Source organism: Tamandua tetradactyla, chromosome 4 (genome assembly GCF_023851605.1).
Source record: "Tamandua tetradactyla isolate mTamTet1 chromosome 4, mTamTet1.pri, whole genome shotgun sequence".
In the NCBI taxonomy this organism is placed as follows: domain Eukaryota; kingdom Metazoa; phylum Chordata; class Mammalia; order Pilosa; family Myrmecophagidae; genus Tamandua; species Tamandua tetradactyla.
In genome coordinates this window covers 20,013,564-20,135,459 of record NC_135330.1, presented here as the reverse complement: position 1 = coordinate 20,135,459, position 121,896 = coordinate 20,013,564, and the positions used below count along the sequence as shown (strand labels likewise).

Here is a 121,896-nt window from a genome sequence, read left to right as displayed (position 1 = left end):
AGTATGTCTTTACATGGGAAGATATGCATGATAGATAAAATGGAACAAGCAGATTGTAGAACAATATATAATCCCATTTTTGCAACAACCAAAAACTAGTTGTGCATATTCAAATATCTATATTTGCATCTTTCTTATAGTCATATAAGAGTGAATGATAAACGGTATCTCTCGGCATTGCAGTTGGGGAAAATAGAAAAGAGGGAGATTTCCAAATAAATATTTAATTAATTGGGAATTTAAAAATACAAAACACAAAGCTGTGTAAAGAAGAAGCAAATGAAAACAAAAAGACCCCTAGTGTCCCCGGCAAGAAACCCCGTAACATATTTTTAAATGTCACATATGAATCATGTATGAGGTGAAATATATAACGAGTAAAAGATACAGATGACATGAAAGTCCTTTTTCTCCATATCAGCTCCCATCCCACTGATAGCTGTTTCCTGTAATTCATTCCAAAAAATGGTTGATGCATTTATCTACACCATATATGCATCTACTTACCTGTTCTTGTAAGAAATGTTACACATTGTACTGCAACTTGCTTTTTGACTCTTGAGGATACAGAGTTGTCTTATTCTTTTTTGTCAGGGACATCTTAACTCCATCCTATGGATTTATTTTAAGTTTGTTAACTTCTCCCCTCCTTTTTAATACTAGAGGTTTCCAGATTTTTGCTGTTGCAAAACAATGCAGTAATAAACACTGTTGTACATACATTTTGTTAAACATTTCCAACTATATCCACTGGGTAAATTCCTTGCAAAGGTACTGCTGGGCGAAAGTGACTTTGCGATTCTGACATATTGTCAAGTTATCCTCCAGAAAGAATGCACCCATCTCCATTTCCACCAGCCTTGTATGAGAGAGCTCATTTTCCCCTCAGGCTGGCAGCACTAGATGTCGTTAGACATCTATATTCCCAGAGAGGTGAAAATCTGCGTTTATCTGTCTATTCGTTGTTGTTTTGATTATTTGTATTTATTTAATAATGAGTGTGGTTCTACATCTCACCTTCTGTCTTTTGGCCAGTTGTACCAGTTGTATTTCTTTCTTTCTTTTTTTTTTTTAAACATTAATATTCTCCTGGGTGGTTTTCTTTTCATACGGTCTTGTAGTAATACTTTCTAAATTGAGGAAATTAGCTTTTTGACATTTGCTTTGCAAACACGTTTTCCCAATTTGTTAGTAGTGTACCTTCTTTATGGCATTTTTCTTTATTGTCTTTTGCCCATGCAGCCTTCTAAAATGTTTGCATGGTCAAATATGCTAATTTTGTTTCTTTATGGCTTCTGAATCTTCTTCTCATTTAAGCCTTTCTCATCCCAGATTATAAATTCTTCCACAACTTTTTTTAATGTTTATATCATTGATCCAGCTAGAATTTATTTTGATGGAGAGAGGAATGTTTACTTTTAACTTTGTAGCTATCTATACCGTTTGTGCTTTCTAAAATGAGTGTGTTGTTACTCCTGCACTTTAAAAAATCCAGTAAAGGAAAAAAAGGAAAAAGAGAGCATAATAACTCACAGAACGAAGGCTGGAGGCAGAAAGACCAGGTAAGAGCTATTTTAATAGTCTTGGTCAGACACATCCATGTGACACATTGACCACCTATCATTTGTCAGACTCTGTGCTGGGTTCCGAAGACAAAATAAGGGTCTGGACTTAAGAAGTGACAATGGTGATGGGAAAGAGCGGAAGGGTTGATGGGAGTCTTTTAGCACCTGGAACGATCACCATGGCAACGGAAGCCCGAACCATCACTATGGAGACACAGTGCTTATAATTATGACTAGAGGGATGAGGTGACTCCGTTGGAGAGAATTTTGAAAACGGTAAACAAGCATGCTACAGATGTTTGAAACTGACACTGTTTCTTTTTAAGTTGACGTTATGTCTTACCTTCTCCCAGTGTTCTGTTTCAAGGAGGGTGAAGACAATGTAGTCCAAAGACGATATGGATTAAGACAAGTATAAGGTTTACTGGGTCACTGCTCTACCTGAATGCACTGGCTAGGGAACGGTCTTCTATTCAAAGAAATTACTATTCTAAACTGTAGCGGGTACAGGATATATATACACGGTACATAGTAAGTGTCCTGGACCTCTGACCCCCAGGCTGTCTGGTTGCTGGAGAGATCTGCTCATATACTGTCTTCCCTGCAGCAATCATAAAGCATTCTCTCCAACACTTAAGGCCCAAGAGAAACTTATAATTTGGGCTTCCATCAAGCCCTCTTCTCTAGACTAATGAAAACATGTGGATGGGAAGGGGGCTTAGTTTTAATTTTTATTAGAGGAGTTGTAGGTTTACAGAAAACTCATGCATAAAATACAGAATTCCCATATACCACCCTATTATTAACACCTTGCTTTAATGTGCCACATTTATTACAATTCATGAAAGATTTTTATTATTTTACTATTAAATATAGACCATCATTTACAATAGTGTCCTCTATGTTGTATAATCCTATGTTTTGTTTTCTAATTTTTATTCTAGTAACGTACATATAACTTAAAATTTTCCCCTTTTAACCACATTCAAATATATAATTCAGTGCTGTTAATTTAATTTACAATGTTGTGCTACCATCACCACCATCCATTACCAAAATCCCTCACCCAGGGCTTAGTTTTAATGGAAAATTCTATCCGGGCTTGAGATGTTCTCTCAAGCTATTTTATTGTAAACAATATGCAATAGGCTTCACCTGCTCCTGAGTACACTTGAGGTCACATTTATCAATATGTGCAAATAATGTGGCTCCTCCCTCCCCCCTGCATGTTTCACTCTGAGCCAGAAGGCTCACTTACAGGGGTGCCAGGTCCTCGGACAGTCTTGAGGCCAGAAGGGGCTCACACAGGCTCTAAGTCAGTCTGTGACGCTACTGTATTTCTGCTCCCTCCTGGCTCTGGATGCTGCTCTTGGCTCTGCCTGTGGTCACTGCTTACGCCACTGCTAACCCTTCCTGTGGTTCCTGGCCACCGTGTTAGCCTAAATGAGGCTACTGCTCCTCCTCTCCCCCTCCAACCCGAGATCCTCCTCTGATTCTCCGCAGCACAGCTCAAGCCAGGTTGTTTCCAAAGGGAAACTTCTAGCTGGTGACCAGGTGAAACGGCTTTTGAGGCTCAAAGCCTAGGCTCAGCCTCTTTCCAGGTGAAAGAGGTCAGCTCAACTCCATCCTGGGAATGCTGCCAACAACGCTACACTCCTCTTGTTTTGCTTTTGCATGGGCAGGTGCTGGGAATCGAACCCGGGTGTCCAGCATGGGAGGCGAGAACGTTGCCTGCTGAGCCACCCTGGCCTGCCCTGTGCTCCTCTTTATAAAGTGATCCTATATAGTCAATTTCTGGTTTGCAATTTGAGCTATATATCAGACAGCTTGGAACTTGCCTCCCTCCATTCAGTGTCGTCAACCTTAAGGGACTCCAGGATTGTGTGGGGTTCACAGGTCTGTAGTGGTCCTTCTCTCCTGGAGGAGGGTGTGCAAGCCCCGCTCTGTCCATCGCCCATTCTGGGTTAGAAGAACAAACACGAGGAATGCCAGAAAATAGCAAATTTCAGAATGGTTCTCATAAATAATTCTAACCAGTGAATCGCAATCTTGGCTGCACACTGGAATCACCTGTGTGGGGTAGGGGAGGCGGTGGTGGTGGGCAGGGAGGGGGACCTTTGAATTATTCCATTCCTTAGACATTCTGATTTAAGTGATCTGGGATGTGACCTGGACGGCAGGATTTTTAAAACGCTCTCAGTGATTCTAATGTCAAGATTGAGAACCACTGCTCTTATCAAAGCTATGATGGGGCAAATTAAACAATTAAAATTCTTCTTAGAGTAGTAAAGTCCATTCATCTCTTTTGATCCCATCAGGTTCCTGAAATGGCTGGATTTCAGGACAGTAGCTCCGCAGGCCCCTTTGGGATCCCTACAGCCACCAGCTGGGATTGATTGTGCTCCCCCGGCCTAATCTGTTCCTGGGTCTTCCCTACATGACTTGGAAACTGTTGCAACAGAGTACACAGAGTAATCTGTGTGGATATATTAAGTGTTGGTCAATGCTTACTGTCATTATTATCCAATCAGAACTGGTTCTGGGAGACATTAGGGCACTCTCAGATGGTGCTCTCTTTTTCTTGACAAACAGCTGAAAAAACTGAGCCCTCTGTTATAGACATTCTCTGCCATCCAAGCCTTCTGGTACTACCCAGAACTACTGGGAGAGACGAGCCACCCAGCAGTCTATCCTATGCAGTAAAGAAGTGGCCTCAGTTACTGTCTATTTTGTACTGGGCTAGCATCCCTAAGCTACAATCATTGCCATGGAAGGAGCCACATTTTGTGAGCCAGATTTACCCTACAGATAACCCCTGTCACAGACAAAAGGAAAGCCATAGGCTCCCACGGATCATAATAACAGAGTAGTAGCAAAGGGCATGCGTCTAGTATTTTTATTTGTTTTTGGAAGTCCCAAGCCCCCAGGGCCCTACTAGATAACAGTAAGATAAAGCCAACTGGATCAGGCTCTACCAGACACACACAAGCTCACAAAGTCCACGTCAAACAAAACACTGAACTACCAGTAGGCCTTCTGGAAGAAGCCTGGGGGAGACCTGCCTCATCTCTCTGAACTCGGAGCAACCATTCAAGTACTGTTTTCTAGGTTTAGCCTCCTCAGGATGCTTAATTAGGGGAAGGCAATAAACTCAGGCACCAGACATTTGTGCCAAAAGTAAAGAAAGAAAGAAGGAAGGAAGGAAGGAAGGAAAGAGAGAGAAAGACAGAGGGAGAGAAAGAGACAGAGAGAGAGAGGAAGAGAGAAAGAAAGAAAGAAGGAAAGAAAAATTATACTGCCTAAATCTCCTAACCTGGCTGATGTGAACCTGATGGGGCCAGTGCAGTCCACAGAGGAATCTCGCAAGGAGTGAGCACAACACCTGCATGAGCTCTGTGCCCAGAGTGCACAAGAATCATGGGTTTGTGTAGAGTTGTGGCATAATGAGGATGACTGAAAGGATAGCATCACCTTCACTGCTTGGAGGGCGTCAGTGAGCTTTGAATCTTCCCAGATTGTCTTTGATGAAATCCTTAGGAAGAAGTGGACAGAGGCGCCTATAATGGGGTGAACAACAGAGCTCAGTAGCTAGTGCAAGAGCTCTAGAATGGGACTGCCTGAGCTCACACCCAGCTTTACTGGTTACTAGCTGTGTGACCTTGAACAAGTTTCTTAACCCTCTGTGACTTAGCTTACCTCCCTGCAAAACAGGAATGATGATAATAGTACCTACCTCTTAGGGTTGCTGTGTGGATTAAAGTATTAGAAAAAACATATTTGGCATAGTGCCTGGCAGATATTAAGTGTTCAATGCAGTTAACTTTTCTTATTATTGTAATGATGGCAAAGTGGACAAAGCCCATTTGTTATTTTGGGCTCTGGTGTTGATCAGACTGGTTGAGCTTGGCCTCTTTCACATATTGTGTAACCCAGGGTAACGTCTTTCCCGAGCCTTGGTTTCCTCCACTGTGACATCTGGGGATAGCAGCTGTTCACGCCTCATTGGGTTATGGTTTGGATTAAATGAGCTGACTAGTAGCACAGTGCTGGCTGCCAGGCAGTCACTGTGAGCTGTCATCACTGACCATTGCTCACTCCTGCAGGCCCAAGCCCTGGGGGTCGGGTAAGCTCTGCAGCCACCCGTGCTGCCTCTGCTTCACCACCCCACTGTTCTAAGACCCCTTTGGCCCTTGGATCCCGAAGTTGTTCCCTAAAGTGGCAATCCATCCACTTCGTCCTGTGGGTGACATCCCTGTCTGGAACTGGACAATGACATGGAGCCCATCACTCCCAGACACCTTATGATGTCCTAATGCCACAGTCACTGGCAACCAGTTAGACCTGAACGCCCCAGGGAACAACTGCCCTCCAACATTCTTGGAGGGTCTGAGAACGTTTGGATGGCCGGGGTGTGGGCGCCGGCATATTTCCGAAGGCCAGGACTTCCCCGGGACACCTCCTAGCCGGCAGGAGGACTGCGCAAGGACCAGGTGGCCACCCTGAGACCCGCCAGGGGCCATTGGCTCGGCCGCTTGGCTCCGCGCTGGGTTGGTCCGCGTCCGCAGCCGCTGCATCCTGGAGGAAGGCTGAGGGCGCATCGCCCCCTGGCGGCCGCCGGACGCACACCAGCCGGGACTGGCGCTCCTGCGCGCCCGGGACCATCTGGAAATGGTCCCGGAAAGAGCGGCTGCGCGCGGCGGGGACGTCGCGCCCTGGCGGGGACATCGCGACCTGGCGGGGATCCGCTGTACGTCTTCGCTGCGCTTCTCGGAAAACATGCGCTCGGACGCTGAGCCCAGTACCGTGCGGTCCCCAGCACCACTGCACTGTACCCGGAAAGACACACACACACACACACACACACACACACACACACACACACACACACACACACACACACGAAAGCAAAAGCACCTAACCACGCTACCCTCACCTACACGCACCGCTTTCCTATAGGAGGCGAGATTTTGAGTCTGAGGAGGCACATGCACCACCGACCCCTTCGCGAGCCACCCGGGGAACTGGCGATGGGACGGAAGGTCCTTCCTGCTGGAGGGGACCGACCGCGCCTCCGGAGCCAGTGGCTTCTGACCTTTTGAGATCCCAGAACACACCGGCGAGGTGCCTGCATCACAGCCTGGGAGATTTTGATTCAATCTAGGGTCTAGGGGCCAGATTGGAAATGGAAATCAAATACAGCAGTGTGTTTAAAAACACATCACAACCAAGAAGGATTTGTCCCAGAAATACAAGAGTAGTTTAACATCAGAATAAAAATCTATCAAAAAAGTGAAGGAGGGAAACCATACACTCCTCTGAATAGATGCAAACTCGCATTTATACATTTGCACATTCAGTGATATTTTATGATAGTACTTTCAGTGAACTGGGAGTAAAGGATATCTTTCCAAATGTACAGCAGATAGCCTTCTTACTGGTGAAATGTGAGCTGAGATTTGAAAAACAGGTACAAGGCACCGGTACACCCATGTTTCTGTGTTATAGTGGAGGGTCCAGCCCTGTGCTGTTCAGGGTTGCCAATAGCCACATGTGGCTATTCAGATTTAAATTAAAGTAAATTAAATTAAAAATCAAAAAGTTCCTTAGTTGCATTAGCCACATTTCTAGGGTTAACTAGACACGTGTGGTTTTTGGCTACCATACTGGACAATCCAGCAATAGAACATTTCTATCATCATAGAAAGTTCTGTTCGATAGTGCTGTTCTAGCAATGTAAACACACACAGCCACACAAGAAAATGAAATGAGTCCTAATGTTTGGAAAGAAAAAACACGACATTTTCCTTATCTGCAGACGTAATTGTGTACATAGAACATCTAAAAAACTCTGCTGATAAGCTATTTGAATTAATGAAAGTGTTTAGCAATATTGCTATATACCAGATCAGCATAATAATAATAGCTACCATATATTGACTTTTACTGTAAGTCTTGCATTCTGCCAAGGGTTTCATGCATTAATTAATTTAATCCACATAACAACCTGGAGGTAAGTACTATTATTACCCCTACTTTGCAAATGTCAAAACTGAGCCAGAATGAGTAAGTAACTTGCCCAGAGTCACACAGCCAGAACAGGGCCCCACAGGTAGAACAGGAAGGGCCAGGATTCAAGGCTCATGCACACTAGCTCTAGTGCTTCACTTTAACACAACGCTCTTTTGCCTCTGTTGCATTTCGATGCACAAACAAAACACACTAGATAATACAATGGGGTGGTGGTAGAGTAACAGACTAGAAACATGTTTTTACAAGAGCAACCAATTTTTTTTTAAATAAATTAAAAATGAAGTTAACAAAAGATATAGAAAACGGAGCTCCTTACTTTGAGGGAAGTTCTGGTTCTCAGCAGGCTTGTTGTCTCTGACAAAAAAAAAAAACAAAAAAAAAACAGAATGTGGGCTCAGGACACCAGGAGGTGAATGGGGATGCTCTGTTTGGCATAATTACAGCTGTACCTCCAGGCAGCAAATCACCTCCTGGATTTCAACCAATGAGTTCTGACCAGATCTTCTAAAATTCACACATCAAGTTTCCCAGTTCAGACTTTTCAAGGGCAATGCAGCAATCTGTCTTTCTGGGTCAGTCCTTTTGGCCTTCTGTGGTGGTTTGGAGCTATATTTACCCCAGAAAAGCAAATCAGTCCATTCCTGTGTGTGTGAACCTGTTGTTAGTAGGATGTTTTGATGCGGCTACTCCACTTAAGGTGTGACCCACATCATTCAGATGGGTCTTAATCTACTGGAGTCCTTTATAAGCAGGATGAAAATCAAACAGAAATCACAGAGGGAGCAGAAAGACACTGAACAGAACCTGGAAGAGAAGGGAGAGACCAGGACACACCTCCATGTGCTTTGCCACGTGACAAGCTAAAGACCAAGGATCGAGAGCAGCCAGCCCAGAGCACCAGTCTTTGGGAAGAAAGCATTGCCTTGAAGACACTTTGACTTAGACTTCCTTTTAGCCTCAAGACCGTGAGCTAATAAGTTCCAATTGTTTAACCCAGCCCTTTCGCGGTATTTCCTTGAGCAGCCTGGTACTAAAACACCTTCTCTCCCTCCAGAAGGTGAAGTTACCACATAAATGTTGGCTCTCCACTTGCCCAGATTCCCAAAGATCTCTCCAATGATGGGCCTCCATCAATATATGAAAATATTTTTAGCACCTCAGAGAAGCTTTTGTTCACATTCTATGTAGCAGCCAACGGCTTCAGCCAAGTTTTCCAAATTTCAGTTTGATTAACTGCTTACAGAGGTTTGAAGTGGTTCTTTGTCCAAGTTCTGCGTTTTTGTAACTCATGTTTTGAAAAGTTTTAAGAATGGCCCCAACTCTCCATAAATATCTGATATTATGCCCAAGACTAGCTTCATCTTTAACAGAAATTCTTTAAGTCATTTGCTCCATCTCATTGCAGAGATTGTGTGTTGTATTCTTACTACCACGAGAGAAAAGCGGTCTCCACTGCCAGGCTCCCAGGTGAAAAGAAGCAAAGGAATGAAAAACTTCTTCCATCCCTTTAGGGGATAGAAATATCCTGGCTAGAGATGAGAGGCTGTGTCCATGGTTGGCTACCTCTTTATGTCACCAGAAACGAATGAGTGGTCTGGCTTTGCCCCATATTCTGTCCCATCAGCTGAATAGCAATCTCTAGTGCACCTCCATTCCTAATTCTAAATCTTCTTTAAGTTATAGCAATACTTGTACTTTTACTTGTACTCCTCTAACTGGGGAAGGTAAAATTGCTATAGGATAATTCTAAAATATAGATTTTAAAACTGAACTAAACCAAGTGTTCTAGTTTGCTAGCTGCTGGAATGCAATATAACCAGAAACAGAATGGCTTTTAAAAGGGGGAATTTAATGAGTTGCTAGTTTACAGTTCTAAGGCTGAGATAATGTCCCAATTACAAGTCTATAGAAATGTCCAATCAAAGGTATCCAGGGAAAGACACCTTGTTTCAAGAAGGCTGATGAAGTTCAGGGTCTCTCTTGCATCTGAGAAGGCACATGGTAAACACAGTCATGGTTTCTCTCTCAGCTGGAAGGGCACATGGCCAGCAAAGCATCATCTGCTATCTTTCTCTCCTGGCTTCCTGTTTCATGAAGCTCCCCAGGAGGCATTTTCCTTCTTCATCTCCAAAATTAGCTGCCTTGTGGGCTCTTTGCTTCTCAGGACTATGTCATTTTGCTCTGCTCTTTCTGAATCTCTTATTCTCCAAAACGTTTCCTCTTTTATAGGACTCCAGAAACTTATCAAGACCCACCCCAATGGTTGGAGACATGTCATCACCTAATCAAGCTTAACAACCACTCTTGACTAAATCACATCTCCAGGGAGATGATCTGATTACAGTTTCAAACATACGATATTGAATAAGGATTATTCTGCCTTTATGAAATGGGATTTTGATTAAAACATGGCTTTCCCAGGGGACATAGAAAGGGGAAAGGATTCATCCTTTCCAACCAGCACACCAAGTAAGAACATCTTTACCTCCTTCTGGCAGGCATAAATGAATATATGTGGAGTCAGTGCAAAATGATCCTCAACTGGTTTTCACCTAAAAATTTTAATAAGGCCTAATATATTCCAGTCCATAACCTTTAACTACATTAAAATCTAGAGATCAATATAAATATAGAAACTATATAGATGGGGAAAACATTACATAGAATTTTCTAAAACATTTAATTCTAGCACACATTCTGTTGAGTGTGAGCCATTATGTTCCACCGTACAACCATATGTATAGATGCCAGATGTATATAAGGCAGCATATGCATGTATACAGAATATAACCATATGTATGTGTGCCATATGTATAGGGAATACATGTGCGTACCATATGTACCGTGGTCTACCATACAATTATTTCAAATTACAGCAAATATTGTAACAATAAGTTCAACAGTAAGTTAAAAACAGATTATTAATATTTTAAAGCTGAACTTTAAGAGTCCTTCCAGTGAAGCAGAGCTACAGATGTCCTCAGATTGAAACAACTTACACATTTGCTTTTAGTGCTTAGAGAAGTCTAACAAGTCAATGCTAACAGATCAGTGGAGTGACAAAGACAGTCAACAAAGATTTACACTGTGTTCGGCACGGCCAGTGTAAAGAAGAAATCAGTGGTTTATAAATAGGTCTAATGAACCTAAATACTCTATCTGGGAGAAAAACAATGTAAGTACAGAATCTTTGGAGATGGGGCATCTCAAAACTCCATCCACACTAAATTTTAATCCCAAAAGAACTGTGGTTGGTAAAATGCATTATTGGGAAGAATTAAGGAAGCAGAAGATAAGCTTTCATATGTAAGTATGATGATTGGGTTCAGGTGTCAACTTGGCTAAGTGATGGTGCCCAGTTGTGTGGTCAGGCAAGCATTCGCCTAACCATTACCAGAAGGATATTTCATGGTTGGTTGGTAAACCAGAGGCTGCTTTATGAAATCAGCAGTCAGTTGATTGTATCTGTGACTGATTATATCTACGATCAACTAAGGGTGTATCTTCCACAAACAAGAGAATCAAATCAGTTGGATATGATCCAATCAGTTGAAGACTTTTAAGGGAAAAGAGGGGATTTTCATTGCTTCTTTAGTCAGCCAGCCTCTCCTGTGGAGTTCACTGAGACCCTTCATTGGCGTTGCAAACCTCGCAGCCTGCTCTATGGATTTTGGACACTTGTGTTCCTACTTGTGTGAAACACTTTTATAAATCTCAGATTTGTAGGTATCTTCTATTGGTTCTGTTTCTCTAGAGACCCCTAACTACTACAGTAAGTAAAATAGCTATGAAAATAAACTTTGGGGAGATTTCCTTTGTATTGCATTTATATACAATTATATTAATGAGGGAAAGATATTGCATAAAAATGGGCAATATATAAATAATACTATCACTCTTCAATTATTCATCCTAATACAATGGAAGAGAGAAATGAAGAAGTATTTATAGACACTGAGATTATAGTCAAGATTGGGTTCTTGGATAGTGTTTATTCTCAACAGCATATTGAATTGACTAATGGTTATCCTCCAAAAAATATCTGCTAACTGGGTGTGGTAGTTTGAATCTGTTATATACCCCCAGAAAAGGCCGTGTTCTTTTAATCCATTCCTGTGAGTGCAAACCTATTGTGGCTGGGACATTTTGATTAGGTTATTTCAGCTGAGATGTGAGGCAGTCTATTTAAGGTGGGTCTTACCTGCTTTCTGGAGTCCTTTTTAAGAGGATAAAACAGAAGTTAAGAGATGAAGTCAAGGGAAGCTCATAGAGCGAAGCCCTGGAGAAGCTAAGAGAGGACCCACAGAAGCTCAGAGGGGAAGCCACCGGAACCAGAAGCTAAAAGCTGTTGAAATTCTCTTAGAGAGCTTACACTGATGCAGTCCCAAGACCAAAGAACACACTAAGCAGAGAGCTAGATTTGGATTTGATTGGAACTTGCAAACAGGAGAGGGCCTTTTCCAATGTTAGCCGTCTGGAAAATGGAAATCAGTGTTCCACAAAAAGAGTAGGGAGTGTAAGGGACCGCTTATAAGTGTTTAAGACAAGGGTGTGAGAACGGAGTTTTAGTTGGGTCTCACGACACAAGGGTCTGGAGGTTTGTTCTTGACAGTGATCAAGGGAGGGGTGTTTTAATGTTTTGTTTATGACACCATCGTACAGTCTTCCCTCCCTCCCCTGAGGAGGTCTGATGACTTTTAACTTCTGTCCTGGTCATTCTAGGTGGCTACATGCAGTAACTTTTTCTCAATATGGAGGGCAATGCTGGGTTCTGGGTCTCCACAATCCATCCCACACAGCAGACTATACTGACCATAGGACAGACCATAGCACTGTTATTACACAACTGTATAAGAGACAACAGAACACTAGGAATCTCCCACACAGAGATAACAACACCAAAGGAGGTGCTGCCATGACCAAGAAAGGGAATTAGACCATTTAGACAAGGGCTCTACTGATAATTCAGCAATATTTTGTTATGTGCTCTTGCATATTCAAAACTTGTGAAACATTGTGCAAATGATCAGGAATATATCCACTGCTCTGCATATTAATTAAGGCGCAGGTGCTGCCTTGTATTGCAGTGAGGATATCTAAGTCCATTCTATTTTGTAAAATACTTTTCTAAGCTGTGTGGTGTCTTCATCCAGCAAGGATATAGCTATTTTTGGAATCATTAAGTCCTTGGGCAGTGTTGTTGGCTAAAGCTACCACATGTTTCTCAGTAACAATTGTAGCTCCACCTGGTGCAAGAATGGCTAATGGATACTACCACTAGGGAGTGTGTTTTATTCGTTATCTACATTTAACCATTTCCCAAATGCTCTGAGTATGGGGTATAGAGTCATAATAAGATGGGGACATAGTGCTGCTCCACGTACAATGTCCTGTTCAGTTATAGGGTAAATAGGGCCATCCGTATAGCCTACAAGTCCATAGACATCCCTTAGGGGAAGGATATGCCCCATGTTGGTTGGTGATATCTTGAAAGCAGAAAAGACTATTGTTTTGTCGCTTAACAGTAAAATTACACAATTCAGGGAGTAGCTACCCATCATGAATTCCATCAAGTTGTTCCATACAGAGAGGGGCAGCATGGTCTGCTGTTGCAGCTTCAGTCATCAACCACCCCAACCCGTCATATACAGCCTACCCCAATTCAGAGCAGGGCTAGTTCACCTGTTCCCATACAAGGGAGAAGATGTAAGCCCTAGTCTCATTTATTGAATGGTAGTTAAATTTCAGTCGTAAATGAGAAGGTTCTTCTCCAGATTTTCCAGTGTGCTAAATCCTCCCAGGCCAGTAGGATATTCCCCACAGTCCAACTCACAAGGTTCACAGTCCACGGAGGGCTGGTAGCACCTGAAGATGTCAAGCCCATGCAAATCCATCATGGGGCTTGACTATGGGCATGAGTTATGCTGAGACCCACTGGAGGAAGGTGTTTGCTAGGGCGCTATGGGTAATAAGAAAGGTGTTTATGGGCAACAATGAAGGGTAATTCCTGTTCTAACATTATACATGCTAGAGTTCCATTGGTTGACGAGATACCGGGCAGAGGAGCATTAAGTGGAGGTTTGAAATACCAGATATTCTCCACCTACAACTCTTGAGAGTCCTTCATCATTACAATTGTTAATCTGGGCATAAGAAGGGTCCACATATTCATGCATAAAGTTCCTCTGGGAAGGAATAGGAGGCCCTGGATTGGTGATAAAAATTTTAATAGGAATTTTTTTGATAAATGATGGTCAGATTACAATGCTTGGGGATTCCTATTCCCCATGGGCTTAATATTCCCAACCAGTGTGGCTGTATATGAGTGTGGCTGTATATGAGTGTGGCTGTATATGTGGCCAAAGGACCTCATTTTCCCAGTTTTGTATGGTCTGAGGCATAGGCAACAACAAATTATTACCATCTCCCTTTCTCAACTGCAAAATGGCTGGTCCTTTCATTTGTATTCTCAGGGCCTGCAGGGGTCCTGCTGTTAGAATTTCAATGCGGGTCGGTACAGCAGCCCAGAGAGTTGCATTCAAGTGAGTTAAGGCCTGGTAAAGCCTATTACTCCACAGCTGCAAGGGTCTTTTTTCATCTTCAGCTGTTCTTTTAAGAGGCCATTCATTCTTTCAATAAGACCTGCACCCATGGGATTATAAGGGAGATGAAATATCTACATGATGTCCCGATCCATGGCTCAGAATTGGGCTATTTGTCCAGTGAAAGGGGTCCACCAACCACTGTCTATTTGTATAGGCACTGTATATAGAGTGCTCACTTTCTCCAAACATTGGACGGTGACCTTCCCCACCAGGAAAGCTAACAACAGTCCTATAGCTGTGTCCATGGCAGTAAAAGCATACCTGGCCCCCTCCAAGAGAGGAAGGGGGCCAATGTAATCCACTTGCCACCAGTTCACTTCGATTTGTGACCAGCTGATGTGTACCATGTGGTGTGGTCATCCACCTGGTCGGAGCATGAAGGTCCCTCTCTGACGATGTCCACTAGCTGCTGATGCAGGATTAGCAGCTTGAACTGCTAGGCCAGATGCCACAGGGTTTGATACCTTCAGTGTCCATTTTTCTGATGAAGCCATTATGTTGCTTCCCTGGTTTTCCAAACTTGTGTGAGTGTATCTGCTTCCACATTTCCAGGAAACATGCTAGGAATGTGGGCAGGAACATGATAGACAGTTATCTTTTGTCATTGGCAGACATTCCAGATGACTTTTCACAACACTTGTCCCTAGAGGGGGCGACATATGACTGTCCTTTGTTCCTGCTTCCAGGTTGCCATTTAGGTTGTAAGGCCTTTGTAAACAGCCCAGCTGTCAATTCAGATAGTGTGTCTACTGGCTCTTGTACTATTACCGTCCATCCTCTCTGAACTCAGACCATTGACCACTTTGCATAGCACTAGTCTCCCACTGTATAGTTGTACTGCTACAGCTTTCTATGTGGTAAGCTGCCTGCTAGCGGATCCATTGGTGTACCAAGCAGACTCGGAAATGGTACCAATGTCTTCTATACTGGGCATTTTAACAGCTATTTCAGGTGCAGCAACTTCAGCTGTGACTAGAACGCAGATTCCAAGTGTATGGCTGATAGGGGCAGGGTGCCTGAGTCCAGGTCATGAGTGAATTTGCAGGCTGGGAAATCTAGAGTTTATTCAGTAGTCATTGGGGAACTATGGAAAGCTTAATCCATGACTACTAAAATTAAAAAAAAAAGTCAACACTCCTCTTGAATTTTGTGACAGAGAGGGAAAGATGTTACCTGTCTTGTTTACCTTTGTAGCCCCAGCATGTAAAACAGCACCAGCCAGGCACATAACAGGAGCTGGGCTGTGTATCTGTCGAATTAATGAATAAGCTCGAGAAGGACTCTGTGGAGAAATCTTAAATTTCTGTGGAGATTTAAAAACAATTTAGGATTACATTAAATTTTGAGAGGCAATTTGGCAATATGCATCAAGGCTCTTAAAATATTTCTATCATTTGACACGGTAATCCTATTTGTCGGACTCTACCCCAAAGTAGTAATCCTGAATGTGGAAAGCTATGTGTTTAAAGAAATTTAATCGTGTATTACTATTAATGAACAAAAAAGTGGAAACAATCTCTAGTCTACCAATTACGGAAGAAATTATTGTGTACACTCTCTCTGGGCGGTATTTAAGTTATGATTATAAAGATAATGTAAGACCGCAGGAAAATCTTATAATAAGTAAAAAAAAGATGTAAAATTAAACCCAGAGCATGAGTACAATTTATGGGGACGAATGGGGAAGGAAAAAACCACCCCCAGTTAACGGTGTTTGTCCTAGAGCGGTAAGACACCTTCTCTTTCGTCATTGTCCTGTGTGTTTTCCAAGTTTTTCATAATTCATTCATTCTCACTGCAAGTATGTGCTGAGCGCCATTATATGTCAGGTACTGCTCTAGGAACTGGGGATTCAGCAGTAAACACAACACAAATCCCTGTCCTGGTGGAACTTATATTTTTATTGGGGGAGGCAGAAAATTTACAAGATAAATCGATTTTACCGAGGCATATCAGACGATTACTGCCACGGCGAAAAATAATGCGAGGAAAGGGAATAAAGTGAATACCGCATCTACTCCATGATCTGAAGGGGGTAGGATTCATTCGGGTAGAAAGACACAGGCAGCACCCGGAGCTCGCCGGGCGCTAAGCCTGGGAGTCTGGGCAGCGCCAGGCCTGCAGGCGACGCTGCAGGCGGGTTTAGGCGGCGCGCGCGCCGACCCGGGGAAGCCGCGTCACGTGACTCAAGGCGGCGGGAGGAGGGGGCGGAAGGAGAAAACGCTGAATTTGGCTGGCACCTTCCCTCCAGAAAGACGGGCGGGGCCGAAAACCAAACAAACGTCTTTCGAGCTACTAGGGGCGGGGCAGACGGGAGAAGGCTCGGCCTCCAGAACCCAGACCTTCTGCGGGGTGGGTTTTTCGGTTGTAGATCGCGGGGCTAGGCGGTCTGCGGTCGGGCTGAGCCGCGCGGAGCAATGGCGACCTTTGTGAGCGAGCTGGAGGCGGCCAAGAAGAACTTGAGCGAGGCCCTCGGGGACAACGTGAAACAGTAAGAGCTGCCCCGAAGCGCCTGCTGCAGCTCTGCGCAGGCCCTTTCCTGGCCTCCGGCCGCCGACCTGCAGCGGGAACGGCCCCCCGGAGCCCGAGGCCTGTGCAGTCCCGCGTCCCGGCCGGCGAGGCCTCCGAGTTCCTGGGGCTGAAGCCGCGAGGGCGACCTAGACTCACCCCGCCAAAGGGGGCCTCCCGGGAAGCCCTTGGGTTCCCCGGCGGGCGCCTTCGCCCGGAACTCTGCCCTGGGTGGAGCGGGAGGAGCTCGCTTCATGCTGAAGGGCTTATCGAGTGGGTGCAGGTCCTGGCGCTGGGGGGTACGGGACGCGCGAGGCCAGTCCGGGCCTGAGTGATGCGGCTCACAACGCGCCCGGCTGAAACGGGTACCGCACAGGGCAGCCAGCCCCGGGAGGGCTTCCTGGAGGCGGAGGTGTTGAGGCTTTGAAGGGCGGGACAAGAATTTCCACTGATGGAAGAATATCCAAGGTGTGTAGTGCTAGGCAATTTGGCAATGACAATGTCTGGAAAGATAGACCGTCCGTAAAATAATAGTCACCAAATACAGCAATGATGGTGGTGATAGCAGTAGCTGGCATTTCCTGAACGCTTTTTAAGCTCTCTAGGTGTATTATCTAGTCCTCACAGCAGAGATGGGAGGTAGGTACAATGATTATTCTCATTTGACAGATGAGATTACTGAGATCTAGAGTTTTAAGTGACTTTTGACTCTTCAGAAGTCACAGCCGGTATTGGGACCTACTTATTCTAACTCCTGGCTCTGATGCCTCGCAGGGATTTACATAGGATCCCAGAGGCGCCCACTCAGTTTTTTAATTTTTTATTGATGAATCTTCACACACACCCATTCCATACATGGTGTACAATCAGTGGCTCACAATATCATCACATAGTTGTGTATTCATCACCATGATAATTTATTAGAACATTTGCATCACCCCAGAAAAAGAAATAAAAAGAAAAAACTCATACATACCATACCCCATACCCCACCGTCTCATTGACCACTAGTATTTCCATCTACCCAGTTTATTTTACCCTTTGTCCCCACTATTATTAATTTATTCTTTATCTATATTTTTCTCATCTGTCCACGCCCTGGATAAAAGGAACAACAGAAGGTTTTCACAATCACACAGTTACATTGTAAAAGTTTTATCTTTATACAATCACCTTCAAGAATCAAGGCTACTGGATTTCAGATACTTCCCTCCAGCTACTCCAGTAAACCATAAAGTAAAAAGGGATATTTATATAATGCATAAGAATAACTTCCAGGATAACTTCTGGACTCTGAAATCTCTCAGCCACTGAAACTTTATTTTTTCTCTTCCCCTTTTTGGTCAAGAAGGCTTTCTCAATCCCTTGATGCTAGGTCCTGGCTCATCCTGTGATTTCTGTCTCACGTTGCCAGGGAGATTTACACCCCTGGGAGTCATGTCCCACATAGTGGGGAGGTAGTGAGTTCCTCTACCAAGTTAGCTTAGAGAAAGGTCACATCTGAGCAACAAAAGAGGTTCTTTGGAGGTGACTCTTCTGCCTAAATTTAAGTAGGCTTAGCCTGTGCTTTGCAGGCATTAATTTTCATAGGGGCAAACCCCAAGATCAAGGGCTTGGCCAGTTGATTTGGTTGTCCCCACTGCTTAGGAGAACATCAGGAATTCTCCAAATGGGGAAGTTGAGTATTTCCTCCTTTCTCCCTAGTCCTCCAAGGGGACCTTGCATATACTTCTTTATTCTCTGCCCAAATTACTCACCCACCCAATTTTACACCCAGAGCAGGAGGTAGGTGAGTGCAGGGAGAAGATTGAGTACACGGTCTGGTCAGATGCTGAATAACCGACTGTAAAACAACATTCAGCCAATGCTGAAGTAAAATGATACCTTAGAAGGAATCTCAGAGATAAAAGGACAGGTTTGAAAAATGTCAAAACATAAATTAATGTTGTATTTTTATTTTTCAAAATTTTAAGAATCAAATTTTAAACGTTTAAAACCATAATGCCTATGCTCTTGCTGCTTAATGCCATCTGTGATTAACCTTCCCATTTGCAATACTAAGCAGATGCTTACTTTCAGATAATGGTGGAGGAGCAAGATATTTAGGAAGATGCTTTATTTTTCCCCAGCATACTCTTTTTTTTCATGCTTCTCTGTATTCTTTATTATGATTGGATGGAAATTACTCAACTTGGATGCCATGCGATTTTGGGGGAGTTTTTCCTTTTTGTGAAATTTTGGTGTGGCGGAGTTGACATTCTACTTTTCATCCTGACGAGATGCGTAGGATTCCTCTAAAGGACTTGTTGAAACACTTATGGCCTAAATGGATACACTTTTTAAAGGTTAATATTATGAATCCCAAAAAATCAAACTTCTACGAAGACTGGCATTAAAAATTTAATCTATCAGATTTAATTTTTGTGAACATTTATTGACTCACAAAGAATATAATGTTCTATCCAAAGTTATCTTTTAATATTCATTCTCTGGTCTATTTTTTTTCCTATTTAGTTCATTAAAAGTTCTTAATTATTTTAATATATAAAATTTAGCAGTTTCCGCCTTTACGTACTAGCTTTTTACTTTTGTAATATTTTAAACATAATAGGACTTTTCACTCTGTTGTATCTAAATGCTTACCAAATATTTGAAAGTGAGTTATTTAGATACTATAAATCTGAAAAACATGGCTTGTGTGTATGGTTGACTTTCACCCTGATTGGAAACGATAGTGGCCTCTGATCCCACACTCATCAGGGCTGCCAGAAATGTTGAAGTGGGCATGCTGCTATTCAGTCTTCCAGTCTGCTATTCAACAAGGCCAAGCCCCTGTTGGTCAGATACTGATGCTAAAGGTAGCTTTGGTACATCTGTAGTGAATCCTCACTAACGAGGCCAACAAAATAGATTTGGAGTTCTTAATATTGTTTCTTCCTCTGCAGATATTGGGCTAACCTAAAGTTGTGGTTTAAGCAGAAGATCAGCAAAGAAGAGTTTGACCTTGAAGCTCATAGACTTCTCACACAGGATAATGGTAAAATAATTATCTGGGGAGTTATTTTACTGTCCTGATGTTTTTCTGTATTTGCAATAAGTTAAAGCTTTTTCATTTTTTAAAAAAGAAAAGTTTTTTTTTTTTTTGGTGTGTAAAGCCATCTAATTATATATTCACATACAATATAATCATCCAAATTGTTCAATTAGTGGCTCGCAGTATCATCATATAGTGGTGCATTTGTCATCACAGTCGATTTTTGAACATTTACATTACTCTAAAAAAAAAAAAGAATAAAAGTGGAAAAGAACACCCAAAGTATACTTTAACCCCCTACCCCCCTATTATTTATTTATTGTCTTTTTTTTTTTCCTTACTCATCTGTCCATACACTGGGTAAAGGGAGTGTCAGTCATAAGGTTTTCACAATCACACGGTCACAGCTTTAAAGCTCTGTATTCAGTCGTCGTCAAGAATCAGGGCTGTTGGATTGCAGTTCAAGTTTCAAGTATTTCTCTCTAGTTACTCCAATACATCAAAAACTGAAAGGGGCTATCTATATACTGTACAAGAATATCATAACCTCCAGAATGACCTCTCGGCTCTTCAGCCACTGAAACTTGATTTGGTTCATTTCTCTTTCCCCTTTTGGGCAAGAAGGGTTTCTCACTCACATGATACCAGGACCAGGCTCATCCCCTAGAGTCATATCCTGTGTGGCCAGGGAGATTTACACTCCTGGGAGCCATGTCCCTAGTGGGCGAGGGCAGTGAGTTCACCTGCAGAGTCAGATTAGAAAGAGGCCACATTTGAACAACAAAAGAGGTTCTTTGGGAGTGACTCTTAGGCATAATAATAAGTAGGCTTAGCTTGTCCTTTGCAGAAATAAATTTCCTAAACCCCAAGATTAAGAGCCTGGCCCATTAAATTAGCAATTCTCAGTTACTGTAAGAATATCAGGTTTTCCCCAAGTGGGGAAGTTTATTATTTCCACCTTTTTCTCCAGTACTTCAAGGGGACTTTGCAAATACTGTTTAATCTACACAGATTACTCTGGGATGTCAGGCATCCCACCAACCTGTATAAACCATCATCTTCTGGCTCCCTGTTCAAGATTCCATATAATTATAGTGTCTGAATAAACTGACCATGCAAGTTAAATTAAATAGTGTGCTACCAAAAACTTAATTTTGCACCGAACAGACATCTCTTCCTTTGTTCTTGCACAGAAGTTGAAATTTTAAAATACAGTTAATATTGTCCTTTATTCTTTATTCTGCTTTACCTTAGTCTTATCTGAATCAGTTTCATTCATATCTCTAATTGAACTCTGAACACTTTTTCAGTGTTTTAACAGTGGTAATGCTGGTATGTGGTAATGCTGACTTTCATAGCTGCAGGACTCTAGCTCTGAGTCTCAAGTGTCACTCAGATACCCAATGTTCTAGGGAACAACCAGGTTATACACAGAGAGCTCAGTATCTCAGAATTTAGAAATAATAGTTACAACACTGGAATAGATGTGAAAAGGCTGTAAGAGCTTACAATCTAGGAACCTTTACAATAGGCCGTTTAAGGTCACCTTAATAGTGTGGTTGTTTAAAAATAAAAGTAAAGACTGGGCAGAGTATGGGACATCCAGAGTCCTTACAAACTAGACTAAAGTAGTGGTTTTCTCATGTTGTAAATATTTTTTCTTTGACTTGTGACAATCTTCCCTTTTTTCAGTCCATTCCCACAACGATTTCCTCCTGGCTATTCTCACACGTTGTCAGATCTTGGTTTCAACACCAGGTAAGACAGAGAAAGTACTTCCAGTGCATGTCAGTCAACAAAACCACAGAGTACTAGTCTCTAGCTTCCTTGAACAGACACATCTGTTGCTTGCAAATGAAATATTCATTGAACTTCTCAGAAGAAAAATGTTATGTAGTTACAAATTCTTTTACAGAATGTTTTTTAAAGCAGTTGATTTCCCTTTATCCGCATTGGTTTTTGGTCTTTGCTTCTCACTCAGCTGGATTGTAGATTACTTAGGTAATGTGAAGTGAGGAAGAGGGTGGGAACACAGGACAAAGAACCTGAGAGAAATGAAGAGAGGGCAGCTGATGTTAGGAGAAAGGTATCTGATAGAAGGGAAATGAATCACATGGTATGGGAACCACAATTTGTGGCAGAAGCCTGGGCTTTCACTTGTATTCTTAGGTGAGGAGTTAGCACCTAGACAGTGAATGCTTCATGCTGTTGACAGCCAAGTGTACAGCACAGCATGTGTTTGGCAGAGTATTGTGAGGAAAAGGTAGGGGAAGGCAGCATGTTGGGGGAGGTGTGTGACAGTTAAATCTGCCATTTGGACCTAAAGAGATAGAGATAGAAATTCTGACCCTTTCCCCCTCAATTTTTGTAGTTTAATTGGTAAATTAAGTTACCGGTCACCACTTTCAGCCATTTTATTTTAATCAGTCAACAAACACATAATTAAATACATTAAAAACTTGCCTCATGATAAAATTCACCCTTGGTTCCTGTTTTAACATTTATCAAAAGTCCATATTTTATATAGAAATTGCTGGTGTTTTGCATCATCCCTCTCTGCTAACCTCTATTCCGTGAAAAGAATTCACAAAAGATCTCCTAAAGCCTAGTTCTTCTACCTGCAAAGAAGTTGCCATTGGTATAAAGTGTAGTAAACAGAGAGCAAAGGTTGGTTCCCTTAATCCTCACCATATCCCTCACTGTACCTTCTCACATTATGTCATATTTTTGATGTTCTATTTAATTTATTAAAATGTACTTTAGGCAAACTTCTTTCATGTCCGAAGTTAGATCACAGAGAATCCACTTTGTAGTATAAAATTTAATTTGATCAGAAAAGCTAACATTTTGAGGATTAGATCTTTTTATGGTAGGTATATTGTGAAGTATACAAACTCAAAAGATAAGTGGGGTGATTGGAAATAACCCTGTTGGTAGGAGTCAAGAGACCTAGGTTCAAGTTTAGATTTTGCCACCAGCGTAGATAATGTAATTAACCGCTTGGTGGGGGTGAAAGGGAGTCTTAGCTTTCACATTTATAAAATAGGGACAATAGCGTTTACCTTATAAGGTTATGAAAGGGCAAATCAGAGAACATGTAAAATAGTGCTTTTAAAAGTAAAAAATGCCAAACAAATATGAAGTGGTATTAGTATGTATGGGTAGCTGATTTTAATTAAATAAAAACCTTTGATGCTCTTTCTGGTTATTTTAAAAGTAAACATGGAAATGTCTCGTTGGGAATTTGAGAGAGTATTTCTCCATCAAACACCCAAAATATGTCGTTTCAGAATGGGATTAATGTTTGCTAGTGACAGATTATTTTTATTAAAATTAAAATATTATTCTTTATGCTTTTAATAATTGTGACTGTTTTTTAAAGTTTTCTAGTTTTCTAAACTAGGCAGGAAAGATAATTTTAATAACATTATATACTGAGTGACTGCAGTGAGCTAGACACTTTATGTGCATTATCATTAATCCTCACGAGGACCCTGCAGGGTAGGTGTTAGCTGCTTTTTATAGATAAGGAAACAAACTTCAGAAGTGGGAAGAAACCAAAACAATGAAGCCAGTACTTGCCTGAGGCCCATCCAGTTAGTGAAAGTGTTGGGATCAAAACAAATCTGACTTCTGTAAAGCCCTCCCTTTTGTCAAGGTCAGTCCTTACCACACTGCTTCCACGCCCAGGTGTGTGGCCACACAGGAGCACCTTGCAGGCTCTGATCCTGAAGGCTTGTTTCTTTCCCTTATCAGCTACCTTTCACCATACTTTCCTGTCATCACCTAACATTCAATTCCACTTATCAGGAATGGATTTCTCTGGGAAATCATCTGAGATTGGCTGACCTCATTAAGTGAGAATCTGTGAAGAGGAATTCAACTTCCCTAAAGGCTATTTGAACTGAGGAACTTGGAATAATTTTTCAAAGCTTTAAAACTTGTCCTTTCAAAAACATCAAAATGGTAATAATGTTTTGCTAGGACTATAGGTGATTTTTTTTCCTTTGTTTAAAAAATTTTTGGTATCTTTTTTCAAGTATACTTGTATCACATCGAATAATATGGTATATGCTCATGGTTAAAAAAAAGTTACTAGAGCAGAAGGTCTTACAATGAAAAGCCACAGTATCTTCCCACTCCTAGACCTGTTCCCAAGGGCACCTACTTTTTTGCTTTTTGTTCTTCTGGTGGGACCCTGATAGCTCCTCATGGTATGTTTAAGCCTATTTCTGGATTTACTGACTTGAGACAATATCTATTTCTTTACCTTATTGTTCTGTGTCCTGTATATCCTAAACTCTTACATTCTTTAATTCAGCAATTTTTATGACCTCTTCTTTTAGAGGTACACGTCTTCTCAAATTGCTCTTGAGAATACCAGTTAGAAGTTTTTCTGTCTTCAGTTCCCTAAATTCTTTCTTTTCTCCAGGACCTCTATTTTCTGTTTGCTTAGCTTGGGCTTTCTTACTATGTTGCAGAATATACACAAATGTTGGTGATTCATTGTTGTTCTTTTAATATTTAAGAATGAAACATAAAAAAATTGCCTGGAGGCTTTGCTTTAGTGTGAGCTAACGGGAAGCTAACCATTAAAATGAGGGGTTCTCCCACATGCCAGCATGCAGAGAGCTTTGTTCTAGGGTACCAACATCCATACCAGTTACCTTGAGAATTTGTTCAGTTTAACTAGAGAAGAGTCCTCCATCCCCTCTTGAAACCTTCCCCTGACCTGGGAAATGGGAAATACTGGGGTGTTTCCCATTCTGTGTATGATAGGGAGCAGGGTGGTTTTGTGAATATGCACAGGACCCTCACTCAGAAATGCACTGTGCTTGGTTTAGTGCTCTATTGTCATTGTCTTGTAATTCTTAATTTTTCAGCAAGGGGGATCCTTCATTTTTGTTTGAACTGAGCCTAGCAAATTATGTAGCCAGTCCTGGAGATGAGGGAAGGTGTTTGGGTGGATAATTTTTTAACACAGACCTTCTATTAATCTTGTTTTTAGCCTTACTGATTCTTCTTGGTTTCCACTGTACTCGCCTTCTCCAAATCCAGGTTTCTTTTTGGGTTTTTACTAGGTAGGCTGACTTGCTCTCACCTTATTTGCTAACCCTCCTTGCTTATCCTAGGTTACAAAACATGCACCTGCTTTGTAAATCCTAGTCCATCCTAGAAATTTGATGAGATCTCATCTTGTCTGCCACTTATTTTCCCCTTTATCTCTTTAGGATATATATGTGATATTATCTTCCTCTGTTGTCATTTTTAATAGGGTCTAGGAAGGAAGAAGAGAAAAATACATGTGCTCACTTTATCATCTTAAATTACAAAATTCTGTCCTACCTTTATAATAATAATATACTAAACACTCAAGAAAAATTAATTAATAATATAAAAAACAGAAACCAAATTTGGTTCCCTAAAAAAAATAGTTTTGGTTATAGCTGGGGAAATGTGATTTGAAAGAATTTATAATTTTGGTTAGAGAAAGTAGGAAGAGAGGCTTTGAATTTAAGCCTTTATTATTATTTTCATTTCATGAGCATTCCCTGCTTTTTTTAGCCTGAAACAAACAAGCTTAGCAGTTATTAGTTGTCATTATTTTCATTTGTGGTGATTATTTTTCTGTCTCATAGAGGGTGCTGGATCTTTACCCTGGACAGGGGGTTCTGCAGCCAAACCTGGGAAACCCAAGGGAAAGAAAAAGCTTTCTTCAGTTCGTCAGAAATTTGATGTAGGTTGTTCTTTGATAGATGCTAGTAATGACTGATTTGAGTCCTTGTGTGATATAACTAGCTTTAGTTTTTAAATGAGTATTAAAGTACTAGTAGTAGAATTGAAAAAAAGGGAGTGTGATGTTGAGAGAAAAGGTATTATCGTATTTGAATTCGGAAAAGGTTTCAAGGATTATGAACCCTGAGTGTCTTAATTTTTACAATTCCAGTTTGTTACTGCTTAAATACTAATGTATTATCATTAGTACCCAATGATTTTAATGATTCAAAGCTATACCTGTGTTATTTCTCCTGTTATTTTTCCTGAATGAATATAGTTTTTCAGATGGAATGACTTTTCTGATGGTCCTGGCCTCTGCCAGAACCTGATCATGCCTCGCTAGGCTCTGAGTATTCTAGAGACCAGCAGAGATGTCATGAAAGTGTTTGGCTATAAAATTTGTAAGCATTTTAGAGTTATTTGTTTTCTCAATTCATAGCTAGGAAAAAGTTTCCCCAAAGATCCCTTTTATAATAAAGATTTCACTAACTAGCTTTACTGGTTAACATCAACAAACATTAGTTTATTTCACCTTTTCTCCATCTTCTATGTCAGTAATAATATTCAATCTGGAGGGCATTAGTATGTCCAGAGAAGCACACTTGGTTTAAAAAGCCATGTGAAATACAAAATACAATTTTGTATACTTGGAAAATGAAAAAACAACAAATGCTGTTTTTGTAATACAAACTTCAAACAGGGACAAACCATATTCACTACAGAATCTTTTATGCTGAATCTAAGCATAAACTTCCAGGGGCATATCTCCCACTGATAATGGAGATTACGAATGGGATATCAGACTTTGCCAGAGAAAGCCTAAGATATTAGATATGAAAAAGTTCGAGAAAAATTATTGGTATGCCTGTATTTTAGATAGGGTCTGTGCTGAGAATTGGAAGTAGAAAGTAATAGTAACTGAACAATTATCCTACACAGCATTATCTTTAAATGTTTCTTATTAGATTTTTGTATTGGTTAGCCAGGCTTTCTAGCACTTAAATGAAGCATTATATGTTCTTGTTAGTTACAGGTATATAGTTACAGCATATCTTCTTCTCTATTATTTTTAGCACAAGGCCTTGGATTCTATAATCACCAAGATATTAATTGAATAGAATTATTACTGTGCATAAGACCATTATTCCCCTTGATTCGTGTCTTCATTATTACTATGTATTGGGTGTGATGATTTGTTCATGAGCTATTTTTTTTTTTTTTACTCCTTTAGTATAGTTTTGGGGGCATTAATTTATGGAATCTCAAGTGCAATACCTGGATTACTTTTGTTTGTGCCTTATTAAGTTGCACAATTTGAAAAAGAATTTGAAAATTCTTTTTTACTTGTAGCATAGATTTCAGCCTCAAAATCCCCTGTCAGGAGCCCAGCAGTTTGTGGCAAAGGATCCCCAAGATGATGATGACTTGAAGCTTTGTTCCCATACAATGATGCTTCCCACTCGAGGTCAGCTTGAAGGGAGGATGATTGTGACTGCTTATGAGCATGGGCTGGACAACGTCACCGAGGAGGCTGTCTCAGCTGTGGTCTATGCGGTAGAGGTTGGTTTCCTTTTGGCAGAAATAATTTTACAAATTGAAACTGATGGGGTTGTGTTTGTTGTTTAAAGTTGGTAGTACAAGAAAATAATCAAATGTTACTCACACCTCATGGAAATGTCATCACTGAAGTTGTTATCTTCGAGGAGAGAAACACATAACAACCCAAAGCACTGCCTTCAGTGAACAGACTGGCATTTCAGAAAGATCACTTACAACACTTCTGCTTGATTTGATGTTTAATTTGTCAATGAGGGAACAGTTTTTAAGGAAAGAAAAAATGAGATTAAGAGTTTTAAAGATTAAAGTCTTCATTATGATCATTGGAAGAGCATTAGACTTGGCATCCAAACAGTGGGATTCCTATCTTAGCACTTTACTCATTCATTTATCATTTTATTTATTTAACTTATTTGATAAATATGCATTGGGATCTAATAGTCTGCAGGTATTGTCAGGTGGCCTTGGGTAAGTTCTTTCTGTCCCCCAGGCCTCAGATTCTTCATCTGTATCTCAAAGATGATATTAGCTGTCTCATGGAATTACAAACATTAAATGAATTTTATGTAAAGCCCCATTACAAATTGTACAATGCTGTCCTGAAAGAAGATGATCTTTTCTGTATAACTAAAATGCCATGCCTGGTCCTGGCTCCTCTGTTATTACTAGTAGGCTGGGACTGGTCTGTTCTCTCCATCTCCATGCACTTTTCCAACCCTCTCTTAGGTACTTGGCTTTATAAAGTTGAAGAGAGATTAAGTACCTAAATCTGTTTATTTTCTGTATATCTAGGGTTTATTTGGCCAAGGTGTTTCTAGGGAATATCTGCACTCTGTTCTTTTCATGCAAGGATTTTGGTAGATTGGACATTATAATCAATACATAACAGATCTTGAAACTTGTCCCATTTTAAACCAAGTTTCAAGGTAGGTTGCCTCCTTATAAAGATTATTTATTTGTACTTTTATCCTACTTAAAACTACCTGAAAAGCATTCATGACAGAGATGAGCAAATTTAGACATAAAAACTTCTAAATAAATTTCACATAGAGCAAGCCAATCTTAAATGGAACTAAGTACAAATAAACATGTCTCCTTTCCTATAGCCTCCTACTACTCTGGTGAGACTCTGTAACTCTTTAATGAACATCCATTTGTTTCTAACATATACTAGCCTGTCCCACACTTCCATCTCCTTCAATTAAATGCTGATAAACATTTTTTGGTCAATGGAAGTTTTATGATTTGCTTTTGAAGAGAAGTTCATGCTATTTTCCTTTTCTTTCTTGTTTTTACAGAATCACCTTAAAGATATTCTGACATCAGTTGTATCAAGAAGGAAAGCATATCGATTACGAGATGGTCATTTTAAATATGCTTTTGGTAGTAATGTGACCCCTCAGCCATACCTGAAGAATAGTGTAGTAGCCTACAACAATTTAATAGAAAGGTAAATGAAGTTTCTTGTGATTTTCTTTTCATCCTTTCATAGTTGGTTACACTACTCTTATGTAATGGACCACTGTTAAATAACTTGGTTATTGGGTTCTGTAAGTCTCAGGTCCCTTTGACAATAGTCCAATTTTATTTTCTCACGTTTCATCCTTGCATGATACCTAGTAAATTATTTTGGTATTCTTTATATCAGGAGTGAAATTCCAGGGTTTGGCTGTGGGTTTATTGAGGGTGCCCCACACTTACTGAGGTGGATTGGGGTGGCTCCCTTGGGCAGTGCTCCTGCCTGGTGATGGAAGTGGGACTGCTTTTAACCAGAAGCTGTCAGAGTGATAGGTGTTCCTTCAGGCCTCGTCTGACTCCTGTAGCCACAGCTCACATGTGGCCTGTGCTTTGTGCCATCAGGTTGGTTGCTCAGGGCAGCCGATTGCAGGTGTCATCTCTCAGAGCTCTCTGGTCTCTGCTGGGTCTCTTCCTCGTTGCGCTGATGGCTCCCAGGTTATGCCTCTGAGTCTTCTTTATGGGATCACCCAGATCACCTTATCCGTGTGTTCTCTAGTCTTGCCCTGCCATACCCCACATCTCCCACCCACCTACCCCCACCCCCCAAAATGATTTAGTCTGAATTTTAAACCTTTGGGAAAGAAAAATGAATAACTTTCCTCACACTTATTGAAGTGACTGAATTTCTGGGTGTTGAACTTTGTGTATCTGATAAGTTAGAAATAAAAAGATGTCAGGGAGGCAAAAGTTCAGAGAAAAAAAAGTATGATTGGGAGGGCAGGCAGGAGGCGTGATAGTAAAGGGTGGAGGGTGGGAAAGCCAAGAAGAGTTGGGCAGAGTGGATATTATTGACACCGAGTGGAACTGGTTGGAAAGGCTCTGCAGGTCTTTATTGGGGTGAGAAGACTAATTTGAAGAGCACAGTCTTAAATTGGGTTAACTTTAGATTTTTATATGTGAAGGCCTTTTTTGTCTAAATTTCATTCAGGCATTGATTATCTGTGTGGGTTGTTTTCATTTGTAAGTCATTTTTCTCTAGAAAAAATCACCCCCCCCACACCCCTCCCTCCACCCCCCGGAAAAAAAAAGATGGCTCCTCCCATTGCGTGAATGTCCGGAGCAGTATCGCTGGCCCCGCGGGGGCTCTGAGCCCTTCTCCGCCCTGCTGGCCAGTGGGTAGAGCTTTTGTCTCACTGTGGGCTGCTTGTTGTTATAGGGCTGCTCCGTCTGTTCCCTCAAACCCACACTAATGTTCTACTTCTGCTTTCCTCTGAATTACCTCCTCACTCTCTTTTGTTTTGCCTCCTTATATGTTCCTCAGAATTGCATAGGCTGTCCTCCTACTGTATTAATCGCGCAAGTTAGGCCTAATATCCCAGTTTGTATCTGGGTTCAAGTTTGGGAAAATTAAAATTGGCAGTATCTGCATTAATTCTCCCTACTTTTCATTTTTTACTGTTGCTTCTTTTGAACCTTATTTTATTTTCTTGCTTTTTACTTCTGATTCTCTTGTCATCAGTATCATTCATCCTCCTCTCCATTCAGTTGTTTTCGATTTCATATTCCTTTAATTAAGGTAACTTTTTTTTTGACTAGATGCTCTACAAGGGCAGGAAACAATTTTGGTTCGTTCTCCTGAGTTCAGTAAATATTTTACATTGTGAAGAGAGGAAGGTAAATTTTAACTGAAGAAAATTATGTGACAGTGGTGTAAAACAGTTATAGTGTATTTTGTTTCCAGCCTGACAGATGGGCTACCTTTAAAAATTTAGACTATTCAAGTATATATTAGTTTTAAAATAATTGGATTTATAATTCATTTTAAAATATTTTAAATAACATGTATTCTAATAGCTGACTCCTATTCGCTGTTCAATTTTCTCCATCTTAGTTGCTAGAATTATTTCTGATTTTTTTTTCCAGCCCTCCAGCCTTTTCTGCTCCCTGTGCTGGTCAGAATCCAGCTTCTCACCCACCCCCTGATGATGCCGAGCAGCAGGCTGCATTCTTGCTGGCATGCTCTGGGGACACTCTGCCTGCATCTTTACCTCCGGTGAACATGTATGACCTTTTTGAAGCTTTGCAGGTAACTCTTGGGTCCTTAAAGTTTACCTAGATTTAAGGATAGGTTAAAAGATTCTTCAAGTCTCCACATTTGTTCACTAGCTTTTTCTGCTTGTTGGCTTTTTTGTTTTTCACCGTTAATTGTTATTAAAGTCATTGATATACTAGCCTTTTTTTCAAATCCTGGGCCCAGCTGTCTTTCTTAATTTGCTTTTCCCCTCTACTTTCTATCCCCACCGCCAATAAAAGAAGGGGAAAAACAGTCCCATTATTCCTTTATTCCATTTCAGAATCTTGTTACTTCCTTGTTTGCTTGTTATCTGATTTGGGTTCATTAGGTTCTGACTTAAAGTTTATAGGTTTGTGTCTGTTGTATGAGTGCTCTGTTGATTTAAACCTAATTTTCATTTTTCATGTTGGAAAAATAGGTACACTAAAGTATAACTGGAGAATGCTAATTTTTAAATCACAGGTTCACAGGGAAGTTATCCCTACGCATACTGTGTATGCCCTCAACATTGAAAGGATTATCACGAAACTCTGGCATCCAAATCATGAAGAGCTGCAGCAAGACAAAGTTCACCGCCAACGCTTGACATCTAAAGAGGGATTTTTACTCTGCTGAATTAGGATTTGAGGGAGTAAATTGATATTGAGAATAGAATGCTTTTGGGTCCACATTTCAAAGCTGAAGTGAATAGTGTATATATAACCTTTCCTATGGAAATGTGACATGAGCATATTTTGTGTTGCTACTGTGAAACCATTAATATAAACCTGACTTTGATAATTACTCCTGTGTGTGTGTATCTCTGAAATTATGGGAGCAGGAACTGATGGAGTTCTGTGCCCAGGGTGGAGATATTGAAGCATCTGAGGTTTAGTGTCCTTGGTGCATGTGAGGTTAGATGACACCCTAGTAAAAGGAAACTTATCATTTAGTGCTTGTGTTTAGTGGGGCATCCATGTGTTCAGTGATATCATATATTCTGTATCTGACAAGTCTAAAATTTCTGCCTTTCTCTTAAAGAACTCTTCTCTTGCATTTTGGCTGAAATAACCTACACACAGTATTAAAAATCAGATATCTCCTTTAGTGATCAGTTTCATTTTTACCAGTTATAGGTAGCCCCCTAAAAATTCATCATAACTATAGGAAATATGACCTGACAGTGTTATGCTAATAGATGAAATAAAGTCCTTTCTTTACATTAAAAACCAAATCATAACTTTTGGAATGCAATTAATAACCTTATAAAATATCCTCCCTTAACTCGTTTATTTTTATAGAGTTAATATACTCAAACTTTGACTGACAGGTTCATCTCTTAATTATCCCTATAGAATATGTTTGAAGAAGTCCACACAAAAAAACTGGATTTGTGCTTGGTAACTCCCCTATTCCTATGAAATATCTATTTTCTACTCTTCTAAGTCATAAAGTGAAAGTACTTTACATTTGGCAATGTTACTTTTGCCAACTTTAATTTAAAAATACGTTGCTCTTAAGAAGCAGTGTTGGTGGGTAAATTAGAATGTACAGGTGGGTTTGTGTGGGTCTAACTAATGTTATTGATATGTATATATGGCTCATATTACCTGGATCTGTATATTTGATTTTATACATTAAATGTGACAAATAAAGCTTTTGGGAGAAAACTGTTTTTGTTTTGTTTTTAAAAAGTAAATATATAAAGAATACTACTGCCTTCTATAGAAACGTGAAAATCCCTTTTTAAGAGATCTTGGCATCCCTACCCCTCTCTACGTGGGACATGACTCCTAGGGGTGTGGACCTTCCTGGCAACGTGGGACAGAAATCCTAGAATGAGTTGAGACTCAGCATCAAGGGATTGAGAAAACCTTCTAGACTGAAAGGGGGAAGAGTGAAATGAGACCAAGTGGCAATGGCTGAGAGATTCCAGAGTCCAGAGGTTGTCCTGGAGGTTATTCTTACGCACTAAGTAGATATCACCTTGTTATTCAAGATGTAATGGAGAGGCTGGAGGGAACTGCCTGAAAATGTAGAGCTGTGTTCCAGTAGCCATGTTTCTTGAGGATGACTGAATAATGATATAGCTTTCACGATGTGACTGTGTGATAGTGAAAGCCTTGTTTCTGATGCTCCTTTTATCTACCTTGTCAACAAACGAGTAGAACATATGGAACAAAAATAAATAATAGGGAGAACAAATGCTAAAATAAATTTAGTTTGAAATGCTAGTGATCAACGAAAGCGAGGGGTAAGGGGTATGGTAGGTATAATTTTTTTTTTCTTCTGTTTTCATTTTTTTTCTTTTTCTATTGTCTTTATTTTTTTCTGAATTAATGCAAATATTCTAACAAATGATGAATATGCAACTAAGTGATGATATTGTGAATTACTGATTATAATGTTTTATTTGGTTTGTTAATTTTTTTAACTAATAAATTTAAAACAAAAAAATATATATACTAAACAGTGGAAGTGAAAAAAAAAGATCTCGGCAGGGACTTTTCAAAAGAATGTAATAGATGAGAAAGATTAAAAATCAGGTTCCAATTAAGGTATGGCATTACTGCTTGTAATGTGTAGATTAAGACTAAAAATAAGAAATAACTTATTTTCAGTATGTGGTGTAAGTAGAATTTTAGGTGAGATAATATTGAAAAGTTTTAGGGTTTGGAAAAATTTGAACCAATATTCAGTTGAATATAGTTCAATTTGAACTACCTGAACACCTAGACCCAGGAGGCTATCTGTTAGATTTCCTGAGTTGTGCAGACGGAGAAGCATCCAGAAGCATCCAGGAGCCTCAATCTTGTCCTGCTGCCCAGTGCAATGGCAGGTTTCCTAGGGGTTTGTACAGCACAGAGGAAACTCCAAAGGAAAATCCTTATAACTGTAGGACCTGGCCTGAATCCCTCCAGTCGCCCACCCTGGGAGGCTTAGTTGGAACACAGGACCAGAGGACTTCTTTTGCCTCGTGTAAACTTGCCATGCCAGTTTTCCTCAGGGAATCATTTTCTAAAGTGGGAAGATGGGGTTGAAGGCAGGGCAGATGGGTAGAAAGGGCGTAAGACTGAAGGACTTTCAAGAGAGCCCCTGAAAGAGACAAACTTCCCTGTTTCTCCCACCAAATGCTGGCTCTAACTCCACACCATTACCAACTGCTGAACTCTGAATGCAACCTCGTCTATAATTAGGCCCTTAAGAAATCTTGAGTGAATGAAGTATCACTCAAGAAACATCATTTAGAAAAATTGATTGATTGAGAAAAAAAGCAGTTGGAAATCAGTTAATTTCAGATTTAGAATAAAGCTTATTTTTCTTACAGGAACTTCAGTAATGGCATCTTTTAACTACAGGCCTATCACTACAAAACCAGGTTTCATCAAGGGCTTACTTGACCAGGCAATGAAGGCTGCCTTAGTACACATTCTAACACCTAACAACAAATCTTTCTTTTCCTTCCCTTTGCCTGAAGTAATTCGGATGTTCCTGATAGATTTCAAAAATTGTCTCCTAGATGATCGTTTCTACCTTGACCATAAATGCCTGTGTCTTAGCATGTCTTTGATTCATACCAAAATGCCTCCAGGATATACAGTAAGGTTTCAGATGCTTGATTTAAGGTGTTAGACTTAGTGTGGCTGATGAATTGGTTCAACATTTAATTCTGATGGATTAAAAGGGAGAAATAAACGTCTAGATTATTCTTTAGACTACTACTCATTTGATTTAGTCTGTGGGCATGGTGAACTGTCCAACAAACTAATTTTACTAAAAATGTACACAATAAAAGGGTATACAGATTTATCCTGCTTTCATTTTAAAATTTATGAGCATGTTTTCCCTCATTTTAAGTTAAGGTTACTTTATGGATTTCTTTCATGTGACTTTGTAACAGACCACCTGAGAGCACCCAAAACATAAGAGTCTGACATTAGTACCAAACTGGATGAGAATAAAATGTAGACAACAGCTTGAAAAGGGACACTTGTCAATGCCAACAGGTAAATAATAAATAAAACCAACATAGCCTATTTCTTTATTATCAAAGTTTATTGTTGGGATCAGTTTCTATCTACTGGGGGTACAACTACATCTCAGTGTGTGCTATAGTAACTCTAGGGTAATAGCCAGTCTGCAAAACAGTTGTACTGGGGCTCTGTTAGGCATAGATCGTAGATCAGTGGAAGAATGAGCCCAGAGAAAAATTGCCAGGGGAGCCATTACTCTAGGAAAGTTCCAGTGCTATGCAACCTGTAAGGCATCATCAGCTGATGAGACTGAAGGAGTTGTTGGTGCAATGAAACAGGAGTTAAACCCATTTTCTACTCTTCTCAGCAAAATAACTATGGACCCAATGCAGGAATATTAAATTCAAAGTCTTGAAAAAAACTTGATGCTCCCAAAACAAATAATACAGGACATAAAGAGGAAAGGGCCAGGAACTAGGTCAGTGGAGGATAAATTAAGGAGAATTGGAGTGAACGGGAACTTCTGCAATGGAGAGTAGCTGGTTTAGATGCTATCTGAGATAACAGAATATAGCACAAATAGAGGCAAATAAGAATTCAAATACTGAAAGTTATTCAGACACTAGAAGTTAAGTGAACAGGAATTCAGAGACCAGATGTTAAGTGAAATTTCCTCCCTTGGGGAAAAACTGGTTTAAAAATTTAGAAAGGTAAATTACTAACAGGGAAATGAGTACCTGAGTAGAAATTAGGTGTTTTAAGATGCCAAGAATAGTTTATGATACACAGGTGATCTGAGTCTACGAAGGAGCAGTGGTTATGGCAGCTTGTTATCCAGACTTGATATTGGAATGACATTTCTAGCAATGGCTTTGTCTATCAGGTTCTGGCATGTTTTGTAGCACAGAGAGCTTTGAAGGAATGTTTTCGTAACATTTGACTTATGTGGGAATGCAAATTACTGTAGTGTAAAAATTCAAAAGACCCCCTCAATCTATTCCTGCAGAGTAGGAGATGTTAAGACATCCTGGAATAACTGTGGCTAAAGGTCTAAGCCCTCCCACCACCCTTGTGATAAAAATATTAGAGAAAGTTACAAAACAAGTATCAGATGAGTCAATGGGTCTTGTACCACGTAGACAGCAGATAATTTATGGTGACTTCTGCAGGCAGCCTGAGACACAGAAGAGCTTGTATACTCAATACTGCCCTATCATTAAATATAATAATAACGAAAAAAAAAATAGGGCCATTAAATAAGACCCTAGAAGTCTAGCTGCCAACCAGATTGGGAAGATAAATAAAACAGCATAGTTTAACCTGTATCTTCCACACTAACCCAGTTTGTCTATAAAAAGCTATCTGCTGGCACCAGGCCAGTATGTCTTAATTTTGCTGTTATCATTAGTATCTCATTTTTCCTAGAGAGGAAACATGTAAGTACAAGGTGTACGTAAGTGGCACGGCATTTCTACAAAGCCTTCTCTGCATTCTGACCTGTGTTGGGACAGTCCTATTTGGGCATATGTTTTCAAAGGCAGAATAAAACATTTACTTTAGATTTTCTCCGTAGAAAGGACAATGTTAGGGCTGTGCCCCTAAGAGTATTGTTGATGCTGAGCAAACGCTCTCATTTTCAGGAAATACTTTTGTTCATTCATATTTACAGGGTTCTTTTGATGGACACATGGTATAATCTCCACAACAAGAAATGGGGCAGAAGCAGTTTCTTTTCTAATCATGTCTCTGATGACTGTCCAAAACTTTTATGACACCTCATGGACCGTAGAAGGGGGTGGGCTGTCCCAGGAAAGGACGTACAGACTGCTGTCCAAAGCACCACGGCCTTCTCCTGCTGTTCTCTGTGGAATCTTCTTGAGGATTTTCATCCCCAAACTGTTTCCATCACAGTTTCATTTGCTGGAAAACCAAGAGAATCTAAGTGTGAATTAATCCTTAGATTTTGGATGCCTTATAACTTTTAGAAAAAACAATTCCATCACCATCTAATGTCAGGCTACCAAACAGATGAGAAGGGGAGGTTTTATGTCCATCTCTCCATCTGAATCTCTGGGCCACCACAAACTCCTATCTACGTCTATCACTTCCTCAGCTCCAACAAGGGCACTTGCAAAGAACTGACAGTCAAGAAGAGAAAAGGCTCATGACTGATAGCAGATGAAAGTGCCATCCATGCCTGTCTAGGAGTCCACATCTTTCCCTTTCTTCTCTGGTCAGTTTTTTATCAGGCACCCAGGCGGGAAATAACTTAGAAAATTATAAATACACGAAAGCATCATCTAGCAAGGACAGGGTAAAAGCAAAAGGTAAAATGAGGAGAAGCTCAACTGTAATTTAAAGTTTGATATCCAATGGAAGCAATATAATAGCCAACAGAAAAGGGAGGCTAAATTCAAGGGGTGAAAGAATGGGGGACATAAGAAAAGAAATTTCTACATTCAAAATGTGATTTTGAATATAGTAGCAAGAACTTCTTGCTCTGCTGTAATTCTAGAGATCTCAGAATTACAACGGGGTTCAGTGATGAGAATCTGATTGGATAGAGAAAGGGACACACAAATCACTCCTCACACAGATGTACTTAATACCTTTAAGGAAGGAGGGGAGGAGGAAAAGAAATAGCAAGGAATGCCTTCTTCCTTCACATCAAACACTGTTTGATGGAACAAATTAACCAGTTAAAGAAGTGAAAATAAGAGGGTAAAGTGAGTTGTTTGGTCTTTCAGCAAGTTTTCCCTATAGTGTGTGGTCGTTTTCCTTTCAAGGTGGGGTAAGGGTGAGGTGTCAAGCAAACGGTCTCTTCTCCAGGAAATACTTTCGTTCATTTGTTCTACCAATTATTTCAATTGTGTCGGCTTTGGTGGCACCTCAATCCTCATTTCTTTTTGAAGCTGCTCCCCTTCTATACTCAACCCTTGAAATCCCAGGCCTGCTGTCCTTGGCCCTCAAACTTCACTTACTGTAGTCCTAGATATGCACCCAATTTTACTTTCTCTTTTTGGTGCAAAGATGTCTGTCTCTCTTCAGACATCTGCTGACTATAAGAAATTATTGTAATTGTCCACTCTATGTGGAAATCACTGTGAGAATAAAATGTGTTATATCATTTTTGAATGTCCTAGGGACTGTTTTTATTTTCCTGATAAGGATTCTGTACAGTACCCCAGGACTGAGATCCTGAGGCCTAGAAGATACCTCACTGAAGGCACATTTAGTGCTCTCCCCATGCTGCTGTCCTACTAGGGCCAGTGAAAGCAAGTACTGCTGTTCCCAAGGTATCAGGTACACTTAGTGGTCCTATACTTTCGACACAATTCATAAGGGTCAGAAAAAACTTGGCTTTTTAGACAAAACTTTCTGTTAAAAGAGCAATGTCAGATTATGCTCCTTTAGGCCCAAATATTTCATTATGAGCATAACAAGCTCTCAGGTTAAATATTCAGGCGGCTCCCTCTGTGTTCATTTTAGTTATTATATACATACTTCTGGGTCTATGCTGCAGAGCAAAACACTTCCAAAGTAAATCAAGCAATGCAAGTTCCCCTTAAAGGAGAAAATGTTGAGGGTCTGTTATTTACACTGCTGCACTGCAGGTTTTAGGAGAACGAGAAAAGAATGAAGGCGAGAAACCCTTTGTAGGACACAATGTATCAATGAGTAGAGGTACTGAGCAGGTATTTCCATGGATTACCTGAACTTCTCCTTCAGTGGCTCTCAGTCACGCTTTCAGTGTCACATTCTTTCGGGGGCTCCCCTCCTCCTGGCAGTTCACTCTCGATTTCCCACAGGACGTCGTCTTCATCTTCCAAGTTGCTGGAGATGTGGCACTTCTTGAACCCCTGGACGATGGACTCACTTGAGATGCTATTCCAGGCGACCATGACCCATTCCAGAAAGAGGCCAAGGGGGGGCTTCTTGGCATTCCCAGTTGGGCTCAGTGCCAGGTTCCCGGCCAAAAGCCAGTCGGAGTACTGGGCCCGCACGCTGTCATTCAGCGGCTTATAGACCACCACATCCAACACCTGAAGCTGCGAGGTCAGGCCCCCGGGGATGATAACCATGTCCGTGTTCATGCTCTCCATGGAGCTCTTCACAGAGTCAGTGGCGTGGCCCCGGAAGCCGTTGAGGATCAGCATCCCTCGCTGCCTGGGCACCGCACCAGTCCTCCGGCGCCACACCACCTCCAACCAGTCCTGCATCAGGTCCTCGGTCATCCACCCGTACCGGTGGCAGCGGATTTCCATCCCGCTGGGGAACTTCCCAGGGGGGATGTACGTGCCCCGCAAAATGATGTACGGAGGTAATTTCCTCCCATCGGCCAAGACGCCAAGCATGGCTGTGATTTTCAGTTTCTCCCTGCCTGGTGTCTTGACCAAGACGGGCTTCTCCCCTTGGTTGTCAACAGTCACCCGAGAGGGCACCTCTAAACAAATGGGAGTCTCGTCTGCATTCCCCATCTGAGCCACCTCATAGTCATGCGCCCTCCGCAGAGCCAGCACGCTCTGCTGGTAAGTGACGAGCTTCTCGGTCAGGTCTTCAGGCAGGTGCTGGGGCACAGGTACTTTATGCCTCAAAGACAGGTCATACCTTCTCATCATTCTTCGACACCAACCCAAGCTTGCTTTGAACCCTTTCTCTGGAATGTTCATTTCCTGGGCAATTTCAAGAGCTTTCAGTTGCATCGCCTCCCTGGTAATTGGGTCCCCTTTGGCCTGCATGTACCTGACATATTCGGCCACGCGCTGGTCCACCAGAGCAAACCTCCCATTCTTTGGGCCTCGGAATGCCCGCCGCATGGCATGGGCATTCTGGAGCTGCGGCTTCACTTTGCGCCAGTCTCGGACATTTTTCTCCAATACTCCAAACTGCTTGGCAGCCTGGCAGTTGTTGGTGCTCTCGGCGTATTCTACCACCATTAACTTAAACCCTGCGTCATAGCTGCGGCGCATCCCCCGGCTGAACTGAAACTTCCCAGCTATATCATCGGCCGAGAGGTCATACCCGGGGAAGCCCATGGCCATGTAGAAGGGGTACCCCTCGCTCCACTCAGGCAGCTCTGTGATGTCCCGAGGCAGGCGGAGGCCAAAGCTGTCAAGATGCTGAGGCTGCGGAAACTGGGAGGTGACAGTCATTGGGCCTACCCAATCTGGAGGTTTCACATCAGATTCTTCAATTTCTAGGAGACAGAAGAGCAAACATAACGGCAGTAAGCAAAATGACTTGCAGTTATTTCCTGATCTGGGGGCCCAAATCCATTGAAGTCCTTAATCTGAGATTCATCAAAAGTAGTAATTTTAATAACAGGTAACATCTCCTAACAACTTATACAATTTATACACATTACCACATTTAATTCTCACACTAACTGTGAGTATCATTATTCCTTCTTTGAAAGGGAAGATGAAAGTGGTAGAGCTGGGAACTGAACACAGGGACCAGGCTTGGCCCAACTAATAATTTGGGGACCGTGTTTAGATCAAAAGAATTTTTATGTGGATGAGAAACCAAATATTACCCACACTACCATATACTATCCTGAGATTTGGAGGCATCAAGAGCTATGGAATCATATCCCCTAAACCTAGAAAGTCTACAGAAAAACCATAATTAGCAAAGTTAGGCAGTTTTAAGGCAGAAAACTGGTCTTGTACACCCATGTTAGAACCAGATTTCTGTGTGCGTTTGTATTTGGAAGGTGGTGACAGAAACTGAATATGATTTGGGGAAACTACCATCAAAACTAAGATGCTATCAAGCGTAAGAAATACTGTATGTGCCAAAGAAAATGTCCATAATTAAAACTGTGACATGTCAACAATTTTAAGAGGTATTTTCAATTTCAGAAATGGGGAAACATGCCTTAGAATCAATAAAGTATGGCATTTACAACTTTCCTACAGGGTGCACAGGTGGGGTTCAGTGGTAGAATGCTCACCTTTCGTGCAGGAGACCCAGGTTCGAATCCTGGACCATGCACCCCTTTCCCCCAAAAAAACCTTTCCTACAGAGGGACGGCAAATGAAATCATTCTGCCTAGAAGCTATGCTATGTTTCTATAAATACTCCCCACTAACCATTTTTTTTACAGAGGACTACGTGCTTCTCATGCATATTTGTTCAAACGTATATGGAGCTATTACTACTTTTTTCTATACAGTATGGAATGAAGAGGAAGTCAGGTTACTAACTTAAGCTATTCCTTAGTTTGCAGAGACGTACGGCACACTCTCGGAAGGTGAGCTAGACCCAGGGCTTTCCTTCCTCTGCAATGGCTGCACATCAAGTCTTAATACCCAGCTTACAGATGAAGAAATGGGAGGCTCGTGGGGAAAGGTAGCTAAGGTGAGATGGTCAGCACTAGAAGAAGGGAGACCTTCAAACTCCAAAGCCCATAATCTCTCTGCCTGTTCACTGTGCCTCCCTCTTCAGTAGCCCACAAAATGTGCATGAAAACCTAACATCCCGCTGCCTAAAGCTCCCATCTGGGTGGACGCTGAGTCGGTTCCACTGTGTTACCTGCGATGGCTCCTCCCTGGAGCTGCCACTCATCACAGTTCTGAGACTCCTCCTCCCCTTCCAGCCGAGTGATCATGTCTGGCTTAGGGAATGGGAATTCTGTTTTTAGGAAATAAAACAGACACAGGCTATGTGTTACTGTCCTGGAGCACCGCCAAAGCAAGCCCTTTATGAACTCCTCCCTCCCCGTGACAACCACATCCTCTCAATATGGGGATTTGTGAAAAATAAGGGGAAAGGGCCAGGGATACTGAAAAGAAAAAGCAGGTTATGTCCAAGGGTGTTTATGGCTCTCTGCTAAGGAGCGCTGGCACTAACAACAGAAAGAATTGCACTTGGCAGGGAAGTGGATGTGGTGGCAGATCTAATGAACATTTTGGTACCTGTAGGAACAAACTGGGGAATCCCTCTAAACGCAGACATTCTGGCAGCATGGATGAAACCAACTTGAGGGGAGTGAGGATTCTTTGTGGCCATGTCCCCAAGCTGCTGAGGCTGACATAACAGTGAGGCCTGCCGTCCCTCCTAAGGAGCGTGTGAACCACGGGCCCGGATCTATGGTGACAGTTCCTAGGATATGGTTTTTGTGTTTTGTTTTGTTTTTTTAACGTGAATGTGGTTCTGAGCAGTGGCAAACGTTGCTGAGTAGAAAAGATACAATATTGTACCCTGCTCAAATAAAAAAAAAAAGAGAGAGATGAAATGTGAACAAGGCATTGAGGGAACAGAGCCCAAGTTCAGGAGAGAAGAATGTTTGGGAATACCAGAGAACAGAGACATGAAAACAATTCTCGGGATGCAGAGCTTCCAGGAGACAAAGGAAAACAGAGTTTTACCCAGGGACAGGACAGTCTCGTAATTCATCCTCATGACTTCCCGGTAGAGGGCCTTTTGGTGCTCCGTCAAAACTTCCCACTCCTCATCGGAGAAATAGATGGCCACCTCATCAAACAGAGCCGGGACCTGGAACAGCGAACAGGCCTTTGTCACCGACGAACAGGCACACGCAAACAGACTCACAGACGCGGCGGGACCCTAGCGACAACCTGGCGCCCTCTTCATCCTACAGGTAAGGAAGGGGCCTCGGCCAGGTGGTCCGCCCATGTTCTCGCACAAAGCACAGACACAACAAGGACAAGGACACAGGTCTCCCGTCACCTGGCTGAGGTCTAACTCGACCACAGCGGGCTGCCACCCTCTCAGTTCACAGTAAGGAGAGCCCTTGGGAAGAAACTTCCTTACCTCAGACCCGCAGGGCGGAGGGGCCCTGGCATCACCTCCTCCTCACACTGAAAGAGCCCCCGGCCTCCCTCCAGAAACTGATCAAACTGCAGTCAATGCAACACACAATGAAAGTTTCCCCACCAACACGCTCATCCCGACCTGGTCCACCCCCCAGTTCAAAGGCCCTCTGGGGGACTGGCTTGGTTTGTAAATTCAAACAGGATTACTGGTCTCCATGGGATCTTGGTGGTTTTCCTAGGCACTATTCTCCATTTCCAGGGGCACTACCCTCAGTGTTCAAATTGGGATCTAGAGTTGCCCGGGGGGAGATAGTGAGAGAAGGCCCTACGTGGCCTTTCTAATCCACAAGGGCACAAGAAGGAGAGAAGGGCTAAGTAGAGCTTACATTTGTGTCATATTTGCTTTGATGTCTAAACGTGACCAGCAGGAAGCCCCAAGGCTGTCCCATTCCATGCAGGGAATACTGCTCTTTCCCCTCCCCTCACTTTCTGCAGACCTCCCCAGTGGAAGGGGGCTCCTCAGTAGCTACAGGCAGCCAACCCACTCCCACCAACTTCCTCCTGTTTATTCAACTCTTCTTTTTAAGGCACTTTATTTTTTTAAAGCAGTTTTAAGTTTACAGAAAAATTGTGCAGAAAGTACTGAGTTCCCATATACTCCCTCCCTCTCCCCATCTCAGTTTCTATTATTACCATCTTCCATTAGACATTACTTTCAGCTGAAGCCCACGGCTTGCAATTGAGTTCACACCTAGTTTCGGATAGTTCTATGGCTTTTGACAAATGTGTAATATCACGTATCCACCATTACAGTATCATACAGAATAGTTTTGCTGCCCTAAAAATACCCTATGCTCCAACTACTCATGCCTCATGCACACTCGCCCCCATCTCTGGCAGCCACTCATCTTTCTACTATCTCTATAGTTTTGCATTTTCTAGAATGTCATATAGTTGGAACAGACTGCCTTCTTTGACCTAAGCAACATGCATTCAAGGCTCCTCCATTTCTTTGGTAGCCTGATAGTTAATCTTTTTTTTTACAATGGCTTATCCATCGTATCGATGTGCAATGGTTTATTTTTCCATTCATTTACTGAAGGACATCTTGGTTGCTTCCAACTTTTTGGCCATTTTGAATAAAGCTGCTAAAAACCTTTATGTTTGTTTTTTCCTCTGTTGGTCAGCAGAAACCTTACTCCGAAGCTCATCACATTTAGTGGTAAGAAATCACTGAGCAACTCGTTCCAGGCTGGTTATTTTCTATTTCCACTTTCAAAGCTAGCCCCCAAACTGAATCCAGGGTGTGGGTGATGACAGTTATGTTATTCCTGAGCTTAGAAAATGAGCCTGTGTCTACACAGCCTGCAGTGCCTCTTCAGGTGTCGGGCTATCACTTATTTAGATAAAGGGGCCTTTTCCCCTTCACTGAATTCCTCACACTCCCCTCTTACATTTAGGGGACACTCATTTGGGCAGGCCTTGTAACTGCTTTATTTATTTCTCCAAACAACCCTGAGGAGGAATAAGGATATGCCCATTTGATCAAGAAGGAAGCGGGCGCAGAGAGGTTGTTTCTAGTCCCATGTCACACAGCCAATAAATAGCAGGACTGAGACTGGACCTAACACTGTCTGAATCGAAGGCTCCAGCCCTTACATGGAGTGCAAACTGGCTTCCCTGGGTGACCAATCCTCAACTGCCCCCAGCTCCATGCTCCAGCTACACTCAACTGCTTGCAATTTCCTGAATGAACCATGCTCTGACATTTCTGCATACTTCTCCCTGTCTCAGAGGTTCTTCCCACCCTTTGCCTGGCTAACACTGGCCCGTCCACCAAAACTCAGCTCCTTTTCCCCCAGGAAGCAGGCCTTGTCCTGGACCATGTCTACCTCCACACCCCATGACGACCTGGGTCAAACACTCCAGTGGCACTTATCACATCTCTTTATTCTTTTTCTGCTCATTTGTTCTGCTTCCTCCACTAGAAAATAACCTTGTAGAGGGCAGAACTAACACTTACTTAGTTTTGTTTACTTGCATCTGGGATACTTCCTGTAGAAAGCTGTCACTTAATAAAATTAAGTTTCTGAATAAACCACCTAAGCACATAATCTCTAGAATTCCCTTTTCTTGTTCCATTTGGAACAGTTTCAACTAACCATGAAATTTTATCAGTCACAAAACCAGGCCTACTCTTTGGAGTAAGAATGGATAAGAAATCTTAAGTGTAAATGTTAGGTGGTAAAACTGAATTTGTCTCTATCTTTCCTCAAACTTCATCAACCTGGAAAGCCAGTCAGCCCTGGAATTTTCCACCCCACCTCCTTTCCCAATTCACAGGCTTTTAAACAACTCTCCCTTTGGCCTTGTCTCTCCCTAGAAAGTTCCAGAACTAGGCCATACCTATTTATAGCCCCTCTCCCTTTGCTGATAAAACTAGATATAACCATCATTTCTATCAATACGTTGCAGGGTAACTCAACCTGGCTCCAGTAAAAATATCAGGAGCCCTGAAGTTGTGAGAAGGCAGGAGGCTGGTGCAGGATTCAGCCCCTCACATTTATGACTGAGCTACAGCAGGACTTCAGACAAGCCCACATTATGCTCCAGAACACACAGCGCTCTAAGTGCAGTGCCTTAGAAATTGTCCTCACAGCAACCCTCTGTGTGAACTGACCAAGCCCTCAGCCAGGCCCTGCTGCCCAGGCCTCTTCCCGCTCCACAGAGGCCTTTTATCTAGCTGAGCAGAGCAGAAGGTAAACAGGGCCAGCCCTGGGAAAACTGAGGAGTTGGCCAGCCCGTGTTCAAACCTACTCTTTCTTGGCCTCGCAGGTAGGCACCTCAGTCCCTGCTCTTCTCCCCTTTCCTCAGCAGATCAAAGAAATCTGACAGGTGTTTGTCCTTTAGTGTTGCACTGCCTCACTCTGCCCAGGAAGTTGGCATTCCAGCACTTATCTCAAAGGGCAACTATCACAGATTGCTTACATGTGACATGGCTTCACCAACGCTTCAGAATCACCCAGCGAGGAAGGCAGGGACCTCGGAGAAAGCCTGCAGCGCTGGAGTGCCTCCTATGTGCAGGCACCGTGGAATGCCCTCTCCCTTGCACATGTCAATTTATTATCTCACTGAATCCTTCAAATCCAGTCATGTGCAAAGTCGCTTGGGAGATGGGAGAAAAGACATGGAACTATTAAGCTTTCCCACCTGGGAAACCCGTGTCACTGTCTCAAACACTAGGGACCCTCAAGTCAATAGGCCAAGCCCCTGATCGTGAGTTGTGCTCTTACGAAACTTATTTCTGTAGCAGAGAAGCTAAGCCTACCTACAGTTATGCCTAAGATCCAGAAAACCTCTCACTGCTCAGATGTGGCCTCTCTCTAAGTCCAACTCAGCAAGGAAAATCAGTACCTTCCCCACTATGTAGCACCTGACATCCAGGGGTGAAAGTCTCCCTGGCAGCGTGGGACATGACTCCCAGGAATAAGCCTGGCCCTGGCACGGTGGGATCAGCAATGCCTGCCTGACCAAATGAGGGAAGAGAATTGTAACAAAATAAGGTATTAGAGGCTGACAGAGTTCAAATAGAGTCAAGAGGCTATTTTGGAGGCTACTGTTATTCAAGCTTTGGCTAGATATTGCTGTTTACCATGATTTGTCAAACCCCAACCAAAACCACTCCTGCCAATCCCAAAGAACACCTAGGGCTCTATCTGAGATTCTACAGAAGTTCCATGTATTATGATTACTTTCCAGAAACCTACAACCTTCAGAAGGGTTCCTAGGCCTGGTAAGTCCTGAAACCCACAGGGGCCAGTCTCTCTAAGAATATCAACTCATTCTATCCCCTTATCCCATATTATCAACACCTCTTTACAACAGCAAAAAGTTAGAATGCACATAGTTCAAACACCCCTGAAGAATGGGAGAAGGATCAAAGGAGAAGGAGGAGTTATAACAGAGGAGTTAAAATTTAACAAATGAGTATGACTACTGAATCATTATACTGATATTTCTTTCAGTCACCAGGGTCTTGGAGCAGCTAGAAGGAAAAGTCTAAAATTTGGAACTGTAACCCATACAAAACTCTGAAATCTGTTCTGTAACTTCTTGTTACAATGTATTTTGAAATGCATTGCTTTTTTTGCATATATGTTATATTTCAAAATAAAAAAATGGAAGGAGAAACAAGTAAGGAAAATAACACATAAAAAAAAATCTAGGCATATGGTGATTATTGCCCCACTTTTATGGATAAGAAAACAGAGTGGCTAAGTAACTTGCCCAAAGTCACAGAGCTAGGTCTGGCTCCAAAGCCTGTGCTCTCTCACCAGGCCACTTAGACCTTAGTGTGATGGCTATGGAGAACCTCAGGCTTCCTGTAGAGAGATGAGCTGTTGGGGTTATCCTTCAGAACTACTAAGAACTATCCCACCCCTCAGCACAGCCTATTACGAACTACTCTGGCCCTGGCTCACAGTCTGGCCTACTCCCACCTATTTCCTTCTACCCGTGTGCATTGTAGGTTCCAGTGACATGCACTGTTCCTAATTCTGTAAACAAGTTTAATTCACCAGTGCTTCTGCTTTTGCTGTCCTCTCTGCCTGGAATGCAAACTCCTTCCCTTCCCTTGGGCTATTCCACTCATGACTAAAGACTCAATCTGAAGTATAGCCTTCTTTTTCCTATTTGAAATTGTATTTCTATTTCAATTCTTCTATGGAATTTTATTTAATAGATAGCATGATTCTTAAGTTGGCCTTTACTGATCTCAATTCTCTACAGTCAAAATACATATTTTAAAAATCAAGTCTTTTCTTCCCCTGGTTTAATGCTCTATAGATGGGTTTCTCAACCTCAGTGCTGCTGAAATCTTGGGCAGCACCATTCTTTGTTGTAGGGCCTGTCCTGTGCATTGCAAGATGTTCAGTAGCATCCCTGCCCTCCACCCTCTAGACGCCAACAGGATCCCTCTCTGCCTCCCAAATCCTGCCAACCATAAACACCTCCACATATTGCCAACTGGCCCCTGGGGGCAAAATCACCTTCGGGTGAGAACACTGCTCTAGCCTAGGTCCATGCTAGCCTTCTCCAGGAATCTTTGCCAGCTCTCCAGCCTGAGCGAGGACTCCCTCCTCTTAGCTGCCAACACATCCTGAACCACCACTGCACTTTGCACACTGTGCTGTTAATTATCTGTCTACTTCCCTGTTTTCTACAAGAGGCTAGGAACTCCACGAAGGGAAGGATCTTGTCTTAGCAACACCTAGCACTGTGTTCAGTAGCTGCTGCTTCTATAGTAACAACAGTAACAGCATGCCCAGAATCTCCAGCCCCACCAAGCAGCCAGCCACCTGCCCCCAGCCCCTCTGGTTGCTTCTTGTCCAGCCCAGGGCGGTCTTCATTCTTCTTACTGTCCCAACACACTCGGACGTCCACTTTACTGAATGAGTTTTCTAAGGAGCTCTACTCCATCTAATTATACTAAACTGCATGGCCAACTTAGTCTCAGAGTGTAGGGTTTCTACTACCTTGAGGTCTCACTGGAGACTACCTGGGACTGACTTCTTTCCTCCAAGGCCTCTTTGGCTAAGGGGGTCAGAACAGGGGAGGGGGACAGAGGGAGCAAGGAGATAGAGCAGCCTCCACAGCGAGAGCAGCAAACCCAGAGCCCTGTGTTGTTTTTAAACTGAGGTTTAATATACACACAGCAAAATGCACTACTTTTAAGGGTATGGCTCAGAAGGTTTACTTTTAATAACAAATGCCACTGCAGTATATCCTTGGGGTGAAACAGATACTCTCTCTGCATCTTAGTTCCCTTACCTGGGAGGGGGTCCGAATGATTTGGAAATACCATGATCCTATGAATACGGACTTCTCTTTAGAAACAAAGGACTTTAGATATACTGACACTGTTTATAAACAGTGCAAAATTAAGTAGAGAAAAGGAAGGTCAATTTGACGCTTATTTTAAATGTTTATCATTCAGTGCCATCAAGTCCAGTAATGATGGTGAATAACTGTACTGTAACTATAAGTGTCTACTGCATTTCCTTTCTTTTTTCTTTTAAATAAGTTTACTTTAATTCTATCACACTCTTTTCTTTGGATCTGCTAAATCTCCATATCCCAGCTGCCTACCTTTCCCAATCTCTCATCCAGGCCCAGCTGGAAATGCAGCTCTCCCTTGTGAATTATTAATAGGAGGTGCTCACTCAGAACCAACTAGCCCAGCCTCACAAAGCTTTCCTGGTAGCAGCTGAACACCCCAAGTCTCATTTAAAATGGTTCCCTTCACACATGCAGTCAGTCTGCTAATGGTCACTTGGTGCCTACAGTTCCCGGCATTGGGTGAGATGCAGGAGACACAGAAATGAACCACAGAAACGAACCACAGAAACCAGGTCTCAGCTTCTTGGACTTCTAATCTAATGATTAAAAGCTACATGGCTGGAGGGACTATTCTCATAACTAGCTCTTTCCATTCTTTGCGCTGCCTTTTAAAGCCATAGGACTGTTTTCTCAGCAATGCAAACACACCGGGCTGGGCTATTTTTACTTCCCATGTCTGCCCAAGGAGGAGACTGCCAGGCTCGCTCCTCACCTGCGCGGTGGCCCACGTCTCACTTACCCATCCTCCCTCGGAGCAGATTCGCACTTTCTGCATATCCGTGTGCCCATCCTCCAGCTCCCGGCTCTGAATCTCTTCCTCCTCTTCCTCTTCTTTCAGGGTCAAATTGAGAGGGAAGGGTGTGGACTCCATCTCTGCAAGGAAGATTCAGATCAGAAAATCTGGGTGTTAGCACGACCTATTCAAAGCCTGGGGTGGGGGGAACGCAGCTGCACACAGCCCGCATTTGCCCCACGCCCAGTGCAGGCTGCAAGGGCAGACAGGGAGTCGTGGCCAGAAGGGCATCAGGGACAGCAGCAGGAAGCAGAGGGTGACATATTTGAGTATGATAAGAAGAGGGGTGGTGGGCAGATAGTGTATCTAGCCGCCTTCAAATATTTACAAAGCTGTGAAAGAGAAACCAGACTGGTTCTGTACAGACCCAAAGGGAAGTACTGAGGCCCATGGGTAAACATGCGCAGAAGTGGTAAAACAGTGCATTAAAAGGAGGAACTTTCGCACAGCCTCTATCATCCAAACCTGGAGTTTGTGGCCAGGCAGCAGGGTTGACTTCCTATCAGTGAAGGTGTTTGAACCCAGACTGGACTTTGTTGTTACCAGACACAGTTGAGCATAGCGAGGGTGGCTGGCTCAGAATAACCATCACCTGGATTTTCCAGAATGGTTCTGATTCCAATGTCCTAACTATGAACCGGCTCTGAAAAGAGTCATTCTGCCTTAAAAGCCTTTCTAAGCCTGTGTCAGTGGCGCAAAGTCAGGTGTGCCTGGACACCCAACAGAGTGCAGAAATCTGCTGATGGCCAGCCCCTGAGACCCACCACGACCGTGAAAGGACACCTTGCCTCTTGGGCCCCAAATTCTCTTTTAGCTAAGCTTGCGGGTCAATACAAAGGGCCGCGCTCGAGCCCTCTAGGGGCGCGGGTAATTCCTAGGTGATGAGTGAGTGTGCACCTTGTGGGCCGCATTTTCGGGGGGCGTCCAAAGAAAACGTCCCTTTGGAGTTCAGTCTGTTTCTTTCATATTTCCCAGAAACGACGGAACGCTGCAGGCACGGGTCTGGGGCGGGCGGGGCAGGCTTCAGACATCCCGGAGCTGTGGCCCCAACTTGGCCGCGGCCTCCTGCGCCGGCTCCGGGCCAGGAGATGGCAGAGGGTGACGCGCCGCGGCCAAGGTGCCGGCGGAGAGGTGCCCGCAGCGAGGGCCGCCGCCCGCCCACCCGTCCGCTCCCCGGCGCCCCGCCCGCCGCCGCCACCGCGCCCCGGGGCGCGCCTGGATTTCTCCAGCCATCTTGCCCCATTTCCCTTTCTCCACGGCCCGGCGCCGGAGCGCTCCCGCTTCCCCCGCCCGGCTCGGCCCGCCTCCCCAGCCAGGCCCCCTCCCGGCCCCCAGCGCACCTGCGGGCGGCGAGAGCCGGCGCTGCCTCCCTCCCCCGGCGGACCCGCAACAAAGGCGGCGGCCACAGCGGCCGCAGCTGCAGCCTCGGCGCCCCCGCCCCCGCCGCGGCCCAAGGCCCAGGGGAGGGGCCACGCCGCCCCCGCCCCGCCCCCGGCCCCGGCCCTCCGGGCCGCGCGCCGCCCGCGCGCACTCACCGAGCCCGCACGAGCGGCCAGGGCCGCGGGGTGGGGGCTCCGAGGACTCCGGCCCGGCTGTCAGCGCGCCATCCTTTCCGCCTCTCCAGCTTCCCGTGCGCACGGCCCCCCGGGAGGCAGCGAGGGAGGACACGTGGTGGGAGGAGGGAGGGTCCGGCCGGGAGCTGAGGGTGTTGGGAGGCGAGGGGAGGAGCGCGGCTGATGTCAGCAGGCCTCGGCGGCGCCGGGGTCGGCCCCGGCGCGAGCTCCCGAGCCTTCCTCCCGGTGTGGCTTCCGGCCGGTCCGCGCGGCGCCTTCTCCCCGGCGTGCGAGGCGTGCGCTCGCTGGCCTCTGGGGATGCAGCGCACACGTCGGTAGCCGTGCCTTCTGCCCTCTGCCGCTGGCTCCAGTGCAGCCCGCCTCGGATGCACCGGCTGACCTCTGCGTGGATGAAGCCGGATAAAGCCCGGATTTATTTTTGGGCTGAGTTTAACGTGGGCTTGCATATCCATGTGCTCATTAGCATTCACCGTTGGTTTGCACTTGTTTGGCTGACCAATCAAGGCACTCTCGCCTCGCTTCGAGGAATGTTAGGAAGATAACAGGTCCAGCAAGGGGGTGGGGGTGGGCGGTGGCAGAGGGTAGGGGGATGACGAAGGACCCAGGATGTTTTGCAGAATGCTCCTATCCTGGCAGGCATATGTTCAGAAGTTCGTTCGTAATATACATAAAGAAGGAATTTAAGGATTTGTGTGGTTCCTGGTAAAGCTTGATACAAACTTTTCTTGCAACTTAGGCTCTCACAGCTTTATAGACTGATTCATGAATCAGGTGGCGTCCCATTCAGAAAGAAAGAAGCTGCAGGCAGGGGCTGGAAAGGAGAAGCTCATTTAGTGCGAATGTAAAAGCCAATGAAGAGTTGTTTGAATTGGCTGACATTAAATTCCCATTTTATATAGGGGAATGTCTTACGTGGTGCAGAGCAGGTGATTGCTTAGGGATGAGAAAGTTAGCTGGGATAACTGATTGGCTGTATATAACTCTGGTTTTCTGGGCAAGTTGTGTTAGGGGACAAAGGCAGTGGATTCTTTGGCCCGATGCGCTCAAAAGACCAATTCCTGAGACACTGGAGTTTTTTTGTTTGTTTGTTTTTGGGTGCATGGTCCTTTTCAGAATTGAACCTGGGTCTCCTGCATGGGAAGTGAGCATTCTACCACTGAACTACCCGTGCACCAGACACTGGAGTTTTAAGTCCTTTTTTTTTTTTTTCCGTGGGAATGGAGCAGGGCCTCTGGTATAGCAGGCGAGAATTCTGCCACTAAGCCACCGTTGCCCACCACCTGGAGTTTTAAATAGAGAAAAAGTTTATTACTAGATGTGTATCAGCCCCAAATGAGTCTCCCTGAGTTTAGGTGGTTCAAGGTTTTTGTGGATTTTAGCAAGGGACAATGTAGTCATTACAATTACAAATAGTATGTTCTAAGCAGGAGAGGTGGTGTTACCATTTCAATAGGAAAAAGCTGAAAGGTGGGGAGGCCGGGTTACCATTTCAATACTAAAGGTGTAAGCTGAAAGGTCAGGAAGCTGCTAATCTTTTCAATAGCCAAGTCTAATTGATACAATTTACAAATGTGAGGGACTGGAACTAGTTATAAGGCTGACTTCAAATTCTTCATTAGCAGTAGGGCCTTTGGCCTACAAATTACTTTAAGAAAATGACCAGATAAAGGGATTAACAATCACAGAGGCACAAGATAAGGGCTTTTACAATTATTTCAGATGTCATGGCAGCTGAATTATAGTTTTGGGGACAGGTATTCCCCTCTGTCTATTCCAATATACCAGAAAGCAAAAAGGAGTATTTATATAATGATTCCAGTAATCAGAATCATTGCTCAAATCCTAATTTCTCCATTACAGTTGGGCATTTACAAGAAATAAAACTAGTTTAGGGTTTGGGTTTTGTTAATGTGGAACTTAGCCTGGGCACCCCCATTTTGGGCCTACTAAATTTTATTTATCAGTTTCAAGATTGTAATCCCATGGACGAGCTAAGTGTATAAAAGGATCTTTTTTTCTCAAAGATATTCAAGCGAGCTGCTTGCTTGTATTATGGACAAGACAACAGAAGTGAGTGGAGAAGCCCTGAAGCTTTTCTCACTCTAGATAAAGTTTTCTTGGTTTGGATTTTTGTTGGAAATTTTCAGACTTTTCCTGAGACCTGGGTATTTGCTGGGAAAGATCTCTCCCTCCAACTTTTGCAGTCAATGAACAGGAAGCATTCCTGTTTATTTAGATCTGAATTTTACTTCCTCTGCCTTGAAGAGGCCACTGTGGGGCTGCACTCCTAATAGATAAAATACGGTGTAACCAGCACGTGTTTGAAATGTAATCAAAGCTGACAACCCAAGGCCAGAGAAAGTTTAGTGGATGGATGGAGATTATTCAAATATTGGGAGAGAGGAAGTGTTAGGATTTTTCGTTTGCTTTTAGTGGACAGTTCTTTTTATGTGTAAAATTAGTATGTGTAGAGCAGGAGTGAGGCTGTAGTTCAAGCTGATTGGTGTTCCCATTTTAACCTTTCTGAATAAAGGGCAGGTTCAAATGGAAAAGGGAAGAGGGTGGCAGCTAGGGGAAACAGGGTCATGGTTATGCAGGGTTCTCTGCCTGCATATAACAACCAATTTATGACACCAGGGTTTTAAAGAAAGAAGGAGTTAATTGCAGTCTGAAGCCAAGAAATCAGATGGCCTTTGGGCCTAAAATCTGTCTTTCTGAGTCTAAGGAATTTAAGGTTTTTATGGATTCAAACAAGGGGAAACAAAGTTGTTACCATTATAATAACAAGTATAAATGATTATAATTTGCAGTTGAGTGGGTTTTAGTAATTTCAGGTATTTCTTTTGGCTATTCTACAATATACTAGAAAGTATGAAAAAGATATTTATATAATGATTCATCATAATTATTTGTTAAATCTTTATTGGTTACAATTGCACTTCAAGTTACGACAAAAAATTAATACTGATTATGAGGTGACCAAAAAGGAACGTTATGTTAGGGTTCTAGTCACTGAGTGCCCTAGGGTTCCCATGCAACTTTGGTTAGGTGTCCCTGGAAAGAGACTAGTCAATTGTGACTCACTTGGATTCTTGGCTTTGAACCTATGCTTCATGGCCTCAATTATTATGGGACCCACTTTATTTTTTTATATCTCCATAATTGTGAACAAGACTTAATCTAGGAACAAAGTGTCAGTTTAGGCACAATACACTGCAGACACTTTCATGTTTGTTTAAGTGGTTGTGTTAGTTAGGGTTCTCTGGAGCAACAGAATCAACAGGGAACACTTGCAAATATAAAATTTATAAAAGTGCCTCATGTGACCACAGGAACACAGAGTCCAAAATCCACAGGGCAGGCTATGAACCCGACGATCCCGATGGAGGGTTTGGACGAACTCCACGGGAGAGGCTCGCCGGCCGAAGCACGAAGAGCCTGTCTCTTCTGAATCCTCCTTAAAAGGCTTCCTGTGATTAGATTAAGCATCACTCATTGCAGAAGACACTCCCCGTTGGCTGATTACAAATGGAATCAGCTGTGGATGCAGCTGACGTGATCATGATCTAATTCTATGAAATGTCCTCATTGCAACAGACAGGCCAGCGCTTGCTCAATCAGACAAACAGGTACCACCACTCGGCCAAGTTCACGCATGAACCTGACCATGACAGTGGTTTTGGTAAATCGTTTCAGCCTCTGTTTCCTCATTTGTACAAAGGGTAATTGAACCAGATATCATCCAACCCTCCCCTCAGCTCTACTATTCAGTGACACCATTCTCCATAAGACCGTCTTCATCTGACTGTTAATGGCAGAAGCAAATCTTTGAGGCAGTACATGGCTTTGGTAAGTTGGTAGGATGAATTTCTTGTAGTATGTACTGGACAAAGGCCATGGATTCTTTTGTCCCATGCACTCAATTCTTGAGACACTGGGATTTCAAAGAGAGGAAAAGTTTATTACTAGGCAGGTGGTAGGACAGCAGATGGCCTAATGGCCCAAAATCTGTCTCTCTGAACTGCAGTAATTCTGGTAATTTTATTAGAAAAAAGATGGGCAGGGTTTAGGATAATGAGCACAGTGGCCCCCATGATGTAATTAGAGGTGATCTGATTATTGAGCATGTACAGATCGATTACATGCTTAGTCACCGAATGTATGAAAGAAAATGGCAGAATGAGGTATAGGTGTAAGTTATAGTCTGAGCTACTACACATGTCCGGAGGGCCCACTTTGGTTAAATCTAGTCTTGGTCATCAAGGTGACTTTGGACTTGGGGTAGGTTAGTTCTGGGCCAACCCAAGACCTTTCATTAATAAATTTTACGGGCTGTTTTTAGTGATTATAAGACTCAAGTTGAAAAACTGGATAACTAGGTATAGATGAAGGTTAGTCACAAGGTTTTTACAGTCACAGAGGCAGAAGATAAAGGCTATACAATCATTATCAGAGATCAAGGCAGCTGGATTACTATTTAAAGATTTCAGGAATTTCGCTCTGTCTACTCTAATACACCAGACAGCAAAAAGGAATATCTATATAATGATTCAGTAATCAAAATCATCCCCTAAATCCTGATTTCTTTGTTACAAGTAGGTGTTAATAAACATCACAACACCTATAAAATCAACATAATAGTTCTTTAATGATGCCACAGGTCTAACTTCATCTTTCCTTCTATTGAGTTATTGTGGTATATATTGGGGAATCTTAAGCGCCACAAATTCCAGCAAATATTCATGTACCATATCATCTTCTGGGGAATACTCATGTCTGAGCTCCTTCAGCAGAGGTGCCACATCCTTCAGGTAAGGGTAACTACGGGCCCACATTCCTCCAATCCTCAGGAATTGCAGTAAATTGAATTGAACATCTTGATTCTTTATGTCTCTGCAGTTGTGCTACACATCACATCTGTGCTGAGCTCTCATGTGTAGAGTAGATTTCAATGCCCCTTCCCTTGGCCTGGCCATGTGATGTGTTGGCCGATGGAATGTGTGTAGATGTATGTGAGTCCTGGGTATAGGTCCAATGAGCTCTTACAAGTTTCTGTTTGTATCTCTGGGAGCTTTCAACCTTTGCCATGACAGAAGCATGCCTGGGTAGCCACTGCTCCTCCACCCTGGGCTCCAAAATGAAACAGGTGCTACAGAGCTGTCCTGGCCAACAATCAAAGAATATATGTGTTGTTTTAAGCTCTTGAATTTTGGGGTGACTTGGTCTGTAGCATTTTTTTTGGTCTAGCTGATTGAGACAGGCATAAGAGGCAACCTTGGATTTGGGGTTCCCAACATTTGGCCCTCATGGGGGATACTCTGGGACAGGGGAAAGGAGAATTGTCTGTATCATGGTAGAAATCTCTTGGTATGTGGACAAGGAAATCCTAGAGTGGGAGGAAAGGGTAAGGGAACCAAATGAGGGGAGAGAGTGTCACTGCTGACTATAACCCTCTCTTTTCTGGGATTCTGGCACTTCAGACAAAGCACAAGATATGATTCCTATCTTGGAAAATTTCCAGTAAAACGTCAAGATCTTATTGAGAGATCTTGATAAAATGTTAAACCCTGTTGTCCACAGTTTTTGGAGGGGGCCAGATGACAGTGTGGTTAGACATCTTAGAGAGTTAAGGAATACTCTTAGAAGTTACAGAAGAAGAAGAAGAAGGAGGAGGAAGAGGAGGGGAAAGGCTAAGAAAAATTGTACTAGTATAATACTAACTACTGTAAAGCATAGACCCTCCAAATGTATAAAGGTTCAAACATAATAGAAATTAACTTTTCTTTTATGTGAAAGTCCATGATGGGTGTTCCTGGTCCACAGCTGACTCTCCTACAGGCCATAACTTAGGGACCCATGTTCCTTCCATCTTGTGGTTCACACCTTAGAGCCCTGTGGTTGTCTTAATCTACCTGAGTGAAGAGGAAAGAGAAGATGGAAAAGGCATACTTTTTCATTAAAAACCTTGGCCGTAAAGTGACACACATCTCTTTTACTTACGTTCCATTGGTTAGGATTTGTCACATGGCCATGCCTGCATGGAGGTGGAGGGCCCACCCTCTGACTTCGGGGTGAACTCGCCCTCTCCAAGTACTTGGGTGGATCTGTTCTCTTGGCCCATAGTTTCTTAACTTTGGACCCTAGCTTCCATAGTTCTGCCTCTGATGTTATTTTTTCCTCCAGTGTGTCCTTTTTCTGTCCCAATTAGTCCAGACTGGCAGTGGTTTGTTTATACAGATCCTACAGCACTCTTGTTGGCTTTCTATGTAGTAGGCAAGGATCATGCCCATCAAACGAAAGGAGTTTCCACAAATCCTTCCTGGATAATTCCATCTCCAATCCTGGCTTTTACTGAAATGGCTGACTGGTTCTTTGTTTGGTTAAATCGTCATGTGGGGCACTAGTCTCTCAGGTCTCACTTTCTGGAAGCCCAGAATTTTCCAGACCATCTGTTCTAGTTTGGTAGCTGTCGAAATGTAATATATCAGAAATGGAATGGCTTTTAAAAAGGGGGATTTAATAAGTTGCTAGTTTACAGTTCTAAGACCGGGAAAACATCCCAATTAAAACAAGTCTATTAAAATATCCAATCTAAGGCATCCAGGAAAAGATACCTTGGTTCAAGAAGGCCAATGATGTTCAGCGTTTCTCAGCTGGGAGGGCACATGGCAAACATGGTAGTGTCTCCTGGCTTTCTCTTCAGGCTTCTTGCTTCATGAAGCTCCCTGGGAGGCTTTTTCCTTCTTCATCACCAAAAGTTACTGGTGGTGAACTCTGCTTCATGGTTCTGTGGTGTTCTGAAACTTTCTCCAAGATAATTCTTCTTTTATAGGATTCCAGTAAACTAATCAAGGCCCACGTAGAATGGGTGGAAACACGTCTCCATCTAATCAAGTTTAATACCCACAATTGATGAGTCACATCTCCGAGGAGATAACCTAATCGAGTTCCAACCTATTGTACTGAATAGAGATTAGAAGAAACCGTTGTTACCACATGATTGATTAGGATTAAAATATAGCTTTCTAGGGTACATAAATCCTTTCAAACCAGCACACCATCAATTTCTGGCTTCTTTATACCCAAGAGTTCATTTCACAATAAGCTACAAGGAGAAACTAAGCTGCACTTTCCACATTTTATTTTAATCTCTTACACTAAATATCCAAGTTCATGGCTTTTAAAATCTGCCTTCCATCTAAAACCAGTAGTCAGTTTTGATAAATTCTCTGCAACTTTAAAACAAGGATTGCCTTCCTTCCTGTTTGTAATAAGACATTGTGCTGGTTTAAAAGGATTGTGTACCCTAGAAAAAGACATGTTTTAATTCTGATCCAATCTTATGGAAGCAGACGTTCCTTTTAGTCCCTATTCAGCATTATAGGTTGGAAACTTGATTGAATTATCTCCACGGAAATGTGACTCAATCAATTGTGGGTATTAAACTTGATGTGGCTTGCCCAACTGTGGGTATTAACCTTGATTAGATGGAGATGCCACTCCACCCATTCCAGGTGGGTCTTGATTATCTTACTGGGATCCTTTAAAAGAAGAAACATTTTGGAGAGACACGAGCATGCAATGAAGTCACAGAAAACCTACACAGCGAGAGACCTTTGGAGGTGAAGAAGGAATATGCCCCTGGGGGAGCTTCATGAAATAAGAAGCCTGGAGAAAAAAACTAGCAGATGTCGCCATGTTCATCATGTACCTTTCCAGTTGAGAGAGAAACCCTGAATGTCATTAACCTTCTTGAACCAAGGTGTCTTTCCCTGGATGCCTTAGATTAGACATTTCTATAGCTTTGCTTTAGTTGGGACATTTTCATGGCCTTAGAACTGTGGACTTGCAACTTATTAAATTCACCCTTTTAAAAGCTGTTCTGTTTCTGGTATATCGCATTCTGGCAGCTAGCAAACTAGAACATTACATGCATCATTTCTGTCTAAGACCTTATCAGAGGTATCTTTAGAGTTCACCTTTCTACCAACAGTCTCTTCAAAGCATTCTAGGCCTTCTCTGTTAAGCTCCTCACAATTTTTCCAGAATCTTCCCCTTAGGCATTTAAGAAGCCATTCCAACATATTTGGTATTTGCTAACTGCAGCAGCACCCCATTTCTCTGGAATTCTGTGTTAGTTTGTTGCTGGGTTGCAACATACCAGAAATGGAATGGCTTTTAAAAAGGAAATTTATTAAGTTGCACGTTTACAGTTTTAAGGCCATAAAAACTGTCCAAATTAAAGCAAGGCCACCATAAGAGTGTCCAAATTAAGGCATCCAGGGGAAGATACTTTGGTTCAAGAAGGTCCATGATGTTTGGGGTTTCTCTCTCAGCTTGAAAGACACATGGTGATGTCTCCTGGCTTTCTATCCAGGAATCTTCAATGGCTTCCCTGGGGCTCTATCCATTCTGTTGGCTCTGTTGGTTCTGGTGGCTCTCATTGCTCTGTAATACTTTTTGCAAGATGGTTCCCTTTTAAAGGGCTCCAGTAAGCAACATACCTTGAATGGGTGGAGACACATCTCCATGGAAACCATCTAATCAAAACTTTACATCCACAATTGGGTGAGTTGCATCTCCATGGAAAACAATCAAAAAGCTCCCACCCAGCAATATCGAATGAGGATTATAGAACTTGGCTTTTCTGGGGTGCACAACAGATTCAAACAATATGCTATAGAAAATTTAGGTTTTGGACAAAATAAACCTCTCTTCCTTTCACCTGTTACATACACGAAGTTCTAAAATACAGACAATGCCATCCTTACTCCTGTATTCTTAGTCACCTTAGTCCTGACCTGATCAGCTTCATTCTTATCTCTAGTTGAAGCCTGATCTCTTTTTTGGTTTCTTTAACAGTTGTTGAATGTAGCAATACTGACCTTCAGAGCTGCAGAACTCCAATTCTGAGACTTAGGTGTTACACAGGTAGCCGAAGTTCCAGGTAGATACCAGGTTATACAAGTATAGCACAGCATCTCAAAATCTAGAAATAGCATTTACAGCTCTGGACTAAATGTGACTACTATAAGAGTTTACCACCTAGGCCCCACTTTTCTTGCAGGTTTTTCTAAGAGAGACCATACAATATTTATTCTTTTGTTTCTGCCTTATTTTGTACCACATGATGTCCCAAGGTTCATTCACCTCACTGCATTCATCATAACTTTGTTCCTTTCTGTAGCTACACAATATTCCATCATATAATCATAGTTATTTTAAATCCCCAGTCTGGTAATTCCAAAATCTCTGCCTTATCTGAGTTTGGTTCTGATGATTGCTTTATGTCTACGACATGTCTAAGACATTATCTTATCTCTTCAGTCTGTGGTTTTGCCTTTTAGCATGCCTTACGATTTTTTTGTTGAAAGCTGAACGTGATGTATTAGGTAAAAGGAACTGAGGTAAATAAGCCGTTAGTGTGAAGTTTTATGTTTATCTGTCTGGGAGTTAAGTTGTATTTCCTTTTTACTGTAGCTGTGGTGTCAGAAGTTGAAATTTCCTCTCGTGTCCTTTTATTGTCTTCCTGTTGTCTTTGGTTTTCCTTAGAAACTTCTTAAATAGGGTCTGAAGCCTGAAGTTCTTTCCAGGCTAATCTCTATTGTATACAAGAGCATGATTAATGTGGTGGAAGGAAGAAGGGGTGATCCATAATCCTATTGTGTAGCAAAGACCTTACGCACAGGGAGGTTTGCCGTTTGCCCTCAGCTACTGAGAGGTGACCCTGGTATGTCCTGCCTGACATTGGTAACTTTGTTTGCTTGGAGGCTTTGGCCACTGGACATTCTGATAGTGTGGTCTATGATGGGGGCTTTGAGCCACAGACTATCAATTCTGACCTCTGGAAGAACTGAAGGCTGAAGGGAGTAGCCCATTCTCTGAGGGGCTGGAGACCAGTAGCCAGCCACGTAAGCAGTGTGTGGTCAAGTCCCAATGAAATATCTGGACATGAAAGGCTCAGGAAAGCTTCCCTGGTTGCCAGGACTCTGTGAGTATGCCACACATAGTGGCTGAGAGGAGGCAATACTGTCCATGACCCTCTGTGATGCCCTGTGCATCTCTATCTTTAGCTAATCTTAACCTGCAACCTTTCCTGGTAATAAACCATGAGTATAACAGTAAATTATGTGAGTCCTTCCAGTGAATTAACAAACCTTACGATGGTTTTGGGTACACCCCAACCTTGCAATTTATTTTAGAATGAGAGTTGTCTTGTGGGGACTGTTCCCTCTAACTGGCTAAAATTCTTGCATTATGACCAGGTCCTTGTCTTTTAGTGAAGCTGTGTCCTTGAGCTGTGCCCTTCACTAGTGCTACTGGTTTCCCCCCCCACCCTCCTCTTTATATGAGACAGGAAGGGTAGAGGGGTTAGGAGGTGGGATTTCCACCTCCTAGTGAAACTCTACTCTGTTAGCTCTGGTAAAATCATTTCCCTTGAGGGCAATCCTTTGTTAAGGAGAATAGGCATATTTCAAAATTACTTTCCCCCCTCCCATTCCTGGAAACAGCAGGTAGTTTTCTCTGATCTTCACAGTGAGAACCAGGTAGAGCTCCCGAGGTAAAACTGGGTTCTTAGTGTGAAGATCAGAGAAAAATCCCCTTAAGGTAACACAAATGTGGGGATCCCCCTATGACTGGACCCCAGGAGTTTTTCTTTCTCTAGCTGGTCCCTTCTCATTCTCTAGCAATTAGTCCTTCCCAGCTCCAGCAGTGGTTTCCTTTTCTGCTGTGATTCTCTGCCTTCCCTGCATTTTGCTTGTCTGTCCAGTTTTAGGGGCAGTAATTTGTCCTGACACCTCAGTTTTCTGATGCCTCTAAGAACAGTTGTTGATTTTCACATTTTTTCTTACTGTGAGGATGGGAGCATCAACTGCCAAGCTGTTTACATGTTGGACTGACAGTGAAGGCTTTTCATCAGGGAAGTCATTTAGACAGAGTTAGAGATAAGGCTATGGCAAATCTCCTATTTTACCTTTGTCTTCAGGACTGGGCCAGTAGAAAAGCTTTTTTAGTTACACTGTGGGGTTGAGCTCAGTACAGTCCTTTCATTTGGTTCTTCTAATCTCTCAGTTTGTATGTTAGGTCTGCAACTTTATCTCACTCTCTTTTTGTACATCCTTATCCAGGTGTCTGTGGCCAGAGACCCTTGCAAACCATGAAGGTAGATAGTTTAAAGAAGAGGGAATGTCCCATTCAAATGCCTTTGGGGTTAGATGCTTGGACCTTGGTCTCTGCATTTGACTCTGAAGGAAGTGGGCACTTTGCTCCCGATGCTTTCCTTCCCTTCTCTCCATCCCCTTGCTCTTTACCCCTCATTTCTATCCCTTCCCCTTATCTCTGGCCCTTCTTTATCCCCTCTCCATTGTCCCAGGTTTTAGTCAGTAGTTCCTCATAAGGCATGATTTCAGGGTTCTTGTCCATTGAGGTAACTTATGATCTATTATAATTCAGGGTTTTCCTGAGATCTTAATAATACCATAATCCTCAAAATAATTGTCTCTCATTTTTTATGTATTTTATTTATTCCTCTCTTCTTTCTATAGAGAGAGGGGTCTTATAAAGTAAAAGGCACAAAATCAAGAACAAGAAAAATAAAGCATTTATCTATTTATCTATCCACCTATCTATCTATGTATCGACAGGGATATAGTTATACTAACAGAATTTTATTCTAAGCTTTCTCATAATTGGAGGTGGGGGGAAAAACCTGATTATATCTGTAGTTCTCTTTCCTGGAAAGGATAAAGCAAACTGGTTCTTTCGCAAAAAAAAAAAAAAAAAAAACATTTTCCATAATGGTAAATTCTAGAAGAAATTTCTCATGTGGTACTATTTGTAGGGAATACAAACTGATATGATAGAGAATGTCAATAACATTATTTGAGAAAATGTGCTCTGGAAATTCCAGTATTGCATGAGTCAGCTTTTGCTGCATATCCATGAGTGTTAATGGATGTTCTGGTTTGCTACCTGCCAGAATGCAATACACCAGAAACAGAATAGTTTTTAAAAAGGGGAATTTAATAAGTTGCTAGTTTACAGTTCTAAGACCGAGAAAATGTCCCAATTAAAACAAGTCTATAGAAATGTCCAATCAAAGGCATCCATCCAGGGAAAGATACCTTGGTTCAAGAAGGCCGATGAAATTCAGGGTTTCTCTCTCAAGTGAGAAGGCACATGGTGAACACAGTCAGGGTTTCTCACTCAGCTGGAAGGGCATATGCTGAACACGGCATCATCTGCTAGCTTTCTCTCCTGGCTTCTGGTTTCATGAAGGTCCCTGGGAGGCGTTTTCCTTCATCTCCAAAGGTCGCTGGCTCATGGACTCTCTGCTTCGTGGTAGTACAGCATTCCCTGCTCTCTCTGAATCTCTCTCGTTCTCCAAAATGTTCCCTCTTTTATAGGACTCCAGAAACTAATCAAGACCTACCTAAATGGGTGGAGACCTGTCGTCACTTAATCCAGTTTAACAACCACTCTTGATTAAATCACATCTCCAGGGAGATGATCTGATTACAGTTTCAAACATACAGTATTGAATAGGGATTATTTTACTTTTATGAAATGGGATTTTGATTAAAACATGGCTTTTCTAGGGTACATACATCATTTCAAACCAGCACATTCTACCCTCTGGACCCTACAAAACACATGTTTTCCCCATATACAAAATACATTCATTCCACAACAATATCTATCACAAATCTTTAAACCATTTCAGTAGCAATACACATGAAATACAAAGTTAGAAACATAAAAACTCCTATCAGTTAGTTATGGGCATGGTTTTTCTAAGGCAAAATTGTCCTCTGGCTCTGGACCTGTAAAAACTCATAACAAGTTATTTGCTGCCAACAAACAAAGGAGGAACAGTCATAGGATACATATACACATTTCCATAGGGAGGAAAGAACACAGGGGTCACTGGACCCATTTAGTTTCGAAAACCTGCAGGGCAAAGTCCATTAGATTTCAGTCTGATAGTCATTTATCATTGGGGCCTCTGAAAGCACCAGTCCCACCCTTTCCATGGGCCTATGCAGTGACTAGCCTGTCTCTGAACGCAACCTTGGGGGACATTGGGGAGACCACCTTTTTCTCGGCTTCACCCTCTCCAAGCATCAGGGCTGCACCAGGACTCACTCCTCCATGCTTTCGTTGGCTTTCTATGCAGTAGCCTTGTACATGAGGCAAGCATTAGCAAAACTGAAGGAAGCAGTAAACATTTCAATAATAACAGTTGGAGATTTCAATGAACCACTCTCCACTATAGATAGAACAGACAGAGGATTAACAAGGAAATAGAGAACCTAAATGATTGATAAATAAATTAGACCTAACAGACATATATAGATCATACACGCCCCCCCCCCCAAGAAAAAAGAAAACATAGCAGGATATACATTCTTCTCTAGTGCTTGTGGGACATCTCCCAGGATAGATCGTATGCTGCGGCACAAGACATGTCTATAAATTTAAAAAGATTGAAATTATTTAAAGCACTTTCTCTGATCACAATAGAATGGAAATGGAAATGAATAAACACCAAAGAACCAGGACTTTTGCAAATATACAGAAATTAAATACACACTCTTAAACAATCAGTCAGTCTGAAAAAGAAATTGTTGAATATCTGGAGACAAAGGAAAATGAGAGTACAGCATATCAGAACTTACCAGTTGCAACAAAGGCAGTGCTGAGAGGGAAATTTATTGCCTGAAATGCCTATATTAAAAAAGAAAGAAAGGACTTATCTGCTTACTTAGGAACTAGAGAAAGAACCTCAAACTAACCACAAAACAAATAGAAGAAGAGAAATAACAAACTTTAAAGCAGAAATAAGTGAATTGGAGAACAAAAAAAATAGAATCAATAAAACCAAAAGGTGGATCTTTGAGAAAATCAATAAAATTGATGGACCCTAGCTAGGCTGACAAAGAGAAAAAGAAAGAGGATGTAAATAAAATCAGATATGAGAGGCGGGGGCTCAGGTGGGGGTTGTCACCACTGACCCTGAAGAAATTAGGAAAAAAAAAACATAAGAGGATCCTATGAACAACTATACACCAACAGACTATAGACAACTTAGATAAAATGGACAAATTCCTAGAAACACACAAACAACCTATACTGACTCAAGAAGAAATAGAAGATCTCAATAAACCGATCACAAGTAAAAAGATTCAACCAGATATCAAAAAATCTTCCTACAAAGAAAAGCCCAGGGCAGATGGCTTCACAGGGGAATTTTATCAAACATTCCAAAAATAACTAACACCAATCCTGCTCAAACTCTTCCAAAAGTTTGAGGAAAAAGGAATATTACCTAACTTATTTTATGAGCTAACATCACTCTTAATACCAAAACCAGATAAAGATGGTACAAGAAAGGAAAACTACAGACCAATTTCTCTAAGAATATAGATGCAAAAATTCTCAACAAAATACTAGCAAATCAAATCCAATGACATATTAAAAAATTATACACTACAACCAAGTGGAATTTATACCAGGAATGCAGGGGTGGTTCAACACAGAAAAATCAGTGTAATGTAATGCATACAGCACATTAACAAATTGAAAGGAAAAAAAAATCACATGATCATCTCGATTGATGCAGGAAAAGCTTTTGACAAAGTTTAGCAAACTTTTCTGATAAAAAAAATTTCAAAAGGTAGGAATTGAAGGAAACTTCCTCTATATGATAAAGGGTATATATGAAAAACCCATAGCTGGCATCATACTCAATGGTGAGAGAATGAAAGCCTTCCCCTAAGATCAGGAATGAAAGAAGGATGCCCACTGTCACCACTGTTATTCAACATTATACTAGAAGTTCTAGCTAGAGCAATCAGGCAGGAGAAAGAAATAAAAGACATCCACATTGGAAAGGAAGAAGTAAAATGTTCACTATTTACAGATGATATGATTTTATACTTGGAAAATCCTGAGGAATCTATACAAAGCTTCTTGAGCCAATAAATTCAGCAAAGTGGTGGGATACAAAATTAATGTGCAAAAATCAGAAACGTTTCTATACACAAACAATGACCTAAATGAGGAGAAAATTAAGGAAAAAAATTCCATTCAAAATAGTAGCTAAAAGAATCAAGTATCTAGGAATAAACTTAACCAGGGATGTAAAGGAGTTGTACATAGGAAGCTACAAAACATTGCTAGAAGGAATCAAAGAAAATCTATTCCCAGCTCATAGATAGGAAGGTTAAATGTTGTTAAGATGTCAATTCTACCCAAATTGATCTACAATTAAACACAATACCAACCAAATTCAAGCAACCCATTTTGAAGACTTGGAAAAGTTAGTTATCAACTTCATTTGGAAGGGAAAGAGTCCTCGAATAGCTGAAAAAAATCCTAAAAAAGAAGAATGAAGAGGGAGAACTGCCTGATTTTGAAGCTTATTATAAAAACTAAGTGGTCTAAACAGCATTATCCTGGCACAAAGATTGAAATATTGACCAATGGAATTGAATTGAGAGTGTGGAGATAGACCACCAAATCTATGGTCAATTGATCTTCAACGAGGCCCCCAAATCCACTGAACTGGGACAGAATAGTCTTTTCAATAAACGGGAATGGGAGAACTGGACATTAAAAGACAAAAGAATGAAAGATGACCCTTACCTAACACCCTCTACAAAAGTTAACCCAAAGTTGATCAAAGACCTAAATACAAGAGCCAGTACTATAAAACTCCTAGAAGGAAATACAGGGAAACATCTTCAAGACCTGGTAATAGGAAGTAGCTTCTTAAACTTTACACCCAAAGTGCAAACAGGGAAAGAAAAAAATAGATAAATGGGAACCCCTCAAAGTGAAATGCTTCTGTGCCTCAAAGAACTTTGTCAAAGGTGGAAGAAGGAGCCAACTCAATGGGAGAAAATATTTGGAAATCACATATTGGATAAAGGGTTGATGCACTGTATACATAAATCATACAACTCAACAACAAAAGAACAAGCAACCCACTAATAAAATGGGCTAATGATATGAATATATATTTTTCTGAAGAGCAAATACAGATGGCTAAAAAGCACAGGAAGATATGCTTATTTTCATTAGCCATCAGGGAAATGAAAATCAAGATTATAACGAGATATCATCTCACACCTGTAAGAATGGCTTCTATTAAACAAACAGGAAACTACAAATGTTGGAGAAGATATGGAGAAATTGGAACATATTCATTGCCAGTGAGAACATGTAATGGTATAGCCACTGTGGAAGATAGTTTGGCAGTTCTTTAGAAAACTAAATATCAGGTTGTCTTAGACCCAGCAATACCAATACTCGGTATGTACCCAGAAGAGCTGAAAGCAGTGACACAAACAGTTATTTGCACACTGATGTTCACAGCAGTATTATTCACAATCGCCAAAAGATAGAAACAATCCAAGTGCTCATTAACAGTTGAGTGGATAAACAAAATGTGTTATATACATACAAAGGAATATTATGCAACAGTAAAATGAAATCAGGTCCTGAAGCATATGACAACATGGATAAACCTTGAGGACATAATGCTGAGTGAAATAAGCCAGACACAAAAGGATAGATTAACTGTATGAGTTTGCTATGATGACCTTCATAAAGGTAAACTCACAGGCTTATATACAGAATATAGGGGACCTAGAGATACACAGAAGCTAGAGATGGGTGAACAGTTAGCTAATGAGGTTGAACTTAAATGTAAGGGAATGGATAGAAGTGAAGGCAGTTCATTAGTGGGGTTATAAGTAATATTAATATATTGAAGGTAAAAATGATTGCAAGAGGTTGTATTTAGACATGTATCTCACTGCTTAACACAACAAATATAAATAAGATCTTGTATGAACTATTTCACAGGTATGAATCTTATACAAAGAGTCAATAATAGAGGGGTATGGGGGAAAACTACTATTTTATGCTATGGCCTGTATTTAACAGGAAGACATTAACAGTACCACAGCCATACCATGGGTAAATAATTGGGGGAAGGACAAGCATTAAGGGGAGGTTAGGATTTTCTACTTGGTGAGGGTGTGTTTATCTGTTGTTTTTATCCTTGGAACAAAGAAAATGACCTAAAATTGAGAATGTTGATGATTGTACAACTAAGAGGATAATGTGAGACATGGAATTTTTACTTTGGACATTATCCATGACGCCCAGTGGATGGAGGTGGCCGAAGAATATATTGAGTAAGACGTAGAATGATGAACTGTGGTGTGTACATATGATGGAATGTTTGGTGTGGCTACAGAAAGGAACGAGATCATGTGGCATACAATGAGGTGAAAGAACCTTGGGGACATTGTGTGGTGCAAACTAAGCCAGAAACAAAAGAACACATATTATACAGTGTGTTAATCAGGGTTCTCTAGAGAAATAGAACCAACAGAGGAGATCTGTAAATATGAGATTTATAAAGGTGTCTTACACAACCATCAGGATTGAAGAGTCCAAAATCCACTGGGCAGGCTAAGAAGGTGGTCACTCTGATGAAGCGTCTGGATGAATCACAGGAGAGGCTCTCTGGCTGAAGAAGCAGTACAAGAGTCTCTCTTCTGCCTTAAAAGCCTTCACCTGATTGGTTTATTTCATTGTGGGAGGCACACATTAGTTGATCGCAGAGATAATCAGTCACAGATGCAATCAACTGAGTGATGATTTAAACAACCAGCCATGAAATATTCTTGCAGCAATGGCTGGGCCAGCGCTTGTCCGACAAGACAACTGGGCATATCATTTGGCCAAGTTGACACCAGGACCTAACCATGACATATTTTCTCTTTTAGAAAATACCTATAAGAATAAATAAATAAATAAATAAATAAATAAATAAATGTTATTTCTAGATTCTGAGATGCTGTACTATATATGGATAACCTGTTATTTCCCTGGAATTTTGGGTACCTGTGTGACACCTAAGTCTCAGTGTTAGAGTTCTACAGCTCTGAAAGTGAGCACTGATACATAACTGTTAAAGAAACTGAGAAAGATATCAGGCTTAAATTAGAGATAATAATGAAGCCAATCTGGTCAGGGCTAAGGTAAATCAGTATACAGGATAAAGGATTACATTGTCTATATTTTAGAACTTCACCTACTGTATGAGACCAAGGAAGGGAGGTTTATTTTGTCCAAAACCTAAATTTTCTGTAGCACACATTTCCCACCTATCTGGATAGCTCATTATATAACCCAAACACATGGGACCCAGAATGGATGAGGGCTTGTAATTCTGTATAGCTTAAGGCAATACCTGTATACATCCCAGAGTATCTTGGGCAGATATTTAAAAAGTATTGGCAAAAAAAAAAAAGTATTAGCAAAGTCCCTTAGGGGACTGGAAAAAAAAAAATATGGCACTATTAAGCTTCACCGCCGGTGAAACCCCTGATACAATCTCAAGCATTGGGGACTCCCAAGTCAATAGGCCAAGCCTTTGCTTTTTGTTTTTTTATACTCTGAACATTTTATTTCTACCAGTTACAATATCTTCATTTCTAAGATCAGCATATTCTATTTTCTTTTTTTCATCATTGGGCTCTGTAATATAATTTTATATCATTTTATTAACATTTATGACTATAAGAAATTCTTGGAACTGCTTCTATATGTGATCATATCAAAGCATAAATTTTGCAAACAAGAATATCATGCTTTATCTTATAGATTTATCCTACATATTTTATGCTGCAAGCTTAGAAATCTGTTACAACAAATCCTGACACTGTCAAGCCTCAATGTGGTTTTCCTTAGAAGAAAAGAAGCCAATATTGGGTAAACAGTACATTGTGAGCTGTGAACTACTGAATAATAATTTTTAAACACCATCCGAGACAAACATAAATTAAAAGTTTCTCCTTCATGCTTATTCTTTTTACCTATCAATACACTGAGAAGACAACATTATAAAAAGCAACATTTGTATAAGGCCATTAAGGCTAATTTTGTGTTGTGGGAGTCAATACATCAACCACTGTCAATTTCCTGGGTGTCTTGAGGTTAGAAGTTGATTCCACTAAGAAAAACATCAAGTAATTTGACTTTTTCTAGATGACTGAACAGTCTAGCTTCAAAACCACTTCTTACAAATGGATTCTTTGGGTCAGGTTACTTCACTGCCAGACCAGTGAAGGTATCAGAGACCTCTGTGTTGACCTGTGAGGAAATGCTTCCTGGTATGCTATTGAGATAAATGTCATATTGTTGGCCCAGGCCAAGGTAGCAGTCACACATGAGATACAGTGTGTAGATGTACCTTCCAGGTAGTTCAGGGGTATAAAAAGAAATGGAAGCAACATGATGACTTTGAACATATCCTACTCTTTTCAATGTAGTAAGTTCTCTCTTATCTACTTTCCTAATATCAAAAACCACCCTTCATCTTTTAATTTTGGAAATCAAGGGGTAACTGAACAGTTGTCTTGCTTTCCCTTGTGGAACCCAATGCTGACTTTTTACAAGTGGACTTGAAGCACATACTCCTGATCAGCATGCAATCTGATCCATTTGTTGTCATCTCTTTTGTCCAAAGCCAGAGTTGTGATACAGAGTTCATGCTGTCCTTCAGCTGAGTCATTCCACCAGCCTTTAATACTCAAGTCAATATCTATCACAGGCAAGTGAGATAAAAAATTTCATGCCTGCTTTACAAGCCCTTGATCTTGAGGCTTGCTCTTATGAAGCTTATTTCTGTAGCAGAGAAGTTATGCCTAAGAGTTACTTCCAGAAAACCTTTTGTTCCTCAGATGTGGCCTCTCTCCCCCTCTCTCTCTAAGCCCAGCTCTTCAGGTAAAATCATTACCCTCCCTCCTACTTGGGACATGACATCCAGAGGTGAAAGTCTCCCTGGCAACATGGGACATGACTCCCAGGGATGAGGCTGGCCCTGGCACCAAGGGATTGACAATGCCTTCCTGACCAAAAGGGGGAAATGAAATGTAACAAAATAAGGTATCTATATTAGTGTACAAACTGCCAGAATGTGAGATACCAGAACTGGAATGGTTTTTAAAAAGGGGGATTTAATAAATTACACCCTGGGAAATTTACCTTAATTCAAGGAAGACTAATGGGTCAGGAACACCTCTCTCAGCTAGGTAGTCATGTGGTTTACATGTGCTCATCCCTTGCTCCTGAGCTCTGTTGCTTTCAGACTCTTTTCCTGTGGGGGTTCCTCACTTTCCTTCTTCAGGGCTGGCTTTCATTTCTTGGCTTCTCTTGGCTCTCTCCAGGTTCTGGCTTGCTTAACATCTCATGGTGATGTGTGCTGGGTTCCAAGCATCTCCAAACATCCATGTCTCTGTTCTCGGAAGCAACTGTTCTCTAAGCATCTTCATCTGCTTTCTTTGTCGGGTCTAAGTCTTCTGTCATTTCTGGCTCTCTCCAAAATGTTTCCTCTTTTAAAGGATTCCAGTAAACTAATCAAGACACACCTTGAATGGACCCTCATATCTCCATCTAATCAAAAGTTCACACCCACAATTGGGTGTGCCACGTCTCTGTGAAGATAGTCCAATTAAAAGGTTCCAACCTACAATATTGAATTAGGATTAAAACAAACAGCTGCCTCCAGAAGATTGAATCAGTATTAAAACATGGCTTTTCTGGGTACATATTTTCAAACTGGCACAGGATCCATGGCTAAAAGTGTTCAAATAGAGTCAAGAAGCTATTGTGGAGGCTACTCTTATGCAAGCTTCAGGTAGATATTTCTAATTGTAACTGTTTGCCAAACCCTAATCCACACAATTCCTGTTGACTCTAAAGAACACCTAGGTCTCTATCTGAGATTCTACAAAAGTTTCACACATTAAGATTGCCTTCCAGAAATCTGCAGCTTCTAGATGGTTTCTAGGCCTGATATGTCCTGAAATCCATAAGGGCTATCCTCCTCAAGAACATCAACTAATTCCATCCTCCTATCCCATAGTATCAACACCACTTTCCAACATGAAGAAGTTAGAATGGACATAGCCCAAATATCCCTGGGAGAAGGATCAAAGGAGAAGGAGGACTTATAGCAGAGAAGATAGGATTTAGCAAATGAGTATAACTGCTGAATTGTTATACTGATATTTCTTTTACTCTCCAACGTCTTGGAGCAGCTAGAAGGAAAAACCTAAAATTGTGGAATTTTGACTGATAACAAACTTTGAAATCAGTTCTATAATTACTTGTTACAATGCATTTTGAAATTTGTTGCTTTTTTGTGTATATGCTATATCTCACAATAAAAACTATTTAAAAATTAAATGCTTGTTATTGTAAACCACTGGATTTGGTGGGATGGGACTAGGCTGAAGGATCAGCTTTCCAGAGGAAACTCTTCATTCCAGAGTACTGGAGCATAGGAGGCAAGCAACCCTCTACTCACAGTATGTCCACTCAGAACCCAGTGGTCACAGTAATTCACACAGCCAAGTCCAAATTCAAGAGTTGGGGAAATGTACTTTGTCCACTATGAGGACATTAAGGTGTCAATGAATACTACTACAATTGGAATCAATAATTCAATCTACAGATGGAGGTGGGGCAAGATGGCCACATATTGTGGTGTGGAATTTAGTTAGTCCTCTAGAGAAGCTGGTAAGTAGCCAAGAACAACTGTTTGGGGAGCATCTGGGATTGCACACATGTCATACACCAATATGGAATGGGTAGAAGGGCTGAGATCAGAACACAGAACTCTTAAGTAAACCTCCCAAATTGCAGAGGCTGGTGCTCCTCTTCCACTGGCCTGGATTGCTGCTGGAGACACTTTCCCTTTGGAAAAAGAAGCAATTCTCTACTAGAAGCAAGGGAAGGCAGCTCAACCAAGCTCCAATTGTAGGTTAAATTAACAAATTTGGTTGCTGAATACAAACTCTGAGCACAGATAAATCCAGAGAAAGCAGTAAAGACTTCTCTGCCTGAGGTCCCTTCTGGCAGAGAGGATATGCGTCTGACAAAGGGAAAAAACAAAAGAAAACAGAGGCTTTTGAAGTGGGCCAAGCTCAGAATACCGGGAAAGGACTGTACTCCAAGAAAAGGGGCACATAGAGCCAGGTACCAATTCTGGCTCTTGACTGGCAAACCTTGGGGGCTGGGGACTGCTCTGAAAAGTGATTTTATTTTTTTCTGTCTTTATTCCTTCTTTTTAAAAGTATTCTAAGTAGCTCACTAGAAAAAGCCTCAGGCATTTTCAATTGTCAGCACTAACCCTGGCAATGGCAGAGTTAAGAGAGGTCTGAGAGACAAAGTATCAAGTCAAATAAAGGAGATAATTCCTTAAAGAGCATATCTTCCCCAAGAGAAGTGGATGTGGGGCTCAGCTGGGGTGGCAGCCCTCCTTAAGAGAGTTCAGATCCCAGGGGCTGGGAATCAGAAACAGCTTAGGCTTGCCTTACAGCTGAGCCTCTGTCTCACAACGCTCCTGGCAGGCTGAGAATTAAAGGCTCCCCACCCCACTTCATGTTAGTGGAGGATCTGTGGGCTGACAAGTGCCACCTGCTGGGTGGCACAACTAACTGTTGTGACGTACTTTGAAATTTATTGCTTTTATTATATTTGTTATTTAAAGAGAAGGAGGAGTATAACAGAGAAGAGAAGATTTAACAAGTGAGTATGACTGCTGAATCATTATATTGATATTTCTGCTGGTCTCTAGTGTCCCAGAGAAACTAGACACACTTGAGGGTGTGTTTCAGTAGACACTCCTGTGATTTGTTGAAAAAAAATTATTTTCCAACTTTACAATTTCTTGGATTTCTATATTCCCCCTAATTTCTGCTTGCAAACTGACCAGTTCTTTTATCAGCTCATTTCTTTGTTCTAGCACTTTATCAAATGCAGCTAGTAGCAGCTAGTTCACACTGTCAACAGTTTGCTTCCAAACTTTGTCACTTAATGCAATCAGTCCACTACGTACAGTATCTGTCCTTCAAGTGATCATTTTTAAAATCAAATATTTTAATATCACATAGCACAGGGTATCATTTTCCAGCTTTTAGAAGAGTTTACTGATTGTCTGGTACCTAGTTCCAAACATACTTTTAGATTATTGTTACAGCAGCAACCCATTTCTAGTCATACATTTCTGAATTAGTTTTTGCTATATAACAAACCACTCCAAAACCCAGTGTTTAACAAAAATAGGCATTTGTTTTCAAGCTCACTAATCTGCATGTTAGCTGTTGTTCAGTTGAACTCAGCTGGGCTTACCTGGGCTGCTGTGCTTCAGGCAGTGGGTTGGTTGGGATCGGTTCCAGCTGTGAGTTGGGCTCAGCTATGCTTATGTGTTTACTTCATGTTCTAGGTTGAAGGAACAACAGCTGAAAGAAGGAAACTCGTCATCTTGTGGATTACTGGAGCACAAGAGGGCAAGCCTTTCTGCACAGGTACATTTCAAGTCTTCATATATGTACAAATATCCCATTGGCCAAAGCAAGTCATATGGCCAAACCCAAAGTCACAGGGTAGAAAAACATTAACTGTGTACATGATGAAGCCTGAGTAAGGGTGTGGATGTATTACATTACTACAGGGGGAAAAAAAGCTTTGTGGTCAATAATTCATTATAATTTACTACAAATGGCTTTATTTTATTTGCTTTTCTTATTAGAGAATAAAAGTCACTTGGCTTTCTCACTACACACATGTAGCTACTGCTATGGTTGTTTTTTAGACAAAGCTGAGAGAACAATATTAAAATATAACCCAGTGAAGATGATTCAGTAACATGGTAAATGGATGCAGTTTAATATATATCCACTAGGTGGCCAAATGTTGATCTAAGGAGAGAATTTCAAGATTTTGGAGAAGTCTATGGAAATGTATTTGTTGGTCAATTTCTATGAATATTATTGCTCCCAGCCTAGTTTTTAAATTTTTTAAAAAAATTTTATTCTAGTAACATATAATACCTAACATTTCCTCTTTTAACTGCATTCAAATTTATAATTCAGTATTTTTAATTACTTTTACCATGTGCTACCATCACCACCATCCATTACCAATACTTTTCCATCACCTTAAACAGAAATTCTGTACCAATTAAGCATTCCCTGGTAAACTACATTCTCAATTTTGACTCTATGACTTGCTTATTATAACTATTTCATATCAGTGAGAGCATATATTTGTCTTTTTCTGTCTGGCTTATTTCACTCAACATGATGTCTTCAGTGTTTATCCACATTTTTGGATCTATTAGAACTTCATTCTTTTTTTAATGGCTGAAAAATATACCATTATATGTATATACCACATTTTGTTTTTCTATTTATTGGTTGCTTCCATCTTTTGGCAAATGTGAATAATGCTGCTATGAAATTGCAATTGAAAATGATGGAGGCTTTTTCTAGTGAGCTACTTAGAATACTTTTAAAAAGAAGGAATAAAGATATAGAAATAAATAAAATCACTTTTCAGAGCAGCCTTCACCCCCCAAGGTTTGCCAGTCAAGAGCCAGAGTTGGTGCAAATATCAGTGTGCAAATATCCTTTTGCTTTAAATTCTGTGGGATATATAACTGGAAGTGGGATTGCTAGGATTAATTTTCTGAGGATCTGCCATACTGTCTTCCAGAGCAGCTGCACCATTTTGTAGGCTACCAACAACAAATGAGTGTTCCTGTTTCTCCATCCTCTCCAACATGTATTTTTCATTTTTAAATAGTAGCCATTCTAGTGGGTGTGAAACGGTATCTCATTGTGGTTTTTATTTGCATTTTCCCAATGACTAATGATGTTGAACATCTTTCATATGCCTTTTGGCCATTTGTATGTCTTCTTCAGAGAAATGTCTATTCATAACTTTGCCCATTTTTAAATTGTATTGTCTCTTTTTGTTGTTGAGTTGTAGTATTTTTTTTTATATATATATTCTAGATATTAAACCCTTATGAGATATGTGGTTTCTAAATATTTTCTCCCTTTCTGTAGGTTGTCTTTTTACTTTCATGGTAAAGTACCTTGATATGCAAAAGCTTTTTGTTTTAGTTTTGGCTGCTAAAACAAATGCCATGCAATGGGTTGGCTTAAACAATTGGAATGTATTGGCTAATGGTTTTGAGGCTTAGAAAGCTGCAAAATCAAAGAATCATCAAATCTATGTTTTCACCTAGAAGACAGCGGCATTCTGGGGCTGGCTGCCAAGGAGCCTTGGTCCTGGGCTTTTCTGTCACATGACAATACATATGACAGCCTCTCCTGCTTTGTCTTGGTTCTGTTGACTTCTGGTTTCTTCCCATGGCTTTCTCTCCATGTGTCTCCTTTATTAGGAGATTCTGCTGGGCAAAACCTTAATGAAGCAATTCTAATCAATAGGTCCTATTAACAATGGGCTCATATCCCCAAGAATGGATTAAGAACATGTTTTTTTCTGGAGTACATATCTCCAAGCCACCACACCTATTTACCTTTTTATTGTTATTGAGTCTTCTTTCGGTGTAGTCTAAGAATCCATTGCCTAAATAAGGTCCTGATGATGATTTATTATATTTTCTTCTAGGAGTTTTGTAGTTCTGGTTCTTAAATTTAGGTGTTTGATCCATTTTGAGTTACTTTTTTGTATATGGTGTGAAGTAAGAATCCACCTACATTTGTTGCATTAGATATATAATTTTCCAAGCATCATTTGTTGAAGAGACTATTCTTTTGCCATTGCATAGACTTGGTACTCTTGTTGAAAATCAATTGGCCACAGATATGGGTATATATTTCTGAACTCTTAATTTGATTCCATTGGGTCTATATGTTCTTGTGAATATACCATGCTGTGTTGATTACTGTGGCTTTAAAATAATTTTTAAAATTAAGATTCTAACTTTGTTCATCTTTTTCAAGAAGGCTTTGACTATTTGAAGCCTCTTATCCTTCCATATAGATTTGATGATTGGCTTTTCCATTTCTCTAAATATTGGAATATTGATTTGAAGTACATTGAATCCATAAATTCCTTTGGGTAGAATTGACATCTTAACAATATTTAGTCTTTCAATTCATGAACATGATATGTCCTTCTATTATTTGTGTCTTCTTTGATTACTTTCATGTTTTTTTTTTTAAGTTTTCCATGTACAAGTCCTTTACACCCTTGGTTAAATTTAGTCCTAGAAATTTGAATGTTTTAGTTGCAATCGTAAATTGATTTTTTTCTTGATTTCCTCCTCCAATTTACTGCTAGTATATAGAAACACCACTGTTTCTGTGTGTTGATCTTTAACTTTGCCGCTTTGCTGAACTCATTTATTAGCTCTTGTACCTTTGTGGTGGACTTTCCAGGATTTTCTGTATATAGGATCACGTGATCTGCAATTAGGGAAAGTGTTTCTTCTTCCTTTCCATTTTAGATGTCTTCTATTTCTTTTCCTTGCCTAATTTCTCTGACTAGAACTTCCAGTACAATGCTGAATAACAGTGATGAAAACTGGATCCTTATATTTTCTTCTTTCTGAGCTTAGATAGAAAGTTTCAGTCTTTCACTACTGGTATGACACAAGAAGTGGATTTTTCATATATGCCCTTTATCATACTGAAGAAATTTCCTTCTGTTCCTAAGTGTATTTTCTACAGTGTAGAGTTTTCTAAGTGTATTTATCAATAAAGGAAGCTAGATTTTGTCAAATGCCTTTTCTTCACCAAATGAGATGATCATGTGGTTTTCTGCCTTCATTCTGTTAATGTGATGTATTACATTAGTTGATTTTCTTATATTGAACCACCCTTGCATTCCTGGTATAAATCCCACTTGATCGTGGTGTATAATTCTTTTCTGTACAGTTGGATTACATTTACTAGTATTTTGTTGAGGATTTTTGCACCTATATTCCTAAGGGCTATTGGCCTGTAATTTTCTTTTCTTGTGGTATCTTTATCTGGCTTTGCTATCAGTTTGATGCTGGCCTTGTAGTATGAGTTAGGGAGGGTTCTCACTGCTTCAATTTTGTGGAAGTGTTTGAGCAGAATCGGTGTTAATTCTTCTTGGAATGTTTGGTAAATTCCTCTGTGAAGCCATATGGTCCTGGGCTTTTCTTTGTTGGGAGGTTTTTGATAACTCATGCATTCTCTACTAGTTACTGATCTGTTGAAATCTTCTATTTCTTCTTGAGTCAGTGTAGGTAGTTTGTATGTTTCTAGAAAATTCTCCATTTTATTTATGTTCTCTAATAATATAGTGTGCAGATAATGTACAGTTGTTCATAGTATCCTTTTAAAATCCTTTTTATTTCTGTAGGATTGGTAGCAATGTCACTCCTTTCATTTCTGATTTTAATTATTTGTGTCCTCTCTTTTATCCTTTGGCAGTCTTGCTAAAAGCTTGTCAATCTTATTGACCCTTTCAAAGAACTGACTTTTAGTTTTGTTGATTCTTTTTTTTTTTTTTTAATTATCTATTTCATTTATCTCTGCTCTAATCTTTGTTATTTTTTTCCTTCTACCTTCTTTGGGTTTAGTTGCTTTTCCTTTTCCAGATCCTCCAGTTGTGAGGTTAGGTCTCTGATTTGAGATCTTTCTCATTTCTAATGTAAACTTTTAGAGCTATAGATTTCCCTTTCAGCACCGCCTTTGATGCCTCCAATAGATTTTGGTACGTTGTGTTTTCATTTTCTTTTCTTTTTTTTTTTTTTTTGCATGGGCAGGCACTGGGAATTGAACGTGGGTCTCCAGCACGGCAGGTGAGAATTCTGCCACTGAGCTACCGTGGCCCACCCATATTCATTCATTTTGAGATATTTTCTAATATCCATTTTATTTCTTCTTTGACCCATTGGTTGTTTAAGAATGCATTATTTAATTATTTGTGAATTTTCCAGTCATTGATTTGTAGCCCCATTCCTTTGTGGTCAGAGAAGATACATTGCATGATTTCAATATTTTAAAAAATTAATAGAGCCATATTTTGTGATTTAACATATCATCTATCCTGGAGAATGATCAATGTGCACTAGAGAACAATGTGTAATCTGCTGCTATTGGGTGAAATAGTCTATATATGTCTGCTAAGCCTGTTCCATTTATAGTATCACTCAAGTATTCTATTTCCTTATTAATCTTCCATCTAGATATTCTCTCCATTATTGATATGGCTGTATTGAAGTCTCCTACTGTTAATGTAGAACCATCTATTTCTTCCTTCAAATCTGTTAATATTTGATTAATAAATTTTGGGGCTCTCATTGGTGTATATGTATTTATAATTGTTTTTTTCTTGTTGAATTTACCACTTTATAAGTTTATAGTGATCTTTATTGTCTCTCATAACAGTTTTTGACTTAAAGTCTATTTTATCTGATATTCACACAGCTATCCCAATTCTTTTGCTTACGACTTGCATGGTGAATTTTTCTATCCTTTGACTTTCAACCAACTCTTTTTTTTCAACCTACTTTTGTGTTTGAATTTAATGTGCATCTCTTGTAAACTGCATGTGTTTAGTAATGCTTCTTTGCCCATTCTGACAAACTCAAGAGTTTAATCCATTTATATTTAAAGTAACTCCTGTTAATGAAGGACTTTCTTCTGTCATTTTTTCTGTTTGGTTTCTGTAAGTCTTCTAGCTTTTTTGTCCCTCAATTCTTCCATTAATACCTATATTCATATTTTTAAGTTTTTTTGTTTTGTTTTTACTTTTTTATTAGTTAAAAAATATTACAAGAAAGAAACACAAACATTCCCAACACATACACTCAGCAATTCACAATATGATCACATAGTTGCATATTCATCATCATGATCATTTCCCAGAACATTTGCATCAATTCATAAAAATAAATAAAAAGACAACAGAAAAATAAAACAAAAACAAAAACAAAAATTTTACATACCATACCCCTTACCCCTCCCTTTCATTGATCACTAGCATTTCAAACTAAATTTATTTTAACATTTGTTCCCCCTATTATTTATTTTTGTTCCATATGTTCTACTCATCTGTTGACAAGGGAGATAAAAGGAGCATCAGACACAAGGTTTTCACAATTACAGAGTCACATTGTAAAAGCTATATCATTATACAATCATCATCAAGAAACATGGCTACTGGAACACAGCTCTACATTTTCAGGCAGTTCCCTCCAGCCTCTCCATTACATCTTGGATAACAAGGTGATATCTACTTAATGTGTAAGAATAACCTCCAGGATAACCTCTGGACTCTGTTTGGAATCTCTCAGCCATTGACTCTTTGTCTCATTTCACTCTTCCCCCTTTTGGTCGAGAAGGTTTTCTCAATCCCTTGATGCTGGGTCTCAGCTCATTCTAGAGTTTTTCTCAATCCCTTGATGCTGAATCTCAGCTCATTCTGGGATTTCTGTCCCACATTGCCAGGAAGATCTGCACCCCTGGGAGTCATGTCCCACGTAGACAGGGGGAGGGTGGTGAGTTTGCTTGCTGTGTTGGCTGGAAAGAGAGGCCACATCTGAGCAACAAAAGAGGTTCTCTTGGGGATGACTCTTAGGCCTAACTTCAAGTAGGCTTGACCTATCCCCTGTGGGGTTAAGTTTCATATGAACAACCCCCAAGACTGGGGGCTCAGCCTATAGCTTTGGTTGTCCACACTGCCTGTGAGAATATTAAGAATTCAACTTGGGGAAGTTGAGTTTGCCCCCATTCTCACCATTCCCCGAAGGGGACTTTGCAAATACTTTTCCACTCACTGATCAAATCACTCTGGGATTCATCAGGACATCACCTGGACAAACCAACAAAATCTCATGTCCTATACAAAGTTCCATGTACTTAAGGTGTTCAACCAACTATCTACATAAGTTATATTAGGAGATGCACTAGTCAAAGTATAAATTTGTACCAAATAAACATTTTTTGCTTTAGTCTCACACATAAGTTGAAATTTTAAAATATTAATTACCATCTATTTTCAGCACACTGCAGTAATGACATTCTTTTGTTCTTCCTCATGCAAAAACATTTTTTTAAATTTGTACATTTAGTCACTAACATGATACACACTAGGCATTCCTAGATTATACCATCTCAATCTTTATCATCTATCTTTCTTTGTGATTTCATTTATGCCCCAGCCCTCCTCCCTCTATCATTCTCATATGCAGCTTCATTCAGTGTTTTAACATAGTTGTATTACAGTTAGGTAATATTGTGCTGTCCATTTCTGAATTTTTATATTCAGTCCTGTTGCACAATCTGTATCCCTTCAGCTCCAATTACCCAATATCTTACCCTATTTCTATCTCCTGATACCAAGGAAATACTCCAAGTTTATTCACTAATGTCAGTTCATAGCAGTGAGACCATACAGTATTTGTCCTTTTGTTTCTGGCTAATCACACTCAGCATAATGTCCTTAAGGTCCATTCATATTGTTACATACTTCATAACTTTATTCTGTCTTACAGCTGCATAATATTCCATCTTATGTAAATGTCTCAGTTTGTTTAGCTAACTGTCTGTTGATGGACATTTTGGTTGCTTCTATCTCTTGGTAATTGTAAATAATGCTGCTATAAACACTGGTGTGTAAATGTCCATTTGTGTCCTTGCCCTCATGTCCTTTGAGTAGAGAGAGCATATAGATGGGTCCTGTTTTTTAATCTATTCTGCCAGACTATGTCTTTTGATTGGAGAGTTTAATCCATTAACATTCAATGTTATTACTGCATGGGTAATGCTTTTCTACTATTTTGCCTTCTGGATTTTATATGTCATATCTAATTTTCCTTCTTTTTACCTTTACTCATAGTCTTCCTTTCTACACTCTTCTCCACACCTTTCTCTTCTGTCTTTTTATCTGTCTCTAGTACTCCCTTTAGTATTTCTTGTAGAGCTTGTCTCTTGGTCACAAATTCTCTCGGTGATTTTTTTTGTCTGAAAATGTTTTAATTTCTTCTTCATTTTTGAAGGACAATTCTGCTGGATATAGAATTCTTGGTTGGCAGTTTTTCTCTTTTAATAATTTAAATATATCATCCCACTGTCTTCTTGCCTCCATGGTTTCTGCTGAGAGATCTATGCATGTTTTATTGGCCTTCCCTTGTATGTGATGGATTGCTTTTCTCCTGCTGCTTTCAAGATTCTCTCTTTCTCTTTGACCTCTGACATCTTGATTAGTAAATGTCTTGGAGTATGTCTATTTGGATCTATTCTCTTTGGGGTATGCTGCACTTCTTGGATCTGTAATTTTAAGTCTTTCATAAGAGTTGGGAAATTTTCAGTGATAATTTCCTCCATTAGTTTTTCTCCTCCTTTTCCCTTCTCTTCCCCTTCTGGGATACCCACAACATGTATATTTGTGCACTTCATATTGTCTTTCAATTCCCTGAGTCCCTGCTCATATTTTTCCATTTTTCCCCTATATTTTCTTTTTCTTGCCGTATTTCAGATGTTCCATCCTCCAGTTCACTAATCCTATGTTCTGTCTCTCAAAATCTACCATTGTAGGTTTCCATTGTTTTTTTCATGTCTTCTACCTTGCCTTTCATTCCCATAAGTTCTGTGATTTGTTTTTACAGACTTTCAATTTCTTCTTTTTGTTCATTCCTTGCCTTCTTTATATCCTCCCTCAATTCATTGATTTGGTTTTTGATGAGGTTTTCCATGTCTGTTCGTATATTCTGAATCAATTGTTTCAGCTCCTGTATATCATTTGAATTGTTGGTTTGTTCCTTTGGCTGGGCCATATCTTCAATTTTCCTAGTGTGATTTGTTATTTTTTGCTGGCATCTAGGCATTTAATTACCTTAATTAGTTTATTCTGGAGATTACTTTCACTTCTTCTACCTAGGGTTTTCTTGCTGGATGAATTTGTTGTCTATCTGTTCTTTGACATTCAGTTCAGCTTTATCTGGACCTCTAGCTTACGTTTTGTTTATCAGAGGAGAATTTTTCAGTTCTTGTTTTCTTGTTTCTTGCTCTGCTTGTATGGTGCCTTTTCCCCCTAACCCTTAGGAAGGTCTACTTAGATATTATACACCCCAGCTGGATTTTCCCAGACCAAACTGGCCTCCTATCAGGAGGAAAGAGTCACCTGCATCGGTTTTCCTTGAGGGTGAGACCCAGCAGGTTGAAAGACTTTCCTGTGAAGTCTCTGGACTCTGTTTTTCTTATCCTGCCCAGTATGTGGCACTTGTCTGCCTGCATGTCCTACCAGCATAAGATGATGCAGTACCTTTAACTTTGGTGGACTCTCCCTGCTGGGGGTGTGGTGGAGACAGAGGAGAGGTTGTAGGCTGGTTTTAATGGCTTCAAATTACCAAACCCTGGTGTCTGAATTCCTTGAGGGAGGGATTCCACCTGAGTTGGGCTTCACCCCTCCCCTGGGGAAGGCACAGGCTCCAGACAAGCTCCCCAAAAAGCTCACTTCTGCCTATGCTTGGGGCAGTTGCAGCCTGAGAAGTCCTGCCACTATATCCAAAGGCAGTTAAGCCTTTGTAGAAACACAGCCACAAAAACCTCTGTTTCCTTCTTTTTCCCCCCTTTTTCCATCAGCCCTGCCCCCTTGACACCATGGCAAAAATGAGCAACCTCTGCTTTGACCAGGTTCACCTAAGATGGGGGCCTATTTTTAGTTGTCAGAATTTGTTAATTAATTCCACAATTGGCATTTGATTGTGCTCAGTCCCTGCTGCTGGTAAAGTTCCTTTCCTTTCCCCTCTGGGAAGCAGCCTGTTGGGGAGGGGCACCAGCCGCTGCAACTTTGGGAACTCATGGTTCTGTGGGGGCTTGCAGCCGCTCCAGCTTGTCCAGATTGGGGTGTTGTGTGTCTGGTCACTGACGTGGCCCCAGGAGCTGTTCTGTACTGTCTCTGGTTATTTAGTAGTTGTTCTGGAGGACGAACTAAAATGTGCACATTGTTAAGGTGCCATCTTGACCTGGAAACTGTTATATTTAAAAAAATTTTAATTGTACCATTTTGTATCCTTTCATTTCTTTCTGTATATATTTTTTCTTATATTCTCTTTGAGGCTAACTTAGGGCTTAAATTTAATACCCTATATGTATAACAATCATATTTGATTTGTTACCAACAACTTCAATAGCATATACATACAGTGTTCCTCCTCTATCCCTGCTCCTTTTGTCTGTATTTGTTAAAAATTGTTTCTTTACACATTGTACTTCCCAAGCCATAGATTTGCCATTACTCTTTAGGCATTTGCGTTTTAGAAACTGTAAGATGCAAAAAGTGGAGATATATATATATATTATAAATAACATTTATATATAATATATATATTATATATATATTATAAATGACATTTACAATTACAGTATGGTTGCCTTTTCTGGAGGTCTTTATTCCTTTATGCTATTTTGATCCACAGTCTAGTGCCCTTTCCTTTCAATCAGAAGAACTTCCTTTAGCATTTTTTGTTTGACAGGTCTAGTGGTGAAGAACTCTCTCAGCTTTTGTTTATCTGGGAATGTCTTAATCTCACTCTCAATTTTTTTTGGCTTTTTCCATAGAAATTTATTAATTAATTATAAATTTACATTTCTAAGGCCATGAAAATGTCCAAATTAAGGCACGAAGGGGAATATGCTTTCTCTCAGGAAAGCTGCAGGCATCCAGAGTTCCTCTGTCACATGGGAAGGCATATGACGATATCTGCTGGTCCTTCTCTCCAAAATGTTTTTGAGCTTCTGTGGGCATTTTTCTCTCTTAGCTTCTCTCTGTTCTCTCCAAAATGCCTCTGTCTTTAATCCTCTCATTCAGGACTCCAGCAAGGGGATTAAGACCCATCTTGAATGGACTGGGTCACATCTCCATGGGAACAACCTAATCAAAAGGTCCCACCCACAATTGGTCCCGCACCTACAGGGATGGATTAAAAGAACATAGGATTTTATGGGGTACATAAAAGATTCAAACCAGCACACCTGGTTTGCTTGCTCTCATTTTTGAAAGATATTCTCATTGGATATGAAATTATTGGTTGGCAGTTGTTTTCTTTCAGGGCTTTAAATATTTTTCCCCACTACCTTCTTACCTCAATGATTTCTGATGAGAAATTGGCACAATCTTAATGAGCCTGTTTTGAAAAAACACATTGCTTTACTCTTGCAATTTTTATACCTCTTTGTCTTTGGCATTTGACCTTTTGACTATCCTATATCTGGGAATGGTTCTCTTTGAGTTTTTCCTGCTTGGGATTTGTTGAGTTCTTGAATGTGAATATTTTGTTTGTTGAAAGATGGGAAGTGTCCTGTCATTATTTCTTTCAATATTCCTTCTGCCCCTTTCTTCTTTTTCTAGGACTCCCATACTGTGTATATTGGTATGCTTGATGGTGTCCCATGGATCTCTTAGGCTCTGTTTGCTTTTTTTTTTTTCATTCTTTTTTTCTTTTGTTCCTCAGCTTGAATAATTTCAATTGTTTTGTCTTCAAGATCATTGGTCCCCTTTCTGTCAGCTCCAATCTGCTACTGAAACCATCTAGGGAATTTTTCTTTTAAGTCATTGTGGTCTTCAACTCCAGTATTTCTGTTTGGTTCCTTTTAAACATTTCTATCTCTTTATTGAGATTCTCATATCATTCATTCAATGTTTTCCTGATGTCTTTTAGTTTTTTCTCCATGTTTTCCTTTTTGTCCTTGAGGCTTCTGAGGATCATTTAAAAAAATCTTTTTCTAGAATGTTCAAAGCCTGGCTTTCTTCATTGATGGTTTCTGGATTTTTATCTTGTTCTTTTAGATGAGCCATCATTTCCTGATTCTTTTGTAATGTTTTGTTGCATGTTGTATATTCCAGTATTTAAATATTGTTAACTCTATGATTTAGTTCCTGAGCTTTCTATTCCTTAAGTTTGCATACATTTAGTGATGTGACAGAGATTTTCTTGGGTGCAAGGAGCTAATTTAAAAAAAAAATGCAGAAAACACTTTTCACAGTCTTTGCAAATTGGGTTTGCTTTGGCTGATGGCTTCCTTCAGAATTTAGCTTTGCCTATCAAGAATATCAGCCCGAGGTGAATGCAAAGCACAGGATCCTCTCTGTCTTATCTGAGCCTACCTGTTGTCTGTCCTGGGTTGTGCTTGCTCATGGCCTTAGAAATTCCCTGTTTTCAAGAATTTGCTTCCCCCCTCTACTCTTTATAAAATATACTCTCTCCCTCTCCTGGGTCTTCTATTGTATGACTTAATTCAGGTAATTCCTTGTCCCAGGCCACTGTGACCTAATTGTTTCTTATATTGCTTTAGCTGTCTGCAGGCTGCATCTGCCTACCGGAAAAGTTCTGGGAAGATGAAGTGAGACAAATTTTCTTGTTCAGTCTTTCAGGCTTCCACCCGAGTGGTTAGCACCAACATACAGGCACCCCAGTAAGTGCACAAGGGTTATTCGTACTCCCTTCAGAACCAGGTAAAAAAACCCACAGTGGGAATGCAGGCTGGCTTCACACCATGCCAGGGAGGAGGTGGAAGAGGGACTAGCAGGGGTGTCATGAGCTTTATCTATGTTTCTCAAACTGTGTTTTCTTGACCAGTTCCATTGCTTCCAGCTTGATGCCAATGGTTTCCTCTCTAAGCCTCTGTGAGTCTTCACTTAGCAACTCCAGGACACAGCTCTGAGTTTTGACTTGTTTAGCATTTCATGGGAAGGTACATGGTGATATCTGCTGGGCTCTGCACCTCCAAACATCTGTGTCTAGGTAGCTGCTCTCTCTGTCAGCACTCCAAGCATCTCCAAATGTCTGCATCTCTGTCAGCTCTGAAGCAACTGTCTAGCTTCTGTCGACTCTCCATACCTGTTGTCCCCTGGAGCATCTGCATTTCCAGACATCTCTGTCTGCATCTGCATCTGAGGTTTCTCCAAATGTTTTTGCTTTAAAGGACTCCAATAAACTAATCAAGATGCGTCTTGAATGAATATGACCTAGGGTCATATCTCCATCTAATCAAAAGGTCACACCCACAATTGTGTGTGTGTCACATCTCCATGGAAACGATTCAATCAAAAGGTCCCACCCCATAATATCAAATCAAGATTAAAAGAAACATGGCTGCCTCCACAAGATTGGTTAAGGAAAAAGGACGTGGCTTTTCTGGGGTACATAACAGCTTCAACCCAGCACAGGATGTTTTGGGTGTTCTTTTTTATTTTTACTTGTTTGGGGAGTAATAAAAAGTGTTCTAAAATAGATTGTGATGATGAATTCATAGCTATTTGATGATACTATGAGCCGTTAATTGTATACTTTAAATGATTATATGGTTTGTGTATGTATCACAATAAAATTGCATTTTTTAAAAAGCCAGTTTGGGAAAATGGAAGTATAATATGCTCCAGAGTACCATTCTCCCACAGAGTCTGAACAACTAGATAAAACTGGCAAAGACATCTTTCTCAACTCCAGAAAATTGTTAAAGGCTGCAGTAACTGCATGAGTCTTCCCATGTGACAGGCATCAGTCTTTCTTGAGTTGATGTATCTTTTTCCAGATGCCTTCGTTTGGACAATTTTACGAGCTTAGGACTTTAAACTTGCAACTTAATAAATTCCCTTTTAAAAAGCCACTCCTTTTCTGGTGTATTGCATTCCAGCAACATTTAACAAACCAAAACACACCCCAAATCCCATATGCCCCCACCCCGTTATTTCTTTCTTTTTTTGTCTTTATTTTCTTACTCATCTGCCCATGTACTGGATAAAAGGGAGTGTCAGTCACAAAGTTTTCACAATCACGTGGTGTATATTAGTCAGCATTCTCTAGAGAAACAGAATCAACAGAAAATATCTGTAAATATGAGATCTATAAAGATGTCTCACACAACTATGGGAACAGAAGACTCCAAAATCCATTGGGTAGGCTGTGAAGCTGCAGCTCTGGTGAAGGGTTGTACTGGTTTGAAATGATGTATGGACCCTAGAAAAACCATGTTTTAATCCTAATCCCATTTTGTAAAGGCAACCGTTTCTTCTAATCCCTATTCCATATTGTATCTTTGAAAATATAATTAGATAATATCCTTGGAGATATGATTTAATCAAGAGTGGTTGTTAAGATGGACTAGGTAGAGACATGTCTCCACTCATTTGGGTGGGTCTTGATAAGCTTCTGAAGTCCTATAAAAGAGCAAATATTTTGGAGAATGAAAGAGATTCACAGAGAGCAGAGAATGCTGAAGCACCATGAAGCAGAGTCCACCAGCCAATGATCTTTGGAGATGAAGAAGGAAAATGCCTCCCAGGGAGCTTCATGAAACAGGAAGCCAGGAGAAGAAGGAGGCAGATGACACCATGTTTGCCATGTGCCCTTCCAGATGAGAGAGGAAACCTGACCGCGTTCACTATGTACCTTTCCAGATGAGAAACTCTGACTGTTTGCCATGTGCCCTTCCACTTGAGAGAGAAACCCTGAACTTCATCAGCCTTCTTAAACCAAGGTATCTTTCCCTGGATGCCTTTTTTTTTTTAATTTTTATTTTTTTTAAATTTTATTTATTTTTATTTTTTTATTAACGGAAAGAAAAAAAAAAGAAATTAACACAACATTTAGAAATCATACCGTTCTACATATGTACTCAGTAAATCTTAACATCATCACATAGATGCGTGATCATCGTTTCTTAGTACATTTGCATCGGTTTAGAGGAACTAGCAACACAACAGAAAAAGATATAAAATGTTAATATAGAGAAAAGAAATAAAAGTAGTAATAATAGTAAAAAAAAAAACAACAAACAAACAAACAAAAACAAAAAAAACCCTATAGCTCAGATGCAGCTTCATTCAGTGTTTTAACATGATTACTTTACAATTAGGTATTATTGTGCTGTCCATTTTTGAGTTTTTGTATCTAGTCCTGTTGCACAGTCTGTATCCCTTCAGCTTCAATTACCCATTGTCTTACCCTGTTTCTAACTCCTGCTGGACTCCCTGGATGCCTTTGATTGGACATTTCCATAGACTTGTTTTGATTGGGACATTTTCTCGGCCTTAGAACTGTAAACTAGCAGCTTATTAAATTCCCCTTTTTAAAAACCTTTCCATTTTTGGTATATTGCATTCTGGCAGCTAGCAAACTAGAACAAGGGTCTAGATGAACTCCACAGGAGAGGCTTGCTGGCTGAAGAAGCAGTGAAAAAGTCTCTCTTCTTCCTTAAAAACCTTCAACTGACTGGATTATCTTGTTGCTGGGAGACATACCTTAGTTGATAGCAGATGTAATCAGCCACAGCTGCAATCAACTGACTGATTATTTTAATACACCAGCCTTCTGGTTTATCAACCAGCCATGAAATATCCTTGCAGTAACAGTCAGGCCAGTGTTTGACCCTACAACTGGGTATAATCATTTGGCCAAGTTGACACCAGAACCTAATCATTACAGTTCACCCCTTGACAACTTGACAGCTATACACATCACCTTGAAACAGACTTAATTTCCAAATAGAACACAATAACAGACATATGTTTTGCCTAACAATACTTAATTGTCCTGTGTACAACCAGAAATACACTACCTCTCTCCAGAATAGGGTGCAAGTTCTTAGGTAACATTCATAAACTTCATATCCTATGACTTAAATACTATAACATGAACAATATAAATTTATGTCATATGATAATAGGAAAATAAGATGTTTGCTTATGTATGACTGCAAGCAACTCCTAACAAAACAGGGAGGAAAAGTTCATACAGTCACACTCCTCAATTCTGTAACTGGTCACATGGTCATAGTTCATGTTTATCACTACCTTCCACTGCCCATTCCATGTTCCCTTTACCCTCAGCAAGCCCTCCAGCTGGTTGTGGTTCTTTGCTGGTTAGGGTGACCCAGACCTGCATTCTTGAAGTTACTGGGCCATCGGTAGTCCTGCTTGGATTGGATTGTTGCAGTTTTTATTGGTTTTAATTACAGGGCATAGTAGTACTAAGAGACACCCTAGGAGATATCCTGTATACTGGGAAAACTCTTCTTTACTTCCTTTGTGTAGTTGCATTCCTATTTTCCCTTGATAGTCAAGATCAATTGCCCCAGACAGAACAGCAATCCCTTTCATGCCAGTTGATACAGTGGCATGAGAAGCCCAAAGTGGCCAGGTTGCAAGTCCCACCACTTGGTTCCTGGACCTGTGAATCCTGGCTAGGGGAGAAACAGCACCATAGAATGGATGCTGATTCAGAGCATATACAGCCTCCTGGAGAACATTGCCCTGCCTCTGCAAGGTATTGCCATGTTGGCACCATAACTGGGTCTTTAAAAGGCTATTCCACTGTTCTATAAACCCAGCTGCCTCTGGATGATTTGGAACATAGTAAGACCAGAGAATTCCATGAGCTTGTGCCCATTCCTGCACTTCATTGCTGTGAAGTGGGTTCCTTGACCAAAAGCAAAGCTGTGTGGAATACTATGATGGTGGAGAAGGCCATTCTGTAAGTCCACGTATGGTAGTTTTTGCAGAAGCATTGCATGCAGGGAAGGCAAACCCATGTCCAGAGTATGTGTCTATTCCATTTAGAACAAATCGTTGCCCCTTCTATAATGGAAATGGTCCAGTATAATCAACCTGCCAAGAGGTAGCAGGCTGATCACCCAGGGGAATGGTGTCTTGTTGGGGACCGAGTGTGGGTCTCTGCTGCTGGCAGATTGGGTACTCAGCAGTGGCTGTAGCCAGGTAAGCCTAGGTGAATGGAAGTCTGTGTTGCTGAGCCCATGCATAATCTCCATCCCTACCACCATGACCACTTTGTTCATGAATCCTTTGGGCAATGGCAGGAGTGGCTAAGGAAAGAGGATGACTTGTATCCACAAGATAGGTTATCTTATCCACTTGATTATCAAAACCTTCCTCTGCTGAAGTCACCCTCTGGTGAGCATTCACATGGGACACAAATATCTTCAAATTCTTTGCCTACGCATAAAGGTCTATCTACGTACCTCTTCCCCAGACCTCTTTGTCACCAATTTTCCAATCATGCTCCTTCCAAGTCCCTGAACACCCAGCCAAACCATTAGCAACAACCCATGAGTCAGTATACAGATGCACCTCTGACCAGTTTTCCTTCCAAGAAAAATGAACAACCAGGTGCACTGCTCGAAGTTCTACCCATTTGGAAGATTTTTCCTCACCATTGTCTTTTAAGGACATCCCAGAATGGGGTTGTAGTACTGTAGCTGTCCACTTCTGGGTGGTCCCTTCATATTATACAGAACCATCCATAAACCAGGCCCAGGTTTTCTCTTCCTCAGTCGACTTCCCAAGAGGCAATAACTCTGGTCTGGGAAAGAGAAGGTAATTTGGCAGGAGTGGGGGCCATGGGCATAGGGCCCATTTCCTCATGTAATTTCCTTGTGCCTTCAGGACCTGCTCAAGCCCTATCTCTAATATACCATTTCCATTTGATTATGGAATGCTGCCGTGTATGCCCAATTTTATGGCTTGGTGGGTCAGACAACTCCCATCTCATGATAGGCAACTCAGGTCTCATGGTAACTTGGTGGCCCATGGTTAAGTGTTCAATCCCTATTAAGACCCAGTAGCAGGGTAAAAGTTGTTTCTCAAAAGAAGAGTAGTTATCTGCAGAGGATGGTAAGGCTTTGCTCCCCAATCCTAAGGGTCTGTGTTGTGATTCTCCTATAGGGACCTGCCAAAGGCTCTAGAAGGCATCCCTATTTGCCACTGCCACTTCCAGCACCAGTGGATCTGCAAGATCATATGGCCCACATGACAGAACAGCTTGTACAGCAGCTGGACATGTCACAGAATCTCCTTTTGTTCTGGACCCTAGTCAAAAGTAGCAGCTTTTCTAGTCACTCCATAAATGGGCTGGAGTAGCACACCAAATGAGGAATATGTTGTCTCCAAAATCCAAAGAGGCTAACTAGGTATTGTGCCTCTTTTTACGTCTTAGGAGGGCAAGATACAAAGCTTATCCTTCACCATAGAAAGGTGCCCCCACATGCCCACACCAGTGGACACCTAGAAATTTCACTGAGGTGGAAGGCCTCTGTATTTTTGTTGGATTTATCTCCTATCCCCTGACACACAAATGCCTTACCAATAACTTTAGAGTAGTTGCTACTTCTTGCTCACTAGGTCTAATTAGCATGATATTATCAATGTAATGGCCCAGTGAGAGGTCTTGTGAGAGGGAGAAACGATCAAGATCCCTGTGGACAAGATTGTGACATAGGGCTGGAGAGTTAATATATCCCTGAGGGAGGATCATGAAGGCCTTGCCAGCTGAATGCAAACTGTTTCTGGTGGTCCTTACTGATAGCTATTGGAAAAAAAAGCCTTTGCTAGATCAATAGCTGCATACCAGGTACCAGGTGATGTGTTGATTTGCTCAAGCAATGATACAATATCTGGAACAGCAGCTGCAATGTGAGTCACCACCTGATTAAGTGTATGATAATCCACCAACATCTTCCAAGACCCATCTATTTTCTGCACAGGCCAGAGAGGAGAGTTAAATGGGGATGTGGTGGGAATCACCCCCCCTCCCCACTGCATCCTTCAAGTCTTTAAGAGTGTTGCTAATCTCTGCAATCCCTCTAGGAACCTGGTATTGCTTCTGAGTCACTATTTTGCTAAGTAGGGACAGTTCTAGTGGCTTTTACTTGGCCTTTCCTACCATAATTGTTCTCATTCCATGAGTCAGAGAACCACTGTGGGGATTCTGCCAGTGCACATTCTGGAACTGGGGAAATGACCACAGAATGGGTCCAGGGACCCACTGGACCCACTGTGAGATGTACCTAAGCTAAAACTCGATGGATCACCTGATCACCATAAGCCCCTGCTCTGACTGGTGGACCAGAGTGATGTTTTAAGTCTTCTGGAATTAGTGTCACATCTGAGTCAGTGTTTAATAATCCCTGAAATATCTGATTATTTTATTTTCCCCAGTGCACAGTCACTGGTAAAAGGTTGTAGGTCTCCTTGGGGAAGGTTGGGAGGAAGGTTAACAGTGTAAATTTTGAGCAATGTAAAAGTGTCCTTCCCCAAGGGTACCGGGCCCTCCCCTCATCGAAGGGGTTCTGGGCCTATAAACTGTCTCAAGTCTGGGAATTGATAATTCAAATTAGACTTCTGTTCACTTGACCTAGAATTTTTCTGCTTATACAGCTCAAACAAGAATTTAGTAGTTTGCCCATCTATGTTACTTCTAGGTACCCCATGATCTGCTAGCCTATGCCCCAAGTCTCTGCAAGTCAGATTATTTTGAGTTTGAGTCTGCTGTCCATTATGGTGGCTGCACCCACCTTATCTATCGTGGTTAACTGTCACCACATAGTTTCTGCCAACTTGGGATCTGATCATCCCCATTGTTTAAGGATTCCAGCTCAGTGACAGTAGTTCTCACAGTAATATCAGACCTACAGAGAAGGGTGACTGCAGAGCTCTTTAGGGATGATGGAGCTAGTCTCACAAATTTATTTCTCAAGGTTCTGCTCACTTGTCCTCTGGATTTTTCTGGGGTGTGTGAGCAGGTCTTCCATGATAAATCCACTCTAACATTCCAATCTCTCTAAGCCTCTGGTTCCCTTCATCGACATTATACCAGGGCAGTTCTGGCATTTTGACTTCAGGCAATGTCAGCTGCCTTTTGATCCGTGTTTCAGCCAACCATCCAAACAAACAATTATTGCCCTTTCTAACCCCTCAAGCTACAACACTGAATGCAGAATCTCTGCTTACTGGGCCCATATCAATAAATTAAACTTAATCCAACTTTATATTCTTTCAACCATTATCTCACACCCTTAATATCCATTTTCACACATATTTCTCTGATTTCTGTCTATATAGATTGGAAAACTCATGCAGTTCTTTTGGAGTATAGCATAATTCCTCATGGGTCACACTTTGTACCTCACTTTTCCAGGCCTATTGGACTTTAGTCTAGTTATAGGTCTTGAATAAAAGAGGAGTGGTGGGAGTGGGTCATGAAAAGAAATAGAAGTTTCTTTCAAGCCATTCCATTGCAGTTTCATCTAGTGAAACAAGATTAGTTGCTCCAGACAGATGAGTGAGGGCTGTTAACCTAGGGGAAGTGATTACAGTGTTAGCAGGCACTGAAGGGTTAATCTTGTTAGCTGGGGGTTTAATGTCAGACTCCTCTGGGAAGCTGTTTTCTTAAGGCAGGCTGAAGTTCAGGAAGGTCTTTCCTCAGGACAGTCCATTACAGGTCTATCTAGCAAAGTTTCAGCAGATACCAGGGATTTGGTCTCCAGATTACCATCATTATTAAACCATATGTCCCAATCCCATGATTCAGAATCCCATTCTTTTCCAATTAAAGCCTTTACTTTAATAGCAGACACCTAGCAAGGTTGAAATTTTAGTTTACACTATAAATCTGCTACTCACACAATGAGACTCTGTGTCTGGTTTTCAGAGATCTCAAGTCTGCGACCACAGGAAATAAGATTTTCTTTTAAGACAAACATGAAAATTTTACATCATTCATATGGGGTTTAAGGTGCAAATTTGAGGCCTTCAGCTCATCCCTTTCTCTCATCTCTGTATCCAGCATATCTAACAAAAACCAGCCAACACCATATACCTCTTAATTCCACAAAACTCCTTAAAGGTGTCAAAAACACTCTCACCAGAGCCTTACCTCGTATAAGCACACAATTAGCAGAATTTAATGGTAATATTTTGCATATCTCTCTTGCCAACTCACGCCATGGACTGTCAGTGCCATCTTGATTATTAGAAACAGAGACATTAGTGCCTCTGAGTCTAATCAGAGTAGAAGACCAACTGTAAAAACTCATTTTTAAAATTCTGTTTCTCAAGAACCACTCTGGGCACCAAGCTGTATCAGTCAGGGGTCTCTCGTGAAAGAGAACCAAGACATCTGTAAATATGAGATTTATAAAAGTGTCTCATCAACTGTGGGAATGGAAGAGTCCAAAATCTATAGGACTGGCTGTGAAGCTGCAGTTAAGATGAAGAGTCTGGACAAACTCCACAGTAGGGGCTGACTGGCTGAAGAAGCAGTGGAAAAGTCTCTCTTCTTCCTTTAAAGCCTTCAAACTGATTAGATTATCTCATTGGTAGGAGACATGCCTTAGCTGACTGCAGATGTAATCAGCCACAGATGCTATCATCTGAATGATGATTTAATACATAAGCCTTCTGGTTTATCAACCAGCCAAAAAATATCCTTACAGCAATGGTTAGGCCAGTGCTTGCCTGACCAGACAACTGGGCATAATCACCTGGCCAAGTTAACACGAGAACCTAATCATCACACGTGGTCACACTGTAAAAATTATATAGTTTTACAACCATCATCAAGAATCAAGACTACTGGAACACAGTTTAACAGGTACAGGTATTTCCTTCTAGCTATTCCAATATACCAGAAACCAAAGAGGAATATTGTATAATGCATGAGAATAACCTCCAGAATGACCTCCTAGCTCTATTTTAAATCTCTTAGCCACTGTAACTTTATTTTGTTTTATTTCTTTTCCCCCTTTTGGTCAAGGAGGTTTTCTTAATCCCATGATGCCAGGTCCAGGGCCATTCCCAGGAGTCATGTCCCACATTGCCAGTGGGGGAATTTACATTCCCAGGAGTCACGTCCCACATTGCCAGTGGGGGAATTTACATTCCCAGGAGTCATGTCCCACATTGCCAGTGGGGGAATTTACATTCCCAGGAGTCATGTCCCACATTGCCAGTGGGGGAATTTACATTCCCAGGAGTCATGTCCCATGTGGTGGTGGTGGTGGGTGTGAGTGTGAGTAGTGAGGTTTTTTTTTTGCAAAGATGCCAAGCCTAGCTCTTCCTAGGAGCTGTAAAGGAGGCAATTTGATAATGAAAGGCTGGAATGTTGGTGTCTTATGCTTCTCACTAAAAAAATTCCATCTGTTTTGGCATCCACATCAGCTGGGAGTAGAAGTGATATCTAATAACAAAATTACAAAAATTAAGTGGTCCATATGGTAGGGCATTTATAGGCAAAGTCAGGCTTTTCTTTATGAAGTAATTTTAGATCAGTTTCAGCACATGCTGGTGGAATCCTTAAAGTTCCAAACCTCAGACATTGTAAAATAATTTTGTCCTAGAAAATTTTTAAAGCAGATGTTAATAGTTGTCCAACAGAGATTATAGAGAAACAATGGTCCCATGCATGTGATTCAACAATATTGGTTTTCATCCTAGATACATAGAAGCATGCTGTATTATCTCTCATTTAAAAAACAAAAAGCAAACTTTTCTTTATCTTATGTCTCCTTCTGTGTCCCTGTTCTAGTTTGCTAGCTGCCGGAATGCAACACACCAGAGATGGATTGGCTTTTAATAAAAGGGGATTTATTTTGTTGGTTCTTCAGAGGAAAGGCAGCTAACTTTCCACTGAGGTTCTTTCTTACGTGGAAGGCACAGGATGGTCTCTGCTGGTCTTCTCTCCAGGCCCCTGGGTTCCAACAACTTTCCCCGGGGTGACTTCTTTCTGCATCTCCAAAGGCCTGGGCTGAGCTGCAAGTGCTGAGATGAGGAATGCTGAGCTGCTTAGGCTGTGCTACATTGCATTCTCTCATTTAAGCACCAGCCAATTAAGTCAAAAGTCACTCATTGCAGCAGACATGCCTCCTAGCCGACTGCAGATGTAACTGGCAACAGATGAGGTTCACGTACCGTTGGCTTATGTCCGCAGCAACAAGATTAGGTATGCCCACCTGGCCAAGTTGACAACTGAATCTAACTAACAGAGTCCCATTTCTTTGCTCCCTTTTACCACAAAACTACTTGATAGAGTTGTCTGTTTTCACTGTCTCATGGCTTCCCCCACCTTGCTCATGAACACTCCCAATCACACTTTCTCCCCCAATACTTCTCTACAACAGAACTTGTCAAGGTCATCAGTGAAGTACATACTTTTATTGAATGATTAATTTTTTTTCAGCATCTTCCTTGTATGTGCTGGATTCTTATAGAACAAGTTCCCAAAGAATCATGCTTCTCAGGATCCATAGTTGTGTGGTTATATTTTGGACTAGCCTTATGACTTGCTCTGATCAATGGGACATTAGCAAATCTGAAGCAAGCAGAAGCTTATATGTGCTTGAACATTGGTGCTTGTCTTTTTTAGAGCCCATGTGCTCTCCTTCTCGAAAACCTTTGTTTACTTGGCTTCCAAAAACATTACTCTCATTTTTTTTCTCTCAGTTCACCAATTGTTTCTTCTCAGCCTTCTTTGTTGCCTAAATCTCCCAGAACTCTGAAGATTTAAGGACCTTGGAGCTCTTTTCTTAGACTTCTCATCCTATGCTTATTTCCTTATTTCACCCTGTCCCCTGGCTTTAAATACATTGACAAGACCCACATTTATGTTTCCAGCTTAGACCTCTACTCTGAATTGCAGATTCATTATATTTGACTCTTACTAGAAGTTTCTATATGGATATCTAATAGGCATCTCAGACCAAATCTGTCCAAAATTGAAGTCCTGATCTTACTCCCAAACTATTTTTCTCTTGTGATATTCCCATCTCATTAAGCAACAGTTCCATCCTTTTGGTTGCTGTAGACATTACTCTTGATCCCTGTCTTTCTCTTATACTCCATTTTTAATCTTGTAATCTTGTATGCTCTATTTTCAAAATATATCCAGACACTCTCCGTCTCCATCATTACCATACTGGACAAAGCCACCACCATCTCTTACCTGGTTATTGCCAATAACCTCATAACTGATCTCCTTCTTTCCCATTTTTCCCCTTACAGTCTGTTCTCAACATAGCAGCCAAAGAGTTCTTTTCAAATGGCAAGGAAGATCCTGGTCCCTTTCTGCTGAAAATCCTCAACTCAATGTAGTAAAATCCAAAGTCATCGCCATGTTTTTTAACACCCAATGTAATATGGAACCTGCCTTACCTTTGAAATTATCTCCTAGTTCTCTCCTTCACTCCTTTCTCTCTGGCCTCCTTGTATATTTCTCAGACACATCACAAACACACTGACTTTGGGCCTTGGCACATTCTGTTCCTTTTGCCTAGAAAACTCTTCTTCATTTCTTCAGGTCTCCATTCAGATGTCACCATCTAAATAATGACATGACTTCCCTTTATAAAACAGCTACTTCCCCATACCCAGCATTCTCCATCCCCTTTATTCTGCTTTATTTTTCCATACTACGGTCACCAACTGACATAATTTGGGTTTACTTTATCTATTCATTGTCGGTCTCCCCTCTGGAATGTAAGCTCTGCGGTGCAGAGATTTGCTCTGTTTTGTTCACTGCTGCATCCTTAGCAGCCAGAATAGTTTCTGGCAAATAGTATGCATCCAATAAACTAATGTTAGGATAAAGAACTCATAAGTAACTTGGCCTCCTAATGTATATTAATACTTAATAATTGCTAGAATGTACATCTACAAAGTGTACCCTCAGGTAATAGGACAAGCTGATCATCAGGAAGTAGATATATGATGTATCCCTATTAGACTGTGAAAATTGTTTGTCCAAAAGATAACACATATCATTTTAGTACAGAAGAGTTAAATTGAGTATAATTTTTCTGGCAGAAGTTAGAGAATAAGACCATTTGTTTACTGCAGCCACCTCTGGCTGTGCCATGCAATCCGGGATTTTATTATCCTCCTTTTTGCCGATGCAGCGGTGGGAAGTGGGGGGTGGGGAGAGGCATGACAAAAATGATGTTTTAAAAATTTAAAAAGTTATACAAATATAGAATGAATACGTGTCAAAGATTAGTAAACTTATTAACTAGGGAACCAGCATGATAGTAAAGCTGGTTTGAAAAGCAATTTGAGTGACTGACTACTGATAGGTACTGAAGAAAGAAAGCTGAAATAGATTACCAGGTGTTCCAGTTTGCTAGCTGCCGGAATGTGATATACCAGAAACGGAACAGCTTCTAAAAGGGGGGAATTTATTAAGTTGCAAGTCCACAGTTCTAACCCATGAAAATGTCCCAACCAAAGCAAGTCTCTAGAAACGTCCAATCTAAGGCATCCAGGGAAAGGTACCTTGGTTCAAGAAGGCCGATGACGTTCATGGTTTCTCTCTCAAGTGAGAAGGCACTTGGTGAACGTGGCGATGTCTGCTAGCTTTCTCTCCTAGCTCCCCCAGGAGTGTTTTCCGTCGTTATCTCCAAAGGTCTCTAGCTGTGCAGGCTCCGAAATTCTCGTGGCTCTCTCATCATCCTCACGCTTTCTCCAAAATGCTTCCTCTTTTAGAGGATTCCAGTAAATTGATCAAGACCCTCCTGAAATGGGGTAAGTCATATCTTCCTCTAATCCAAGGTTAATACCAACAATTGGGTGAGTCACATCTCTGTGGAGTTAATCTAATCAAAGTTCCAATTTATAGTGCTGAATAGGGATTAAAAGAAAGGGCTACTCCACGAGGTAGATTAGGATTAAAACATGGCTTTTATAGGGTACAAAAATCCTTTTAAACTGGCACACCAGGCTAAACACAAACCTGATTAATAACACGCCAGTCAATAAAACCATAACTTTTGGAATTATCTTTTCTACAGTACAGAAATCATTTGCATCTCTACCTGAAAACAATCTATGAGCTATTATAATTGAGAAATCAGGATTTAATAGAAAATTTTTATTACTGAATCATTATATAGATACTCTTTTCTGCTTTCTGGTATATTGGGTAGACAGAAGGAAATACCTGAGATCTCTAAATTGTAATCCAGCTGCCTTGATCTCTGATGATGATTTTATAGCCCTTATTTTCTGCCCCTGTGATTGTAAAATCCTTGGGACTAACCTTCATTTGTACCCAGTTATCCATTTTCTCAACTTTAGAGTCTTATAATCACTAAAGACAGCCCCTAATGCTTATTAATGAAGGGTCTTGGGTCAGCCCAGAATTATCTCACCCCAAGTCCAAAGTTATCTTGATAACTGAGACTGGAGCTAAACAAAGTGGGCACACCTGACATGCACAGCAGCTTAGACTTTAACCTACAAGTCACCTTTACCTTATTCTACCATTTTCCTACATACATTCTGTGACTAAGCAGGTAATCAATCTGTGCATGCTCCATAATCAGATCACCTCTAATTATAGCATCTGGGGCCACTGTGCTCATTATCCTAAACCCTGCCCATCATTTCCTCTAATAAAACTATCAGAATTAACTGGAGTTTGGGGAGAGGATTTTGGGCTGATATCAGGGCCATCTGCTCTCTTATTCACCTAGTTATAAACTCTTTCGCACTTTGAAATCGTGGTGTTTCAAGAATTGACTATTGGGTGCATTGGGCAAAAGAATCCACAGCCTTTGCCAGTAACATCATCATCTAATCTCATCGAGTCTGGGTCCCAGTGAATAATAAATACCAAGTCAAAACAAAGGTATGACTGCTAGAGAATTGAATAATTCTTGGGTGGTGCCACAGGACAGTGACCCAGGATGACAGGGAAAAGGCATGCAGTCCTCTTTCTGCCTTGCTTCCTAGTTTTGGGTAATTTTTCTTAGTTAGTGATACTGGCTCAATGAATCTTAGAGTGATTTCTCCTTACTAATTTAGAAATGTTTAAACGAAGGAATTTCCATTTAGAAAAAAAAAAAGGTAAAACTTTATTTTACAAACCTAAAATCAGAACGCCCCACTTGACAAGTTAGAAGTTGAGGGGTATAAACAGTAAGGCATATTATTTGCAATCAAGACTTTGAGACAATTGCATGTGCTGCTCAGTATAAGAATACAGCCTCTTCTAATTTAATCATTCTTTTTCTTTTAAAATAGTTTCGTGGTTGAGAAGTTTAGTGGCTCCTTCTTTGAGGTGTGTTGGCTTGTGCCCTCCTGCTTGGGAATTCATGTAAACAGGGAGAGCAGCAAGCTGCAGAACCAGTTGGGTTAGACCACCCCGGAGGCTGTGGCTCAGGGGCTGCTCATGGTGTCCCATAGGATGGAGTTGTAGGGCCTGAAGCTCCACCCCAAAGACTCGGAGCTGCCTTCCCAGTTCTACCGAGAGTGTAAGAAAGTACCAGAGCAAAAAGAAGATGGGAGAGATGAGGAAGGAACGGCATTATCTCACATAATCTGTACGTAATGGTGGATAGTGTTATTCTCATTTAACTGAAAGGAAAGTGAGACCTAGAAATATTATGTAACAGACTCACGCTTAGTGGCAGGACCCAACTGATTCATCTTTAAAGACCTTTGTGCTTTCGTCTTTTATTAAAAATGGCACAGCATCTCTTTCAACCCAGGTGACTCGTGCCTGTCTCTGGCCCTTGGGTCATGATCTTTAAGCGAGCTCACATGGAAAGCTCTTAGAAGACTGTCCGGCATGTGGTCAGCCCTCCGTGGCCTTCACAGTCTCTCCTGCGTGTCCCCACCCTTTTGGATATCCGTGGCTCAGAGGTACACAGGCCTTAATCCTTCAGAGCGCTTTCCCTCCCGCTATCTTCTTTGATCTTTGCAATAATCCTAGGAAATTGGCAGGTATCATTATTGCTGCTTTATAGATGAGAAAACATTGGTTCGGGGAAATTAATCGCCCTCCCACAACAACAACAGTGAGTAAGAGGCGGATGTGGAACTAAAATATAGGCGTCCTGCCTTGAATCCAGCCCTATGCACGATGGCACTGCCCCATTTGCAAACACGATTTCTTTCCCTTTGTGCTGTCTCCCTACGCCTTTCTCTCTGGCGTGTCCAAGCGGTCTCTTCCCCCTCTTCCCTCTCTCTGACTATCCTTAAATATTCTATATTTGAGAAAAGTGCTTTTGGAAGGAAAAGGAAGGGAGCGGAGCGCCACCATCAGCAGCCTCGCCGAGTGAGGGTGGGTTGAAGGCTGAGAGCTCCCTCTGCTGTCCGTTTTGGGTAGGGCAAGACTTTGAAGAAAGGCCGGTGCCAAGTGACAGGTCACAGTTAGTAAATTACCCCAAGAATTGCGTACTGTGGTAAAATTCTTAATCTAGGAAGACAGCGCTGAAGGAATTCATCTGCCCTACTTGTTATTTGTAGCACCACCAGAAAGAATAAAATACTACGAGGATTTTGAAACTTCGGTGGGATTATTTAAAGTAATAATATATGTAAACATGCATATTATTCATATTATAATGATCCTGGGTTTTGGAATCAGACATAGCAAGGGCCCAATACCAGTTCTTCTTTGAGAAACATCTTTGGTTGTGGGGAAATTGCTTCTCACCTCTCCTGGCTTCCTTCCGTAGTAAGTTTCTGGAACACAATGGCACTCAGTAAAAATAAAAACAGGGAGGGGAGAAAGCATAGTGCGCCTGGCAATACTTAGTGATGGATTTCCTTAAGGAAAACTATATTCAATTTATAAAGTGTTTTATTTTATGCAGCATTTATTTCTGAATTTTGTTACTTTCATTTGTTTAGACATAGCAGTTGCGGAAATGAGTGAATTCTTCTCAAAATAAGTAGAGAAGAAAATCTTCTCTACTCAATTCCATAGCCACCAAAAGGGAAGGCATCCCTTCCACAGAAGAAGGAAAATCTTTACCCCTGAGGCATGGGCTAAAAGCAAACATACCCAAACCAGCAAAACTTCCTTTAACCACTTAGCACCTGTATCCCATGGGAGGCTCAGGGCAGAGCTGGAGTGATTTGGAAAGGCTTTCTGGGACAGGCGGCGTTTGACAGGGACTTGGGACTGGGGAAAGCAGCAAGGGGTTCATGAATATCCCTCAGCCTCCCCTTCAAAGGCGTAGAGATTTATAAAAGGGATCAAAGACTAGTGGACCCTAAGGGGAAAGTAACATAAAGAGACTCAATGAATGTTTCAAGAGCAGCCTGGAGAAAGAGACTTTTGGGTATGAGGATTACATTTGTAATTTATGGACATTTCAGAAAATTTGTAATCTGGTGAAAACATAAAGATATTTAGCATTAACTAATAAAGATAGCTAAGCAATGACATTGCAAACCTGTGATCCATTATTATATCCATTTGAATTACTTGATAGAGTGGAAAAAAAGAAGTGCAAGTTGGGTAGACCCTACCGGGGCTCAATCTCTGTAAGCATAGAGAAGAGATCAATTGGTAAATAAAATTTGCCATCTATGATGGATGGACAGAACAGATTCATAAGGGTTGTAAAACACTATGGCTATGTTTGAAAGGGGAAAAAAGATGAGACCAAAACCACAGAATAGAGACATGCCTTCAGGGAATTCTCAGCCTGTCAGTGACCAGGCTTTCCTGGGTCACAATCAGAAAGAGCTTTTGGGGGTTAAATGCTATAGGGGTACCAGCTGCTAACACCCAGTGGTAACCCATGGAATACATCCTGTGGGGCTCTCTGTCGGCTGATAGCAATGGCAGCATCCACGAAAGCTGTCCTAGCAGCTGACAACATCAGACAGTCTCCTCTCCTTCCAGCTTCTCTTGTCACTCCTTCTGACTCTTTCATAGGGCTACTTTGTTCCATCCAACAGACACAGATAACCTCAATAGAAATGAATAACCTCAAGAGCAGAGATAATAATAAAAGTAGTAAAATAACAGTGGCAATAAGTTTGGAGTATTTATCACCTTTGTTTTAATAGAATATATCTAATTTTAGGTTTATATAATATAGTTTCAAATAATGACTGTATTTAGCAATGATCCTACAAGTTCCTGAAAATTTACCAACGCATTTTCTTGAGCTGTATGAGCCTGCTCCCACCCGACACTAGGGGACAGCTTAGAGAATCAAACACTGGATATTTATGAGATGTGGGCGTGGGAGTTGTCCAAGGCGGAAAGGTTTGCTAGGCATGGGAATAATAGGACTATTATTTAGTAATTTCAAATCAAAGAGAAAAGAGGAAATTATAGAATTTAATTCCACTAAAGTTGTTAGGTTACCGGCAATAGAGAGGTTTCTGAACTGAAGTACTGCTGCTCTCTTCTTAGCTCCTTTTAAAAAAGTTTCCCACATCAAAGCTTTCTGGATACGTTTTTTTCCAAAAGACAGCTTTATTGAGATATAATTTACCTAGCATAAAATTCACCTGTTTTAAGCGTCCAATGACGCCCCTCCCCGCCCCATCCAACAGTTCATGATTGGGAGACGAAACAAACCATTGCGATAGGACATGGAAACTAACATTCACTACGGACTTATTATAAACGACTTACTTTGTATGCTTTATAAATCAGTGGAACAGATATTAAATTCCTTGTTTTGTAGGTGAGGCAATTAAGACTCAAAGAGGGTGAGGAACTTGTCTGAAGTCATATAATTAGTGGTCATATATTACCACTAATAATTGGTTAGTGGTAATATAGAGTTCTTTGGTCTCCATGAGGATCCCATGTTAGCAAGTCAGGTATTCTGTAAGCCCTTGGGCTGGGATGTAGCAGATGTGCTGTGTTCAGGGAAAGCAAATCCACATCCAGAATAGGTTGCTCCCCCCTCTGGAGTGGAAGAAGACAGGTGCAATCAACTTGCCACCAAGTGGCTCCTCAAGGGGTAGTGCTATGGCGAAAGCCAGTGTTGGCCTCTCCTGTTGCACATTGAGCATGGAGCAGTGGCAGGAGCTGGAGCAGCCTTGTGGAAGGGAGTCAGTGCTGTCAGGCCTACCAATAGCACCCAACCCTGTCACCATGACTGCAGTGCAGAAGCTGTGGGGTGGTCAAGGAAAGAGCCTGCAAAGGAGGGAGGCTCTTTGCCACATTATTGGGTGCCTCCTCTCTCCTGAGCATCAGTGTGAAATGCATAGACCTACACACTTAGTGTTTACTCCAATTGGCCCATCCACATGCCTCTTTTAAAAAAATTTTTATTAATAAAATCAATCAACATACAATATGAACATTCTTAACGAATAAACATTCCATACTTGGTATACAATCAATGGCTCACAATATCATCACATAGTTGTATATTCATCACCATGAGGACATTTACATAACTCCAGAAAAAGAAAGAAATAAAAATAAAAATAAAAAACGCATACATACCATACTCTTCACCGCTCTCTGTCATTGACCACTAGTATTTCCCTCTACCCAATTTATTTTAACATTTGTTCCCCCTATTATTTATTTATTTTTAATCTATTTTTTTTTTTACTCATCTATCCATATTGTACATAAAAGGAGCACCAGAACAAGGTTTTCACAATCACACAGTCACATTGTGAAAGCTATATCATTATGCAATCATCTTCAAGAAACATGGCTACTGGAACACAGCTCTACATTTGCAGGCGGTTCCCTCCAGCCTCTTTGTTACACCTTAACTTTATCAGGCATTTCCCTCCAGCGTCTCCATTATATCTTGACTAACAAGGTGATATCTATTTAATGCGTAAGAATAACCTCCAGGATAACCTCTCGACTCTGTTTGGAATCTCTCAGCCATTGACACTTTATTTTGTCTCATTTCGCTCTTCCCCCTTTTGGTCGAAAAGGTTTTCTCAATCCCTTAATGCTGAGTCCCAGCTCGTTCTAGGATTTCTGGGCCATGCTACCAGGAAAGTTTACACCCCTGGGAGTTATGTCCCACATAGAGAGGGGGAGGGCTGTGAGTTTGCTTGCCGTGTTGGCTGAGAGACAGGCCACATCTGAGCAACAAAAGAGGTTCTCTGGGGGTGACTCTTTAGGCCAGACTTTGAGTAGGCGTAGTCTGTCCTTTGCAGGGATAAGTTTCAAATGAACAAACCCCAAGATTGAGGGTTTGGCCTATTGATTTTGTTGTCCTCACTGCTTGCAAGAATATCAGGCCTTCTCCATATGGGGAAGTTGAATTTTCCATCTTTCTTACATTCCTCCAAAGGGACTTGCAAATACTTTTTTATTCACTGTTCAAATCACTCTGGGATTTATCAAGGCATCACTCTGGACAAACCTACAAAATCTCATGTCCTACTCAAGGTTCCATGTGCTTATGGTGTTCAATTAAATGTGCAAATAAGTTATATTGGGAGATGCACTATTCAAAACATGAATTTTGTACCAAATAAGCATTTTTTGCTTTAGTCTTACACCTAAGTTAAAGTTTTAAAATATGAATTACATCTATTTTCAACACTCTGCAATACTGACATTCCTTTGGTTTTCCTCATTCAAAAACATTTTTTAATTTGTTCATTTAGTCACTATCCTTGTACACTCTAGGCATTCCTAGATTATACCATCTCAGTTTTTATCGTCTATCTTTCCTTCTGATTTCATTTAATTCACATGCGTCTTGTCTATACATCCTTGTCTCTGATCTTCTGGTCTTGTTCCTTTCAGCACTCTGATCAATCAATCAATCAATCTATTGGCCACTGCATAAGAGTCCACGTATATCCATTTCTCAGCTCATTTCTTCTTCTATAAAAGGTAAATAACCAAGTGCACTGTTTGCAGTTCTGGCCACTGAGAGAATTTCACTTCTCTACTGCCTTCCAGATCATACACTTTCATTGCACTAATATATCAAGGCCATCCATCTGCGAACCAGGCCTGAGCTTTTCTTCCTCCATCAGCTGGTTGTAGGTGACACCCCCACCCCCCCAATGAAGAAATGTGAAGGAAAGATATCCATGCACCAGAGGTAGGTGACAGTGGGATCTGGACCCAATGGCCTATTCATGTAACTTATTTGTTGAACTTCTCAGAACAGATCCCAAGTATTCCATTTTCATCATACAATGATTTGTACCTGTGCTCTGTTAACCTCATGACTCAGGGATTTGATAATACCTAGCTCATTAAGGGCAGCCTCCGAGGCATATCTAGGATATATTGTTCTCATGGCAGAGTGCAGGAATGCAAGAAGCCAAAAGAACCATGCATGTACATTTAAAATTTCTGTTTGGGCTTGGTATATACACATCCACTCACATTCCATTGTCCAAAACAAGTAACATAGTAGGGTATGGAAGTATACTCTCCCCACAAGGAGGTAGGCCCCAGGAGGGGCTGTGTAAAGCTTTCATGAGGGAGGGAACAGACAGTTGTAGCAATATTATAATCTACCATATTCCTGAAGTCTTCTTTGACCACATGTTCCCCCCATTATCTCTTCTTTAGTCTTCCTGTACTGCCTAATGTCAATACCACTCATAATTTTTGCTTAGTTATATCGGTTTTTGTTACAGCCTGGTTTATGTATATTTTATTCTGCCATTATGTTTGAGGATAGGAACTATAAATTATGTTTCTCCTAAGTCTTTTAGCATAGTGCTAGAAGCATCTAAGTTCTTCAGTATAATTAACTAAGGGATTGATAGAATCAATGTGATAAAGTCATCAGCCACATCAATTTTCATCATCTGGAAGCTCTATGATCCTGGAGTCTGAGCTTCAAGGAGATATTTGCCTATTACTATTTAGTCTAAATCATCACAGTTGACTTTTTGTGTGAAAAATAACATATATACAAAAAAAGCAATAAATTTCAAAGCACATTGCAACAATTAGTTGTAGAACAGATTTCAGAGTTTGGTATGGGTTACAATTTCACAATTTTAGGTTTTTACTACTAGCTGCTCTAAAATACTAAAAGAAATATCAATATAATGATTCAGCAGTCATACTCATTTGTTAAACCTGACCTTCTCTGTATAACTCGACCATCCCCTTTGATCTTTCTCCCGCTCTTCAAGGGTATTTGGGCTCTGCCCATTCTAGGGGCTGTCCATAATATGGGATGGGGGATGGAACTAGGTGACGTTCTGGAAGGGCTGGCCCCTGTGCATTTCAGGACTTATCTGTTGCCTATTACTATTTAACATATCTAGGAAGTTACCCCTTTTAAAAATGTTTCAGAGAAGGAAAGTTTGGAGATGAAAAAATAAGGTTCAAATACTTATTCAACATGTATTTGTTACATGCCTTAAGATGTCCCCCTCTTTCAGAGAACTTACTGTCCAGCAAGTAGAAGTGTCCACCTGCGTGTTTTCCAGTCATTACAAAGAAAAGACTTTGATTATAACTAAAAAAGAAAGTGATGTGGTGGGAGGGACATCGGGGACTTTTACTCCCTCATAACATTCTTACGGAAAGTTGCTTTCTATCTAACCACTAGGTGGTGACATTATGGTGCATTCGCCAAAAAAATCTAGTCAATTATTACTAGTACCTGGCAAGCAAAGGATATATCGTATCCATGAAGAAACTGAACCCTATATTTTCAGCTATCACATACTAACTTTTTTTCTTCTTTCTGTGATGTGGACTAATAAAAGAATCCAATTTGGTCATACGGTTGCTAGAAACCAGCTTTTTATGATGCCGTTTTGTAAAGCACACAGCAGCTAGGTGCTACCCCTTGGCTGGCTTCTGTTTTAGCCGGGGCTCCATGGCCAGGAGCTTCTGAAGGCTTTGGTCAACCCTTTGACCACAACAGGGGCACAGCTCCCCTGGGAAATAACGAGGCCTCTCAAAGCACCCAAGAGGGTGCTGGAGTTTCAGTTCTGCTTTCCTAGCCCACCAACCTGGAGTCGAGATAGAGTTCTAATTTCTTTTTTTTTTTTTTTTTTTTGTCTTTTTTTTTATTAATTAAAAAAAGAATTAACAAAACAATTAGAAATCATTCCAATCTACCTGTACAATCAGTAATTCTTAATAACATCACATAGTTGCATATTCATCATTTCTTAGTACATTTGCATCGATTTAGAAAAAGAAATAAAAAGACAACAGAATAAGAATTAAAACAATAATAGAAAGAAAAAGAAAAAAAAAAACAAAAAAACCCAAAAAACCTATACCTCACATGCAGCTTCATTCAGTGTTTTAACATAATTGCATTACAATTGGGTAGTATTGTGCTGTCCATTTCTGAGTTTTTATATCCAGTCCCGTTGTACAGTCTGTATCCCTTCAGCTCCAATTATCCCTTCTCTTTTTTTTTTTTATAACGGAAAAAAAGAAATTAACCCAACATTTAGAGATCATACCATTCTACATATGCAATCATTAATTCTTAACATCATCACATAGATGCATGATCATCATTTCTTAGTACATATGCATTGGTTTAGAAGAACTAGCAACATAACCGAAAAAGATATAGAATGTTAATATAGAGAAAAAAATAAAAGTAACAATAGTAAAATCAAAACAAAACAAAACAAAAACCTATAGCTCAGATGCAGCTTCATTCAGTGTTTTAACATGATTACTTTACAATTAGGTATTATTGTGCTGTCCATTTCTGAGTTTTTGTATCTAGTCCTGTTAACACCGTCTGTATCCCTTCAACTCCAATTGGCCATTATCTTACCCTGTTTCTACCTCCTGCTGGACTCTGTTATCAAGGACATATTCCAAATTTATTCTCGAATGTCTGTTCACATCAGTGGGACCATACAGTATTTGTCCTTTAGTTTTTGGCTAGACTCACTCAGCATAATGTTCTCTAGGTCCATCCATGTTATTACATGCTTCATAAGTTTATCCTGTCTTAATGCTGCATAGTATTCCATTGTATGTATATACCACAGTTTGTTTAGCCACTCTTCTGTTGATGGAGATTTCGGCTGTTTCCATCTCTTTGCAATTGTAAATAACGCTGCTATAAACATTGGTGTGCAAATGTCCGTTTGTGTCTTTGCCCTTAAGTCCTTTGAGTATATTCCCAGCAATGGTATTGCTGGGTCGTATGGCAATTCTATATTCAGCTTTTTGAGGAACCGCCAAACTGCCTTCCACAGTGGTTGCACCATTTGACATTCCCACCAACAGTGGATAAGCGTGCCTCTTTCTCCGCATCCTCTCCAGCACTTGTCATTTTCTGTTTTGTTGATAATGGCCATTCTGGTGGGTGTGAGATGATATCTCATTGTGGTTTTGATTTGCATTTCTCTAATGGCCAGGGACATTGAGCATCTCTTCATGTGCCTTTTGGCCATTTGTATTTCCTCTTCTGATAGGTGTCTGTTCAAGTCTTTTTCCCATTTTGTAATTGGGTCGGCTGTCTTTTTGTTGTTGAGATGAACAATCTCTTTATAAATTCTGGATACTAGACCTTTATCTGATATATCATTTCCAAATATTGTCTCCCATTGTGAAGGCTGTCTTTCTACTTTCTTGATGAAGTTCTTTGATGCACAAAAGTGTTTAATTTTGAGGAGCTCCCATTTATTTATTTCCTTCTTCAGTGCTCTTGCTTTAGGTTTAAGGTCCATAAAACCGCCTCCAGTTGTAAGATCCATAAGATATCTCCCAACATTTTCCTCTAACTGTTTTATGGTCTTAGACCTAATGTTTAGATCTTTGATCCATTTTGAGTTAACTTTTGTATAGGGTGTGAGAGATGGGTCTTCTTTCATTCTTTTGCATATGGATATCCAGTTCTCTAGGCACCATTTATTGAAGAGACTTCTCTGTCCCAGGTGAGTTGGCTTGACTGCCTTATCAAAGATCAAATGTCCATAGATGAGAGGGTCTATATCTGAGCACTCTATTCGATTCCATTGGTCGATATATCTATCTTTATGCCAATACCATGCTGTTTTGACCACTGTGGCTTCATAATATGCCTTAAAGTCAGGCAGCGCGAGACCTCCAGCTTCGTTTTTTTTCCTCAAGATGTTTTTAGCAATTCGGGGCACCCTGCCCTTCCAGATAAATTTGCTTATTGGTTTTTCTATTTCTGAAAAATAAGTTGTTGGGATTTTGATTGGTATTGCATTGAATCTGTAAATCAATTTAGGTAGGATTGACATCTTAACTATATTTAGTCTTCCAATCCATGAACACGGTATGCCCTTCCATCTATTTAGGTCTTCTGTGATTTCTTTTAGCAGTTTTTTGTAGTTTTCTTTATATAGGTTTTTTGTCTCTTTGGTTAAATTTATTCCTAGATATTTTATTCTTTTAGTTGCAATTGTAAATGGGATTCGTTTCTTGATTCCCCCCTCAGCTTGTTCATTACTAGTGTATAGAAATGCTACAGATTTTTGAATGTTGATCTTGTAACCTGCTACTTTGCTGTACTCATTTATTAGCTCTAGTAGTTTTGTTGTGGATTTTTCCGGGTTTTCGACGTATAGTATCATATCGTCTGCAAACAGTGATAGTTTTACTTCTTCCTTTCCAATTTTGATGCCTTGTATTTCTTTTTCTTGTCTAATTGCTCTGGCTAGAACCTCCAACACAATGTTGAATAATAGTGGTGATAGTGGACATCCTTGTCTTGTTCCTGATCTTAGGGGGAAAGTTTTCAATTTTTCCCCATTGAGGATGATATTAGCTGTGGGTTTTTCATATATTCCCTCTATCATTTTAAGGAAGTTCCCTTGTATTCCTATCTTTTGAAGTGTTTTCAACAGGAAAGGATGTTGAATCTTGTCGAATGCCTTCTCTGCATCAATTGAGATGATCATGTGATTTTTCTGCTTTGATTTGTTGATATGGTGTATTACATTAATTGATTTTCTTATGTTGAACCATCCTTGCATACCTGGGATGAATCCTACTTGGTCATGATGTATAATTCTTTTAATGTGTTGTTGGATACGATTTGCTAGAATTTTATTGAGGATTTTTGCATCTGTATTCATGAGAGAGATTGGTCTGTAGTTTTCTTTTTTTGTAGTATCTTTGCCTGGTTTTGGTATGAGGGTGATGTTGGCTTCATAGCATGAATTAGGCAGTTTTCCCTCCACTTCGATTTTTTTGAAGAGTTTGAGGAGAATTGGTACTAATTCTTTCTGGAACGTTTGGTAGAATTCACATGTGAAGCCATCTGGTCCTGGACTTTTCTTTTTAGGAAGCTTTTGAATGACTAATTCAATTTCTTTACTTGTGATTGGTTTGTTGAGGTCATCTATGTCTTCTTGAGTCAAAGTTGGTTGTTCATGTCTTTCCAGGAACCCGTCCATTTCATCTAAATTGTTGTATTTATTAGCATAAAGTTGTTCATAGTATCCTGTTATTACCTCCTTTATTTCTGTGAGGTCAGTAGTTATGTCTCCTCTTCCATTTCTGATTTTATTTGTTTGCATCCTCTCTCTTCTTCTTTTTGTCAATCTTGATAGGGGCCCATCAATCTTATTGATTTTCTCATAGAACAAACTTCTGGTCTTATTGATTTTCTCTACTGTTTTCATATTTTCAATTTCATTTATTTCTGCTCTGATCTTTGTTATTTCTTTCCTTTTGCTTGCTTTGGGGTTAGTTTGCTGTTCTTTCTCCAGTTCTTCCAATTGAACAGTTAATTCCTGCATTTTTGCCTTTTCTTCTTTTCTGATATAGGCATTTAGGGCAATAAATTTCCCTCTTAGCACTGCCTTTGCTGCATCCCATAAGTTTTGATATGTTGTGTTTTCATTTTCATTTGCCTCGAGGTATTTACTAATTTCTCTAGCAATTTCTTCTTTGACCCACTCGTTGTTTAAGAGTGTGTTGTTGAGCCTCCAGGTATTTGTGAATTTTCTGGCATTCCGCCTATTATTGATTTCCAACTTCATTCCTTTATGATCCGAGAAAGTGTTGTGTATGATTTCAATCTTTTTAAATTTGTTAAGACTTGCTTTGTGACCCAGCATATGGTCTATCCTTGAGAATGATCCATGAGCACTTGAAAAAAAGGTGCATCCTGCTGTTGTGGGATGTAATGTCCTATAAATGTCTGTTAAGTCTAGCTCCTTTATAGTAATATTAAGATTCTCTATTTCTTTATTGATCCTCTGTCTAGATGTTCTGTCCATTGATGAGAGTGGGGAATTGAAGTCTCCAACTATTATGGTATTTGTGTCTATTTCCCTTTTCAGTGTTTGCAGTGTATTCCTCACGTATTTTGGGGCATTCTGGTTCGGTGCATAAATATTTATGATTGTTATGTCTTCTTGTTTAATTGTTCCTTTTATTAGTATATAGTGTCCTTCTTTATCTCTTTTAACTGTTTTACATTTGAAGTCTAACTTGTTGGATATTAGTATAGCCACTCCTGCTATTTTCTGGTTGTTATTTGCATGAAATATCTTTTCCCAACCTTTCAATTTCAACCTATGTTTATCTTTGGGTCTAAGATGTGTTTCCTGTAGACAGCATATAGAAGGATCCTGTTTTTTAATCCATTCTACCAATCTATGTCTTTTGATTGGGGAATTCAGTCCATTAACATTTAGTGTTATTACTGTTTGGATAATATTTTCCTCTGCCATTTTGCCTTTTGTATTATATATATCATATCTGACTTTCCTTCTTTCTACACTCTTCTCCATACCTCTCTCTTCTGTCTTTTTGGTTCTGACTCTAGTGCTCCCTTTAGTATTTCTTGCAGAGCTGGTCTCTTGGTCACAAATTCTCTCAGTGGCTTTTTGTCTGAGAATGTTTTAATTTCTCCCTCATTTTTGAAGGACAATTTTGCTGGATATAGGAGTCTTGGTTGGCAGTTTTTCTCTTTTAGTAATTTAAATATATCATCCCACTGTCTTCTAGCCTCCATGGTTTCTGCTGAGGAATCTACACATAGTCTTATTGGGTTTCCCTTGTATGTGATGGATTGTTTTTCTCTTGCTGCTTTCAAGATCCTCTCTTTCTCTTTGACCTCTGACATTCTAACTAGTAAGTGTCTTGGAGAACGCCTATTTGGGTCTAATCTCTTTGGGGTGCACTGCACTTCTTGGATCTGTAATTTTAGGTCTTTCATAAGAGTTGGGAAATTTTCAGTGAAAATTTCTTCCATTAGTTTTTCTCCTCCTTTTCCCTTCTCTTCTCCTTCTGGGACACCCACAACACGTATATTTGTGCGCTTCATATTGTCCTTGAGTTCCCTGATACCCTGTTCAAATTTTTCCATTCTTTTCCCGATAGTTTCTGTTTGTTTTTGGAATTCAGATGTTCCATCCTCCAAATCACTAATTCTATCTTCTGTCTCTTTGAATCTATCATTGTAGGTATCCATTGTTTTTTCTATCTTTTCTACTTTTTCCTTCACTTCCATAAGTTCTGTGATTTGTTTCTTCAGTTTTTCTATTTCTTCTTTATGTTCAGCCCATGTCTTCTTCATGTCCTCCCTCAATTTATCGATTTCGTTTTTGAAGAGGTTTTCCATTTCTGTTCGTATATTTAGCATTAGTTGTCTCAGCTCCTGTATCTCATTTGAACTATTGGTTTGTTCCTTTGACTGGGCCATATTTTCAATTATTTGAGCGTGATCCGTTATCTTCTGTTGGCGTCTGCACATTTAGACAGATTTCCCTGGGTATTGGATCCAAAAGTTTGGAAGATTTTTCTGTGAAATCTCTGGGTTCTGTTTTTCTTATCCTGCCCAGTAGGTGGCGCTCGTGGCACACGTTTGTCTGTGGGTCCCACCAGTAAAAGGTGCTGTGGGACCTTAAACTTTGGAAAACTCTTGCCGTCCGGGGGGTTCGCTAGCCGAAACGGCTTGAGCTGGCCCGGGGTCCGAACGCAGGGAGGGTTGCTGGTCGCCGCAGCCCGGGAAAGAGCCCGTCCGAATTTCCTAGTCGGCCCTGGGCGACAAGCGTGGCGGGAGGGCGCCAGCGGCAGCGGCCCGCCCGGGAGAGTGCTCGTTCCCCGGGAGTCACGGGTTTGGAAGGGGCCTCCCCCACCCGTCACCGTTCTCCACGGCCTGGGGATTTCCGATCCAATTCTCTCAGTTGGTCCGGGGGGCTGCGCGTGGTGTGGGCGCCAGCCGCCTTGGTTTCAGGGGACCGCCTCTCCAATTCTCCCAGCCGGCCCGGGAAGGGGGAAGGGAGTAACTCCGGCCGCTTGCCGCCCCACCCAGTGAGGCCCGCGCACCTCGGTGGTCTCACCCGAGCTGCTTCTCTCAGCCAGCCAGCCGTTCCAGGATGGGGTACGCTGTCTTTTTTATCTCTGTTGTGGCTTTGGGCGCTTTCTGTATCATTTCTACTCCCCTAGTAGCTGTCCTGGGGAAGAAACTAAGATCCGCGCGTCTTACTAAGCCGCCATCTTCCAGGAAGTCCGAGTTCTAATTTCTAAGACCTAATTTGGTCTGACTTAATCTACCTCCCCAGACCTTGTCCATAGGCAATTTTATAGTCAGAAGGATGTGGGTTTGACTCTGGGCCCACCACTTACTAGTTGCATGACTTCAGGCACGTGAAAGTTTCCTCTTTGCAAAATGTGGGCAATACCAGTTACTACTAAGGGCTGTTGCGAGGCCTAAATGAGAATCTATATCCACATCCATTTATTAACCATAGTGCCATGTCAACAATTATTAGTGCACGTCCCAGTCCTCTGCTTTCTAGACAAACCAATCTTCTCCATGACTCCAAATATGACTTTCTCATTCCCACTTTCAGAAAGTGGTGGAAAAATGAATGCTCTTTCCTCAATCTTGATTTATCAAAACCCTATCTTTCCTTTGAGATTCATTTAACCTCTTTTTTAGCATAAATTTGACATGTCTTAACATTTTATGGTTTTATTTTGTCGTCTATTTCAAGGATGGGCATTTTGACTTCCTAAGGAGAGGAAAAATTCCTTGGGACCAGAGACTATGTCACGGACTTCAGTTGTATCTCCTAATGAATCAAACCAGACTAGGCACATGGGAGACTCAAAACATTTAGGAATTTGAACTGAAAGAACGGCCACTAGTTCTTTAAGAGTAATGCATAGAAGGACCAATTGTGGGTGATTTGAGATGTAGAAGATGACTGCAAGAGTCCCCTTTAGTTATACTGTATCTAGATTATTCTTTACCGCAGGCTTTGGTGAATCTTTCTACTACAGAGTTTATCAAGACCCTGACTGCCTTCCTGGAAAAATGTAAGATTGAAAACTAAAAAAAAAAAAAAAAGTGCAGAAAATAATTTAGAACTGGTCATAAAAATATTCATTTTCTTGTCAAACAGATTATTTTAATCATTTGGTTTGATCTTGTGTTATTAGAAGATACCCAACAGCCTTGAATATACTCTGTTGGGTGCCTTGATTGTTCTCTTGTTGCTCATCCAGGACCTTCATGGTGTCTGCAATTACAGAAGTGATACAAACCTCTTCTCTTACTCAATAAAGGAAAATATTTTCAACAAGGGAGAGCCATCATAGAAAATCTTAGCTAAATTAAATATAAGTCGGCTATGGATTATCTGCTGCTTATATTTGTGTCACTGACTGTAATGTCCTTCCTTTCTCATTTGGTCAGTTTTTCAGTTAATGGATCTTTGTTTGCAATGATGTAATATCGTGATGTAGTTCATAAAAATCCTAGAGTCAGGAATATGTGTTGCTCCTAGAGATTCCCATACTCACCTGATGTACTCTTCAATTTTATAACCAACTGACCACAACGGGTATTTGTGTCTTCCACTAGGAATGATGAGTGAGTACTCTCTGATGACTGACTTTCAGAGAAAAGAGGAATATATTTGTGCAAACTACAGTTTGGTAATATAACATCTAAATGTAATGTAATATAATGGACAAATTAAGCTATATGCATCCCAATTTTGAATTTATAAACTTAAAATAGTTTAGTTTGCCAGGGCTCCTATAACAAATACTACAGACTGCTTGACTTAAACAACTGAAATTTATTTCCACACAGCTTCGGCGGTTACAAGTCCAAAATCAAGGCATCAGTAGGGCCATGCTTTTTCTGAAGTTGTAACCTCTTGATGGTGGCTTGAGGCGATGACTAATTCAGTCTCTACGTCCACCACACAGCCGCCTGCCATCTTTTGTCCTCTTTCCGTGTTCCTCTGCTTATGGGGACTGATTAAGGCCCACCCCGATTCTATTTGGCCTCATCTTTTTTTTTAAATTTAAATGCAATTTTATTGATATATGTTATATATTCACATACCATGTAATCATCCAAAGTGTACAGTCACTGGTTCACAATATCATCACATAGTTGTGCGTTTATCATCACAATCGACTTTTTTTGTGTGTGAAAAATAACATATATACAAAAAAGCAATAAATTTCAAATCACAATCCAATAATTAGTTGTAGAACAGATTTCAGAGTTTGGGATGGGTAACGATTCCATAATTTTAGGTTTTTACTTCTAGCTGCTCCAAGACACTGGAGACTAAAAAAAATATCAATATAATGATTCAGCACTCATACGCATTTGTTAAACTCTACCTTCTCTGAATAACTCTACCATCATCTTTGATCTTTCTCTCACTGTTTAGGGGTATTTGGACTATGCCCATTCTAACTTTTCATTTTGGAATGGGCTGTTGATAATGTGGGATGGGGGTTGGAACTAGCTAATACACAGGGGAGGCTGGCCCTTCTGTATATCAGGGCTTATGTCCAGGGGCACATCTGGAGGTTGTAGGTTCCTGGAAAGTAATTATAGTGCATAGAACCTTTGTAGAAACTCATATAATGTCCTAGGTGTTCTTTAGGATTGGCAGGAATGGTTTTGGTTGGGGTTTGGCAAGTTATGATAGTAGCAATGTCTAACTGAAGCTTGCATAAGAATAGCCTCCTCAGTAGCCTCTCGGCCTTATTTGAACTCTTTCAGCCACTGATACCCTATTTGTTATACTTCTTTTCCCCCTTTTGATTAGAATGACATTATTGATCCCATGGTGCCAGGGCCAGGCTCATCCCTCATATCCCACATTGTCAGGGAGACTTTCACCCCTGGATGTTGTGTCCCGTGTAGGGGGGAGGGCAATGATTTCACTTGCAGAGTTGGGCTTAGAGAGAGAGAGGCCACATCCAAGCAACAAAAGAGGTCCTCTGGAGGTGACTCTTAGGCATACCTACAGGTTGGCTAAGTTTCTCCACTATATAAGTAAGCCTCACAAGAGTAAGCCTCAAGATCAAGGGCTTGGCCTATTGATTTGGGTGTCCCTAATGTTGGATACAATATCAGGGGTTTCCCCAGTGGTAGAGTTTAATAGCTCCATTTTTTTTTCTCCCATCTCTCAAGGGACTTTGCAATACTTTTTGATTATCTGCTTAATATAATCGGGGACGTATCCAGGCACTATAATAAGCTATATAAGGATTACAGGCCCTTGTTCTTATTCTGGGCTCCCTGCATTTGAGTTTGTTTCAATGATCTTTCCAGACAGGTTGAGTTAGATTATGTGCTACAGAAAACTTAAGTTCTGGATTAAATAACCCTTTTTTCCCTTGGTCTCAAAGAGTAGAAAAGATTCTAAAATACAGACAATGTCTTCTTTTCCCCTGTGTTCTGAATTGCTTTAATCCCAACCTGCTCGGCTTCATTCATATCTCTAAATACTAAGCTATACATATATAGCACAGCCTCTCAAAATCCAGAAATAACAATTACTGGTCTGGATTAAATGTGTCTGCTATAAGAGTTTATAATCAAGGCCTCCATTTTTTTTATAAGTATTTTCTAAATGAGACCATACAATATTTGCTCTTTTGTTTCTGGCTTATTTTGCCTCACCAAATGCCCCACAGGTTGCGTGTCTCCCAACTTTGTCCCTTTTTTTAGCAGCACAATATTCGATCATATGTATACACCATTGTTCGCTGTTCTACCACTGAGCCAGTGTTGTTTGGCCTCATCTTCACAGGATCTTTGAAGTTCCCTTTGCAAATGAATTCACATCCACAGAAACAGGGGTTAGTTCCTGAACATGCCTTTGGGAGGAGATGATAGTAATATATCTTTTTCATATTATTGCTCTGAAAAATTTTCCTCAAAGTTTCTAAACTCCTAGCAATTTTTAATGCAATTTTATTGAGATATTTCACACACCATACAATCCATTTAAACTATTCAATCAGTGGCTCACAGTATCATCACATAGTTGTACATTCATCACCACAATCAATAGTAGAATATTTTGTTACTCCAAAAAAAAAAAAAAAGAAAGAAAAAACCCAAAGCATCCCATACCCCTTCTCCCCTCCACCCCTTAATTACCTAGCATTAGTGTGGTATATTTATTACTGCTGATGAAAGAAAGATATTAAGATCTTACTGTTAACTACAGTCCATAGTTTGTAATATGTTTTCTCCCATATATCACTCTATTATTAACTCCTTCTAATAGCTTTGCACATTTTTTTTAGTTCATGGAAGAAGTTTTACACATTTGTACTGTTAATCACAGTCACCTTCCCCCACAAGAGACACTGTCCCATGTTTTAACCTCTGGCTTTCCTTCTGGTGACATACATGACTCTAAACTTCCCTGTCAAACCGTGTTCACACATAATTCAGCACTGTTAATTACACTCATATAAAGAGACTCCCAGCAATTTTATGTCTGGACACTTACTAACTGACTTTAAATTGAACCATTTTTATTAGACTTTGGTCACCAGCTTTCAAAACCTCTAGAAACTAATCTTAAAAATTCAAACACTGCTATTCAAGTCAATATGATACTACTTATATCTATGTAATCCTTTCAGATAAGGATTCTTTTAAATGTCATGCCCTGGTCTGATAGATAGATAGATCTAATATTGATAGATATTAGATGCAAATATAGATAGATAAATATAGATACAAAAATAGATAGATACAGATGTGGATCAATAGCTCTGTAGATATATACATACATACACACAGGTATATACAAACATATGTATATACATATAAAGTGGTCTTATTTTTAAATATTTTGTTTAGTTTACATTTATGTTTACAACTAGTTTATATTTAGTAATATATTTATACACACATTTGCAAATATATAGTCTTCAGTTTTTCATTATATTATAAAATCAGCAAGCTGAACATACTATTAATGCTTTCATATATACAGATAAATTACGTGTCTTATAGTCTTGGTTTTGTTTTATAACCTAAAGGGAAGCATAATGCATAGTGGTTAAAAACTTGGGCTTTGTGGTCGGGTGACTGCACCTTACCAAAAGCCCCATTTTCTTTTCAATAATAAAATGGGGGAAAGAATAACTGTCTATTCAACTGTTGTGAATATTAAATGAAATATTCATTAGAAATCTTCAGCATAAGACCTGGTTCCTATGTTAATTATTGTTAGTGATATTATAACACAGCTTTGTCTTTTTTTTCAAATAACATTTTCCTGTTTTCTATTTGTCTCATTTCCCTCTATTTCTCCTTTCCTGCTTTTTTCCTATTAAGCAGGATTTTTTAAATATTCTATTTTATCTCCTCTACCACATTTTTGGTTAAACCTTTTGTATTACTATTTTAGTGATTACAGTAGAGATTACAATATATGTCCTTGACTAATTACAGTGTACCTGAAGGTCATCTTTTTCTACCTGCCAAACAATGCAAGAATCCTACAACTGTTTAATCCATTTATTTCCTTCCAACATTTTGTACTATTGTTGTCATAAATATTTTGCTTCTGCAACATATAAATTCCAAAGAAATGTTATTATAATTGCTTTAAACAGTCAGTATTTTTATAATTACCCATGTATTTATCTTTTTTCCTCTCTGAAGTTCTTTAGTTTAATCTGGGTTCACTTTCTTAGGCTTAAATATTTTCCTTTAGTATTTTATGCAGTGTAGGTCTAATGGTGAAATTTTTTCAACTTTTGATAATCTGAAAATGTATATTCCCCTTTAATTTTTGAAAGATACTTTCGTTGAATGTAAAATTTCAGGTTGACAATTTTTCCTCATGAAACTGTCATTTCATTATCTTTTGGCTCCCATTTCTATTGAGAAGTCAAATATCATTCTTGTCATTATTACCTTGAAGTTGGTGTGTCTTTTTTTGCTGGCTTCTGATTAGATTTTTAATTTTTATTTTTCACAAATTTGAGTATGATCCAACTACTTGTGGTTACCTTTGTATTTATCCAGCTTTGATTTTGGCTGACCTTAAGAATCTGTGGGTTGATGTCTTTCATTAGATTTGATAAACTACAGTCTTAGCCATTATCTTTTCAAATGTTGTTTTTGCCTCATTCTTTCCCTCCTCTCCAATTGTATTTATGTCATATCCCTTATGACATATGTGATATGTCATAACACACATCAACCTGTTTCTCATGCTTGATGTTTTGGTTTGTCAAAGCTGTCAGAATGCAATATACTAGAAATGGAATGGCTGTTAAAAAGGAAATTTATTAAGTACAAATTACAGTTCTAAGGTTATAAAAAAATGTCCTAACTAAGACATCTAGAGAAAGATATCTGAATTCAAGAATGGCCAATGTCTGTCACGTGGGAAGGCACATGGCTTGCATCTGCTGGTTCTTGTTCCTGGTTCCACTGCTTCCAGCTTCTGATGCCAATAATTTCCTCTCGAAGCATCTGTGGGCCTTCACTTAGCTCCTCCAGGACACACTTTACTGGCTTGTTTAGCACCTCATGGGAAGGCACATGGCGACATCTGCTGGGCTTTGCATCTCCAAACATTTGTGTCTAAATATCTGTTCTCTCTGTTGGCAACCCAAATATCTCCAAATGTTCAAATTTCTGTGGGCTCTGAAGCAGCTTTTCTTCAAGCATCTGCTTATAACTGCCACTATAAATTTGATAGCTTCCTAATCCTTAAAGGCTTTTCTAATGAGAAATGTGATTCTTTGATATTGTATAATGAAATTGTGTCAGCATTTGGAAGATCTGCACTACTCAGGAAACCAGTATTTTGTAAATGACCAATGTATGATGCTACAACATCATGCATAGTTAAAAGATATACTCAAAATGTAAGGTAGACTGATGGATTTTAATTTAATAGACTACAAAATATTCATTAATATGGCTTCAGATTCTTCACAGCAATTAAGCTTTAAGAAATTACCACTTGTCATGTTTTGTTTTTGTGTCAAAGAAGAATATCCACAATTATCTGCTGAGACTATTAAAATATGCTTCCCTTTCCAACTACACATCTGTGCAAATCTGCATGTCCTACGTACATTTCAAGCGACACATTGGAACAGATTGAATGCAGAAGCAAGTAGAATCCAGGTATTTTCTATGAATTTAGATATTAAGGAGATGTGCAAAATGCAAAACAATGACACTGTCTTCATTAAAATCTCTTTGTGCTAGAAAAGATGGTTAGCTTTCGTAAAATATATTACTTTTGTTAATATGCATTGTTAATATGCAATTGTTGTTGTTATTTAAAAGTGGCCATTTGCTTGGTTTGCTAAGCCTTCCAGAATGCAGTATACCAGAAATGGGTTGGCTTTTACAATAGAAATTTATTAACTTACAATTTATAATTCTTAGGCCATGAAAATGTCCAACTCGAGGCATCAACAGAACAATACCTGAACTCTGAAGACAGGTTTCTGGCACCCAGGTCATTTCTGTCACATGGGAAGACACATGGCCAGTGTCTGCTGATCCTTTGCTCCCAGGTTTCGTTACATTCAGTTTCTGGTTCCAGTGGCTTCCCCTCTGAGATTCTATGGGTCCTTTCTTGGCTTCTCTGGGGCTTCTCTCTATGAGCTTCTCTTAATTTCATCTCTTGAAAGGATTCCAGTGAGAGGATTAAGACCCACCTTGAATAGGGTAGGTCACATATCAATT

The 121,896-nt window shown here is 40.6% G+C and overlaps 2 protein-coding genes across 2 annotated transcripts; one reads left to right on the top strand and one right to left on the bottom strand.

The window, feature by feature from the left end:
• The first annotated feature begins 16,410 nt into the window (after positions 1-16,410).
• Positions 16,411-32,580, top strand: TADA1 (transcriptional adaptor 1). The gene is made up of 8 exons (XM_077156830.1): positions 16,411-16,691; positions 19,654-19,745; positions 21,435-21,500; positions 25,382-25,479; positions 26,871-27,080; positions 28,376-28,527; positions 30,459-30,621; positions 31,072-32,580. The coding sequence occupies exons 1-8, from the start codon at positions 16,618-16,620 to the stop codon at positions 31,222-31,224; spliced, it is 1,008 nt and encodes a 335-aa protein (XP_077012945.1). The 5' UTR covers positions 16,411-16,617; the 3' UTR covers positions 31,225-32,580.
• A 2,028-nt stretch (positions 32,581-34,608) lies between these two features.
• On the bottom strand, positions 34,609-53,723 carry POGK (pogo transposable element derived with KRAB domain). Its single transcript, XM_077156780.1, has 7 exons — positions 53,693-53,723; positions 50,570-50,989; positions 48,981-49,114; positions 41,936-42,062; positions 41,100-41,198; positions 38,275-39,759; positions 34,609-36,482 (listed from the first exon to the last, which is right to left on the bottom strand). Exons 1-6 carry the CDS (start codon positions 53,721-53,723, stop codon positions 38,288-38,290), a joined length of 2,283 nt encoding a protein of 760 aa, XP_077012895.1. The 3' UTR covers positions 34,609-36,482; positions 38,275-38,287.
• Between the last annotated feature and the right edge of the window lie 68,173 nt (positions 53,724-121,896).

Coding starts and splice junctions, on each gene's coding strand:
- POGK (XM_077156780.1), bottom strand. CDS start 53,723: ATGAAGCATAGGTTCAAAGCCAAGAATCCAA. Junction 41,199..41,935: donor CGAGACTGTCCTGTCCCTGG/GTAAAACTCTGT, acceptor TCCTAAAAACAG/AATTCCCATTCCCTAAGCCA. Junction 39,760..41,099: donor CCAGGGAGGAGCCATCGCAG/GTAACACAGTGG, acceptor TCTGTCTCCTAG/AAATTGAAGAATCTGATGTG.
- TADA1 (XM_077156830.1), top strand. CDS start 16,618: ATGGCGACCTTTGTGAGCGAGCTGGAGGCGGCCAAGAAGAACTTGAGC. Junction 16,692..19,653: donor CTCGGGGACAACGTGAAACA/GTAAGAGCTGCC, acceptor CTTCCTCTGCAG/ATATTGGGCTAACCTAAAGT. Junction 21,501..25,381: donor GATCTTGGTTTCAACACCAG/GTAAGACAGAGA, acceptor TCTGTCTCATAG/AGGGTGCTGGATCTTTACCC.